The sequence below is a fragment of the Cinclus cinclus genome, chromosome 4 (assembly GCF_963662255.1).
Source record: "Cinclus cinclus chromosome 4, bCinCin1.1, whole genome shotgun sequence".
NCBI classification, from domain to species: Eukaryota; Metazoa; Chordata; class Aves; order Passeriformes; family Cinclidae; genus Cinclus; species Cinclus cinclus.
This window is the reverse complement of record NC_085049.1, coordinates 64,042,114-64,163,572: the sequence shown is the minus strand read 5'-3', so window position 1 is coordinate 64,163,572 and position 121,459 is coordinate 64,042,114. Positions and strand designations below refer to the sequence as shown.

Sequence of the window (121,459 nt, the reverse complement as noted above, 5' to 3'; positions counted from 1 at the left end):
TCCTAAATATACCACTGCAGCAAAACAGCTAGAACAGCCAGGTCTCAATTTTCCATTTCTCAGAAGGGCTGTGAGTGTGTATGCAACTGCTCACACAAAACCCACGCCAGTGCAGATGATACCTCTGATTTTTAAATTTGTTCTTCTAAAGCACAGCCAACCGACATAGTCCTGCCATCATCACTTCATAGAGTCTGCAGCCTAGCTATAGCTCAACAGTCTGATCAGTTAGAGCATTTCCTGGAAAAGTTTGTAATTGACTGTTGGAGCAGGAGCAGGTTGATGGTTTATCTTCAGTTAGGGAGCAACCTAGAAACAAAACTTTCAGGTTTCCAGAGACAAGAAGTCCCAGAGGTCTGGAACTCATCATTAGTGCCTCCATAGTATCTCCACAGGTAATGGTGAGAACAGCCTTCCTGTTCAGCCAGTATAGACTGAGTGACTCTCCCCTTCACTGTCTACAAGGTGCTGAGGCAAGCAAGGGCCTTGGCAGTTATTAATAAGCCCATCTCCAGACATGCTGGAGAAGTGTGTAGTCACGCTCCTGAGCTGTCCTTGAGCAATTCCTGTCTCCCTTTAGAAAGCTGTAATCTGTCAGAACACACTGCTAAGAATATACTTGCAGAACATTATGCGTCAGGGAGGGGGTAGACCTCATCTACTATCTCCTAAAAATCTTTTTATAGAAACCACCTAAAAATAGACTGGAAGCTTAACAGGGTATGTGGATCAGTTTTTAAAATATAAAAATAAAGTTCTGTGGTACCTTCAATTGCAACTTGTCAGAACTAGGATTTAAGTTACAAGATTTGCCATTATGGGGGTGTTCTAAAAGTGCACATTTCCAGAATAAAATCCTTACAGAAAAAAATACATCATTGAAAACGGGCAGTACAGACTGTAGTTTCAAATTACAGCTTTTCTTGATCTTTACAATCTCATTAATGAATTAGCTTCTTAGCCATTAGCAACTCAATGCTACCAGCCTATAAAATCCCACCATTAGGAGACTTGCTGGTCACATTCATCAGGAACATCGGAAACTCTACTTTTTCAAACTTGTGTCTGAGGAGAGCACACATATCTGCAAGTGTGTCTGCAGTCCTCAGGAAGTACATACAGCACTGAAAATTAAAAAAATTGTCCTTACTAAAGCAAATAAACTGATGTAGGAAACAGTAATCTTGGAGCACCACAGAAGTCTTATATTGTAAACATGACTAATATACACAAGCATATAAAGTTTTAATATTTTTTGTTGGAAGACAATTTCTAAGAGGCTAGGGAGGTTTTTTATTTTTTTTTAAGAGTTGCCACTCCTTACAGAGAAGAGTGAAAAAAGGTGCCTTCCACTAGAGAAACAAACTGGTGAAATTTACAGTGGTCTTCGGCTGTGAAGGAAGTTAACTTCAAGTTTTCCACTGCATAGCAAAGAATTTTTGTCTCTTGCATGGGTGAACAATACTCTTTTGAGAAAGCAGCTAAGAATCAGAGTTGTCAACCACAGTCATCATCATCCCTTAGTTTAGGCAATCTTTTAAAGAAGCTATGACAGTTAATTCATAAGCATCTTCCAAAAAAGTCAGAGAAGCCTTAATTTTACTTAGTATTTCCTGGGAAGGAAATCAAGGCCTAGTGTGATTGTCAGAGGTTCACACACAAACACATATAAGTAGCACACATTGCAGTTGCATACAGGTCTGTCACATTGTGGCGTACAACGAGAAAGTCAAGAATCCTGAGCAGTTCCCACATTGTCACAAACTGCTCCTGGCAACACTGACTTTGAAATAACTCTGTTTACCCCCACTATGCCTATGGACAAGATATTCCTGAAGCTCACTCTTTAAATGAAGATTCATTCCTTTATTTTAATTTCCAGAGTGCACTTGTTTCAGACAGTTTATTACCATTTTATTTTTCAGCACTGTCCTTGAGTTTAAAATCCTCAGTGTTTTATTTGTCCATCAGTAGAATGACTGTTTTGCTTGTATTGGATGATTGCTTGATTGTATAGGATGCTGCCCTTATCCTAGTACAAGGATTTCCTTGTGGGAATCATAAGCTCGTACACAGCAGAAAATACACAGAACTGTGTTGCTTCTGTTTGGTGCATAAGCCCAGATCAGATGCCTCTGTATCTGGACACAGAAACTTGCTGGAATGACAAAGTGAGTTATCTCCACAAATCTGGAAGAGCTTTTTAGTAGAGCTGTGATTTCTCACCTTGGTTGCATCTCTCTAAGTAGTATGTAAAATATTTTGGCCCATCTCTGTCCCCTTTTTCTGTGGTGCAGGGAATCTAATATTGCAGGGAGCCCCAAAATGGATGTCTTCCATCTTCCTCTGTGTAGAAAAATACTCAAGAAGAAACCTTTGTCAGCACTACTGGAAGTGATCAGCTCTTGACTTAGATTGATTTCTGGACATACTTCTGCTATACTGCTGGAAGTTATCAGTGTAACTACATCTCTGCAACTGCAGACCAAAGTTAAACATCGCTGAAATTGTGAAGCTTTCACTCATGACAGCATGAAATTGCAGTACCACCATCAATGACAGAAAAGATGCAATCGTTGGAAGATATCTGAAAGAGGTTGCAGCCCTTCAGGAGACACTGTCTAAGAGTGTCCAAAAGGGTAAGGGTCTGCTGAAGTCTACAGGCTTCATCGATGTGTAAATGCCTCAAGTGCTGGAGTCATTTCAGATACTTGAGCAGCAGGTCAGACAATTGATTTTTATATTTTCTTCTTGTCTTTTATCAATGTTATCTAAATATACTCTTGTCTTTGAAACTCTTTGTAACTCAGTCTATGAAAGAAGTACAGCAAGCTGTGTGCCTGGGACATTCAGGTGAGCTTTCTGTATGCCTTGAATATTGGAAACATGCAATTTTATCTACATAAAATCTACAGGCCTTTCCTGTGGAAGAGTATTACAGGTACTGTGAAGATCTGGCTGGCTGAACAGAGGAAGCTGCTGCAGCCACTGTGTAATTTAACCTGGAAAGCAGGCATGCTTGCAAGCTTGTGAAATAACTAATAATGTCATAGATATCCCTTAGAATTATGGGATTAGAGGGGGTTATTTTGCAGCTAATAATAAGACTATGGCATGATGGCATGTTCCCAGGACCGGCAGGTGCACTGCTGCCTGTTGCTAGGGCATTGTTCCCTCTCCTTCAGCTTAACAGCTGCTGCCAATGCCCAGGTTATCTCAGTGCCTCCACTGTGGGTTTGAGCTCCAAAAACCCTCCCAGCGTGTGGACCACCAGAGCAAGCAGTGTTTGACCAAGGGTCCCACAAGGAGCGGCTGAGGGAGCTGGGTGTTTATCCTGGAGGAGGCTCATGGGGGACCTCATCATTCTCTACAGCTGCCTGAAAAGAGGTTGGGGTTGGACAAGTTTTGGCAGCATTGTCCACAGTGACTATTTACTGGCTTGTTGCACATCAGGTAATGAATCTGGGGTTTTGCGTACAACAGCTGAAGAAGTGGTGGCCTCAGGCCAGGGGAGGTTCAGGTTGGACATCATGAGGAATTCCTTTACAGAAACGACTATTAAACATTGGAACAGGCTTCCCAGGGAGCTGGTGGAGTGACCATCACTGGAGGCGTTCAAGAAATGACCAGACGTGGCTCTTACTGCCACGGCCTAGGTGTCATGGGGTAGATGAGTCAAAGATCTCAGAGGTCTTTCCCAACCTAATTGACCCGGTGAATCTGTGTCTGCGTGTCCCCTCGCTCCCCCGGCCCGGCCTTTCCTGCCACCATGTTTCTCAGAGGCGGCTCAGGGCTCGCGGCCGGTGCCGGAGCAGCGCCGAGGGCGGGAGGGGAGGCGGTGGCGGTGGCCCCCGGGCCGCCCGCACTACGAGTCCCGGCGTGCCGCGGGCCGAGCCGGAGCCGGAGCCGGAACAGGAACGGGCGCGGGGCGTCCCTTCCGCCGGCGGGGCCCGTGCGGTGCCCGCGGGGGAGCGCGGGGCAAGGCCGGGGAGAGGCTCTGCGTGCTTTCGGAGGGACTGTACCCTGTGCGGCACGCTCGGGACTTTGTAACGGGTACTCTTTTGCTTACCTTGACGCATTAGCGACCTGGTTTTAATGCTAAACATCTCGTTTAATTCTGAGCCCCAGGTTTTGTGTTCGCGCGCGTTGGAGTTTTCTGTGCGCAGCTCAGGGATAGATAGAACTGTTCCCATTCAAACTGGAGTGGGCCCCGCAGTGAGGCCGGGAACGCGCTGGTGCCTGACCCCTGCCCTTGGACCGAGATCCGCCGCGTTCCTCGCACCCTGTTTCGTTAATGAGCTTCTGAGGGCAAGTTATGAGCAGCTCTGTAGGTGTTGGGGTGCCCCTAACTTCAGCAGCATTGGCACAGATTCAGAGTGCCGAATATGTCGAAATTGGAAAGTGCACATTTCTGGTGATGTTCTGAAGCACGAAATATGAAGTACTTTTAAAGGGTTCTTGTTGGGGTTTTTTTGGGTTTTTTTTTTGTTTTTTTTTTTTTTTTTGTGGGTTGTTTGTTTGGTTTTTTTTTGTTTTGGTTTGGGGTTTTTTTTGTTTGTTTGTTGTTGTTTTTTTAAAAAATGTGTATGTCCTTAAACTGTTTCCAGTTACGTTTTTCTGGGTTTCGTTGTAAGTCTCTATTTAAAGCAGTTGTTTTTTTTCAGTAGACAATGAAAATGTAAGATGTTTTTCTGCTTCTGTGAAATTTTGGGTAACGTTTAATGTATTTTAAATGGTGTTTCTGAGTTTTTAGATGTATAGCTTTTGAGATGGATGAAACAAATTAACTGTATTTAGAGAGTTTATCTACAGCAAGTGTAGTTTATAAGTACTTCTATTTTTGTGCGGGATGATGGTATTTACATCGTGAACAAGAAAAGCATATTTCACGAGTAATTTTATGGAATGTGCAGAAGGAAGGGTGCAAATTGTAGGTGGGTGAGTGCCGGTAGAAAAGCCTGTGAGAAGGCACAGGCCTGGAAGCTTTTTTTAAAAGCTTCAAAGACTCCCTCTTGATAAATAAGGTCTTGTGCTACTTTTAACTGTTAGGGAGACAGGTACCATTGTCTTAAGTGATAAGGACATCTAAACAGTTGACAATTATGAAGAATTAACAAGTGAAGAATTATGTTGCACAAATTTTATTTTTCCTTAAGACAGTCAATAAATTTGTTAGTCTTTTGTATACTGAATAGTTACAAAACTGGTTTCTTTCAGAGAGTGTTCTGCAGAGAAAAAGTTCTTTGAGTTCCATCTTGTCCAGGACTGGTTTCCTCTCTGCTGTCAGCATGGCAGTGTCACTCAGAACTGCATGGTCCAGCCTCTTTTGGATGCGTTCAGTAGCAGCCTGTAAGCAGCTACCACTGCAGAGTAAGTAGTGATGAAATTGTGGAAGTCCTATATTAAGTCCTATATTGAGAGCCTCCTTCCTGTATTGTTTGAAGTAATGGAAGCATGGAAGTGATTTTTCTGTTTTTGAACAGAATCAAGTTTGTTAGTCTGTGCTCTATTCTAATAGTAATCTCAAGGGCATCTTTATTTGTTTTTTTCTTTTTTTCCCTGCTTTTAAAACCTTCATGGTTCAAATCTGATGCTCCCCAAATTTATTGATTAGCTTGTAAATACTACCCTTCTTACCACTGATTAACACTGAAGATTTAAATTTATTTTTTCAGACTTAGAAAAGTGCTGAGAAAAGGCCTCAGTAAAATCTCATTACTTAACATAAACAGAGAACAAGCAGAATGAGGCAGTACTATTTCTTAGACTTCTGTCCATGTTTTAGATGTCAGTAGAAAGATACAGGGAAGATAAGGTGATAGAAAAGACAGTAATGGAGAAAATAGAATGGACACGTTACATTTCAGAGGTAAGTGGGAAGGAAGGGAAAAGAATTTTAGGAAGAAATACAAACTAGTTGCAGTTTACCAGAACTCAACTGCTTAAGTTCTTGAGTCTTAAACTAAGACTAGTTTAATTAGAAGAACTGAAGAGTGCAAGTGCTAACAGTAATTCTGAATTTAAGAATTTGCATCTAAAGTACTTCTGAGAGGAAAGTAGCTACACAAAAGTTTCTTCTTGGTTTTTTTGCAGTCTTGACACAATGAGTGCTCTCTTCCTCTGCTAGGAGAAGTCATGAAGAATCCTATTTGTATTAAAAGATGGTCTAAATAAAATAATGTCAGATAAAGTTGAAACATTTTTATGACTTTACAGAAAGCTCAGAACATGTGAAGACTTGTTTCTTGTGATCATAATTCTGTTCTAAAAGCACAGTTGTTGAAAAAGTTTCAGTGGACACAGAAACTTCCATGCAGATTTGTGTCAGGTTCCAGCAATAAAGGAAGGGGGTTCATGGTGGCCCACCTTAGGTGTGCATACCTGCATCGTTGTGGAAGGCAATGCCTACAGGATGATTCCTGTGTGAGGGGCTGTTGAATACCTTAAATTAGGCTTGTGTTTGGACTCTTTGATCTTAAAAGTCTTTTTCCAACCTATGACTCTATTAAAAAAATGGCAATCAAACCATGGGGAAGGGACTTAGAGTAATCTGTGATCCAAGCTCCTGCTCAAAGCAGGGTCAGCTCTGCAGTCACATCAGGTTGCTCAGAGCTTGCTGTGTCTTTGAAATCTCCAAGGACAGAGAATTCACAAACCTGCCTGGGTCTCAATCCCCCTGGTTGGCTGTCCTCATGAGGAAAACATTTCTCTACATATCTAGTCAGCCCCTCCTTTTGATTTTTTTATAATAAATATTGCTATGAATGAAATTATGATCTTCCCTCTAAGTCATAAGGTAATGGTCTTTACATATATAAAGGATATTTCCTAATGGTGAATTCTATAGGTATTTTGTTGATATAGTGATTTTACTCAGGAAAACAATGAAACTAGGAAGGTACGTATAGGTCATAGCTGCCTGCATACTATGGTTTTTTTTATTGCACTGCTAGAAAGCTGTACTAAAATGAACTTCTATTTAGACAGTATTTAGGTTTTGTTTTTCTAAAACTGAATATGATTATAATCCTTGATTAAGACTTGAAACAGAATGAAAATTGAAAATGTGAACATTCTTAATTGGGCACAGCTCTGCTTGTTTCTGTATCAGAGTTCTTGGGTTTTTATTGCAGATGGAGGTGTGTATCATGCTTGCCATAAATCTACATACTCAGTTCTCCCTGAAGACTACAATTGGTATGTAAACATGCTTTGATGTGAAGCCTTTTCATGTAATGTTTATTCCAGGGCCACTCTCTCTCTCTGCTGTCAAGTCATCATATAATAGTATCAAACACATCTATTGCCAGTATTAGATATATGCAATAATTTTAGCTGAAGTACTGTCTCTGGTAGTAATGATTGTGAAGTAAATATTTCAGTGTGATGAAAAGTAATGCAGGACTTGTTCTAAACATGTTGATGACCCCCAGTACCCCTGCAGTTTTGTTTGTGGAAGAGCAGAATTAGCTTAGAGTAGTCATTTCCATTGATGCTGATTGTTAAGACAAAGTCCAGGTATTTTTATGCTGCTGCATGGGAAACCTATGTAGAAATGGGAAAAAATGATACAAATAAAGTGAGAAACACTGAATTCATGTCATCCAGTTTTAGGAAGCTTAATGTGTCATGGGAAGGGGAAGGAAGGTGAGAAAAGTTGTATTCTCACAATGAAACTCTCAGTACAACTTCTTGTTCAGCATTTTTTACGTAATAGAAAATTTGGAACCCCAAACTTTGCTGTTTCCTGTTATTTCATTACAGATGCCATGCATCTTATAAAGGCATGTTGTCTTAGAGATCATTATCCCCATCTGTTTAGAGTTTTATATGCGACTATTTAAGTATTTAAGATTTTGTTTTCCAACTCATATTTCCAGCTACTTTAATAATTTATTTTAGCCTTTCTTTCCTCTCCATTGAAAAAGGAAGATGACTGAGGAAACAAAAAATTGTTGGTTTGGATCAAATATGTATGACCCTTACTTTATAGAGCATTATTAAGAATTCATAAATGCAGGGTCAAATCCATTTTTTTCTGGGACTTTGGCTGCTCAGTTGTTCAGTACTTCTGAAAGTTACGAGGTTTTTTGTTTGTTTGTTTTTTTATAGCAAAGTAGAACTTGCAGTGACATCTGATTCAAAGACAATTGTCTGCTACCACCCTTCACTTGAGATTCCATATGAGCATACAAAAGTATGTACAAGTGTGTACATTTATATTTCTTACTCTCGTAAAGGCATTTAGTTGTTCATGGGTTGGACACTTTAGAGCATCTTTTCACTTTTTAGTATGTGATCAGCACATCTGTGAAGTAAATGACTGATGAATATAGCTGCTTCCATAAGGAGGAATTTACTCTTAGTTGAATTGAAGGAAGGTTGCAGAGTGAGAAAAACTCAGATATCACAGCATACAGTAGCTCTAGGAGACTTAAATGAGGCACTAAAACACTTGTGCACTACAGAGAAAATAGTGTCTTGTCTATGTGGGTGCTACTCAGAGAGGATGATTGGAATGCAGTTTATGACTCACATGTCCTACTGGGCAAGAGAATACAAAGAAATACTGCTGCTACTATTTTCAACTTGAACTTTAAATTCAATTCAGCACTGAGTTCATAAAAGCCACAAAGAACTTTAAATATTGATTTTTATCTATCAGTAGTACTTTCAGTGTGTTCTTTACATTGACGAAAGTAAATCTAGTGTTGTGGTTTAACACCTAGATAAATTTTTCTAGTGTACATTTTTTGTTTACATTTCCAGTTCTCATGTGCTAGTAAATACTGCAGCTGGCAGCTGTATTGCTGAAGTAGCCAGTGTGAAAATTCTCCATTGAAACCTAAACCATTTTAGCACTTTTTGCCTGCAAATTACCTAGCAGTATTTTTAAATCTGTCAGTTGCACGTACCTCAAGAAAAGCAGGTGTAAAAGGCTAAAACAAGAAAAAAATACTTGTAATAGTGGTAGTAGTTATATTTCCATTTGAAAACAAAAAACTTGGTCTTACCTGTTGCATAAAAAAATAGGAAGTTACATTCTTCTCAAAGGTACATGTCCTTGGAAAGATTTTTAGCAATGTTGATGATTGCTATGACTAAAATTCTGACTGGGAATAGTGTGGATACTTTTGTGTTAGTAAAACACAACTGAAGCTGATGATTCAGCTAGTGAATTTTAAGATTGAGATCTGCAACAATGTCTACAAGAATGCTGGTTTTAGGGGTAGGGTCATCAGCTGTAGCACCTAGGGTAAATAGATGTGTCTAGACATGTGCTCCACAGTGGTCTAGTTTCATTCAGGGTGGGAAGGTGGGGACAGTAAACAGCCAGTGCAATTGCAGGTATTTTTCTGTGTTTTTTTGATTTCAACTGTTAAGATAGCATTACAGATTACTCTTATGTAGCTTGGCTTTTTTGACAAGCCAATTGTCAGTTAAAAAAAAGCCAAGGAAAAAACGGGTCATATATATACATTACTGTTTTGCTAGCCCATACCACGACCAGATCCAGTGAACAATAAAGAAGAAAACCTTGATCAAGTTTTAAAATCCAGATTGAATGAAAAAGAGCTAAAGAACAGTAGAGGTCCTACAATTGAAGAGCTCAGCAAAATGTTTTACACAACAAAACATCGCTGGTATCCTGTGGGACAGTAAGTATTTGCCTTTTGATTTGTTTGTTTCTTTTGGAAGTAAAGGAAGATACAGGAATAATTTAATGACCAGATTCAATCTAGGATGAGTCATGTCACATGAGATACCTCTAGTATTTGGCTACTACATATAATTTTCAATGCAGTGTTGGGTAGATGGAAGACTGTATTTAATGAGGGGCTTTTTTAGCATTGCTCGTTTGATAGACTTTACCACTTTTTTTTGTAAAATATGAGACAGTGTAGAAATTTCTTATGCATCCAGTTAGCTACTGCTTTGAGTCATTTACTGAAGTCCCATAACAGAATCTAGTGTATAAAATGCCCTCAATGGACATAACCAAATACAGCTTGGAAATATGTATGCATTTGCCTATTCCTTAGCATCCTCAATGGGATGATACTCAGACTTAAGAGTAGTAGAGGTTTTTGGAATGGTGAAAAGTTCTCTCTAGTGTGCCTTGTGTTCAGAAGTTGAGGAGGAGATGCACATATACATGACTGAGCTTTAACAGGAACTCTGGACATTCAGGTATACTAATGTAAACAAGCAGCATTCTGGTGTGTTACTCCCTTCTACTCCATGTTATGCCATCTTTTGATAGCTACTAATTTTATAGCTATGGAGACATAATACAGGCAGATTTTGTTGTGGTTGTCCACAGAAAACTTTTTAATGAATGTGTTTTGGGAGTAGATAGAAGGAATGAAACAGCAGGACTTTTATGACCAAAGGGTAGCTGTCACTTTGATGAAGATCAGACAGGATCTGCCTTGTTTAGCATGCATAATTAAGAGGAAAGTATGGATAATTTTTTGTTCTGAAGAATTTTTCAGTTTTTCTGCAAAATATTACAGTATTTAACATACAGTCTGGCACAGCTAGCTCCTTTGAACATCTTTGTTCTATAGCAATCGTTTTAGCCAAAGGCAAGGCTGACCATGTAATAAAATTAACTTCACACCAAGGATTAAGAATAAACAGCAGCCTTTGTGCCTATTCAGCTGTAGAACTGATTGGATTATTGCATGCTTGTAGCAGATGTAGCAATAGAAATGAGTAGCATTATGTAACTCCACAAACAACAGAGATGACATCTAATGAGTGGTGATGGATTGTGCTCGTGTATCTTGTTTTTCACTTCCTTGTGTAACCTCAGCTCACTCACTGGGGGCAGAAATACCATGAAAATAAAGCCTGTCCACAGCTGGACTCACTGCAACCCTTATTTTATTTTTATTATTTTTATTTTTTTTTTTTTTAGGTATCATAGAAGACGCAAGAATCCTAATCCTCCTAAAGACCGATAATGAAGATAACCTTGTTCATCAGGACTTTGCTGTTAATTTTGATTGGAAATAAAAGTTACAGAAAGTGACATGTTTGGCTGTAATGGAACACACTTAGCTTGATTTGACTGTTATTTTACACTAAAAACAATGAAACAGCACTGACAAAACGGAGTCAGTGAATCAGTTGTGCATTCCTGGTCAGCAAATGGACTAATCTTAGAACAGGATGTAAAAGGGATGGAGTGCTCTGAGTAAATTCAGGAGGTCAGAGACTCATCATTGGTCAAGTGAATCCATACAGGTCTTGTGTCAAAATGGGAAGTCTAGAAATGGATGTGTTAGGGTTTGGTGGTTTTGAGTAGGATAGTATTGTTTTTTCTTTTAGGAATCTAGTAACAGCAAGTGAGCTTGAATACTGCAGTAGTATTTATAAAAAAATATGAGGTATTTGTGAAAACAATTAAATAGCTTACCTTCTTCTGTTACATTTGGAAGATACCTGGTTCCATGGATAAATCTTCATCCAGCCAAGTGATTGATTGTATTTAAGCCTATCGTTGTGTATGGAAAACTGGCCAACTTGGTTAATATTTAGCATCCAAGACACAGTAACTTGACCTTCTAAATCGTCCAGCATTCTCAAATATCTGAGAATTACTGTGTGCATTCATGGTTCATGGGTTTTTTTTTGTTTGTTTGTTTAATCCCACCCCAACTGCCACTCAGTGAGAATGCTGTGTTCATACATAAACTGGAATAGCTGTATCACAGTAGAAGTTGTTTACATCAGCAAGGTAATCTCTGCTCTTTGTAGTGTACCAAGGAGGAAGGATTGACCCTTTATTACATAAACTGCTTTGAATTAAAACAACTTCATTGCTTTAGCATTTTGTAATGCTTAAATGTTCTTCCTCTTGTAATAGTCTATGTCATGTAGCATTTTTTTTCTTCAGGAAAAGGAAAAAAAACTTTTGTTCCAGTCTAGTTTTAGGCATCAGCCCTCTGATGGAAATGGCTAGCTTGGAACATTGTGCCAATGCGGAGATCCCAGTGACTTCATAAAGCCTTCTTAGGATATCCTTCTAAATAATCAGAAAATAATGATCTCATATACATCATATATTTTTATTGCATTTCCCTTCCAAAGCAATTTGGATAACCTAGGAAGGGCTTTGTTTTTTCTGTTAGTCTAGTGTCATTTTGCCAGTGTGCGTTTTCTACAGATTTTGCTAGAAGTTGAGCACCGCTCATCTCCTCAGTTGAGAAGTTGAGAGAAACTGCTGGTTTCTAAAGATACTACTGAATAACCTTTTTTCCCTTGAACATCCTTTATTTGTGAAAAAAGCAACATTGAATGTGCGTAAAAAGACTGCCTTTAAATAGTTGTGGAAATTTTTACAGAAAACTAGTGCCAGTGCATATTTCCGTCCAAATGCTGGGTAGGTGATAATGGTTTATCACAGCAGAGCATGAAATCGTTCTGCTCCTTCACTCTATTGTGCTTATAAGATACCAGAATCTGCTCAAGCTACCATCAGCCAAGTGATTTTGGCTCCCTGTTATGGTGTGTCATAGTAAGTCTGCTGTTGTGAAGTAATGTCTGTGGGGTCTCTGGGAACGATGGCTGCTCAACTCTCTTAAGTTCAATTGCATGAACATAATTGTGGCTTTTTCTGCCTGGACTATAACTTTTAAAATAGTCCAGGCAGAAATTACTACAGATTAAAATTGTAGTAATTTGTAGTACAACACATTTTGGTATTTTCATCAATTTGTGGTGCCTGGTAAGGACTCTGGTGTGTAAGTGAGCTTACATCTTGTGCAGTGTTTTGTTATGCTCAGATGCATAAAACTGAGTTCCCTTTATTTTTGGAAGGTTAGGACATACTTTGTTACCATTTGACTTCAGTGTAAGAAGAGATATCCTTGGACTAATTTAAACTTCCAATTATTTTCCCCTGTTCTTTTCCCCATGTTTTTGCTTACTGATGCCTAATGCTGCTAAGAAATTTTGCTTTACAGAGAAACCTTCTTTTATGACACTTGTCTGTTCTTGCCTGTTAAGCCCTGTTTGTGATCAAACATCCACTATTCACTGTAGAAATACTGGATTTCATAATGTTTCCCAAACACTTCTCGATGTTTTTCAGGCATTTTGAGAGCTAAAAATCTATTATGTGCTTGGCTGCTATCTTTGAAGTACTTCCTCTTCTGCCCATTGGCTGGAAACTGTCTAAAATACATGTTCACTACCTGTACCCTTTTGTTATTAATTTGTAACAGTGATCTTTCCCTGCACTGTGCTGCTGCCTTCAATGTTACTGTGTTTTCTTTTACTAAATATTTTTCCTGGGTTACCCGAGGTATGACACAATTAAAATAGTGCTTTCACAATCTGAAGCTCTCTTGGTTTTCTAGGTCTCAAACAACAGTCATTGTTTCTCTTCACTCGAAAACTTAGAATTCAGAATTCATCCACTTGATTATTGTTCTGCTTCTATGCAAACAACAAAAAAAACCCCAAAAAAACACAACAAAACAAAAAAGATTTGAAAGTTAGTTTGGGATTTCTGTTTTCTGTTGCTCTTGTTCTTTGCTTCTTGTCCTTGTTCTCTTTCTGAAAACTTAAGTTGCATAAAATTCACAATATTAAGTCTGTTCTGGCACTTTGTATCCAAGTTTGGGCACTTGGCCATTTGCTTTGTATCTAGGAGCTATTGGGTGTTCCAGAGGGTTTTAGGCTGGTCGCAGTGTATAGTAGACAGTTGGGCACATCTTAGCTGAGGGATTTCTGGTTTTTAAATGTCTCACTACCAGTCTCCTCAGCCTTGCTTGCCCTGCATGCCATTAGAGAACTCTTGTTTCCATCGTGTATTAAAAATCTGACCTTTAATTCCCAGAATCACAGAATTGTTAGGTTTGGAAGGGACTTCTGGAGATCATATTATCCAACACTTCTGTGAAGGCAGGGTCACCTGCAGCAGGTGACCAGGTGCATTTGGAATGTCTGCAGAGGAGAAAACTGCACAACCTCCTTGGGCAGCCTGTTCCAGTGCTCCCCAACAGGAATTCGGACCATTTCAATCACAGCTCAATTAATCTCGGCGCCTTAATGAAAAGAATTCTTTGCCCTCCTCTGACGAGCCCCAGGTTAAAACAAAAGGGATGCTTTTGAGGCGGGTTTTTCCCTTGCTGTGCAGGCTGTGCGTGGCACCACCGGGAGGCAGCACCGCACAGAGCCGGACCGGCACCGGGAGCCGGGCTCTGCGGGCAGCTCTCACCTGAGAGGCGGCCCTGGGCTGCTCCACTGGTGACATCCAGGGATGTACTGCGGGAAAAGGAGCTCCCTAGCACCCCCCAAAGGCCTTGGATTTAAAGGCTCAAAGGTTTTTTTACCTGATTGCTTTAACTTTTGTAGGGTGTCCCAAGAGACTTAAAAAAAAGCTCCACCACCCCAGTCTGGGAAAAAAAATGAGTGGACAGTGGGGCAGTAATGGGACCCAAGTGTCAAGTGTCATGACATAGTTTCACTCCCCCATGATTACACTGGAGGCAGCAGGTACCCACTTGCCCATCTGCCCACCCATCCTTCCCTCCCTCCCCACCCCTCCAGCTATTAAGTTCTATAGGAAACTTCTCTCTTGCTGCTGTTGTAATAGCTCTGAACTTCATCTGTCATGTCCAAATTCTCCTATACCACAATAAATCGTTGTGGTAGGTCATTACAAGTCATGGTACCAACTGCTTGTTAAAGTTAGCACTGCATTTCTCAGTTACTCCAGTCTTCATGAATTTTAGCAGCTTCTCTGCTGTAATTTCTCACATGCTCGTTCTGTCCTCGAAGCCAATGCAAAGTTATGAAATTGAGAGATCAAATAAATGTAGGCTGCATTTCTCATCTGTAATAGATGATGCATATTTTCTTTTAATGCTCCAATATAACAAAATTAACCCAGAGCAAACACACTAGTCACTGGTATAAAGGAAGAAATTGTGTACCTACAATACATAAAAGTTGGGGTTATCTCCAAGATTGAGACAGATCCAAATTAGACATCTAAATCTGAGTTAATCTTCACAGGCTCCCCTTATGGTCAGCACAGAAAAAGTACATGCACAAGGCAATTGATCTTATTTTAACGTCTTAGTGTCTAGAATATGTCAGCCAGCTGTCCTCTGGAGATGCATTTTCCTTTTCTGTGAAGGGAGGGTGAAGATGAGATTCAGATACCTGTACTGATTTTTAAATTTTTTTTAAATTTAGGAGCGCATCTGTGCAAAATACTCTTTAAGATAAAACCATTTTTGGTGTTTCTGCTAGCCTGCAATAGCATGTTGTATGTATATAGGAGTTCTTGGTTTTCTATGCAGAATAATTCACACACATTTAATTTGTAATCAACCCTCTAATGCTGAAAATAACAAGCTGTTTGGAGAAATAAGGGAGTGATTTATATTTTTTTCTGGCACCTCTTATAAAATATGCCTGTGATTTCAACTGTTATCTTTAGGTACTTCTACAAAAACAAACATGATTAATTATGGTTTACTGGGCAATTTGCATGTATTTATCTGAAACTTTAAATACAATTGCTACAGAATGTTTGTCCCACTGTGTATAACTACAGCTGTTGGAACACTGCAGATGAGACAGTGGGAAGTATGTGGAAGCTGTATGAACTAAACAGCATGTTTGGTCAGCAATTTTGCATCTCATGGCTTCTGGAGAAGAAGTTTATGGCCTGGCATGTCACTTTATTAAGCATCATGATATAGGTGAGAAGTGATAATCAAAGTTTTTCATTGTGTAGAGACAACACAAGATGTTGGCACAGCCAACAGAACTAGGAAGCTTTGCCAACTGGTCTTTATGAAACATAAGTACAGAAAAAATGGTGCTTATATTCAGGTTTACTGCTTGTCAAGATGAAAAACAGTGTCAGGTCAGAGGCAGTTTACCTTTTTAAATAAGACCAGTTTTGACTGCTACCAAAGTTTAATTCCTCAGCAAAAGGACCTCCCTACCAGCAAAGTGTGAGAGGATTTAAAAAAATCTACAAAAACTGTTTTTTAGCATCTCTTCTACTAAAACTAATAAAATGTTGACCATGAAAGTTACGGAGAAAATTTAAATGAACAGTGAAAAGTTACTGCACTAAGTCATTACCATGTTGAATAAAAATTAACCTAAGTAAAAGATTAAACTATTGAAGCATGACCCGCCTGTGCAAACATGTATTTCCTACTTATTAATGGTAACAAAACAGAGCTTAATAGCTTCATGCAAAGATGAGCGCTTTTTAAACACTCCTAATCATTAGTACCAAGTTTTTTAAACACTGCTGAAGTTTCTTGTCTTAAATACTGCTAGTTTCTCATTCAAACGGGTTTGATTTGTTTAAACAAATAATACGCTAAGTACTGTTTTTCTGAAGTCAGTGTCTGTAGGAGTTACACTGCATCAGAGCTGTGCTGCAGGAATCACCTTTGCTTTACTTAAGACAAACTGATGATTTCTATTGAATAATAAACAAATGCTAGGAAAAATATTCCCTTTACCCTTAGTTTGTTACCATTTGTTTGGCTGGTATAAGTAACATAAGGCTGCATCTCCTTTTTAAAATTTATTTTGTAATTTTTAATACTGACTGGTTTTAGTATGGGTTCATTTGTTATTTTCCAAGAACAGATGTTTACAGAATTCCCTTTCCCCTGTGCCGTTTTTCCTACAGTTAAAATCCTGGAGTGACAGAGTGGCAGCAAACTCCACAATATTTAGAACCAGATTCAGAAAAAAGGATTTGCTATTCAGAGTAGAAGCACAGAGCAAATAAAATTCACGAAAGAAACATGCTGTGTGTTGGCTGCATGGGGTTACAATTCACTGACTTTATATGGCCGTATTTGTTGGAGAAAGATTTGAAGTGAACCCAGAAGAGGCCACTGGTAAGGCTGAAAGGTGACACAGTGGCCTGTGAGAAGAGCAGCAGTGGTTAGTACCTTCACAGTGCCTTGTCCAGCCCAGGGACAAAAACTTGAATTAACAGAATTGGGCGAGCTTTTAGTTTCAATACGACCATGATTTTAACTCATGACTTTGTGGAAATAACGCAGGAAAAGCCTGGCATTTCTTTAACAGTGCTGCATTTATTCTGCAGTGAAAACACCTGTGTAACTCTGGCAGGTGAAACCAGGACCCTGGGCTTTACCACACCCGAGGTGGCACCAGCAGCAGGGAGATGTTCAGGATCCCTCCAGGCACGATGTTACCGTGGCAGGCTGGGAGCAAGCTCAGGTCCCCACTGCTGCTCCCACACCTCCTCATTGCCTCCCCCTGTTCCACAAATCCTCCTGAGAGCAATGGCTTCCCACTGCTGCAGGAACAGCACCAAGCACCACTCCCAAGGTCACATCTTGCTTGACTTCACCAGATGTGCTCTTCCAAACCACCCAAGCTGGCTGTGCCCTCAGTCCCTACTGCATCCCACAATGTACAACACGTACCCTCGCTCTGATGCTAGGAAAGCACCCTTCTCACTGGCCACAGGACAGTTTCACAGCACTTCACAAACTTCAAACTGAAAGATAACACAGAAAAATCAGAATTGCATGTTGGGTCTGGAGGGGCACTGAAAAGGTCCAAGTAGGACTGTGGGATATGAATATGGGAGTCTGCACTAGAGAGAACTAGCCCAGCTAGTGGGAATATAAGCCATATATATTCCTTTTACATTCCCAGTGTAAGTCCTTCTTGACATCAGAAGAGACTTTTTTTAAAATTTAGAAATACAAGCTTGGCCTCTGAAATCAGGTAGTGTGAACCCACAGCATTTTTAGAGATTACCTGATCTCAGATTACCTCAGATTACTCACACGCCTAATTAGTCTTTTCTAAATAATTTCAGTCACCAGTCCCGAGTCTCCAGTTCAGAGATGCCCCAGTTGAGACTCCTGTAAAAATAAAAGGATTTTTCTTCTGAATAAACAAATATGCAGAGAAGAAAGTGCATTTCTGTAAGACCAAACAAAATCTGGATTTAGGAGCAAGCATCTTACACAGTCAATGCTGGAGTTAATGAACCATACCAAAGGTCACTAAATGTCATTGTTCTGTAATTTTCAGTCCTCAGAGGATCAAAGAAATCCGAAGAAAAGGTTCAAGTTGAGACACTTGGCAAAATAATGAGGTGAAAGGCTTCCAAAGTTTTCTGGAGGATAAAACCCCGCAGTAATTGGACCTAATTCTTTAAGATCTTCATTTAGGCATTAATAAATAAAAATGTGTATCCGCTTTAGGGTTCATGAAATGTCGACAAAATAAAATAGCAGAAATGTCAACAAAAGAAAATAGTAAAAACCAAAAACCATAAAAACCAAGGAGCTGTTTTACAGTAATTCTCAGGGTATAAGGTGTTTGTTTATTCAAACAACACTGTGGCACTGGCAAATAAGCTGTTCCCTTTAAATACCTTGCCAGGTTTTTTTTTGTTTTTTCTTATTCCTGTTCAGCTGTACTTGTGTGATAAATTAATTTTGCTAGAAATACACTACCAGTTCAGCACAGATTTTTTTAACCATTGGTCTCCTTACCTGGCATATTTTGACCCCTTAGAACAGTTAGAGCAGCCCAAGGAACCAATCTTAAAATCCCAAAGGAGATTAAAAGATACACTTCAGCAATTGACTGAAGTGTAGCTCAGAAGCATAACTGATCAGTCATTTGAAGAATTTAGTTGTTGTTGCTGTGTCTTTTTGATCAGCCTGACCACAGGGACCTAACCCTAACCTTCTCGCTAAGAAGAAATTTTGACTAGATTGTGAAAGCCTCTAGAAATAAGCTGTTTTTAAGTGCTAAGCATATAAGTGCAAATTGACTTGAAACAGCTGTTATTTACATTCTGTGGACACATGATTTCACTCCCTGATGGACAGGGGAAGAAAAAAAGCCACTGAAAGATTGAAATCCCCTTAAAGAAATTGGGAAAATTTGGATCTAATAAAAATACATGAAATGAACCACATTGTTGGTTCATAGAATAAATTGGTAAAGCTTTCTAGGTTTACCACCATAACATTATACAGCCCACCTGCCAGGAGGACTTGAAGAACTCCATGTATTTCTTGGAGAAATTTGGGGGAGGGGTTGAAGGTTGAAGGAGAGGTCGAATTGATATGCTGAAACAAAGGCATGTGAACAAATTCATGTTTCAACCTTTTGTGCAATGGCTAACTGATAACCTGGCATTTTCAAAAATAGTTCCCCAGAACAAAGCCCCCATTCACAATAAGATTTTGCTATGGTCTTAGGTTAGCTTGAGATTATGTTCTGGAAAAATTATAAAAACGCCTGAAAAACGTAAGCAGCATATTCTAGACTAGTGTGCCTGAAAGTAGAGGACTGTGCTGGAGGGAAAAGAAAGCACAGTGTGAAAGTTGCACCCTTTGTAAACTCAAGCTTTTTACTGGCCTGGCAGAGGCCCTCCTGCATGTCCTCTGTTTACCTGGAGCAAGTCCCTGCTGTCACAAACTCCACTGCAAAGCTCATGCTCCCTCCTGCTTCTATTTGTAACATCACCAGCAAACACCCAGAGTAGAAAGAAATAACACTCTCCTCAGGAAAGCTAAGGCATGTTCAAAAATGTACACAAAATAAAACCCACTCAGATCAGGATTCTGGGACAGGGAATTAAAGGTGGGATGGTTTTGCTGGCTTTTCCTTATGGAAGGAAAAGGAAGGAGTTGACATAACCAATACAGCTAAAGCTCAAGCACCACAGAGCCACTTGATTCTTAAGAGCTTGGGGAATGACTTCCTCCAAGATTAGTTCTGTTTAGGGCTTAGGATTGCTTTGTGCCTGCCAGCACACAAAAACTGTCATAACACAGGCAAAGGTAGGACAGACATTTAATTCTTGTTCCATTTTAGGTACACTTTTAGCTGCTGTTCTGTCTGACACAAAGGATACATCCGATGGCTAAGTGCATCCTTTCCTTCCTCACCAGAACAAAGGCTGATCTACAGCAGCAGGTTTTGCAGCTTCCTTCTGTCTAGCATCATGTGGCATGAAATGCTGGGGAAAAATTCTGCTGTGCCTCAGGCATTTTTCTAGATCACATGTATTCACAGAGGGATAATTTATCAGAGAAATGTGCTCTAAAGAGACTACCAAAATTAGTGTTAAATTTTGAAATGTAGGGCAATGGCACTGAAAGTCAGAAAATATGTCCAGCCCAAACTCACACTTTATAAAACACTTCACATATTTTGTAATAATTAGGGTATTATTTTCCCCTCCCCTGTTAATTTATAAAGACAGAGAGATAATAAAAAACTTAAGCAAATCTGAATTTGGTTACACAGAGCCATCTGTTAATTCTGGTATATGGCGGTAGAGGGCATCTAAGGACTTCAAGTAACATATGGTAAGGGATTAAAATCAGATGACTGAAGGAGTTATTACTCTCCCCCCAGGCCGTTCACCCCACCTCCAGGACAGAATTGCCACCTCATGACCAAACAGCTCACGAGGCTGCTCCTCATCGATGGCAGTTTTGAGCCACACTGAAACTGGGGTTGTTTTTAAAACACCCTTCTGAAAGCTGAAGTTGTTAAGGAGGAGATGCACTGGTTATTTTCCCTGCTGCAGGCAGAGCTCTGTCAGAGCCACAGGACAGTTTTGGGTACAGTACAGGGGGAGATACTGCTTCAAGCAGCCTGTCCAATTATATCTACTACTGTTTTGAGCTTTAATTTCCACATACCTGGAAAAACTGCTTGCAGGAGGAACAAGCAATTCTGGGAATGGACAGACTGTGCCAAGAAAAGGCAAACTGTGGACCAAAGCTCTTTCCTTAAGCAGAAAGAGTAGCCCTACGTGTGTTTCCTCTCCTGAGCCTAAAACCTGCCAGCCTGTCTGGCCAGTATTTCAGTTTACGTCCTCCCAAAATGCCAGTCCGATACAGGACGATGCATTGAGCCACCCTGACAAAAAGCAAGCACTAATCCTGACAAACAGAGAGAAGGTAGCTGGCAGCTAGCACCGTTTTCTTGTCGTCTGTCCAGGTTTGTATGACATTCCACATCCAGCCTCTCTTTGTACTGAAGCAGGCCTATCTTGAGCCAAAAGAAGCCAACACGTCAGAGGCAGGTTAAGCTCATTACCTGACACTAACGCTCAATGCACTAATCTGAAAAATGTATTTGATTGAGCTCAGCAGCATATTCACATACAAAAGGCAACATATTTTCAATTAACTGTAAGAAGTTTAATGTTTTATAAATACATTAGTAAACGCTGATTATCCTGTTATCCAAACTCCTAAGTACAGCAACACGTCAGGCCTTATGCTGAAGTCTATTATAGCCTTAGCCTGAAATTTAGAAGTGGCTCATGCCCAGAAAAAGGTTCTACAACTCATTTAATGATTCACAGTACTCCTAAAATGATATTCATCTGTCTGCTCTCCATGGCAGCACTTTCAATCATAAACACTTAATTGTAGGAATTCATCCTCAAGGCCAAATAGCTCTGGGTGAATTAAACTATCCTTAATGTAAGAACTAGAACAGTGATTTAAAATTAATCTTTTTCTGATGGGAGGCCGTTTATTCAGAGACACATAACCCAGTTTCTACTTCACTTTTCACTCAAAAATCTCCCCTTTAGAGATAGCCACTGCATCACCTGCTTTAGTTTTCCTTATTAGTTTCAAAATTGACTCTCCGCCAACAAAGAACTTTATTACTTATGGATTGGCAAAGCATAGGAGAGCTGCCTTCATGCTGTCTGTCAGGAAAACTTTTTTCACAGACCTTACTTGCTCTCTTTTACTTTGAGGCGTAGGACTTGCAACTGGCAGAAAAACATCTCAAGCCTCCTCAAGCATAAAAGGCTTGTTTTTTCTGGCAGCTTCTAGGACGAGAATGCAAGATTTCACAGCAACTTCAGCTATGCTATCTCTAGGATTTTTCCAAAAAAAAAAAAAAAAAAAGAAAAAAAAGAAAACAACCAAAAACACAAAACCAAGGGTGTATGTTTCTCCAAAAAATCCAAGACTTCAGGGAGCACGGTTCTGAACATGTGTGTGTATAGGTGTAATGCATATATACACCTATATGCTCTTTCTCAGCCAAAAAAACAAGGTAAATAAATATTACAGTCACAGCATTTTATGCTGTAATCTGAATATTAAAATCCTATCAAATATCCTCCTAGAAGTTGTTGGAAAAGTCTGTATCAAAAATGGTCCTTTCCAGCAGTCCTTTTTTCTACCATGTTAATGAGAAGAATGCATGAATGGGAAGAAAATGCTATCAAAGCATATATATTTACCACTTATTCTCCAGTACCCTTCAGCAATATTTAGATATTTTAGTCAGAGTGAAACTCGATAATTCACAAAATAACATAGTGATAGACCAGAATTCTGCTGTTTATAAAGAAGCCTAACATAACATAAAGTAAAAACTGCTGTGTAAATTATCTTTTTTTTTTTCCTCAGTACCCTGTGTCACCATGTTCTACTTTTCCTTTACATGCCTATCCAAAATATTTTTATGCTATTTTGGTTTTACCTTAAATTGTAAATAATAAATTGGAGAAACTAAGCAAGCACTACTTTTAATTATTTTCACTGAAGATCCCAATTGTGTAGGTAACCTCTTACTCAATGCAGTTCAGGCCTTTACTTTCAGATGGTAGATAGCACAGGATGAGATGAGAGATGGACTTAAATGCCACCTTTTTATGGTCAGTTTTGTGCTTGTCAGTTATTACCTGTCTACTTGTCCACTGAATCAAAGGGAATGATCCTTTTTATCAACTGTCTCTGAAAGAAAATAATCTGAATGTTATTTTAAAGTATTACTCTCTTGCTGCCATCTTTTGATGTTTGCTTTTAAATTATAAGTGCTGGTTTCTTTTTAGAGCACCCCTGATTCATAGAAATTATTCACTGAATTATTTTGTTATTCTCCTTTACCAAATGTATATTATCAAGAAAGGCAAAGCATTCACATGTGAATAGATAAAAATGGCAGGAAATAAGGTGGCAGCTGGTAAAGAGCAAAACTATTTGGTATAAATCTCAGTCTATTTCATCAAAACATTCTGTTCCTCAGGCAGCTGGAAAGGGCAGGGTGATCCCATGCATTAAACTATTTGTTTTCTCTATGTTTTATTTATTATGTTTTTGGAACTCTTTGTGAAATAAGCAAACCTTTCTCCTAACTGCTAAGTGAGAAATCCTCTAAGAGTTCACATTGCAGACCTCGTTCGTGCTGTGGAGTTACAATTAACTCATTCCAATTTGCTGGAGCTGAAGGCTCAGTATTTGTATTTCTCTGCTCAAAAACCAGACTGTAATCCCAGGACAGGGAGAAACCATGGCAGCTGTACATTGTTATTTAGACTAGTTCAGGTAAACAGTTGTCAAAACACAGTCAATAAGTAGATGTATGTAATAAGCAATAGCTGCCCTTTTAACTGAAGGGGATTTTAACTGCCCAAATGGTATGTCATGGATAATGGATATTCTGTACTGCATCTTTGGGAACTTAGGGATGAAGAGAGCAAGGAAAGGCCCCTTGTATTCTTCCAGGTAGCTAGGTAAATCTATCTTAATAAATCAGTAAATCTTTGCAGTGAATCAGAGCAAATTTAGCAAAATCAGCTGAGTCAGAAACACATTACCCTCCCTCTGCTCACATCATATTATATAAATAAATCAGCATACTAGCTCACCAGTGAACTTGGCATACTTTTCAGGAACAGAGTGAAAATAATTTCTAGTAACAGGCGCTTCGCAGGACTGTAAAAACGTTGCTGCCTCCTTCCTTGGTCATGAAAGGGATTTTTGCCTGAAGGAAAAATAAAAAATAAATTTACTGACCCTTCCCTGTCTTGACCATATGTATTTGAAATCATCAGAAACAGTATATTCTGCTTGTGATTGTCAAGAACTCTCAGTGTTCATATTTTCACTACCAATATAAAACTTGATTAAAAATATCTACTACATATGGATGATATACAGTCAGAACCAACATTCACGAATAGTAGAAAGTATCTGGGAAAAAAACAGGGATTGCTTAAGTTTGTGCCTTTCATCTCTAGTCGGATGATATGCCTCTAGAACAGGCTCAGAAGAATTCATATTTGCATATGTCCAGCAATATTTGTTCTAGAATTGCTACCCCAAAACACACAGATTAAAAATAAATAAAGCATTTGGTTTGAATGGTAGATAGAAGTTTTAAATCCCCACTTGTATATACTTTTCATATTAGTGACTGTTTAGAAGAACTACTGTTTGTTACATGGCAGATTAAAAAACCCAATTTTGTTTACATGATGGAAAGCTAAGTTTTCTGAGTCTGCTCCTTCTTTTCTCTTTGTCCATTTCATATCTTTCTCTAACTCCATTCTGATTTTTATAAAGTAAAACTCTTCAGGCAGACCAAACCTGTCTTAAATATCCCAGTGCCAAAGAAGCTAAAAAGTAGCTTTAAGTAGTTTAATGCACTACAAACGGCCCATAGTCCCAAAAGTAATGTAATTTAGTCACCTTTTCTTACCCTTACAACTATTTCTTTTCTCTCCTATGACTGTATGAAAGACTCATGCAGACAGAGGAGAAAAAGAGCAAGTAACATTGTTGAAAGAAACAGTGAAATCCAAACGTACTCCAGTGAGCATATAGCTCTTTCAGATGTCTCAAGCCAGAGAATAAAGGTAACTGTGAACCAGAGCACTCTTACGAGGTGTCAGTATTGTCATTTAAAGATCGATTTGCAGTTTTTAAGTTTGAATTTCATTACTCTTGTAAGTTTATCAGATATTTATTGCTATTTTTAAGAGACATTAAGTTCTCATGAGAAAAAATTAACAGAACTCTGTTTAGGAAAGATCCTGCTGATATACTGCCTATTTAATTTTTATGCTACCTTTTTCATAACAATATCTGAAGTTTTAAGTAACAAACATTTATTACATTCTTCTGTTCTTGTTTCTCATTCACCACATAAATCGTGGTCTTCCTCCCTCTGCCTTTATAGCAACCAGCTGTGGTTTCAGAAACAAATTATTATGACTTCAAGTGATGAATAAACAGCAGAAGCAAAGGAAGTCCTTAGATACTATCCACATAAAAATCCCATTAATAAAATAACACAGAAAAAGAGAACTACAGCAAAGCTGTAAAAAAGCAGCTTTGCATCTAGACAAGACGTATTCCTTTTCTCCAAGATGCATTAGTGAACTTCAAAGAAATAGCCTTAATTTGAACACTGTGATATCAGAACAACATATATTTGAGCAAAAGCTCTGTACCTATATATACAGAATTATTTTAGAAATAAAAAGATATCTGTATAAATTTTGTTTTGTTGTTCTGAACACAGTGAAGTCAGTGCCATTCTGAAAAAGTAATGGAGATTTTTTGCAAGCTCTCACGTCATAGGTAGCTGAACTGTCAACTAAGTTACAAGGGGCACAAACCTATAATCTCCCCTCTTCACATCGAACCAACGAAAAAAACTCAGTGGGGATTCCATAACCATCACTGGAGGCTGGATCTGAGGCTATCTGGACTTCACAGACAAAATCAGGAACAAGAATGACCTTCAAGACCTAAATTGTTTTAAACCATTTCTGAGAATGCTTAAGAAAGCCCGTGTTTGTTCCTCAGACCTCATTTTAAATCTATGCTGCTGCCAGTGATTAAAACCACCTTTTTTTCATAAACTGAATAAGTTAAATTCAAAAGCACCCAGGCATTACAAACAGATGAAATCACACTGACCAATATTTCACTTAACAAAGTAGATTAAATTTTTCTTCCTCAGATTAATTTACCTAATTACTAAATAACAGAACTTATTTTTTAAGATAACTATTAATTCTCTTCTCGCCTGATGCTTAAGAATTATAAGCAATAATTGTTACAAAATCCTTCAGGATTTGTAATCCTTCCTCAGTCCTTATTTTTATTTTTATTTTTTTTTAAGAAACGCTGCATTGCAGACGTTAGTGGGGAGTGCGACCCAAGGCAGAGTCTCAGGGTGGGAGTTCTCTCTGTGCAGGGGAGCTGCTCTGCTCCCTCAGTCCAGCCTCATACATATTCATTTACCCCTCTGATAACAAAGCCTCCCTCCCCTCTCCCGCCCCGATTTTTAAAGATATTATCTTCTATTATTTTATAGGTTTGGGGTTCTTTCCTGATTTTTTTTAAAAAGACACCCCTTAATCCTTTCCCCGTCAATTCTCCCTCCGTGATACTCCCGTGCAATTTACAAGGAGCCCTGACCTGCAGCCAAGGGCTGGGGTGAGACTATTCCGGCTACTTCTGCTTTGTTTCCCCGCTTTTCTTTCCTTTTTTTTTTCTTTTTATTTTTTTTTTCCCCTCGGTGTGTGTGTGTGTGTGTGTGTGTCTTTCTAAAGTCGCCTCGGGGCCGCCGGGGCACCGGCGAAAGGGGGCTGGTTACCGAGCGGCACCCACGGCGCAATCTTTACGTTGAAAAACAGCTTCGTGGTTATTAGAAAAAAAAAAAAAATAATATTTTTTTTAAAAGGGAGGGGGGGGGAGGGGGAGGAAATCGGCGCGCGCAACGGCGGGCAATGGCTGTTTGTAGCAACGAGGTATTCAGCGCCGGAGGGTGAAGGGGGGTGGAGACCAGGGTGGGGTGTCCCGGGAGCTTCGGCCGCCGCAAGTCCCTGGCAGAGAGCTCCTGGCACCGGCCCCCGACGCGCTCCCGGCCCTGCGGGCGGGCCCCGCCGCCGCGCTCAGGTGCCCGCGGCTGCCGGCGCCGGGCAGGCCGGGCTCCCCTCGCCCATCCGGCCCCGGGACCGGCGGCTGCGCTCCCGCGCTCGCCCGGCTCCCGCAGGGGTCCCGCCGTGTCCCGCACGGCCCCGCAGGGCCGGTCTCTCCGCGGCCCCGGGCACTGACCTGCGCGTCGCCCGCGGCTCCGCGGGCGCAGGAGGAGAAGGAGGAGGAGGAGGAGGAGGAGGAGCAGGCGGGGGGGCCGCGGGGCAGCGTTCGGCGACCGCTGCCCCGGCGTGACAGGGGCGGCGGCTCGGTGCGTCGGCCCCGGCTGGCCGCGATCGCGGCGGAGGCGCCGGAGCGGGTCCTGTCACATGATGCGGTTCCTGGAAAGTTCCTGGAAAGCAGCCTTTGTATGTAACCATCCCGGGAGGGGGGAGCGGCGGGGGCAGGATGCCCTCGCCTCGCAATCAAAGGCGAGCAGACCGCCCGCGCCGGGGAAGGGGAGGGGGAGCGGAGGGTGTTGTTTCCCCAGGAGCACCATCTTCCTCCGGCAGCCTCTGTCCGCCACAGCACAGCCTCGACGCTTCTCCCCGGCGGCGGGTGCTGTGTCTCCCCGGCCTCCCGACGCCGCAGGGAGCCAGAACAACCTGACCGCCCCACCTCCAGGCGGCGGCAGCGGCGGCGGCCCCAGCCCCGTCCCACCGAGCCCGGGTGAGTCCCCCTGTCGCCGTCTACCCCCGCCCGCCCCGATGCCCTGCCGCGCTTCGAGAGCCGGCAGCCCCGCTCCCGGTACGGCGCTGCCGACCGCCGGGATGGAGGCTGCCCCGCAGCCGGCGGCAGGCTGCTCCAGCGCTCCTCGCCTCGGCCGGGGGACGCCCGGCTGCAGCCGGCCGCCGCTGCCTCGAAATCCTTCCGTCCCCTCCGAACTCCCGTAGCGGCCGCGCTTCGCGGCTAGGCGCTCCCGGAGTCTCCCTTTCGCAAGGGGTCGCGCCCGGACACCGCTGGCAGGGCTGCTCCCACCTGCGCTCCTCGGCCCCGCGCCCGCAGCCTCTCCGGTGACAGGCGCACCTGCGCCCGGTCACCGAGCCGGCGGCGGGAGCTTCTGCGCGGGGGAAGGAGGGGATGGGCTTTGTCGAGGGGTTCCCGCGTGTGTGCCTCCATATGTTGGGATAGAAACCTGTCAAAACACCCCATCAGTTGCCGCTATAGTTTAATTTGGAGAAGTTTCTGAACTCCGCCGCGGAACTTGCTAGGGGAGGAACCACCTCAGCATAATCCCTCACCTGACGGCTGCTGTGCATCCCCAGGCAGAGACTGCCCGGTTCGCAAGCACCGGCGGTCGTCTCCCGGTTTTCACCGTGAGCCCCGTTCCTCCACTCCGGCCAAGCCGGCTAGGCTCCCCTGGCTCGTATTGCCCGGCTTTGTGTCGCTCCTGATGTGGCGGTGCACCCAGGAGAGATGAGGCTTTTTTTGTCCCTCCCGTTAGCTTCAGCCGAGAGGAAAGATTTTTTTTTTTTTCCTCCCCTAATATCAGTATTTAATGGAGCGGGAAAAGCATATTTCCTGCCCCGCGCTAATTATAGAGCGACCTCCACCGCGCTGCCCCTTCCGTTCCCAAGCGGCCGGAGAGCCCCCGGAGCCGGCGCTCCCGGCTCACCCGCCCCGCAGCTCCCCGAGTACGGCGCTGCCCGACAGGAGATCTCCCACCCCAGGAGCATGGCCCGCGTCGGGTTCCCGTTCCTAGAGGTACGACTTCGCGGATGACCTTACTGGAAGATGTCCGTGCGTACCGTCCGTGCACCGCAGCGGGAAACCCGGGCAGCGCCCAGGCTGGGGCCCCTGCCCCGCTCTGCTGGTTACCCCTCCTCTCTCGTACCTTTACGTGCTCGGCTCTCCCCCACGACCTCCTGCCTCCCCAAAAGTCCCAGAGCTGCCGGCCGGGCTCTCCTGCCCCAGCCGAGAGAGCGGGGCATCAGCGGGCTCGCCTTTGCGGTAAAGCGAGACCACCTTCTCCGGCCGCCGCCGGGAGCCGAGGACAGGCTGGGCGGCCGAGGGGAGGAGATGTCCCTCCCCCGCTCCGCCGGGAGGTGATCTCTCGCCTCGGGTCCCTCCTCTGGATGCTGGGAAGTTCCGAAGCGGGATCGCCAGAAATACGCTTCGCGTCGGGAGCGCCTCTCGCGGGGCTCGCCTCCTAACCACGCTCTCCGCTCGCAGGCGGCGGCCGGGCTGGGGGCCGGGACCATGCGCCCAGAGCGGCGCTGAACCCCGCGGCGGCGAAGCGGAGCCCTCTCCTGCCGGCAGACCCCGACCTGCGTGCGAGCGGGGCCGCGCCCGCCGCCGCCGCCCATGACCCTGCGCTCCGCCGAGTCCCTGGAGAGCGCGGGGAGCTCCGGGGGGCGCTGGGGGCACCCCGGGGCGGCGGCGCCCGTTGCCGAGGAGTGCCGTGAGGCGGAGCAGCTGGCCGCGGCTATGGAGGAGCTGCGGCGGGCAGGTAAGCCCGGGCGGCGGGGAAGGGGAAAGCGCCCGGGGCGGCGGCGCTGTCCGGGGGAAGGCGGAGCGGCGCGGCGGGGATCCCCACCGGGCCGAGAGGGGAACCGGGCGGCCGTGCGATGCCTGGCCATCGCCGCCCGGCGCTGCGGGGTCCCGTTCCCGCGGCGGAGAAGGGCGGCGACGACTCCGACCTTCCGCGGGCTGCGGCGGCCGAAGCGAAAGCGCCGGCGGCGCCGCGCCCCGGCGGCAGCCCGGGATCGAGGGCCGGGCGCTGCCGCCGGCCGGGGCGGCCGCGGCGCCGCATCCCCTCGGCCCCGCGTACCTGCGCTCCCTTCGCCCGGCCCCGCAGGACGCGGGGTTCGGTTGCGGGCGAAGGGAAGGGCTTCTTGTCTTCATCGCGGCCGCGCCGGGACCGCAGCTACCTCGCCGAAGTTGTTTTCTTATCCCTTTGCTTTCGATCGCTAGACAAAGCTTATTCCAACAGCAGCCTGCTCAGAGTCACCCAAAGCGGGCGTTCTACGGGCTGCCGGCGGACGCGGCGCCGGCCCCGGCGGGAGAGCAGCGGGGAGCCGCGGGACGCGTCCCTGCCCGCTTCAGGGGCCCCGCAGGACTCTGTACCAAAGTTTGTGCGTGTGTATGCATAGATATGAAAATAAAAAGTGACCTGGAAGGCTCTGTCAAAACGAGGCGCGTTGTAAAACAAATGAATTTAAATAGCAAATAAAAATTTACTGCGCCTACATGACTTTAGCTTTCAAACAACAAAAGAAATGGGTGACTAGAAGCGTATCAGCCAGAGAGCAGCTTTTAAAACAAACGGGAATAAACAAATCCCTTCTTTCTCTCATCTTTTAACAGGATGGTACTGGGGCAACATGACTGTTGCTGAAGCCAAAGAAAGGTTACAGGATGCCCCTGAAGGGACCTTTCTGGTTAGGGATAGTTCACATTCAGAGTATCTACTGACTATATCGGTAAAAACATCAGCGGGACCGACCAATCTACGTATAGAATATCAAGATGGCAAGTTTAGACTGGACTCTATCACTTGTGTCAGATCTAGACTTAAACAGTTCAACAGCGTTGTGCATTTGATCGAGTACTATGTTCTTATGTGCAAGGATAGAACTGAAACACCTTCAAATGGAACAGTTCACCTTTACTTGAACAAACCCCTCTATACGTCTGCTCCATCTCTGCAACACCGCTGCAGAATAGCTATAAACAAGAGCACAAATCAGATCTGGGAGCTGCCATTGCCAACAAGACTAAAAGAGTACTTGAAAGAGTATCAATACCAGGTATAAATATATTTTCTAAATGCCTCTAACACAGAGTATCTTTTGAATGCAATTCTTAAAATCAGCCAAAGAACTGAGTAACCAGTTGTACAACTCAGCATGGAATTCACTATCAAAACAGTGGCAGTTCTGGGGGAAAGGTTTTTATTTCAGATGCTACAAAGGGAGACTTTATGTAAAATAACCCCAGTTTGCATCCTTGGGGGTTTGACAAGGTGGTATGCTATTATTGCAAGGAGAGAGAAGCCAGGAATCTGTCCAGATTGTGTTGCTTTGTCAATAAAATGCTGCACTATCAAATGCTTACTGAAGCAGTGGGACCGGGAGAGACTTCGTAAGTGCTCAGAGACATATGAGAGTTTACAAGTATCTCAGTTGTGTGATTCCAAGATTAATTTGGTGCTGGTGTTCATATAATCCTAAAATCTTAGTAGATCACACTGTGATAATCTTGCTAAAGTTATGCAACTAATCAAATCCAGTCAGAAAAATGATCAGTTTTTATTGAACTACTCTCCTGCTTTTCTGCAAGCAAAGGAGTACTGTAAGTAATCAGTCTAGAACTTTGTTTATCAAAGTTCTCTGAAAGCTGACCTTAATAAGAATTGCCACATCTTTCACAGGAACCTAGTATATTCCTGATTATACCAGATTGGTATCCCAGAATCCTTAACATGTTAACATCTTCACAGTGGTGATGTATCCATGCTATTATTATTAAGCTTCTTTTGGTTGAGGCTTTAGAACTATATGTTCCAGGCTTGCAGTTCCAATGTCAAAACATGGATATCATCAGTTACATGTGTCTTCTACAGTGTAGAATGTTTCCTTCAGCCTATTTCCCAAAATATGGGGAGATACAATGTGGACTTTTTTTGGGGGGGGAAGGTGGGGGGGGGGGTTGCTTTTCCTTTTTCTTTTTTTTTTATTTTCTTTATTTCTTTTTATTTTATTTTGTTTTTAAACTTCCAATTCACCATTGTAGCTATCAGATGATTACTTAATAAAGTAAATCAAAGTGCACAACAATCTCCCAATCTTTGTATGGATGGATTTGCTACTATTCAGGAAAGAGTGGTTTTATATAGGAACTTATGTAATTTCCCACCTAATACTCAGATAAATGCACATGTATCAGTGAGGATGAATACCCCTACTTTGCCTTTGTGGTGCTGCTCAAAAGTATAGCTGGATTACATTCAGATTAGTGGCTTAGAGGCTGCCTGCTGAATTCCTGTAGTTGGGTATTAGCACAGGACATTGCTTTTTCTGTTACAGTAGTCTTACAAAGAGGAAGAGGGGACTAAGACCCTCAGTACCCATTTGTCAGCCCAAATGTAAAGTATTTAATAGAAGAATCACACAGTACATAAGAGAGCAGTAAAGAGAGAAACAAGGACATAGAGTCATCCTTAGTCAACAAATTAATAATTTTAATTCTTTCCCTAGCTTATTTGTTAATTAAAGCAAAGACCTGTGCTTGAACAAGGAGGGTTGTCAAGACTTGTAATCTAGCTTTTCCCAGACTGAAATAGAAGGAACATAAAATAATCTTATTTTTCTTTTCTTCTCCTTCTCATAAACTCTGGGACACCAACCAGCTTATTTGTTGCATCTAAACTCACAGTGTTACACACTCAGTTTTGCCTGTAACATGCTGACAGAAATGAGTAGCAGAGCCACTGAGGCATAGTGGATGGTTCCTTGGTATGAAATATACTTCATATGTTCTTGTTCTTTCTGTGGAAAAGGTGGGTTTCTCCTCCTCCATGGCTTAAATTTTCTGTCCCCATTTTCAACTCAAGCTTTAGTATAGAAATGGGAGGAGTTCTCTTCTGAAAAACAAACCAAAATATTTTGTTATGTAAAATTTTCCCCATGTCCTGCCAAAATGTATTTAGAAGTTTTTCACATTATATGGTGACCACTCTTTGGTTCCCATGCCCAAAGAGTTCTTGTATTCTAGGTATGTGTGGTAATCACATGGTTCTTGTCATCAGTCTTGCTAAGATCTGCTACCCTCAGCCTGAGGAGCTTTTCCTGTGAGCAGAGCCTGTCAAAGAACTGTGTTCCTGGGAACACTTTTCATTCTGATGAATCTTTTCTTACAGTTCTTGTCTAGCTCTACCCTGTGGTCAGAGAAATGCTATATGGAATAACTTCCATCACAGTCACGAACACTCTAATCTGCTGCTGTGTTAACATTCTACTACTGTGCCTTTTCAGCCAGGGTGATATGCTTGGGGTCTCAGTGGAAAACACATTGTACTAAAGACCTTTAACATAAATCCCTGGGGGTTTAAAAACACGAATACCAGTGCTGGAGCAAGCAGATTAAGAAGGTAAGAGCTCTAGGGTGCAATGAGACTTCTATGTTGCAAATATAAGAAATTATTTATGGCTTGCTGCTGGCATACTATATAACCAGTCACAGGCCAAGTGTACCCCACAGCAGAGCCAAGCTCTGAGGAACAACAAAGGGCAGACGCAGGGCAGCTTGCTGTTTTTTTTAATAACAGTTCTCCAAAGCACAAGGGCAAGCTGAGGACAAGGAGTGCTGGCAAACTGAAAGGTGGTGATACTTGTAACTAATCAAGATTAGTTACTGTGATGTGAAATCAAATCACTAAACATTGAGCATATTGACCTAGGCTTCATGTCATTTGTATTAGTTCCTGTGAGGAAAAGTAGGCTCTGTAACTATAGTGTGCTCGAAGCTGGGAACAATATTTTAAACCGACTGGAGGGGGAACTAGTCCTCTTTGTATGAAAGAGCAGTTCTTGTCCTCATTAGGATGCCAGTCCTAGGGTTGATGAATTGCACTAGTAAAACTAAACCACAGCATAGCTTGCAGAAAGCTCGGCTTCTATCTAATGCAGCACAGAGGACTGACTTCTTCTGGTACAAAAAAATCTGATAATAGAACATTATTAGATTTCAGTGGTAAAAAGATCTTGCAGGTACCCTTTGTGAATTTTTAGACATGAAAATTTCCAGACATGTTCAAATATTAAAAAAAAAAATCAGTGCCTTTTTTTTTTCTTTACCATATGGATGTTGTAGCTTGTTTGCAGCACTAGCTTTTAAACTGTGGGCCCTTCTGATTATAAAAATTGCTTCTAACTGATACATATCATGTTGAATTGCTAGTACAGAGTGTGCAGCAAAGCCAGTTTCAAAAGTCTAATGCCCACGAGTCAGCCAAATATCATGATAAGGACTTTAATCCTTTTTTTTCAACCCATGTGTTCATTTGGTTTTTCTTTTTTGAGTTTTGGGAGTTTCAGATTTTCCAGTTTATGTCTGAAATGTTAGAGAACCTTTTCACTTTACTTAAACTGAGAATCCTACAATCCTAAAAGGCGATGCTTAAAAAAACTCAACCAAAATAAACATAATCGCAAGGTGAATGATGAAAATGGAATTGGTGATAATATTTAGTTTAGCACTAAACCTAGAAGAAGTGTAAACTAGGGCAGCATTTTAGTTGTATGGGTATCTTTTGGCTAGTAGTATTATCACTGGAGACGGAAAATGGTTTGAGTACAAGACGAGTGGGTAAGAGTGGGAATGTAAGCATAATGCAAGCAGCTGTGCCCGGTGCATTAGAAGTAATTTTATTTTAATCTGATCTGGTCAGTATTGTCCTAATTATATTTTATGTAACCACATGCTAGATAAAAAATATAAAATTATTAGCAATAAGGAAAAGTTGTTTGCTAGACTATGGGGGGCAGAGGGGTTTTATTATATATTACAACAATGAGGAATTTACTCCTATAATGAGACTAAGTCTCATCACCTTGAGAAAACTGAATCTACATATGACAGGGAGGACAGAATTCTGTAGTTGTGCAAATTTCTATACTTTAGCAAAGTCTCATGTTTTAGCAAAATGTTCCTGCAGGTAAATTACCTTGTTAAAGGTTGTTTTAAAAACTGTATTTACTTACATGCTCTATTCAATATTTTTTTCTTGTATTCCTGATAATCCTATTGATTTTTCCTTTGGCTATAATCTTAGACTTTAGCGGAAAGTAAATCAAATGACATTAGGGCTTTGCTCTCCTTAAGCCAAAACACATAATGGAAATGGGAATAAATATCTTTAGACATGGGTATCATGTCTAAGAGTTATTTAAAATAGAGTAAAATAAAATTTATGCCAACTTCGCAGTCATTAAAATAAATCTAACTATCATATTTACTGCTAGAGGAAACAATGGCTTGAAGGATTCTAAAAACCTGTATTGCTAATTCTCAATAACAATAAAAAAGGAGAAATTTTATTTTAAAAATATAGAAATTAATGGAACTTCTACTATCTAAACCACAAAAAATTCTAAATAGAATAAGTAGAAATTAATTGAAAGGTCTGAGCTGAGTTCTGTATGCACAAAGGAAGTGGGGATGACAAGCTGCTTTGGTATCTCAGCCTAGCTCCTGAAAACCACTTCTCTATTAGCATTAGATTCAGCAGGTCTCAGTATTAAGCTACTAGCATGACTGAAAATGCCTGGAAACAACATTCCACTGACACGTAACTTCAGTCACCATGGCCTGAGCCTGCTTTACAACAACATGGCAGAATGCCACAGTATTGGGTAGTCTCCACAACAGGCTGAATATCGGTCAAAGGAACCGGGAGGCAGAGCTGGTTCAGGTGCTGACCATCACTGGTCCCTATCCCCTGTCTTAGACAGAGAGCACACTGCAAGCTAGGTGAAACACAACTTCTCGTATCACAAATATGAGAAAATATTCTGCGTTCTAAGGAGGGAATTACTTGTCTGGCTTTCATGTCTGAAAAGGGACTAGAGCGAAAGGACATGGAAAAACCAGGAGCTCCTGTGAGAGGTGGCACTTCTCACAAGGTGTATCAAACAATTAACCACCTGGATGAGTACAATGCTGAAAGGTGTATTAGTAGAGATAAAAGGTCTAGGGGAACAACTAGTATCAGTACAGTTTGAATCCACACATAGACAAAGTCTGGCTAGATGGCTCAATTTCCAGGGAAAAGAAAATTAGCTTATAGGAAACTCAGTCTGTCCTGGTGCCAGGGATACCAAGCAGGAGAGGGATTAACTGTGTTTATTAATCAGGTTATCTCCAGGGCTTTAAAGGAGCCAGTGCCTCTGAGAAAGTCTATAGAAATACAAAAATATATCACCACAATTATGCTGATTAATCTGATCAATTGTGTATTTTATTCTACTTAGATTCTGTTTTTTAAAAGGGATTGCACCTGTGTTTCATTTTGTTTTCTTCCAGAATTGGAGCCATTACTTTTCCAGGAACTGAAATACCAAAATAATACCACTCCTTTCTATGGTGTTAAGGAGGAATATAACACTGGAGAAAAAGTTATTTATATTAGCATAAGGAATGAACTGGCATTTAGTAGAAAAAGCTTCCAAACACATAATATCCAGGAAAAGTTCAGTGGTGAGTGCTGCAAAAAACAAAATACACTAAAAAAACCCAAATAAACAAATTCAATGCTTCTGTCTTGATTTTTCTTTCACTGGAGGGCAGGGTTCATGCTAGTAAATCCATTTGATTCTAGTCAAACGTTCTATAATTGAAGTTTCATAGATGAGGTTTGCAACTTGGTACGCTGTTAGTGAACAAATAGTGAATGCAGAGGTATGTTAGACATGGGGCAAAACCCGGTGCAAATTCTTATTTTGAAGTTATTTGGATCAGGCTTGATAACAGGTTTTTATGAAAAATCCTTGTAAACCTGGCAGCTGAAAGTGCAAAGATCCCCTTTCAAAATGCTTTGTTACAATTTAACTGAATCTCTGTAGGTTGCAGCCCTGAAATAGGATCTGTTGGGCTGAGTCGCTGTACCCATACTCCGCCTCAGGGGGAATCTCCAAATTTGAGAGATTGCTCTGGGCACCTTATTACAAACATTTGCTTTTTTTTCTTACCCTGTTTGACACCTCTGGAGGGCAGAATAAGTTGTGGATCAACTCTTACTGTTCAAGGGATTTTGAACTGGTTCATTTTCTGTAGGAAGAGCACTGTTAAAAGACTAAGCTGCAATTTATCCATCTGCGAAGCGGGTGGGGGACTCAAAATTCTGTAATTTCTCAGCAAGGGGTGAAAAGTAGCTTATACTTCAAATAACATTGACAAGAACTTCAGCTGCAATGAGGGCAATACCTTTGACTGACTGCACTGCTAAGAAGAGAGAAGGAAGTTAGGAAAGTGAGATCCTTGTCTAACTAGATTGCAGTGGATGTGGCACAGCTCCTTCCTGAGCTGGAGTGCTTCAGACATGTTTTCTGTGTGGGAAACTGCTTGTGAGAAGCTTTTTGGAAAATTCATCTGTTTCTTTTAGCTCCTCTGATAGAGGGAGGATGCAATGCCTGCTTTAGGATGCTTCACTAGCCTACAGACAGGCAGGATTCATTTTTAAAGGGAACAAAATAGATCGACTGAAGTTTTAATCGAAGGATATTTTTTTTTTTTTTAAACAGGACGTACGGGAAAGGTATAAGCAGTGGCAAATATCTTGGTAAGATAACTGTAAAAACATTCCTTGAATCATTACTAGCTCCTCAAGTCTAACCTTAAAGTAAGAATCTTTCAAAATATAGATACTGTGTATGAGTTTGTCCAGTTCAAATCCTGGGAAAGCAACAGAAGATTACAAAAAGCAATAGCTATTCTCTCCCTAAATAAAAGCAACCTTCCAGTCTTTTATCTAAAACATTAGACAACCATTTCATATGGCTGTAATTTGCAAGTAAAATAAGTTGGTTTTGTGAAACGGTTTCAGACTTCAATCTTTAATTAATTTTAGTTATTTGCCAATGTTTTATTTTCAGGTTAATTAGTGATTTTTCTTTGATCTAACATTAATACAGTGGTGCTTTACATTTAAAAAAAATTGTAAATCTGGAATAAATAAGAAATAATAAGAGGCTTGCAGTATTTCATGTGTTTCCTCAAAGAATGTTTAAACTTAAAAATAGAGAACTACAATAATTCATGTATTTGAAGGACTACAAATTCTGAGAAATTCTGAGTCATGTTTTGCAAGTATTAATTACACAGCTTTTTTTATTATTCACTGGATTTTTAAAATTAAATGTATATAAAACTTTTGCATTTGATGCCTGCTTCCTTTTTATAACTATTTCTCATTCAACTTTTTGCTAGGGATTATTTGTATCATAATAAACAGCACAAAGAATTCATTGCAGTATTGCTAATAAACATTTATTTTTATTATGGAAACAAGTGTAAATGTATAGACACTACAGAGTTACTTTAAATCCCATGTTTCAAGATGCTTTAAAACTTTCTGTGCTGTATTTTACCTACATGCTGGATATGCCTTTTAATAAAATACTACTTTTAAGGAAATTTATGACACGTCACCTATATTTTATATTAATTCCTCTCTTTGGTCTCCAATAAATTTAAAGTCTTTATTATTTAAATGAATGGAAGTTACAAAGTACCAGAACAATTATGCAGAAGCCCACAAGCTGATTCCATTCAGGGATGTGCTTCAGTCCTGTCCATCATCTCTTTTTATGAAGGATAAGGAATCATTTTTCTAGTAGCAAACACCACCTGAACAGCGACACCCCTTCCCAACTGACCACCTAATGCCCTCAAATCCTGCCAGCATCAAGCACAGCATGCCTAAGTTTTGGTCACAGTTTAGGCAAACTTTCTATACCAAACCCTTCCCTTCCCTGGCATCAGCCAGGTTTTCACAGTGACTGGCACAGGAGATTTGGATGTTGGCATTACAGAGGCACACAGCTGCAAAGGGGAGTGCAGTGGGGACCAGGGCGAGGAGGAAGAGAAGAGGGAGGAAGGGAAGGGGTTATTGCCTGGGACAGCAGTGGGCAGCAAAGGTTTGCAAGAACCTCATCTGGCCTTCAGACCACCTAGTTTGGCTCACCCTGACTTATATTTTAACACCGTTTTTGAGATGCATCACTTAGAGAAATGTCTCCTGTGCTAAAACTGAAAGGCAAGCATACAAGATATGTTTCTCTTTTCCCTTCTTAATTTCTGAGGTTTTGTGAGAGGTTTAACCAATTAGATGTGTTTTTAATAAACAATTTTTTTTCTTTTGTCCCTAGAACAGGAATGGTGTCCTGCAGACAACTGAAAACAGCATAATTCAAATAGTATAATCCCAATACATAATACACACTGCTTGTGCCAGTTTTAAGAACACATTCGGCCTCTTGTTATCAGCAGAAAACAAACTAGCCTGTAGAAAACAAAATACACACATGCTTGGATAGAGTTTGACTCTGATTAGCATAAAAGATCCTCTCAAAAGCATTATTTAAAAAAATCTTGTTATTCTGATACAGTTTCTAAAAAGGTTTGTGACTCTTAAGTGAGCTTTTAAGAAGTATATAGTAAATGTAAAAATCTGGGGTTATGACTTGGTATAACCCATATTGTCAGAAGAGATACTGCTTAGCTTGGTTCCCACAGATTTGGACTCGTGACCCTGAATTCAGCAGTACTTAAAAGTGTGGCCTGATGACCACTTACGGCCCCTCAATCTGCAGAACCAGACACAACAAGATTTTAAGACTAAAAGTCTGAGGATACTGATGTGCAGGATTGACTGTGGTCCACTGATCAGCAAAGTCTAGGAAATACTCCTTTAATCTGCATGGTTAGCTTTGAGATTTGAGCAGTTAGTGGGGCACTGAGTTGACACCAAACTGGCTCAAATATATATAAAATATATGTATGTATTTGTCCTTAAAACTGAAATAGAACCAAATCATCTCTCTGACGTTTTGTTGAATTTGAACCAGAAGGGAACTGGAAGACATTTAGTGAGGGCTGAACCAAAATTGGACCAAAAGAAAGAATTCAAGGACATGTCTCCTTAAAGTATAAACTCTGTGCATCCTTATCCTGTATCTGTACTACATAATCAAAAGGCTGCATTGCTAAAGATGAACTCAAAACACCAGTAGCATATTTACAGTTTCCACTCAATAAATTAGCAGCACTAGTTATTAACTAGTGGAAGGAAAAGGAAACACCAGATTTTCCCTTAATGAGATTTGGACCTCTGGTGCTGTCTTCCTCCTTCCTAGGCTAATCTGTTTACTTTCACTGCTTTCCTTCTTTCTATCTCTGTTCAGACTGCAAGCAAATACATGACTAAATGCTTACTGTGTAACTGCTATAATTTCCTTGGATGGAATCTGGAGCTGCTCTGTGAATATCCATATGTTTTGCTAACCTTCTAAGACATTCTTGGATAGTATAAAATTTAAAAAACCTAATTGCCTTATCTGGCAAAAAGATATACTAAATGCAAGTGATGTAACTGCTTTGCCCTAATTTTCTATTTTAAATGCAGCCACATTATCAGCAATTAAAAGCAGCTGTCAGGATTGCAATGATGAGATTCTCTGAAGTCTCCAACTTTGGTCACTCCAATTCCAGGTATAATACAGCTCCTTAGATCACAACTGAAAGGAAAAAGAGAGGAAAAAAAGCAGCACTGATAATCAGAAGTGCAAGAAGTCAAGAAAGGAAACTTTCAGTAGCTGTGAAAGGCTGTGCTGAGGAACCATGGTACAGTTAAGTTTGTGGTGTCTCTGCTCCCTGGTGCTGCTCTGTGCTGTTTACAAATGCATCTTCTCACAACTAATATTACAAATGTGGCAAGAAAACTGAAAACCACCTCAGATGTACTTTGGCTACAACAGCAGGATATTTCTTGTTTTGGAGTTACAGATGATGACTTACTTGTGTGGCTTCCAGTGTTGTCAAATATGTTAATGCATTGCTCTGAAGCAACACAGGGGAGTATTTAGATTTTTTTTATGTCTGCATTCTCAGAAGACTAATGTGTGCCTGAGACAAAAAATAAATATTTACCTTGATTTATCAGATATATTGTAATAAGATATTACATACTAATTATCCACAAATTATTAAACCCCCTGTATTATTACCTGGAAATGATTATAGATAAAAGCACTGTGTCATCAAACAAAAACATTTTTTAAAATTGCCAAACAAGTAGCATCTCTGCAGAAGCCATACACATGATAAATGTACCTATTTTTAAAAAACATTTCTTAAAACCAGTACACAAACTTTGCCTCTAAGGCTGATTTACATTCTGTGTCCACATAACTTCTCAACTGTTAGCCACAGGAAAATCAAAGGAAAAGGATTTAAGTTTCCTGAGTGTGACTGCCTATCTTTATGCAAAATCCTGCAGATAAATATCATGTTAAGCATAGGCAGTATGTGAACTCTACCAATAATACTTTTGGTTACATTTTTCTACGGCAAGTATTTCCTGGGTACAACATGTAGGAAAGGCATGTAAAGGTTTCCACAACTAGCTTCCAAATACCCTTAAATTTATTTCAAATGCCCTTAAAACCTGTACGATTAGTCTAAACAGAGTGTACAAATGGGATTCACAAGGTGACGACGTTTCTAGCAGCAGCTGCAGCAACCACCTTTCCTGCTTTTCCAGAGGGTAGGTATTAGCACGCTGTGCAGACCACAGCCGGATTGCTGTGGCCGCCTGCAGCTTCAAAGCTTACAGCACTGGAAGACCCTTTTTTTTTTTTTCACCCTTTCATCGCTATTGCGGTCCCGACATGAAAGGAAAAGGGCTGACACCGCTCAATCCCGTGTGACATCTGACACCTATGCAAAGATGGAAAAAAGTTATTCCATGATGTGTGACAGAAAGTGACACCACCTCTTTTTACAGCTCTGTGAATCACAGTCTTCCCTTTTCTGCCGTACTTCGGTTCCAGATATCCGCATAAATAATAATAAAACAGTATTCACTAACCGAGGAATGAAACAAGAATGTGCAGAGCACTGTGGTAGGCACAAACCAGCTCTTACTTTACTAAATGGTTTTCATCTATTACAGTTTCTTCATTTTCAGGCTGTTCAGATGAAAGCGATGAAGCTAAACGTGTACATTACTGGCTATAATACTGCTCTGTGTTTGATATGACGATACCAGCACCAGGATGAAGTTCAGCTTAGCGCATACTCACAAATAGGAACCCGTATGCCTAGAGAGTTATGAGATCAGCTGTTTCTAATGTCACCAAAACGGCAATTTCGTAATTTCTGATTTAATTTTAGATACAACCCCTCCTCTCGCTAACCACCCCCACCTCCCTGACTCCTGAGAGCGCAGCAGGTCCTCCGAACTCCTGGAAAGGCGCCTCCCTGGCGGAGACACCTCCCGCCCCCGCCCCGACTGCGGCACCGAGCAGCGGCGGCAGCAGCAGCAGCGTCCCGAGGCACGGCCCTTCCCGGCCGGGCCCTTTACCCGAGGCACGGCCCTTCCCGGCCGGGCCCCTTTCCCGAGGCACGGCCCGGCTGCTGCCGGCACGGCCGCTCGGGGCCCGGCTGCCCTCAGCTGACATGGCGGACGGGCCCCTCCTGCGCTGGCGGGCGGGCAGCGGCCGCCCCTCCTCGGCCGGCCCGCAGCAGAGCGGCGGCGGCGGCGGCTTCCGGGGGAGCCCTCTTGCCTTCAACAAAGATGGTGCTCTCCGCGCAAGCTCCGCGGGCGCCGGCGCGCCCTGGGTAGCTTCCCGCTCCCCTCGTGTAAGTACGGGGCGGAGGGCGGCGGGCGCTCCCCTCACACCGCTCGCTCGCCCGGCCGCTGCCTACGGCTCCGCTCGTCCCGTCCCACCCCAGGCGCCGGCGAGGGGGAAGCGGCAGAGCGGAGCCGTTCGGCGGCACCCCCGGCACTGCGGGGGCCGGGCGGGGGCCGGACTTCCGCGGGGGGCCGGGCCGGGGCGGCGGGGCCGCCTCCGCTGGCGCGGCCCTGCCCGGAGGGAGCGCGGGGGCTGGTGCTGCCCGCGGGGTGGGGTCGGGCCGGGGTGCGCGCCGCTGGCTCCTGGCTGTTCCGGGAGCAGCAGAGCTGCCCGACCTCGGCAGGGAAGGCGTTAAAAGCAAAAGTTGCTTTTTTTTGGAGGGTGTGTGTGTTTTTGTGTGGTTTTTTTTGTGTTTGTAAGTAACTAAGTCTAAGATTTTTAACCCCTAGGCTTGCTGTGAGTAGCCGGTATTCATTCATGGGTTATGCAGGTGAGTGTAGTTGGTGTTCTGAAAATGGTGAAATGTTCCTAGCAAAAGACCTAAGTGAACGTGCCTTTTAAGCATCAGAAGGGGTTCTTAACAGAAGTTTTATCCCCGTTCATGGACAATTGCTATGTCAGAAACAGAAAAATGCAAACCTGTTTGTGTTGGTGTGGTTATGAGTCAAAGATGAATTTTGAGAAATATCTGGGGAATGTTTGAACCACATAATCTTTTGGGTAAATGGACATCTCATATTTTTAATTTTATGTAAAATTATTAGATTAAATTTAATTCAGATCTTTATTTGAATCCCTAGATACAGACTGTGATTAAAATGAATTTGCTAATTCTGTGTTGTACTGAACTCTGTCCCAACACTGTTACACATCAAAATCCTGGTGTATTTCCATGTCTAGCTGCTTAGTTCCTAACTCAGACATTTGTTTCTCAAAGTAAACACACATAAAGAAATACTTCATCATTAAACAGACCTTAGAAATCAGTATGCCCCATCCTGGAGGTTTAACAGGTTTGCTTTAAACCCTCAGTTGTATGCACTCTGCAGTCAGCAAGGCAAAGGTCTTGTTTAGCAGAAATTCCCCCTTTAGATTACTGGCTTTGATAGGCATTTCTTAGTGCCCAAAGGTACAAACCTTTGGTTTTTAAGAGCTTTATTTTTGAAAAGTGTTGGCTACTTTGGTCATGAAGAAGAGGAACTTGTAAAGTTCTGTACAGTCCTCATCCAGCACTTGAGGAGGCTCCTGAATGGGGACTCTCAGGACCCATTCAGAATGTGAAACAAAAGTTTTGTAAGTTTTTAAACAGTTTTCTGCCTGGGTTGAGATGACTCTCTCAGTGGTGCTGCTGGATGCCTTTTGTGAACTCTGTAAGTGCTGCATGAGCTCAGGGGTATCCTCCTAGAAGGAAGAAGTGGTAGGATTTACTGCCTGAATTTTGCTGTAGTCCAGAGATTGCTTCCTGTAGTGCAAAGGTACTGTGTTGGAAACCAGAATCTTCAGCTTCACCTGTCCAAAATTAGGATCCTAACATCAAGCGGGAAAATCCCGTTCTCTTTCTTGCCTGCTCTTTTTCTCTTTTCCTTGCTTGCACTGCTGTCTCAGTCCACGATGGAGTTTGATGTTTGAACTCTGCTTGGCAAACTAGCATTTCTCAGGGACGTGGGCTGGCATAGCAGTGTTTGGTTCCCACATGATCCCTAGCCAGAAGGTAAGCGTCTTGAAATTCACTAGAGTAGATCAGAAATTCACTGGGTAGCCCAGGAAAGATGGAGTCCTCAAGGAAGATGCTTTCCAGCAGTGCTTTTGGCACTTGATGGAAGCATTTTTGGAAAGTAGCTTTGTCAGAGGATGTCGCAGACAGGGCTTTCCAGTCTCTCTCTCATGGCACTGTACTCTTGCAGTCTGTCCAAGGTGACATTTACATGTCAACATGTTCCATTGGTCACCCTCCTGGATTTTAACAACCAGGCCAACCAAACAATTTGATGGGGCCCTGGGAGTCAGTAGGCACCTCTGATGGTAAAAAGACTTTATCAGGTTTCATGCAAAAGCTTTGAAAAGTCTGTTCTTGTAGCCTCAAGCTGAATGAAGTAGAGTTTATACAAGGTCTAGCGGTTCAAACAGCAGTGTCTAGTTTAATTATGAGAAACCCTTTTGGTAATCATACTCAAAACCTGCTGCCATTTTTTGACTTCATTATTTAGTAATGAGAAAGTACTTGTGTTGTCCAGTAATTTTCTTTTTCAAGTGCCATTAATGGGCCCAGGGACATGTTTGTCATTAAGGACTAGACTAGACACTTTGATTCAGTGTGAAAGTCTGGCGTGGACTGTTGACTTGATCTTGGATGAGCTGCTTGGTCTCGCTGGGCCCTGATTTTTCTTCTGTAGAGTGGCTATAAAACGCATCTTTTTCAGCTTTTGTCTAGTCAGAGTGTTAGTCAAGTGAAATGGAAGCTGGCAGAGGGAATCTGATCACTTCCTGGGAACACATTAGAAGAGAGGGAAAAGAGCTACTTAAGCTAGGGAACAGTTTTGGCAGAACAAATAAATAGAAGTTTTGGCCTATAAATAGAAAGGGATAAATTTGGGATGGAAATTCAGAGAAAGTTTCTTCTCATCAGAACAGTTGAGTTCCAGAGCAGTCTTCCAGGATGATTCAAGGGTGAATATGACGTGTAGGCCAAAGCTACCTGCTGATTCTGTCCCTGCTGCTGCTGCTTCTACCTGGCTGAGGTGCATCTACCAGTCCTGCTGTTGCTTTGGTAATTTTATCAGTGATCAGGTGTGACATCTCTTTAATTTTGTGTGGCTAGTGTCTCTTAAGGAGTGGAAAGTGTTTTAGCTGCCTTTAGTATGGACTGTGACCAGTTAATAGCAGGATTATTTGGCATGGGTTTCACACCAGCAAAGGACTGGTCTTTGCAATGCCAAATGTTCTATTCCTGTCTAGTATTTCCCAGAAATTGCATCGTTTTACCTCGTGAGATGGTGAAATCTGAGTGGAAAGAAGATGATGGGGGTCATTAGTAGTTTTGCCCCATTGGTGATTCTGAGTTTGGAGTTTTCTCTAAAGGTTGAGAGGTGTCAGACATCACTTTTGGATGTTCAGATATCACTTCTGGATGTTAAAGGTTGAAGTATTTTAGTTTTACACGTTTCCTTACTCCTTTTTGCACACTCTAGGTTGCCAGATGGATGCCAGAGACAAGCAGCTTTTACGCTCCCTGCGCCTGGAGCTCTGCACAGAGGTGCTGGTGGATGGACTCGTTATTCAGTATCTCTACCAAGAAGGGATTCTCACAGACAGTCATGTTCAAGAAATAAAAGCCCAAACCACTAGTCAGAGGAAAACCATGATGCTCCTCGATATTCTTCCCACCAGAGGACCCAAAGCTTTTGATGCATTCTTGGACTCCTTACAGGAATTCCCGTGGGTTAAGGACAAGCTGATCCTGAAGCGTAAGGAAATGACAATACAAGATCCTTCAGGTAAGGCCAGGGTTGCTGTTGTTGCTATTTTGAAGTTTGTTCTCAAGGCATAATTTTAAAAGCATTGAATGTGCTGGTAATTTCAATGTGCTGGTAATATGCGTTGTGCAGACTCATGATACCGAGAAAAGGGAACAGCCTGAATTTCCTGGAAGCCGCTCAAACACCAGGAAATATTGCAAAGTTTGAGACAAGAGCAGGGCTGAGTTTCAGGAGACAAGGAGACAGCAGGAGGGGCTACCTTGGGAGAGGCTGGGATATAGGAGGCCCCATAATCCATTGCCTCAAGGGAATGGACTATAAAAAGTAGTTTCGACTGGCTGCAGAACAGTTTCTTCACCATCCATATATAATACTGCTTAATTAATGTATGTTTTACAGTGGTTTGCTCCTGAACCATTTATGTTTACAGAGTTTTTATTCGTTTACTTTTATTATGATTTTAATGTAATTTTGATTTAGTACTATATGCTAATTTAGATTTATTTAGGTTATTATATTTAGTGGAGTGCAAATATCTAGGATCATTACTTGCAAAATTACTAGCCGTTGCTTATTTTTAAAACAAATGTAGGAGCTAACTGGATATTGAGTATGATCTCTGGCTTTTTGGCATCTAAATGTACCTCTAAAACTAGTTTTCTAGACTTGATGTTTGTTCAGATGTGATTTCTTTACTGGTCTATGCATGCAATTGCTGAGCTCTTTTGAAGTCAAGACAACTGCTTTAAATGCATGTTTCTTGTCCCAGATTCTGGCAGCATGCACTGGCTAACCTCATGTTACCAATGAGGTAGTGAAAAAGTCCTCATTTGGGAACATCTTTTCCAAGCAGCCGGATTAATCGTTCTCCAAGCCCTTCCCTCCTGCTGTACCCCCATTTGAGTTTGGTCCTACATATTTTGATGCACATGACGTGTGATTTTTCCAGTGTCAGTGTGCTTTGCGTGAGACTGAAAGCCTGTGAAGAAGGGTGACTATGACCCACTGACCATCATGTGCACCTGCGTCTCAGTTAGCTGCATGTTCAAGAACATTTTGTGAAGATCTGCTGGACAAATCTGAGATTATCTTACCTTAGGATATTTTTAATGGAATATTGTAACAGCTGTTCTTTCTGTTGGTCTCTGTGTACGTTGCTGTGTGCGTGCTTGGAAATGAGTAAATAATTTTCAGAAGTTTGGGAATAAACGTCCTATACTGCCTACAAGTTCTCAGCATAATGCAAACCATGGCATTGAGTGTGTTGGAAAAGGCTTTACTCACTTAAATACTGTCATGCTTGTGCTCTTTATTTGCCTTACAAATCAGCCTCTTTGTTTGATAATTGCTGCTTAAGCTGGTGAATACAGCTTACAGTTACAGACACACAAAGCCATTAAATACAGTCGGGATCATGTAGTTTGTTACTGAAAAAATTGTTACCAATTTTTGTCCTTTTGATTGTTTTGTGGATAGCTTGTTCCTGCTCTTGATTGCTTGTGACTAGTGTGATGGATTTCTGCATATCAGGTTCTCTGGTTTCGAGTGGGCTGACTGTACTCGACAGTCCTATTGCCAGATTTTGTGTGTAAATTAGAAAAGGCTTCCAGGTTAGATCAAAGGTTACTGTTATTTTTATGGTGGCAATACAGAGAGTAAGAACAGGATAGGAGGCAAAAAGCCAAGTTTGTTTTAATATTTAGGCATGTTCTTTAGAAACCAAAGAAAGAGAGCACCATCTGTGCCCTCATAAATGCTGAGTGCGCCCTGGAATGAATTGGAAACTATGGTGGCAGCATCAGTGCTGATTACATGCAAGAAAATGTGGTTTGGGATAAAAAGCTTCGCTTTGCATTCTAACAACAGACTTGGAAGTTTTTGTCTTGGCAGAGTACATGAACATATGCTTAGCCTTAAGCATGGAAAAAGCCATTGGCTCTAATAAAACTATAAGCACATTTAAAATTGTGTGTTCTCTAGTGCCATGTTAGATAACTTCTGTCTTATTGGAAACTATTCTTATAGCTGATTATTTGTCAATGATAGTTTGTTTTAAAGAAGCCATTTGTGGTGAAAAAAGCTTGCCACATATGCACTATCCTGCTTTTAGACCCTAAAGCTTTTAAAATGGAAGTCCATTTTATGTCCCCAGATTTTAATTTTTTTTTCCTTTGGATCATAAATACTATGGAAATGGAATACTGTCTTTTTGCTTGCTTATGCTCAATTAAATTATGTTAAGGAAAGTACCCTCTGTTTTAACAGACCCTTTTCCAGGACTAAGGAGTGGTAGCAAATTGATCCTGGATGGAAGGTTTTATTTTAGTCTTTTCTTTCCCAGTGATTACATGTAGGATTTTTAAAGTCAGTAATTAAATAGACTTAGATTATGTCTATCTGAGCCTGAAAACTGGCATGTACACAGTGATTTTTTTGATGTAAGCCTTTGAATTATTTTGCATTTTGTTCAAAGAGATCAGGCTTTCTATCCTTTCTTCCTCTGAGAAAAATATAGTTGGTTAAAAAACCCCACAACTCTATTTTTTATTTAGGAACTTTTAGTTTATTTTCTTTTCCTGGTAAAAAACAAGCTCAAACCTACAAATCAAACAAACAGCAATTTCAGAAAATCAGAAATAAAAATATTTTGGTTGATGTTGTATAAATATGATCTGGTGGACCAAGCAACTGTAAAATGGAAGCCAAAGTCTGAGATCTAGGCAAGACACTGCCACTGACTCATTGTGAGTCTTTGAGCAAACTGTTTCAAGGCAATGGATTTATTGGTTCCCAAGTTGTGTAACTCGGTGTAATGTTCCTGGAACAGCATAGAGTGGAACTGTAATGTGGCCCAGGATTCAACCCAGACTATGCTGTTTGGCTGCTTGCAAATAAATGAACTTTAAAACCTCTGATATCCTGAGTTTTATTGCTGAATGTCAGTTGACTTAAAAAAATAGTTTTGTGTACTGTTTTCTGATGTAGTTCCATTGCACACAGAAGACCTTAATCCTGCAGAGCATGAGGATTAGTTTTTCCATGAGAATCAGGGGGGTGATGTGCAGGCAGGTAGGGCCACTTGCATCTGTGTAACTGAAGCACAGAGACCCAAGATTTCTTCCCCTTGCTTGTTTACTTTATGCAAGGACAGCCTTTTGCCTAGGGTACCCTTTCTTCTCTCTCCTATGGATCTGTCAGATGGCCACAGCTTTGAGGAAACCTTCTCAACTATGCTAGGGAAAGCAGAGTTATAAAGCCCCAAAATATCAAGAAGGAAGTTTAAAGTAGTTCGCTTTTGGAGGTAAGTGTTTATGACTTTAATTGATTTAAGGGTGATGGGGTATCTTCCTGGCTTGTATAACAACCTGTGATACCAGTTCACCCTGTGCAAAGTGGCATTGCAAGACTTAACCATTATAAACATCAACCACAGCTTGAGTTTCTGGTTTTGAAGATCAAAACTGCTGCCATAGAAAGAGTTAACAAAAGTAATGTCTGTCTGTTTCATTGGGAAAAGACTGTTCTGGTTTTTCTGCCCTAGTTTGGATAACTTTATGCCTTTGTCAGGAACATAAATCTTCAATATAGTCTTAAAATTCCTATGAAAAACTACAGCTGTTGGCAACAGAATTCTCTTCTTTCTAGGAACAGCAAATAGTAACAGTTACCCGATATTTTTTGCGCTAAATAAAAAAAATACAGGTTTTGATGGTGTTTGTTTATCAGATTGTTTTTCTAATCTCTCCCCGCTTGGGAATTTCTCAGCCCAAGTATTATATTTCTCTCCGTAATACATGTGCCGAAAAATAATTTACTTCTAAAAGTGTTAGTACGGCATCTCTTTGTAGTATAGATTTCTTCATTCCACAGGAAATTGCAGCATACTGAGAACAAAAAAGTGAGATACGGCGTTTGCCAAAGGAATCCTGGAGCAGCTGCTGCTATCTGGCAAATGTTAGTGAATTTAGGACATTGGAATTGCCATGGGAAAGCTGTACTCTCAGAACTAGGCAGGGAATATTTTCTAATGCATATTTTTGTTGTGGTACCTAGTCAACATTAGTGTCCTGCTAGACTTGGGTGTTCATTTGAACAAATTTTAGTGTTGAGGTTTTTCCCTGTATGTGTGGGGAGTGTGTGTTGCCGTATAGCTTTATAAAGCTTCATGTTGTGTAACACTTTGGCTGAAACATGCAAATACAAAACAAAGCAAAACATGTACTTATACTGAGAAAGCCAGACATCCTTCCATCCCCTCCCAGCTTTCCCAAAGTCCTTTTTCCACAGCTGGGTTGTAGATTTCTAAGAATTTGGATTCAAATGCAAAAGCATTAATACATGGGGAATTTTAGTATCTCTTCTTACCTTTTGTTGGCTGCTTCCTGCCCTCTTCCTATCCTGCTTCCTCTCCCATCTAATGCAGTGAGGAAACAGCCTGATCCCTTGCCTTTTCCATTTAGGTGTCAGATAGGAAAAGCAGCTGAGGAATCCCTTTTCTCTCTCTAAAATGGTGGACAGAAGACGGTAGTTTTTTTCTCTCTTCTCTTTCCCTCCCCTCTCTTGTATAGTCCAGTTGCAGAAGGAGGAGTTTCCTCCCATGTATGTCTGAAGGAAAGGGATGGGCTTAGCAGCCTTGGCCTCGCTTGTTGACCTGGAGATGAAGAAATGCCCTTGTGCTACATCCTAATGCCTGGAGGCTACAGGAAATGTTCCCTGGTTATCTGGAGCAATTCAAAGGCATCCTTATAGGAGACTTTCCCAAACTCTTTTCCACATTCCCATCTCCCCTGAAAATCGGGTGTTACATTTATGGCTTTGGCTGTGTTCCTGACCGCAGTGAGATTTGTGAAGTCTGGCATTTAAGGTTTGTGCACACACTCAATATTAACTGTATGCATCACGACATGGACAAGTAATTGACTTCTCTGGTACTGTGGAGCATTCTGTGTATGTATTTTTAGCTTACTATGTGTATAGATTTTTTTTCTTCTTTCAGTTTAAGGAGTATCTGCTTTCTTTTTTTTTTTTTTTTTTTTTTTGCCATGTTCATAATTCACTGGCTTTAAGCTGCTTATGTCTTACATTTTCACTTTCAGAAGCCTGAATCTTAGGCATCAGTGTTAGGAAGTAGTGTTTCCAGCCTCGAGCAGTCTTTTTCACCTAAGTTAATGGAACGATATACCTATACTTGGTGTTGTACTCAGTAACACAAATGTGTGAGGCTAATAACAATACTGTAGAGTTAATGAAACATATAGACCTGGAAACAAGAAAGGAGGAGTGAGTTCTGGCAAGAGAAATGTTTAGATCAAATACTCTCCTGGTGTAGGAAGTGGAGACATCTGTGTGCTGACCAGACTTTATGCCTTCCAAAGTTTGCTGCTTCCTCAAGGACTGGATCACAGAGGTTGCCAAGACCTGGCCAATCATTAGACTTTGCTACTCTCTCATATGGTGATAATAATAATTCAGCAGATAAAGGATGACTGCAGGGCTCGGTGATCCCATGTGAAGGGATTGAGTCCAAGCAGTGTTCTCCACAAATCCATGGAGCTGGATGGGATGAGTCTGAGAGCTGAGGAAGCCAGATTATGTCTTTGAGAAGCTGTTTTCTGTCATGTTTGGTAGGCTGTGATAAGCCAAATGCACCAAATGTAGTAAAGTAACAGGGAACAGCCACCTTGGGTATACCACAGGTAAATCAAGCTTAACCAACTTGATTCTTGCCTTGTATAATAAAACAGCTGTCTGTCAATGACAGCAGCAGATTTCATTTAATTGACTTCGGCAAGGCTTTCAGCACAGTCTTGTAGCATTCTTGTGGCTGTCTTTCTCCTCAACTTGCATCACAATATGTTAAAATTGTGCCGATGTTTTATGTTTCCCAAAACATGCATAGATGCAGTCCTCTGTGATGCTTGAGATCTTTTGTTCATTCTTGCCAAGTTCCCATAGTTGGTCTTGTTTGCAACCATTGAAGAAGCTTTGTACAGACAGTGATAATTATTTTCTGGAGCAGACTGGAAACTTTCTTGTAAGGACTTGATTCTGCAGCTTGATAAAGCCACTTGTAAGCATAAAAAAATAATATGAAGTTGTTATTTTTGCATTATGTCATCAATATAGGCATTCTGTCAATGCTAATTAATGGCTTTTGTGGCCCATAGATACATGCTAATATATGTTCTGGAGTAACTGAGAAAACTTTCTAATTAAGATTGTCTAGGCTTATTTTTATGAATTTTTTTCTTCATTAATATTCTCCTTCAGAGCTGACCAGCTCCTCTTTTAGCACCTTAACCATTGCCTTGTAGTATCATCTGAAAATGTTTGTTTAATTTTTATATTTTTATTGCACAGGAAAATCTGTTGTCTTTTATAAATCAAGTCTATGCATGCTATTTAAAAGCCAACCAACCAGACAGCACATTCACCTTAACGTATCTGGGCTGTGGGGGCTGCATAACCTCCCAAAGTCAGTAAAAATGCTAAGTAGTGTCTTTCAGTAAAAGTTTTGCTTCTGGTGAAGTCAGAGGCCTGACTCCTGTTGACCAGAGCAGGACAAAGGCTTTGCCACTAAATGACTAAAATGTTCTCTCTGGTGAAAGAATGGGTGCTATGCTGTCTTCCCTGCACTGCCACAGCAGCATGACTTGACCTTCAAAGAAAAATAACTTCTACATCTGGAAAGCTATTACTAGTTTAGGCTCCACACCCCTTTTGCCTGTCAACTGAGAATATCAGCAGTGGTGTGACTTAGTTCTGACCAGGAAATGTCACTTGTATGTCAAAGGTCAGGAGTTTCTTCTAGGATACAGTTAATTACACATGGTTAGTGTATCTTGAAGCCCTCCCTGCACTGTCATATGCAACTAAATTTTCATTCCAGATTTGTTTACAGTCATATATTTGTTTATGCAAGGAGAACTAGAGCACCCAAGTATCACTTACTACCTCCAAGTGATACAGTTTATCTTGTTAGAAGAGTTATTGTTTTAAGACTTTTAAAGCTAATTTTTATCTACTTGGAAATTGTGTAATCAGAAAACCAGTCTTGTTGCTTCTTTTTCCCATTAGGCCGTTGTTCCAGTACAATGTCAGAGCTTCTTTATCTTTTTCCTGCCCTTGCTTTTTATGTGAATAAACTTGTTGATGCTAATTAATGCCCCTTGTGCCCCTCAGACACACACTCCGGAGTAACTGAGAAAACTTGTAACTGAGTAATTAGTTCTTGCAAATGAGAAAACCTCATATATTGATGTATTGGCAAGGAGTTGTACATGAGTTTTGATGCTCTCCACTGCTGCAAACTGAAGTGAAGCTTTGGTGTTCCTTCCAATTTACTTTTAGAGAAGGAGACAATTTGATTTATGCTATAGGGTTTGCATGTGCAGGAAATAAGCATTAATGCACTGGTTCAAGGTAAATAAATCAGTATTAGTGCACCACTTCTTCTGTCAGCCTTCTTAATCTTACTGTTTCATCACTTTGCCAGAGATTTTCAAAAGTACTCATTGTTAACACAAGCTCATTCAACCCTTCTCTTGTCAAGGTCAAGGGTAAGCTCCGCTTAGATTTAAAGAAGACAATTTTAGTCCTGTGCATATGCTTTGAAAAGTTTTAGCTTTCATTTGTAGTTAGCAATATGCTGACATTTTTAACAAACAGCCTGTTTCAGTTTTTGATTTTTCTAATAAAAACGTGTGCTAGGAATGGTTAAAAGAACTTCGACAGGCAAAGGGCTGACTAAGCCCCTTGCCACCCCCAGCGATCTCTGGCTGGCTCTGGTGGCAGGTAGGCTCCCTCCACAGGCAGGTGGTGCTGGCTTTAAGCAGGGGCATAGGAATCCTTAGCAAAGTAACCACTGAGAAAGAAAAGCTGGAATCAAAAGGAAAGCCAGTGCTTTTTAGTATATTTTTGTGAAGAAAATATTTAACTATTATTTCATTCAGTGTAGGCAATGGCTTTGTTTGCTTGGCTTTTGAAAGTAACATGTTCTTTATTCATACTCCTCTTCCATTTAATTAAAAAGTAATTTATTTCCCTGTGATCCAGTTCTGCTGCATCCCACATAAGATTAGTTTAATATTCATATTCTTGGCCATCAATTGCTGCAGTTAGGGTGGCAAAATGCTCTTACCATCCTTTTGGTTCATGTACTCATGTGGACCTATGAGTACGTCTGCAAAGTGCTTGTTTTAGAAGCAACTTCAGGTTATAGCTAGAAATGCTATCCGGCTGTTTGCAGTAGAAATTAACTCAGGATTCTCAGGACATTCCTCTTGTTGGCACCTGGATTCTAAATGGGGAGCCATAAATCGTTCCCCAGCGAGCTGCTGGTTGTGCTTTCAGCCAGGTGCCCAGGCACTGCAGCTCTTGGTGTCAGTGCATCCTGGACACTTGAAATGCTGCTCTGGGCAGGTGCCAGGCTGCCTGTCAGCCATGCCAAGCAGTGCAGCACCTCACTCATCACTGCTGTTGGGATGCACCGCCAGGCCTTCCTCCGGCGATTTCACCCACAACACTGAATCCTGTGGGTATTTGCAGCACACTCCTGTCAGACAGGGCTGTGCTCCTGTCAGACAGGGCTGTGCCCCTGCCAGCTGCTGGCAGCGAGGTGCAGCTCTTCACATGGAACAGTGTAATGTTGGTATCACCCCATAATGTAACAGGTAGGATACCTCCTTGTGACTTAATGTCTTAGACACTTCCCTAATAAACTCGTCTATGGTTTATATAAGCAGTGGCCCTTCAGCTGTGTTTGTAAATATTTTGTGGAGGCATAGCTCCAAGACAGTGCTCATATATTTGAGTAGAAGTTGGAGTAGAAAAAAGTCCTTTCCAGTAGTTGAAAGAACTTTTTCTAAGTCCTAGAAAGAGATAGGACCTGAGTTCCTCTCTTTGTTTCACCTGGGCCAATTGAGGCAACTTCATAGTTGGTGTGCTGGCCTTTGTGAATCCCCTCCTTAATGCCCCTAAGTTACCTCAGATACCATGCATGGATTTCAGCAGAATAATTTGGAACTGTTCTGGGATAAGGGAATTCAAGACAAACCTGTGTCCCTGCCTTGCACCTGAATGGAGTAGAATAGACCCTGTAGCTGAGAGTCTTGCTAGCATTTATCATTGTTCATGTTTCATTCATCCTAGTTCTCATACATAGCAATGTTAAATGGATCTTTAATTTGTTCAACTAAGTGCAATACTCCTTTTCCTATGCAGAGGGTAAATGCACACACTTCACTTGTCTCTTTAAAGTTGTGACTTACGTTAGGGGTTGTTCAGCTTCCACTATAACAGATGGGTGAAATACAGAAGAAGAAATGAGTAATACCTGTTTAGCACCAATGTCTATTGTTTATTAAAAGGCTGTTACCATGCTTCTGTTGAGATGAGATAAAGTTGTCTACCTCCTGGCATGGCACTACATTGATCTGATACCTTGCACAGGACAAAACCTGAAAGGAGCTCCTCCAGAAGACAATAGTCATTTTACATGTTGTCCTTATTCCGATTAGTGGAAGCATGTGCATTGCTAAAATTTAATTGGAATAGCTAATTTAAGAGATCTGAGTTAATATATTTTTATTGTCAAACTCAACCTGCAAACATTTGTGTGTGTGTGTCTGTGTGCTTGTCAGTATGCTCATTGGCCTCAGTTAGATTATTTGCTCCAAGTTCACTTTAATTATCCACAGGATTGGGCTATAATGTATATATAAACAGAGTCTGTAGGAGTGAAACCAACTGTGTTTCCACTGAAGGAAGTACAGGGAGTCCATGGGAATATTATAGGGTTGTATATGTCTTGTTTGGGTTCTGTTAGAAATTTTCTTTTGTTTTGCAATTTTCCACCTACAGTAGTGTAAATAATAAATATCGAGTCATTTAAAGAAAAAGTGTGGTGCCTTTCTATTCAGACTAATACCATGAAGAATTGGAGTGCAAACTCTGCTTTTCACTTGAATGTCGTTTTCTAGCCTGCTGCATGACAAGGTGTTTTCCTGGCTAATGCTGATCAGAGACATTCCTAGTGTAATTAAATGTCCACTGCAGTGTTCATTTTGCTGTTGGTATGTGCACCCTTTTACAAAATTATTGGCATACCAGGCTCTGGTTTAAAGAATTTCTGCCTTGTTTTTTTTTTATTTTTTGTTTGTTTGTTTGTTTGTTTGTTTGTTTGGGTTATGGGGATTTTTGTTTGTATTTGTTCGGTTTTGTTTTTGTGGTTTTTGTCTGGGGTTTTTTTTGTTTTGTTTTGTTTGTTTTTTGTTTTTTGGGGGATTTTTTCCACAAAGCCAGATATTAAGGGAACTGTAATTTACTGCCTTGAATTTATGATTTAACAGCTTTTACTTTCACTGCTCAGTAGCTCATGCACTTGGTAAAATTCTTCCTGTATCAGAGTATTTTTGTTGTCTGATTAGAAAGGCACTGTGGTTTCCTTCTCTTGTTCTGTATGCACAAATATATTGTTTCTCCCAATTCAAAAGTTCTTTCACAAGTGCTGAAATTACTTAAGGACTCTAAGAAAAATAATCTTGATAACCATAGCAACAGTAATCCCATGACTTTCTCTGTAAGTTTTCTCTGTTTAAATTACCTGTAAATGTTAGGAAAGACAGAACTGTTTGCTTTTGTATATAAACCTTTTACATTGGTCTTAGATTGTGTGTATTTGTTAGTGTCTGGCCCCCAAAACGGTGCCCCTCAAGGCAAAGTACACTACATCTTGGTTTTGCAACTTCAGCATTCTTTTAATATGATCAGATATTGGGTAACTTTTGTCTGTAAAGCTTCTTAGCTCTAAGTTGAAGAAATACATAGAATGTCTCTATCTTGATACTGCTTTTATGCCAACTGATTCCTCCTGGTAGGGTTATGAATTATTTGTACAATCATAATTCCTAGTGCTTCTTCTACTAAATAATACACTGTCTACTTAAAATTGCAAACCCTCCCATTTATGTACATACAGACAAACACTATGTTTTATGTGTTGTCCTTAACTCATAGATTCATTCTTGGACAATTATCATGTCAGCAACATTGTCTGGGATACACATATCCAGACAAGCCTAGAGCTCTTCAGACTTCATCACTGTTTTGCATTACTGCCTGTGGGTTAATTATGAACTCTTTCCACACATGGCTGGAAAACACCAGAAGTTCTGGAACTGGGGCTCTAATAAGTTTAATTAATTAATTAATCAATTAATCCTGGTGCATCAAAGTGGGCACAGAGTCCCAAAGCATGCCTGTTCTTGCTGGGGAGAGAGAGGTAATAAGAGATTCTGTACTTCCAGGCATTAATTACCCTTCTGATTTGGCACCAGCTAACATTTGTACACCTCTCGGATATGCACCAATAAACAAAATCCTTTTCTCCTGTTCTGTGCTGTAAGTGTAGCTTTTTGCTTTTATTATTGCTCAGTTCCTGCTGACTGTACAAGCTGTTGCCACAACCCTTTTACTTCCCACAGAGCTATGACTATTTAGTTACTCAGACTCCTAATTTAATCTTGTGCATCAAAAAAAGCATTTATATTATCATTTAAAAATGAAAAGCTACTCTCTGAATAGGTTAGGTCCTGTCCTTCATTGAGTAAACTAATACAGGAGTAGGGTATAAAATCCTATACCCCTTACATGAATTCTTAAAATAACCTCCTTTATCTGATTCCAGTCATGCCTATGCCACAACTTTAGAGCCTTTTTCCCATTCTAGATAGATTTTTCATTCTCAGTTTACTATTTTCCTGTTCATAACCATTTTATATATCAGTGAGCATTATAACACATAGTTCATTTAATTCTGGCATACAAAGCACATTGGTCATACGTACCAGAGAAAAGTTTAATGTAATTTCTGTGAATGAGTGTCATTGTATTGAATATTTAAAGATCTAAAAGCAAAGTTATTAACTGGATCTTTCTCTAGGATTGCACGTTCTGCCTTTGTAGGGATATTTGGAATGGGTACATTATTCATATGCTTTCTTACCACCTTCTGAGTCCAATGGTATCACAAGGTTAAAAAAAAGTCATAGGCACATAGAATATATAAAGTATGAAAAGCTGTCTGCTTTGCCTCACCATGGGGTACTGCTGTGAGTTATTTGCATGCTTATTAGAAAATGACATTGAAATGGGATATTGTGTTTCAGTTTTTGGATATAATTTCTTCCTTGTGTGAAAAATTGTCAGTACCAAAATAACCCTGAAGTAGCCTTCTACAAAACTGTTCATCATTTTTTTGCAGAGGTGACATGCAAGCTTGCTGAGATGATTTTTTTATCTCTTCCAGGATGTTATATATCAGATACAAATTCTAATTACAGTTACAGTTATTTAAGTATATATATTTATTAACTATACAGTTACAGTTACTGCTTTTTCCTTACATCATTGCAGCTGTATAGCAATAGGCACTGATTCCTGACCACAGCTGATGGGCTTACTCCTCATACTGTGCTTTATAGATTTCCTCATCTTTAAAGAAAGGGCTTTCTCAAGATGGAATCCTATCCTATCCTATCCTATCCTATCCTATCCTATCCTATCCTATCCTATCCTATCCTATCCTATCCTATCCTATCCTGTCCTGTCCTGTCCTGTCCTGTCCTGTCCTGTCCTGTCCTGTCCTGTCCCGTCCTTGTATAAGCTGCATTACAAACTTACTAGTATTTTTTGCCTTACCTTAGAGTTGTAGGGATGTATAAGGCTTTAATTATTTTTTTCCCACCTGTAGGATCTATTATGTTATTTGTAATATTACTTCCCTTATAGCAGACTTGCAGTTGCTCAGAAAACTTTCTACACCTGTCTTAGCTGTAAAAAGAGAGATGCCTGAGGTTTTGTTCAGCATGCCTGTACTATAACCACTTGGAGGAAGACAGTGGAAGGACAGCCATGCTGGTCTGTCTTGCTTAATACACCCATGGTGCCAAGGAACTTGTTGTTAACCTTTGCCAGGCTCTGTCAAGCTGAATGTGCACAGTGCCATGAAAAGGAAGATTGACTGGGGGAATCCTAATAGACAGGACCTCTTTCCACTCCATTCTACTATCCTCTCTCCAGACAGAGAAAAATGGCATTGGAGATGCCTTGTTTGAAATTCCCCTTTGGCCCTCTTTTCTTACATTTTTTTAACACCTTGACCCTCAAGCCTCTCTTTTACCTTAATAGTCATATGCAGTAATTTTCTTGGTTTCCCCACATCTAACCCTCTGGTGTCTGTCCCAGGTAGGAAATCTTGTCAAGAGAGTGGTCTAGGAAAGAGTAAGCTGAGAGAGAGCATTTAATCCCAGTGTTTTCAGTGACTGCCTTTTACTCTGGTCGATTTTTTCATTTGACTGGAGGTAGCTAATAAAAATTCTGCCTTTTAACATCACAGTCATAACTATTTTCATGCAAAGTGATAATACAACACATATGTGAAGAAAATGCATATGCCATGTCTGGAACACCAAAATTAATTACCTCAGATATAGAGGCAGAGGACAATCACTCAAAACAAGGTATGATTTAGGATTAAGATATGGGAAATGTGCTATTACAAAGCTTCCCACAACCATTTCAGATTTATAAAGTAAATATTGGCATCTGCAGACAAATGTAGCTCCAGAGAGCATGTAGCAATTTGACAGAACTACAGCTGATTATACACTTGTTTTTGCCTACAGATTATGATGAAGTGATGAAAGGTGTTCTCAGCTTTGAGTGGGTCACCTTACCATGGTAGCTTGAATTCAGAATGTATATACATACCTAAGTAGTTTATTTCCTGTGGAAAATGAATATATTTTAGTAACTGAAATTAGGCTGTTCAAGAGAATTGATTCTTCTGGCAGACCATGATCCTCTTACCTTGTGGTGTACTGAGGCTGGCTGGTGAACCTTTGACCATAGGAAGAAGAACAGCTGAATATGTTGCTCTTCCTGGTGTTTTCTAATGGGAAAATCTGCATTAAGTGAATGATATTCAGTACTGAAGAAAGATAAATGGCTTGTCTTTAGAACTGTTTTACATCACTTACTTTTTTCCCTCTGTACAAGTTGGGTGTTTTGTTTTAGGCAGCACCTTGGTGAGCATAGTCTTCTCAGAAAAGTGTCTTGCACTTGAACAAGCAGTACATAGCAGCTGGAGCTTTGTCCTGGTACAGAAAGCGTGTGTCTGTTACATTTATACTGTGAAATGCACAAGAATTTAATTTCAGGGTAGTTTTCTTCATTACTAAATCCAGAGGAAAAGCTGAAGTTTCCCTGTTGTCTGCAGCTGTTTTGTACAGTTTTAATTAATCTTCAAAGCTCAATAATTGGCGTAGTTTCACTGCAAAGTCTTGAAACGAAACTTTAAAGGATCTTTCTTTTTTGAAGATAAAGCCAGTCATAAGTCTTCTGCAAGCTGAAGATTTAAGTTTTGGGTTGTTTTTACTGTTGGGCTTTTTCTGAGCACGAATGAACCATTTCAAAGGAAGATTAAGGAAAAGGTGCTCCTGATATACAAAGTCCTGTCCATTCTGTGTTTTTTCATCATGTTTCTTAGTAGTTCTTATTTTCTTTTGGACCATGAGAAATATGAACCACAGGTAGAAGATACCTTTTTATCAAAGATTTTTGGTAAACAAACACATTTCTGTGAATTAGGCAAGGCTGACTTTTTGTTGCTCCTTTGTTTTTACACTGTATGTTTTTCTGCTTTTGTTCTTAGTGTGATGGAAAAGGGAAATTGTGATCTGTAAAGGAAAATAGTGAAGGACCTTTGGATGGTGAAATGAAAAATCTTTCAATTTGCTAATAATTTAATTGTTGTAGAGTAGAAGTCACTGCAGCATCTGCTGGCTTTTATTTTATATATTATAAGATGAAGGTGCTAGTTTTCAGGTCTACTCTGCGGCCTGTCCTAAGTAATGTGTAGGGGAAATCTGAGCTTTAGATCAGTTAGTGTTAGGTAACATCTCAGAGTAGAAATATCTCACATTCCCATCAGGCACTGGGTCTAGAGGAAGAGCTCTTGTTAAGAGGAACATAGCTGTCAGGCATCTTAAAGGCTAGCAATGATATATTTTTTTTATCAAGTACATAAATAAAAAAACTTGAAAGCTTTGATCTTGTGTAAGCACTTTAATGTTAGTCTTTGAAGCTTTTACAGTAGTTAGTGTCTAAAACTCATAAATGAAAGTACAGCTGACTGCTATAATAGGATCCTTAGGACCCAGGGGGCCTGAAGCATGATGTTTCAGAGCATGAGCTTTCCAAAGATTTGAATTTTTCTTGCAAAGCACCTCTTGCTGCTGGAGAGGAGTGAACCCAGGTATTCATAACTTATCACAGAAGCTTTGTTAACTGCAGCACAGGTTTCTAAAGCTTTCAGAAGATTGTGATCAACACCTTGTATTGCATTTGGAAAAGAGGAAACTAGTGTAACATAGGGTGTCATTCAGCTGGGCTCATGGTTTCAGTAGCTGCTTAAATCTCATAAGAGCGATAAACAGGTTCTTTACTCAGCCTGTTTTGTCTGTATGATATCGCACATAATCTAAAGTTTTTGTCTTTCCCCCTTCCTCTGGGACTGAGATAAGATTTGCAGCTGGTAACATATGGTGTGTTTTCATGTTCTGTCTTGAATTGGCTACTAAAAATGACAGTGCATAATTGACTTTTCAGGAATGGTTTCTTTTATTGAAGGGTTTCAGCATCATTGCTGCTTTATGCTATTTTTCCAGAATTTCTGATCCAACTGATTTATAACACTTGAACTTTCCAAACTAATCTGTAGTTTACGTGGTTCTTAATCTTTGTCCAGGACACAATGACTACCCATAAAAATTGTTTGAAAAAGGAATTTCCCCTTTAAGTCAACACCAAAAAATGATGTAAAAAAGTTCATTGTTTGCTCTGTTCCCATGGGTGACTGAGATGGGTTGCAGTCACACATGCCATCTTATTGTTCTCCTCCTAAAAATGTTACCAAAGAAAATGGAGTTTAAATGATTGTTTACATGACAGTTGTGCCTGCAGAAAAGAGATTTAAATGGGGAACTCTCGATCTGGACAATGACTAAATTTTGTCTGGGTGCCAAACCAGGATCCCAGAAATCTCCTCTCTCCTCAGGCCATGCATAAGACCAGTTGCCTTTCTGCCTGGCATGTCCAGGAGGGGTATTTGGAGCATGCCAACTGCAGCTGGAGGTATGGCACAGGGAGCAATGCATGGTTTTAGTTTCTAACTCTTAAGGGTTAACATTTTCAAGTCTTCTCTGCCTTTCCTCTTCATGGAGAATGTAGGGCTTTTTCTTCATAAAAACCAAGGGCAGCGTGTTTGGCAAAATGATGCCAGGAGCTGGGCATTTAGGCAGAACAACCAAAAGTGTTGATCCTGTGGAGAAAGAACTGTTGGTGCTTGGTCAGTAGCAAAGGTGAGGGTGGGATGTGGACATCCAGATTCTGGAGCCTGTTATGTCCCTCTTCAGACTGGAGTCTTGCTGCCCCAATTGGCTTGTTCCATTCATTGCTTCTTTGACATGTAGATCTCCATTTGTTTCTGGTAAATGAGCAGGATTTGTATTCTTTAAAGGACTCTCTGGTAGCTCTGTGCATTCCTACTTCTTGTCTCTCTCACCCAGACTTAACTGTGCCTTTTACATCCTGTCTCGCAGGTCACAAGCCATCCCCTGACATGCTGTTGTTGAGTTGTCTCTGAACCCCTTGTGTGGTCTCATCTACATTTTGGTTTATGTTTTGGCTTGACCCAGTGCATTTACCCAAAGGCCATGTATCTCACACTTCCAAAGACTGATTCTGTCACATTCTAAGGGCAGTAAACTCCCTTCTCCTTTAAGACTGATAAATTTACTCCCTGCCATTATAATAACTGTATATGGTCTCTCCAAAGACTTCTTCCTCAAGCATAAAAAAATCTACCCTAAGAGCCTTTTGCTTACATTTTCAGTAAATGGCATTTTCAAGCCACTCCCAGATGTGCCATCCATCTAAATAGCGAGCTGGTTAGTTTAAAGCTTCTTGAGAAACATGAAAGAATCCCTGGATTATTGAGTTAGGAGTAAAATTTCCCTAATGAAAAATTCCTTCCCTGCTTTCTTAGGGTTAACAGTTGCATTTTACTTGTGGCTCTTAAGAAACCTTGTTTTGGTATTTCAAACAAAATAGAGTAAGAAAAATCACTGTGTGTGTTGGTGCCCCCTTGGTATCAGCTTGAAGCTGTGTTCGTGCAGGACATAACCCAGCAGAGCATTAACTGTGTGGGAGGTTGTTTTCTTTAATCATTTACATTTGCTGCCTTTTCACTCTCACTTTATATTCCCTTTTTAATGGATTTTAAAGTTCATTCTGCATAGCATGCCAAGGTGTTGAAACAACTCCCTCGACCTATTGCACTAATGACTCCTGTGTATTTCTAACCTATATTTATAGCTTTGATTTTCTGTATCCTGCCGATGTCTGACTGGGGCATGCATCTGAGCCTTGCTGTCTCCATTCATTTCTGTCATCCTTTCAAGTACCGTGCAGCTCCTTTTCACTTCTAACCTTACTGAATTATCATGGAGAGCTGTATTCTGTGTCTGTGTGAGGTGTGTACATGTACATGTGTGTGTATACAAACACACGCATATAGAGTATATATACTGTAAGTAATGAAGTGGTTACTGTGGGCCACGGTGTGCCTGTGTTTTTCTTGAACTGGTGTGCTCATAATGCCCAGGGCTTTTAAATTACCCACTTTTCTTTGGGGATTATCAGCAGTCTCATTTTAGGTGAGTGCTCTGATTGGGCCTGAATGCATTTATTTGGCTGTTGCTAGCCTGGTCACAATGTTTCTGTCTTGAAATAATTTTCCCTTTACAGCAAACTGTTAATTTTGTCTGTGTGGGTTTTTTTTTTTTTTTTTTTTGTTTTGTTTTGTTTTGTTTAAGTTTGTTTTTCTTTTTTTTTTTTTTGGTTTGGTTTTCTTTTTTTGTGTGTGGTTTTTTGGTTTTGTTTTGTTTGTTTGTTTTTGTTTGGTTTTTGTGTGTGTGTGTGTGTGTGCTGCAATCCACAGAATGGTGCCTGAACCAGAAAAGCAGAGTGTTTTGGGAATTTTATTCCCAGTTCTAATGCTGATTTAAAGCATCGCCTTGGGCAAGTGACTGCTGGTCTGATTTCTCTTACATACACTGGAGGCAATAATATTCATTTATGCATCTCCTGGAGCTGCTTAGCTGTGGTCTGAATGCACAGGGTGGATGGACCCACAGGACCTGTGGTAGCTAGCTAGAGTGGGTATCGTGGAGCACTTCTTAATCACTTTCCATGTATTTTTATTGTCCCCCTCCAAGACCAGATGTATTTGAAATTTATAGTTCTGAGAAGCTGGATTCCTTTGCTCATACTGTATGGCTTTTTTTTCTTCTTTTTTCCCCCCTTTTTTTTCAGTTCAGTATCTAATTTAATAAAGAATTCACTCAGCTGGTATGTGCTCTTAGGAAAGTGACAGAAGGCAGAGGCTTCCAGGGGTGCCAGGCAGATGAGCCAGCTTTAGGAGAGAGAAAGAATGAGGCAGCTGTAAAATAAAAGACATCTTAGCAGTTAATATACAGCTACCATCATAGACAAAATGAATAGTCTGCTTTCTTTCTTTCTTCATTATGCTAGAATGTGATGGTGTTTTCAACCTTGTTACTTCTTCAACCAAGGATTAATGCTTCATGACAGGTGACAGGCTTGATGACATCTGTTTTCCTCAGATTAAAAAAAAAAAAAAAAAAAAAGAAAATCCACCTGCTTCTCCTTTCATTTTGGGCCTGCAAAGGGTTAAGGACTTTGAATGCAGACATATATGGAGCTGTATTGATATTATGTAGTTTGTAATAGAAAACAGAACTTTCCAGGTCAAATATCAATAACATTCTATGAGCCTTTCTAGGAAAATATAATTAAAACCATTCAAAGCTGTTTCCCATAACTGAATTTACTGTATTTTATTGATTTCAGTCCCACATCTACAATGGGATATTATTATTGACTTTTAGAGCTCTGCCTATTTTAAAAATAAAGAAAACACAAAATCAGGTGGTGGTATTCCTTTTATTAGAAATCTTGTCCTCTTTCCTCCCTGAAGCAGGGATCCTGTTGAGCTGTTTGAACAAGAAAATGGTGCAGCAGGCCTTCAGCTAGTTTAAATTGTCATAGTCCCACTGAAAGCAGCTAAACAAGTGGGCCATCAAATGAGAATCTGTCCATGTTCTGCATTTAAGCCATTTATTCCTTTGCACCCAAGGCTATCACTATCTCTGGCTTTATTGTCAAGCTTTATTGACTTCTTTCATATTCTATACCATGAGTAAGATTTAGAGTAGGAAGCCACCAAATTGCTTAAATATTTCAGACAGAAGGAATTTGCTTTTCTAATGCTGTCATTCCCTGTCCTCAAAGCAAATATTTTGTCATATCATCCACATTTATATCAGGAGTATATTCCTCCAAGCATATTATTTTCAAAATAAATATATTTTGTATATTTGGTAAGTTGTTAAAGCCTGTTTGTTAGCACAGCCTCTTTATAAAAAGAAAAGCATAATGGTCTAAAAATTTGAATGTTTATATAAAATAGCTGATACTGTACCATATTCACTAAATCATGTTTATTTTGAACACTTTTACCAAATATTTAGTATGTCTGTATTTGTACATAAATCTGTCAGTGGAATAGTTTTTTAGCTATAAATATTAAAACTATGGAACTGTTTCTGCAAATATTACAGAAGCCTAAGAAAAATCCTTTCTGAGAATAGTTTTATTGTTGTTGGCAGTGGGCAGCTTGGCACTTAGGTTAATGACACAATATCTGATCAATATTTAAGATTTTTTAAGAAGTCAGATGTATGCAGGTGTCTAAAATAGATGTGTATGCACACTTAGCCCCATATATATCTATATAAAGAAGTGTGTGTAGAACCTTACAAAGAGTTTAAAATATTTTATTTCCATAACGTTCAATATGCTTGTGTAATGTTGGTCTGATTTGCCTGAAATCCAAAGTTCCCAGAAGTTTAAAGGGATTGCATTCTAGAAGAGAGAGAAGCATTCAGACAGTTTCCTTTCTATTTGAATTGCGACTCAAATAGAGTACCTAGATTTAACATTAAATTCCTTTAAAAACATTCAGACATGGATATTTATTAGTTGTGACAATGTGGAATATTTTTAGTCCATTAATGGCTTTCTCTAATGCAGCTGGGACTCAGTTGTTATAATAAAGAGCACCCCTCATGTCCCAAGGCAGACAGTGGCAGCACTTAGAAATATCTGATGGTCAGTGGTAAGTGTATTCTGAAGGAGATGAGGTAAAAGAAAATAAGTATGAAAGTGTTAAGAGCTGAACAGGCATACTGTGTATTGAACAACAAAAAATATTTTTTTTTCTCTTTCAGCAAGTACTTTGTTACTTTATTATAACTTAGTACATACATTTGCAGTTGGGAGACAGGAAGACTTCTGTATGAACCATAATTATTCCTTCTGCTCTCAAAATTACTATAATTTGGTGCCTGAGTTTTAAAATTACATTCAAAAGATAACATGAGCTATTGTCCTTGTTGCTGTTTGATCTGAATATTCAACTAGGAGTTCATTTTGGTGAATAGTATCTTAATTTATTTTTCAGGTAATTTTAAGTCACCTGCAAATTGCAGGCAAGTCTGAGCCATAATTTTTGTATTAAATTTTTTGGAAAATATCTCAGTATTTCAGTTGGAAATGCAGAAACTTTTTCACTTGAATTATGTGTTTAATATTGTAGTAACTGTAAGTTTGGTTGTCTATATTTTATGTTCATGATATTAGAAACTACATTAGTATGTAAGAAGAACTAGGATAAATAATTTAAAAATCTGTAGAGTTCTTGCATCGTTTTCATTAGTTAGTCTATATCATTTATATTTTCTTCCTGTCTAGCTTAAAAATGTTTTGGCAGTTTGATTTTAGATTGATATATGTATTTTTTTAAAAAGGTGGTGGTGGTAAAATATTTGTCAAGAGGAATGTATAGGATTTTGGTGGACTCTCCTGTTGTTCTCTTACCTTTAAACAAAACTGCTTATAAACACTCCAGAACAGACTGGGCAGTGGCTATAGATTTCCAGTCACACAGCTCCCTCTTTTTCAAATCTGATGGTTCTGTGCTGTCCTGTGCCATCTCAAGAATGATTATTGTTTAAAGGCATTATGGTATCATTTAATGTTCTTCATTAAAAGTTCACTCTTTTAGCATACAGGTGGCATCAGGAAGTTAAAACCAAGCACATGCATATTATTAAGAGACAACAGGAAAAACAATCTGATCCTGACCTGTATCACTTGTTTTCACTGGAACTTCCCTTTGTCCCCCATTTTTCACACAGACCATGAATACTTAGAAAAAGCCCTAATTTAATCAAATCTTTATACGCATATATAAATTTGGCAGAGTCAATTACTTGTCTAGGCCTGCCACTTTTATATTTTTAACTCTGATCATATTTGCCATGCGAGAAGCATCACTGCATTATGCATATAAATTATAATTGCAGTAACGTATGCAGTACAATATTTTTTCCAGATTAAATTGATTATTCTCTTTATCTTTAGAATTATTGTGAAATGCTATGATTTTATTATCAGGCCTCTTGAGGTAGTTAGAATATTGTGTAATACTTTTATGAGTTCAGAAAACAGACTTTATTGTATAAGAGTGGTTAACGCATATGGATACACCCCCAAAAGTTTCCAGTAACAATTACATTCCAAGAAAGGTGCTAAATATATTGCTACCAAGAATCTCCTGGTTTTTTCCTCCCTCAGTCTTTGATGTCATTTGGGAGAGCCAAGAATTTTCACTTCACCTACTTAAAACTTTTAAACATTAAATAAAAATTCTCTTTAGATTTTTATCCTAAACAGGATGCCTGATCCTGTAGCTATCACCTGGCAAAAATTCCCACTGTATTAAATGCGAGTCTTCCTTGTCAGGACTGCAGGCACAGGGCTGCAGTTATAGTCAGCCGTTTCTGGTAAAATTATTCCGAGTCCACACGAGGTTGCTGATGTTGTTATTCTAGCTGAAAACTTCACTACAAAGGCACAAACCCTTGAAGATAAAAATTTACAAGATCGCTTGTTCACATTCTATAATTCAGAGATGTAAATTGGTTGGTAGTGTTAGGATTACTGTTTATTTTAATTTAGAGATGTGTTAACCTTTTAAGGTTGGGGATTTATTTGAGAAACAAGTTCTTAATGTCATTTTTTTATATGCCCAAAGCAAAAGCTGTAAATGGATTTAAAATCGTAACATTCTTCTTTAGATCAGCGTTATACTTACTACACAGTTTCTACCCACATTACTTTACAAAGTGAGAGCAGATGATCATTGGGGTAGTTTGCAGGCAATAACAACCTGCATTTTCTCACAGGAGCCTTACTAACAGTGTGACATAAGGAAGGTAAAAGCAAATTGAATTAGAAAAACAGCAAATATTGTGTTTTATAACCCAAAATAAAATTCTTCAGCAGCAACTAGTCCTGTAATGTAATCCAATCTGTTTTAATACTGAGATTTTTCCAAGAAAGCAGGAAACAGTAAAGGGTAAAGCTTTCAAACCTCTGCTGTTTCGTTTACAGATCCCTTGTGTTAATTTAATGCTTCTAGGGAACTGGGGCTCTTTCTTTTTTCTCAGAATCCCTTCTCTAGGAAATACTGAGTGGTGTGGTGCTGAGAAACAGTCATGGTTTACAACAGATAAGCCAAAGGACCTGGCTTCAAATTCCACACTTCTCTGAGAAAACAAAACACTCCAATGCGTGCTTCTCTCTAAAACGGACGATTTCTTGCTAACAGGCTACAGAAAATTTACCTTAGAAGGACCTCAGCAGACAACTTCCTGGGCCTTGACATTTTTCCCCTTCTCCTATCCCTCCAGTGCATGCACCAGCATCTAGCAGTTCTGTGCAGTCAGGCTTTTTAAGCATAAAAGATAAATATTTACAGCTATTACTTTTGGAGCATTACCCTGAAAGTTTTACTGGCACAAAATTCACAGTCCTGCTGGTGTGACTCTGCCAGCTGCAACCCCAGCAGATTCAACATTCCCTTCCCACACCCTGCCAGTGCATTTTCCCCATGCTTAAAACACCACCTCTCTATCCCCAAACCAGAGATACCCACCTGGATTACTGGATTTTGCAGATAAAACTGGTTTTTTTTCTGGAAAAAACAGAATGAGTTGCTTGCAAAAACCTAGCCTGGCTGATGTCAGCCGCGTGCGTTAGCAGCCCAGCTGCTGCAGCTTTTGGAGATGCCTGGGCAATGCGTGTTTTGGACTCTCGCCGTTTCTTTTCCTTATTTTGCTGGTTCAAAAGAAGGGCTTGCAGTGTGATTTCTGAAATTACAACAGCCCTGGCTTCTGGGGTTTTGTTGTCAGTGAGAGTTTGGGCTGTAAGTTAGGGGGTTTGAATGAGGCTGTGGGGTGCCCCATGGAGGGTGTTGGTAAGCAGCCACTACTGCCAGGTCCACATGTGCTTGGGGAAGAGCAGCTGCCATGAGCAAGCAGGAGGAGACATATGGAAAGGGATCATCACTAGGGACACCTCTGTGGGACCATTCCTGGTCCTCAGAAAGGCAGGAAGAACAAGATGTGAGGAGAAGGAAAAAGGGAGGTACAGCAGGAAGGAGTAGCTGCCTGACCCCAGCTGCCTGTGCTGCCTGTCCTCCAGCAGATTGAGTGTGATGAAAAACAAGGGAAATTGAGGCTAGGAAGGGGGAGAAATTAATCTTCTCCTCCCCCCACACCTGACCAATATCTGAATCGGTAAATAAAATTTTGTGTTAATTTGCAGTAAAGTGAATTATGTAAAATTCCTAGAGTTGGGACTGTTTTGCTTGCAAGATGAAGAGACACAATATATGCTTTATAACTAGCAGGCTCTTCTGTCTTTTTGCCTGTAGTTTGCCTGACATGGCATGAGATTCTTAGGAATTTTGTTCTCGTGGTACCCTGATAGACTAATACTTTTCCTATGGTCATTGATTTTTTCATTACTATGTAAAGGCAGGGAGAATATTCAAGGCTGAGCTGTATCCTGTCTCCAGGGTGGGCCAAAAGGATCTCAGATTCACATAGTGGGAGCGGACGTTTGGCCAAAGGGAAGAACGTTGCCCTTTATCATAGGTTCTTGGTCCCAGTGCCACTGCTGGTGCCATATATCTTAGGAAAGAAAGTTTAGCATGCAGTTGTAGGTGTGCCATCAAGAATCCTGCTGAAAGCCAGGGCAAGTGCAGCTCCCTGATATCATGTTCATGGTTTAGGTTTATGGCTGTGAGATTAACTGGTAGCTCATGGGATTAGCACCAGAATGGGATGTTGTGGCACTCCAGAGATTTCCCAAGATCAAGGAAATATTTTGAGAATCTTTTTCAGGTTACTCCCATATAAGCAGAGGTAGAGAAGTCTCAGTAATGCTGATAATGCAGGTAGATAAAACACTGCCCTGATTTTCTTCCTAAACCTTTTCTGAGTTTTGATATAGGAGGGAGAGTTCTGTATCCATTTCATCAGCAGATTCAGTTTACACCTGAAATGTTCATTATGTGAGCTAATATTGAGGAGCACCAGAAGAGAAAAAAAAACCCAAGGAAATTCCAGTCTTAGAGGGTAAAACATGTTGAATACTGTACTGATGCAATTTGTAGCAGGTTTAGAGCTTCAAATTTCGTATGGCAAAAGAACTTGAATCCTGCAAAGAATTCTTGATAATGTAAAAATACCACCCCTACCAATTTTGGAAACAAACTTTGAAAAACAAATTAACTAGTCAAAAATTTATAAAATAAACTTCCTCTTCTGCCTCTGCTATTTCCAGATTTTTATTTTGTTTTGTAATTTTGTTGTGTAAACCCCTCAGGGTTGGCAGTGTTTTTCAAAATATCACTGATTTCTACTATGCCATACGTTGACTCTTTGAAAAAAACATATTTTGTGTCTATTTTTGTTTTTTTTAGTGTGTGAACAGACTTTTGAGAAAATATAAACATAAAAATCATAGAATCACAGAATAACCATTGGGTTGGAAGGGGCCTTAAAGATCATCTCATTCCAACCTGTCTGCCATGGGAGACCTTTCACTAGACCAAGTTGTTCAGAGCCCCATGCAATCTGGCCTTGAACACTTCCAGGGATGGGGCATCCACAACTTCTCTGGGCAACTGGTTACAGTGTCTCACTACCCTCTGAGTAAAGAATTTCTTCCTAACAAATAAATGTTAGGAAGAGTGTTTATATATAAACATCTTCTAAATATAAATCTGCCCTCTTTCAGTGTAAAACCATTTCCCCTTTTTCTGTCACTACATGCCCTAGTCAAAAGTCTCCAGCTCTCTTGTAGACTCCTCTAGGTTCTGGAAGGTGCTACAAGGTCTCCAGCAAGCCTTCTCTTCTGCAGACTGAAAAGTCCAACTGTCTCAGCCTGCCTTCATACAATTCCAGCCCTGTGATGATCTTCATGGCCCTTCTCTGGACTCATTCCAGGAGGTCTAAGGATAGTCATATGAAGGCAGACCAAGGTCCATCTGTCTCAGGAACTTGTTTCCAATTAGGATTGTAGCCCAGTGGATGAGGGAAAGCTGCAAGAAGATCTGACCATAGCAGTAGGTATCTGCCATGCTTTTCCTGGAGGCTGGAGCTTGGAAGCTTCATGAGCTGCAGTTTGTATCTTAGTGTTGTATGGCCTTTCATGATTTTTCATCTCCCTTAATTTGAGAATGTGCTTGTTGCAATCTGGTGCCTGGAGATGTGATAGATTTAACTTTTGACCTGCTTTCCCACTGAGTTGTATTTGATGCGCTTCCGTTCCCCAAATATGGTTGACTTAAAGGAGAGAGATCAGTACACTCTCACCAAGGGTGCGACCTGTGGTGGCCATGAAATAGAAACATGAACCTTCAAAGGCAAATTCCAGTTGAACAAAGAGCTGTATGCAAGGAGACCCTTTCTCCTTAGTTTGCATCGCCTCTTCATTCATCAGGATTCTTTCTAGGTTCAGGGGACCTAAGTGAGCTTTTTTGCTTTTAGGATTGGATCTGTAAAGCCAGGAATACTTCTGATAAAATATAATGCCATGTGACTACTTGAAGGTGTCAGTTTGGTGTTGCTTACATAAAGCTTTGCACAAAGACCTGGAGCATTTCCTTTGGCCTGTGCACAATGTGTGACAAACCAGCTTCACATGCAAAAAGGCAATGTCTATCTGTATATCTCCCTTGTATAAAATAATCCCCAGCAGTGTTACTGTGACTGACTACTTTCTGCCTGGCTCAGCTGTAAGCATTGTTTGTTTCTTTTGTGCATGGGATTAATATGCACTGTTCATGTAGCCATTCAGCAGTAACCCAAAATAATGTGTGCGGTGATGTGAAGGTTGCGTAACATGGGCAGTCTTCCAGATCTATTGAAAGAGCTGCTTCATCTCTTCACTGGATTTTTTGGCTAAAGGAAAATGATAAAACTCTGCTCTCTGCATACCAGATAGGTACAATCTGTCTTGCATAATGTTAAGTATGTTTTATTAATTCATAGCTGCTGGGGGTTTTAAAACGAAGATGAAAGTTTGTAGGTGTTCATTTCATAGGGGTAGAATTCCATGTTGCATTATAGGTTGCAAAAATAATAATAAGCAAGAGAATTATGAGAGGCCTTCCATTCCAAAATGTGGACTAAAACAAGTCAACCTTTATGCAAATGTGGGAACCCTTGTTTTTCACAAAAACTTATTCAGACATGCAGCAAGGTTGTCTGCTTACACTGAAATCCTTGGGGCTTATCCCATTTCCCTTTGTTGCATTGGTGGGAGGTACTGAAGCTGTATAAAACAAGCATTCAAATAGACGTCTTAAAATATAGAGTATATTCTATGAAAAGATATTGAAGTAAATGTACATTTTTTTACTGAAATCTTAAGAGTGTGACTGAGTTGAACCTTTGAACTTGAAGACTGGCAGTTGTTAATATGAGAGTTTTGTGACTGACCATGTGGAGTGGTTATAGTAGCATTGTCTTCCATTTACATATGATTCATTTACAAGCCAGAGCTTTGGTATTTCAGGTTGATATAGAAAGTTTAACTTCTGTCGTGGTTGGATTCCAAGTTGTTGTGTGATTTTACTTGTAAAAGCACTGCTCAGTCTGTTGCTAGAAGCCAGCACAGTGGGAATAAACCAGCAGAGCCAAAGTCATCCTGCATGATTGATTTTTCTGGTCGCAGTAACATGAGAAATGTAATATGAGAACCAGCCCTGGTGTTCTCAACAGTCACCATCTCCAGGTGTGGAGACCTTGATCTATATCAGGCAAGGGAAAAGAAGATGATTATTTTACAGCTAGCAAATTAAGCAGCAGAATGAATGGCTTCCCTAAAGTTTATGTCAGGTTCAGGAACTGAACTGTTAATTCCCAGTCCACTGTCCCAACCACAGATGGTTTTTCCTATCATCAATTTTACCAAAATACTTAACTCCAGAATACAAGAATTTTAGACTGTTGCAATAATGCCTCATTTTTATCACTGTTCCTAATGAATTTGCTGCAACTTATTTTAATGGGCTTTCAGTGTGCTGGCTAGGATTCCAGGATACTTATTGTTTGTATTCATAAAAACACCATGCTGTCTTTCAACAGAAAGGTTTTTCTTTTAACAGTCCTTTTAAGTACATTTCATGAAATAACAAAGACAGCCATTAAAACACAGCATTGAATAGCTTCTGCCAAGTTTCAGTGGACTTTTTTTTTCTTTAAATTAGGAATGGAAAAGATTTCCTGATCCTAGCATTTGTTCTCTTACTATTCCAGGCAACCTCCTCCTGATATGCCATTTGCAAAGTGATCAAAATCCCGTTAAGTTCTTTGTCTTCACTGCTGTCACTAAAATTATGTTTCAAAACCTCTGTGCAGTCAGGCTAGAAGCTTTCTTCTAGCTTTCATTATGGCCTGTTTATATCCACTTGTTCTTAAGTTAACACTATCATTTTGCTTAAATAGCTCTTTTACTGCCTCTGCAAAATATTTGTAGAAACAAACTTTGTAGCTCTCTTAGAAGTCTACCTCTTCCAAGGTTAACCAAGAGTCCTCTTCTTGTCTAGGCAAAGCTTATCTGTTCTTTTGACCACCCTGGTAAACTTGCTCTGCACCAGTTTGAGAGTTTCCTTTAGTATGGGTAATGAAAACCCTTGCTTCGGTGCTCAAGGTGAGCTCTAGACTTGTACAGTAAGAGCACTGCAGTGACCTTTGTCTAGCAGAAGCACATCTGATACACTTCAGCAGTGTCTTTGTCTTTGATAATGATATCAGGGTGATATAATGTTATATAAAATATGTGTGATTGTATCTGTGTAATTTTATGAGTTTCTCTCTGATATTTCCATCTTAGGAGTTCCCAGTTTATAGCATAAATTTGGCTTTCAGTCCTTCCATTCTTGGTCTTGCTTTTTCAGTTTAGTTCTGTAGGAATGCCTGAAGACCTTAGATAGTCCTTCCTCTATTTTACAGGCCAGGTGAATACTTAATAGACTATTTTCTTTCAGTTTATCAAACTTGCCTCTTTGAGTCCTGAACTTTTATTACAAGCATTTTGATTATCTGTCTGTTTAGCGTAAACAAAACCAAATAATGTTTTCACAACTTATTATATTCTTAATCCAATTGTTTTTGAGAAAATTTTGCTACTCCCAAAATCAGTCCTGAGAATACCCAACATCCTCCTTGTTTAACTGTTTTTAGTAAAGAACATTGGCTCTCACATCCAGAAATAACTGGGCCCCTGCTGCTACTAGATCCATTTGTTTTGCTATTTCTAGCTCATAATTTAAAATCTTGTTTTCTACTATGAATTGTGTCTTTTGAGTGTCAGGTAAAAATTTCTTTGGGGGAAAAGAGGAAGAGATCTCCTTTAACTGAGAATCTACTGTACAGTGTCTTTCTCCTGAAAGGATTTTGTATTATTCACTTTATTCCTTCTCATCCCATTGCCATTATTCGTGTTCAGTTCTTGTCCACCATTTTTACTTCTTTTTTCACCTTTCCCAAACATAGTTGTGCTCCAATCCTGATTTCATTTTCTGTTATTCCTGCAGTATATTGCTTCACATTTAGCATCAGCAATTGAAATCCCTTTATTTCTTCTCTGGTCTATGACTGAAGTATTAGTACACAATCATTTCACTTGTTTCTCACTAACCACATCCATTTCCTGTACTGGATTAGGCATAATCCTGTGTTTCCTCTCAATTACTTCACTCTATAGTATTGAATCTGTTTTCTTTCCCTTTTTTTTTTTTTACTCGCTGTCATTCCTTTGCCCGCTGCCATATCTTCTAAGTGCAGTATTGTTCAAAAACCTAACTCCAAATTCCATATCCATTTGATATACCATTCTTATTTGTAGATCCAGTTAGATGACAGGTTTTCAGGTTTTAAGGACAGCCTCCCATCATGTGTACCTCCTTCCTTAGGTACAAATGCGACTCCTTTGTCTTCCATCTTTTTTTACTCTCAGTGGAGCATCCTGCTTGCTCATGCTGTCTTTTTTTTCCCCCTTTACCATTTTCCTCATATTCCCTTTCCCTCCACTACTCATTCTTTGCCTACATGATCACCTTTATTTAAGAGATTTTTCGTACAATCATGGAATCATTTTGGTTAGAAAAGACCTTTAAGTTCACCAAGTTCAACCATTAACCCGGTATCATCCTATTCACCACAAAACCATGTCCCTAAGCACCACATGTGCTACGGGTTTTTTGAGTACTTCCTGGGGTGCTGATTCCACTGTTTCTCTGGGTAGCCTGTTCTGATGTTTGCCTACTCTTTCAATGAAGAAATCTTTCCTAATACCCAATCCAAACCTCTGCTGGTGCAACACGAGGCTGTTTCCTCTCTTTTTTGTTGTTGGAAGAAGAGACTGACCCACACCTGTCTACAACCTCCTTTCAGGCAGTTGTAGAGTGATAAGTTCCCTTCTAAGCCTCTTTTGCTCTGGGCTAAACAACCCCAGTTCCCTTAGCCGCTCCTCATAAGACTTGCAACTTTTCACCTTCATCGCCCTTCTCTGGATGCTCCAGGACCTCGACGTCTGTCCTACAGTGAGGGGCTCAGCACTGGACACAATATTTGATGTGTGGCCTCACAAGTACAATCACTGCCCTGGTCCTGCTGGCCACACTATTGCTGACACAGGCCAGGTTGCCATTGGCTTTCTTGGCCACATGTTGGCTCATGTTCACCTGCTGTTGACCAGTACCCCCCAGTTCTTTCCTTCTGAGCAGCTTCCCAGCAGCTCTTCCCCCAGTCTGTAGCACTGGATGGGGTTGTGACCCAAGTGCAGCCTTGGCCTATTGATCCAGCCTGTCCAGATCCCTCTGCAGAGCCTTCCTACCCTCCAGCAGATCAACACTCTTGTCCAACTCGGTGTTGTTTGCAAACTTACCGAGGATGCACTGTCCAAATTAAGTTCTAGGTAGGCAGTGGCACTTCTGATTTTCTCCCTGCATAACCTCACGGCAAACTTGTAGTCCTCCTTAGTTGCTTATCCCTTCTTCCAAAGGTCATAAACTCTCCTTTTTTTTTTCCTGAGTACCAGCCAAAACTCTATTCAGCCAGGCCAGTCTTCTTCCCTGCCAGCCAGTTGCTGAATTGCTTAATAGAAGGATTTAACACTGGGGAGTTGCACAAAGCATAGTAAAAGTTGATAAATTTAATATTGCTTGCTATTGTATTAAGGGAACGTCTGACTACAATGCATACCAGAAACCCCCAGCATAGCAGCACTGCAGGAAAGCATTTTAATATTTGACTGCATGTATTAACAAGCTGCAATTTCTAAGAATATTTTCCTGAAAAATGAAAATACTTCTGTAAATTGGCTTTTACTGGCTTAAGATTTCAAAAAGTCTAAGTAATAGATGAGGGCAGCATATTTCTTTAATATGACTGAATTTAATACAGTAAATTATCATTAGACCTGAAGGTGAAGGAAATGTTCAGAATTATTTCTTAACATTCATGCAAATATTTTACAGTAAGTGGGAAATTATTAAAGGCTGTTTGTTGAAGGAGTCACAGTCAGAGCTTTAAATTTTTATTCTTTCTCAAGATTGAGGAATTTTTTTTACTATAGAACAGGAAAGTTTAAAGCTTTTGAATAATTAGTGGATGATCCTCCCCCCCCCAGCAAAACCCACATTAAAAACATATTCAAATATAGAATATTGATAAACTATTTCAGTCTGATAGTTGAATAAGTGACCAAAATTTCTGTTACAATTGCAGGTGTTTCCTGCAGCTGAGTATGAAATTAACTAAATTTTTATTAAGTTACAGTTTCTATTTGTTGAGCTTTTGCTATTCCTATTTTTTTTCTTAGTTACTCTTACTGTTTTCCAGGAATTCTGGAACTAAGAAATGTTCTACTTAGAATTTGAAAACATAAAGCCATCAATTCATTGAGTTTGTTTTTATGCATGGAAAGCAGTGAAACAGATTTCTAAATTTTTTTACTCTATGTATTATCTTTTAAACTGTTTAATATGGTTTAATTGCACTTCATTGAGCAAAAACCCCTCAAGCAGTAATTGCAGATATGTTCTTACTACATTAAACAAACACTTCCCTCTGAAAGAGTGATTTTATTAACAAAACAAAAACAAGAGGAAGGTATAAGTAAATAATTAAAATTGATTTTTTAAAGATGCAGAAATTATGGAATAGCTTGTTGCCGTTTGCAACAAGCTTCTGTTAAACATACTGACTTTTTATTCTCATTGGCTTCTATGAAAGTAGGAGGTTTGTTCTTTCCTATCATTTTCCTAATAACTTTCTGCATTAAGCAAGCCAATCTTTCTTTCATGTCATGCTTTTATTTTCCCAGATGTTTCCTTAGAAGTAGTCTTTATCTATCTTTAGTAATTTTCTGCATTTTTCATATTCACCCTCATTCTTTTTTTCTCAGGGCCTAAATCCAGTGGTGCTCAGTATTCAGAGGAAACCATGGCAGTATTTTCCTTAAGCTTGCACTTAAACTTGCTTGTTCTTAGTGAGGAAGAGCAGTCGCCAGAGGCTGCTCAGTAGATATTTATTATTATTGCCTGCTATTTTACAAATTATTTTAAATGGAAAAAAAAAATAGAAGAGGGAAGGAAACACTAGACTAGTAAATGCAAAACACAAGAAAATATCACATCAGCAGAATTCAAGCTTGTTTTTAGGAACTGAATTTCACTTGCTCTGTTATCTCAGAATGTGTCTCTCAGCTGCCAGACCTGTTTTATTGAGTCTTAATACCCAATGTACCTCTCCTTCTCTTTTCAGGACCACAATAATAACTCCTAGGAAAAGCTGAAATAAGTAGCTTAGGAAATTAAATGCAGTTTAAGGCAAATTGTCTGCTTCCCACATGATGTAAAATGATACAGCTCCGCTAATCCTTCTTATAATTCCTTAGATTATAATACTTCCTGCCATCTGAGAGAAGTCAGTAATGTCTTTGGTGGAAGACTCTGAGCTCAGCTTAATTGAGTGGTCAATCAAGAGTGCAAGTGCACTCCCAGCAGTCAGCCAGTGCACAACAAGTACTTCATTTATTGTAGTCCTGGTTTATTTTATGAGTAAGAATTACTGATGTGTGCAAAGAGGGTCTTTTCCAACAGTATGTAATTGGAAAGCAGGATATAAAAACTGTGTGCTTTTAGCCAAACAAAGTTTAAGTAAGCAGTACATACCGCCTGCATTTCTGCAGAATACCTTCAGAACCAGACACAGGATCTACAATCCATTTGCAGATTTAATACTTGTTCTTTTAGACTGATGGGCCAGAAAATTGATCTTTCTACTGTCTTGCTTTTCTGTTTCCTCACTTGGATTTTCCTGGGTTGATGCTGTTTCTTTTCTCCACTGGTATTTCTTCAGTGGATTCTAATGATACAGAAAATATCCTTTTCAATAGCTGGTGTTTACTTCATGTCAACCACAGTAAATGAAATTATAGTCTCAATGCTGAGAAAACTACATTGCTGACAATATGCATGCCTTTGCTTGTCATGGTGGCACTTACAGTTGTGTGTAGAGACTGACTTGGGTCCACCCTGTGGTAGTTACAGGTGACAGGAGAAACATCCATTTCGTCACTTCATTGTAACAGGTAACTTGAGTGAAGCCCTGTATTTGCAAGGCGTTTTTTCTTCCAAACCTGGAATTTTCTCACTATTGAGGAACAACTGAGTTAGACTTTTACTGCAGGCTTACTTATAGTAGAGATATCAGTCGTGATTTTGCTTTTCTCTTCAGGTTCCCTTTGAGAACTAAACTTCTAATATTTGACATTAATGATTTAAACCTTAAGTGTTTTCTCACATACCATGATTCTGTTGGACAGAAGTCTCTGGCTGGCTGAAATGTATAAAAATAGCAAGAAAAAAACACACCAAAACCCAAGATCCCTCTAGAAAAACTGTCTGCTTGTGCTGCTGAAGTTGGGCAGGTGTGGTAAATACCTGTGCTATCTTGGAAAGCAGATTTTCATTTGAATGATTTATTGGTAGCTAATTGACATTATGAAAGAAGAGTATATGCCCTGATGATGAAATGTGTTTTAAATGTCATGCAATCTGCACAACATCTCTCTTGAAAGGAGGCGCATACTGAACCCTTGAAGCTGTACCACTCCAGAAGTGCCTCATGCAGGACTCAGTGCTGGCTGTGGCTGCCACAGCCCTGCTGGACTCACACATGCATCAGGAAAAGGCAGCAAATTGCCACCCTTATGATGTCCCTGCTTTTGTTGGTGCATACTAGACTGTCTTATGCTTGTCATCCTCTTCTGCCCCTGAAGCCTTCTTTTTCTTGGAGCACACCACAGCTTTTTCTCTTATTCAGCTATGCTGACCACAGAGGTGGGTAAGATAAACCATCTAAAATCTCATAACCCAGAGATGCCCAGCAATTTTTCATGCTACCTATCCTCTGAATGGCCACCAGCACCCCAGAATGTGCCAACAAGTTCATCTGCCAGTCACTTCAGCTAGTGAGCCTGTAGGGAAGAGGGACATCTTTCCTGGATGTGAGAGGCTGATTTAAAGATGTATAATGAAGTTCATGTTGCATCCAAAAAAAAAAAAAAAAGCAATGAGAACTGCCTTCCTCCTCCTTAGTCTTTGCCTTTTATGTAGTATCCAAATTCATTGATTTAGCAGAATGGTAAATCTGACTTCAGGACTGTGGTGGTTTCTACTGCATGGTGAGACCTGTGCTCAATCCTGATCAGCAGGGTGTCCTCCATCTTGGTGATGCAGGTACACTGTATCAAACACTACCCCAAACCCATCCAGGTACCCAGCGTGGAGCATAGAGAACATACATACGTGTTACATTGTTGGCCTAGAGAGTGAGACAGTGATGCATATGTCTCAGTGCCTTCCTTAGAGAACTCTCCCCCTTTCCCCCCAGTCATCAAAATCTTTGTGATTTCCCTTATAAAAACCTCAAGCTGCTCATGCTTCCACTCTCTGGTTTGCGAACCCTCAGTCCCTTCTATTAGATCTGGGTGTGGCTAAGGCCCCTGTCGTCACCTATCATCCTTTCTGGCCACTCCCAAAGGCATCCATTTCACTTTCCAGTGTACCTGTATGCTGTCACAGTCTGGAGAATCTTTTTGCATTTCCATTCTATTGCTTTCTGGAATGAGCTAACTGTTCTTCTCATCAGTATTTTGTATATGCTTAGGGCTGTTCCCAGGCTTCAGGAGGAAACTAGCACCTGGATTATCTCAGTGCTTGAAGCAATGTGCAAAAGAAAATTCTGTTTCTTGTCCGCTGAATGAGGAATAGCCACTCTTTTCAAAAGAAGCTTCCCAGAGCTTTCTTGTGCGCAATAAAAAAAATGAACTTTCCTATTTTTTGCTTAGCTGGAAGCCAGGCCTGGATGGTTGAGGAAAAATGTGGTCACAATCCTACATAATCCTTTCCAGCTCTTTTGAAGGAAGATGTTTGTCTACTTTTTTCTCTCTCCTGCTGTTGCTGTGCCTGCCACTCAGTGTGTCACCTGGACTCAACTTGCTTTGCAGTTTTTCCCTCTGCATCTTTCTCCTCTCACATACCAGCTGCCTGCCCTCTCATCCAAGCAACTGTTCACACCATATAATGTTTTGCTGTTCTCCTTTCCCAGTGATGCAGTTCAGTGGCTTGCCAAGCCAGGACACACCTCTGTCTGGTGGGGAATGTGGAATGTACTGGGATAAGGATGAGGAAGGTTGCTCCTTGTGTGCTTCAGAGAGAAGAGTAAAGGGAGCACTTGGGAAGAGGTGGCTAGGGCAGAGCTGGGGGAGCTGGGGAGTCCTCAGCTGTTTGGGGAAGATGAAGGAGGAAGGCAAACACATCAAGGAGCATTGTGGGAATAGTGGCCTGTCAGTACCAGTCTTCAGCTGTGCGGGCTGCCAGCCTACCCTCCTCTAGCTGTGGTCAGATCTGGGTGCCTACTCCTGCTACCCCTGCCCAGTCCCTGCTAGCTGCCTTACCCATGGTTTTCCTTGCAAGAGCAACCTCTTCCTCATGGGAGAGCCTGCAGTTCCCCATCCCTCCCTTCCTTGTTTCTCTTGGAGTCAGCAGTTCTCCATCTGGCAGGAGAAGGCAATAGAGGACATAAGGAATGTATCCCAGGATTGCATAGAGGAAAAGATGTTGAAGAACTGCTGCTGTAGCTCTCATTATTGAGAGTGGTGTGTCGGTGAGCTGCTTGTGACTTGGTGGCATGTGTGTCTGGGACCTCTGCCAGAACATCCATTTGGAGTGAGCTCTGCATGGTGGACTGATACAAATAGCAGAGGAGCTCACAGAAACCAAGCACTGTCAGCTGTATTTGCTGCTTTGCTTTTTTATTTTTATTATACATGTTAGTATTTTAAAGTGGCTTGAAGTATGTTTTTTTTTCTGTAGTGGATTAGAGCTTCCTAAATCCAGTATTAGAAAAAAAGTCCTTGAAACTTAGGTGCAGTTTATGAGGTTTGAGACATTACAGCAAGCAGCTTAGATGTTCAGAACATTCTCATTGCTGAGATTCATTTACTCATTTCTATAGAATCTGTTTATCAAGGCCAAAATATGGAATCTCTCTTTTTATCTGAACTGCAGTTTGTTGTTACGAAAACATAAGGGGAACTGGAGGCCGCTTGGGGCCCTTTGTTGTCTATGGAAGATGAAGAAGGTTGATCAGTCCTTTCTTTAGAAAGTCTGCTGGTATTTGATAAGGAAACTGAGCTGCATTTTTTAATTTTTGTGTTCAACATTAAAATAATCTTGGGGCTGCCTTATTTTTTGTGTGCATGAAGGAGAGAAAACAAGCAAGGGAGGAACTGTTTCCTCCCATATTTCTTTTATTCAGTATAATAATAGAGTTCTCCAAGTGTTCAAGATAATAATAAAAATAACTCTGAGTGTCATTAAGTTATTTGTTCACCAGCCTTGTAGGAAGTGATATTTTTCTGAGCAACATAAAAAAACACAGCTCTCAGGTACTTCTCTCAAGAGTTATGAGAAAAGCAACTTGCACACCCAAAACAACCCAGAAAAACCTAAAACATCCAACTCTTTAAACCACACTGCACCCAGAGTGGGAATCCCTTGCAACACTACTTCTTCTAAAATTTTCTATCCCCAAATTATGATTTTATTTTCCCTCCAAAATATCTAAATTAAAACGAGGACAAGTTGCCAAGCTAATTTATTAGTGAGCAGCAGTGAAACCAGCCTGTCCTTCTTCCTGCAGTCCACTTGACCTTAAAGCACAATGGCGGTTAGAGTATCTTACGTTTGTGGTACCCTAGTGCCCTGTTTCTGCTAAGATGTTCCTGTAATGAAGAAAACAACTTGTACTTCCATTATGGTGTGTTGTGGTGCACATCAGTGGATATCTCAGGATGATGTGCATTGTAAAGCACATAAAGGTGTGTTTGAGAGTGACCTCTGGTTTCCTGGTAGCAGAACTTTTGGACTGTATCTGGCATGTCTATCTGGAAACCTTAGTGTCCTTTTCTAATGTCCATGTTTAGGAGTTTGAAATGAAAATACTTTCCTAAGAGCTTTATGAGTGTAGTACCAAACTGATTGTGAATTGGTATCTGTGGCATAGAAACCTAGTAAGCAAATAAGGTTCAACTTTAAGGGCTAGTGGGTATATCTTTATTAGTAGGGATGACCAGTGAAAAAGCAGCCAGGGATATGGCTGCATTTATGTTAGTCTGGCTTGTTTGGCTGATTTTGTTGCTCTAAACGTTGTCCATCTGCTGAACAGGATTCAAGGGGCTTCCTTGTATGGTACCTGACCCTTGTTCAATGTTCTTAATCACAAGCCTAACTTCAAGCATATGCACAGCTCCATTTATCACAGGTGTTGACAAAGTAATTTCCAAAAGTCCATCTGTTGTCTTTTCTAAATATAGCTAGTTGTATTTTCTCCCAGCATAATAAAGTTCATCCTGTATTATTCTCCTCTTCCTGCTTTTTCACCCTGAAAACAAATTATGCTCTTTCAGACTGGAAGGATTTAATTCCTCTTAACAGAGTGGATGAGTTATGGAAAAAGAAATGTTTACCAAAATGGCCAAGAGAACAATTCTACAGATCATGAAAGTTTCAAAAACCAGTTCGCAGTGAGAGGCAAGTGATTGCTCAGAGTGGCAAAACTACATCTCTAATGAAAGGAATATCTATTTTCACAAACATAGTGCCACCCTCAACCACAGAATGGTTGAGGGCGGCAATGACCCTTGGATATAATCTAATCCAGTGCCTACTGCTGAGATCACAGTCAGACAGAACATGTTGCTGAGTACTGTAAACCATCAGATTCTGAGCATCTCCAAGGGTGAAGACTCCACAACCTCTCTGAGCGGTCTGGTCTGCTGTTCAATCACTCTCTCAGTGGGAAGTTTTCTTGTGTTTAAATTGAGTTTCCTGTATTTGAATTTCTGCCCGTTGCTTGTCATCCTGTCACTGGACACCGCTGAAAAGAGCCTGGCTCCATCTCTTTTGTTTCCCCCCATCAGGAATGGGTAGGATGAATAGGATGCCCTTGAGCTTCTCCAGGCTGAACACTGCCAGCTCTCTTAGCCTCTCTTCATTTGTCAAATGCTCCAAGCCCTTTCAATCTTCCTGGTCCTTTGGCTGACTCAGTCTGCCATGCCTATGTCTTCTACCATGCCTATGTCTCTCATTTTTGGGGACCTCAGCACTGGACCCAGCCTTCCAGCTGTGTCTCCCCAGGACTGAGGAGAGGGGAGGGATCACCTCCCTTGACCTCCTAGTGATGCTCTGCTTCGTGCAATGCTGGACACTGTTGGCCTGCTTTGCTCCAGGGGTGCATCGTTGGCTCACAGCTTGTTCATCAGGATGCTCAGGTCCTTCTTTAGGGAGCTGTTTCCCAGCCAATGGTGTTTGAAATTATTCCTGCCCAGGATGTGGCATTTAATTTTGCTGAGCTGCACAAGGTTTCTGTTGGCCAATTTCTTCAGCCTGTCCAGGTCCTTCTGGATGGCAGCAAAGTGCTCTAATGCATCAGACACTGCTGTCAGTTTTGTATCATCTGTGGGCTTGCTGAGGGTACCCACTGTCCCAGCATCCACATCATTGATGGAGAAGCTAAATTGTCTTGGCCCTGGGATCTTATGCTGGGGTACTCCAGCTGGGTTTTGGCAGACTTGGTGCTGCTAACCACAACCCTTAAAGCTCAACAGGTTGTTTTGTAGTCGGTTTAACTCCATGTCCACTTACCTGGAGCAAACCACATCGCTCCTCTGCTAGGTTATTGTGAGAGACAGTGTCAAAGGCATTACTGAAGCTGAGATAAACAACACCCACTGCTCTCCCCTCGCCACCCAGAAGTCATCTCATTTGAGAAGGCTGTCAGGTTGAGTTACTGGGTTGTTGGGGAATTGCTGAGGAATTGTTGGGGAATTGCACTGTTGGGGAATTGCACTGTTGCATTACTGTGTCAGACAGTGAATTTGCTAACTAGCTGCCCAAATCTCTGAAAGCTGTGAAATTGCTCAGTTGCAAAAGTCTGGCTACTTTCAAGATGAAAAATTGTATTTTAAGTTAATTTAATGAATAATAAGTAAAAATTCTCAAGCTGGTTTTTTTTAAAGTTCTGCTTCCAAAAAAAAATGGTATATGAAATCAGTGCAAAAATTATTCTGGAACTCTGAATGAAGCAGGTTAGCAATAATAACTTATGAAATTTTTAGGCATTAAAGGGAAGAAGGCCTTCCTTCCAGGTAACTTTGGAATATTATAGCTCTTCAAATGTGATTAAATTTTTTTCATACCATAAGTTAAATCAGAGTAAAATCTGTAGTTTATTATTTTGTATAGTTTTTTGTTTCCTTTTGTTACAATTAAATTCTTTAACTTCCATCATAGTTAATAATTTGTAAAATGTTCAATGCTATGCTAGATTTACAGGGAATAACTTTGTCACACTGCCTGCATAAGTAGTGCTCTTTTTCCGCCTTTTTATAAAAGTTTAAATGTGCTGCAAATCTGTGGCCGCTGTTGAGTCATGCTGTGTAACCAGGCCAAGCAGGGATGTCTTGCCTATTTCTGTCTTCCTGAGGATATTTCTAACATTTGGCTCTAATTAAGAGAATGTAGAAATGAGGGACAATGAGATATTTTTTACATGACCTCTAATTACTTAAGATTGCTAAACTTAACATTTGAGTTCTCTTCTTAAGATGAAACTGGAGTGTTGGTCATTTGTAACATTTAAGTGCTTTCATGGGGAGAAAATACATGATGCTAAAATAAGGGGCTACCAAAAGGTCGCTTTTACAGGAACAGAAGGCATAAAATTTCAAATTAGATGTAGGCTTCATGTTTTTAATAAGAGAGGTTACTAACTCTAGATCACATGTGGCACCTTATCCAACCTGCCACCCTCTGTTGCTGTAGCACTCATCCATTGTGAGTTGGGGTGAAAAGCAGCATGACTCTGGGCAGACTGGGGCTGATACTTCAGATGAGAAACAGTTGTCTGTAGAACACTTTATATCTGCTCGTGATGTTTGGCCAGAGAGATCCCTTGGTGCTGGTAACCTGTCCCCAGGTCCCTCTGTCTGAGGACAGTGGAGAGTATGTGGAAGCCCAGCTGTGCCACAGCTAAAACATGCCAACACTGGGTGCTTGAAGTTCAACTAGTGTCACACTTGTCTGTTCGTAGTCTGGGATTTGATATGAGAAAATGTTAAATAGGGCAGACCTGCGTACAGTGGTTTAGAAAGACAAAGGTATCTACCCACAGAGAAAATCTGAAGACTAGAAAATCTGGGAAGAAACTCATAGCAACTGCCCTAGCAAAATTGCTGTCAATGGCATAGTGTAGCCTTACAGGAATGGAGCTGAGGAACCCCATACTTACCCTTAAGAGACAGAAAGTGCCCCAGTGATAAGACTGAGGCAGAAAATGTAGAAGTTAAGCATTTCATCGATGCAATTTTAAGACTGGAGTTGACTGAAGAAATAGAGAGTTCAAAGGTACTGTTTAACCTGTCCTCCCACATTATGGTTCTGTATTCTGCACAGTAATTCTTCTGTGAATTACTCATCACTTCTGTTAAACTTACTCATACTTTTCTGGGAAAACAGATGGAAGAAAAGTATGAGCAAGGAACAAAAGTACTGTAGCTCTACGTGTCAATTTGTAAAATGTAAAAAACATTTGGCTAATTAGTAAAGGCATGGCAGTGTAGATATGCTACTCTCTGATCCCCAAATAGAAGGCACAACAATGACATATTGTTTATTTCTTGTGATTCTGGGTGTGGGTGAAGTTTGAAGGTGAGTCAGCTGTGAAATAAAAATGTGTGGAGCAATTAAGAAACCCATATAATTTAGTGAAGCTATCTTCTCATGACAGCAGAAAATTCGTTTAGGGTCCTATAGCCAGGTCATAGTTCTGTCACTGCTTATGATCCTCCCACTGAAATTACTGGAGCAGTGGCAGTGTTTGACATCATACTGAAATGTGTCCATAAGTCCCATGAATCAGAAATAACAGACTTGTGAACCAAGTCAGAGGCTTCATAAAGCATGTCTGTGCATCAGGATTCAGCTCCCACTGAAGAACAGTAGTCTTCTCTGGAAATTTCAGGCAGATAACCTGCTGTAACCCACCTACAGAAACTCCAACTATGAGAGAAGTTGTTTATTCAGATATCTGTCATAAAAATAAAAATGGCATTAATAATACATTGCAGAAATCAGTCAATTATAATTCCTAGAAACATTTGTTCAGGGCATAGGAACAGCTCTGATTTTTCTGCATAGAGCTGGGAAGATGATAGGAACTAATACATTGATGGGAAAATGATATTTGTTGTGAGATTGTTTTTGACTGTGACAGCTGTAAGTTGTATGATTTTGTTGTTATTTTTATTATATGCATTTTATTATGGGCTCAGGGATTAACCAGGGATCAATATGCAAATGCAAAGCCCCATTTTAATTTTGAAGATGATTCCTCTTCCAGGTCACACTTGACATAAACTGTCATATCAAAGAAGAAATAATTTGATTAACCTAAAAGCAAGTTATTCGTTCATGTGGAAGCAGAAAGTTCCTTTGTTACTGAAATCAAAGAGGAGATTCTTTAAACGCATAACTCCACCAGTGTTTGGAGATCCTTTTTATACTTACTTTTTTTTTTGTCATCTTGTTCTCTTGAGATAAAAAGATAGAGTCAGTCGCTATTTTGGAGGAAGGTCCACATATATGAGCTTCTATAAGCCATGCAAATCAAACTACTGGGTTTGATTTTTATGATATGAACCCTGCTTTTATTACATGTACCCTGCTCTTGGATTTTATCTATCATTAGTGTAACAATAACCCTACAAGTATCTTACCCAAATGTTTTATCTTATAATATCATATCCAAAAGTTTTCATCATCCTATATAACATCACCTTCCCCTCCTTCTCATTACATTTAAAGCTGCATATCTAACATTTCATTGTCTCATACCTAATTAGCAGAAAACAATTATGTTTCCTAAGTTATGAAAAAATTAAAATATTTCTCTTTTAGGCCATCTATCTAACAGAAAATCTGCTGTGCCTCTCAGGAATCCCCACCCTTATTTACTCCACTGCAATTATTTAGCAAACTAACAAACCAACCACCTTGCTCCACAGTGCATTATAAGTGGCATATGTCTGCTTGATCATAATTAGCACCTCTGTCCTCTGAATATTGCTGAAGTTTTGTAGGCTGCATAGCAAAGGAGAATTTTGTAGAAAGAGTTGGAAAATTATTATCTGAATCAAATAACAGATTTTTTTCTCCAGGTTAGCCAGCTCCTTGAGAAATGGATACTAATTCATAGAAGATGCTGACTTAGCCTATTAATAGAGATTCTAGAAGTACAAACATTATTTTAGTTAGTCCAAATATTCAGATCCAGACTTGGATCTCTGAATTGATTTGTTTCTTATGTCACAGTGCATAATATCGCAACATAGGCTGGCAGGGGTATTTAGCATGAGCCTGGAGCACTGTGGGAGCTGAGGCAAAAAGATCTTCTGGTGAGAGCTTAAGATCAGGCTATGAGGCAGTTGATGGGAAGTTTTGTTTGTTTTTGGCAGTTTTTAATGGGAGGCCCTATTTTAAACATTTCCTCTTTGTTAGAGAGACTTGTGGAAGTGCCTTAGAAAAAGACCCTAGTGCAGTGTTGCTTCTCTAAAAAAGGCTGGTAAGAGGTACTGATGGAGACATATGTATGTCCAAAGGCTGCATTTGGATGACTGTTTTGTAGTCACTAGAGACTGTTTATCCTGTGAATATATCTAATCTGCTTTGAACCCAGTTTCACTTAACCTCTAGAATTTTCTGTGCCTGTGAGTTTGGCAATTGGTAGAATGAGGAAAAAAACTAATTGTTTTCTTTACTGTGTTTTCTTTATAAGCAGCCTGTTAAGGTTTGTATGGCAAGCATCTGTGCTCAAGGGTGGTTTGCACCTGATTTTCTGTTCCTTTGTAGTGAGTGTTACTGACATGGTGATATGTCCTAAATATAAAAAAAAAAGAAAATATTACCTAGAGGGAAGTATGAGGACAAGTAATAATTTAAAGAAGATTGTATATTATCTGCACAGATGGTGGCTCTTAATGTTCACAGACTCAGTTTCAAATAAGGTAAGAACATACCTTTTTTAGTGACCTTTGGAAACTTACTGTAGCCCACAAAGCAGTTTGAGATATTGCTGTTGTAAACACACTTGCTTTAGTATAAGCAATGCAATATCCTGTTCCATGGTGCTGTGAAGTTGGATTGGACAGTTTTAGTGGTTAATGGGTCATGTTCAGCCTGGAGGCCTGTGACAAGCACAGGGTCTATGTTGAGACATGCCCTGTTTAACATCAGAGACCTGGGCGAGGAGACCAGGTGCACATTCATCTGGTTTACAGATGGCATCAAGCTGAGGGAACCAGTCAGTAAGCTGATGCACAAGGTATCCATTTGGAGAGACCTGGGTAGGGTGAGCCAACAGGAACACCATTAGGGCCTCTTGTGGTTCAGGAATGGCATTTCCAATTCAGTGCCCCTGGCCAACCAAGACTCTCCCACACCAGATGCTGCTTGCTCTCTCCCCCACCTCCCACTTCCCTTCTCCCTTCCTGATGCCAGGACAGAGTTGTGAAATAGAGGCACAAAAAGGTGAAAATTACAGGTTGAGATAAGAAAAATTTACTGGTAACAGCAATGAGATAAGATAATGAATGGTAGCAGCAACAATATTAAGAAGTATAAGACAAAGAAACTATTTACAGGGCAAAACCATGACAAAATTCCAACTTGTTCCTCCACACCACAGTTTTCCCTGTCCTGAAATGAGAAAGAGTCCCTTAGTCCTGCCCATTGCAAATGACTTGAGATGGTATTGAGTAACAATAGGGTCTGGCCACATGCCCTTTCTGGTTACTGTAAAAAAATTAATTCTGTTCTAACTGAAACTAGGACAGGACCAAAGGTGAAGTCCTGCACCTGGAAAAGAAGCAAAACAGATGACTGACTGTAGGGAGAAACTATGTCGAAAGGGAATGTGAATATGTTATAAATAGCAGGCAAATACGAGCCAACAGTGTTCTGGCAGCAAAGATGGCTGACACCATCAGAGCACCCTGGGCTCTTTTAAGATGAGTGGAGTTAGTAAATCAAGGGAAGGGATTATCTCCCTCAACACTCCTGAGGGCACGTTTAGATACTGTGACCTGTTTTTGTCTCTTGAGCACAGGAAAGACAATAAACTCGATTGGGTTCAGCAAAGAACTATCATGATGGTACACCTGCCATGAAGAGAGGCTGAGGGACCAGGCCTGGCTCATCTCAGAAAAGATCACTTTGGAGGGACCTGACATCTGCTCCTCACTGCTTATGTCAGAGTCATTGAGGAGATGGAACCAGGCTGTTCACAGTGATGCAGAGTTGTAGGGTAAGAGTTAACAGACCTATGTTGAAATGGGGACTTCAGGAGAAATGTTTTCTCCACCAAGATGGTTAAGTGGTGGTTGCCCAGAGAGGCAATGTAGACTTTGTTCTGGGAGGTTTCCAAGATTCACCTGATCTGACCTGACAGCAATTCTACTGTGAGCCGCAGGTTGGACTGCAGATTTTCTGAAGTCCCTTCTAGCCTAAATTATTCCGAGATCATAGGATCCTTCAGTTATGCCTAGATTTCACTCAGGGTGCATTTGTATGTGCCAGGCAATTGCAAGCTTGATGTGTACTATGGGCAGGTTCAGTTCATTGTGTGTTCTCCTTTGGAAGGCCGAAGCCAGATTGTTTTTCCTTTACTTATGTGTTGCTGTTCCATCCTGCAGTAGGTGTGCATCAACCTGAAAAAAATTTGTTTAATGGTATTGTTCGTCCATGTCATTCCTGTTCTGTGTATCTGCTTCCTGTGAGTCCTTCCAATGAGGATATGAAAGAATAAAGTAAATGTGGTCCTATTACAACTCCCCTTTTCTTTCTGTGATAGTGAGATGAACTGAATTATGTATCCAACCATTTATTTTTATTAGACTTCAAATTTGTCCTTTCTAGATTTGTTTGTGAATAAAGACTATCTTCTTTTTGTCTTTCATCTCATTTTTTGGATGTTGCAAAATAAATAAATGAAAGTACTAATCAACTTCTACTACTAATCATAATTTGTGTATGATTCCTCCACATGGTTTGAAATGTAATACGATTAAATTCCTATTATCTTGTAGTGTAGGAGTTGGAAGTTCTGCCCAAGAGAAAGAAAAGAAACTGGAAATAGCCTAGAATATGTTGTCTTCTTAGGGTTTGTGCTCGGTCCTAAAAAGATGTGGTAATATCATCTCTGATGCAATCAATGATGACAAATTGTCCAGGAGCTGTGATAAACATGATGATTAAAAAGTGCTTTTGTTAGGGATCGTTTGTGCTGCATGGCCTAAAATAAAATCCAGTTAAGGATTATCTTAAAATGTGCTTTGATGTGCTGTAAGATACCTTGATATTCATGAATGTGCTGCTGTTTGCTAGATATTATCTTTGTTCCTTAGAGCTCTGACTTCAGTGCACCTGCTCCTTATTTTATAAGCAGATTTACAGAAAAGGGTTCATGTTGGTTCATGTTCTCTCAGTTGACAGATGAGTTAAACTCCCACAGAAAGTTTTCCTTCTTAATTCACTGGCTCCTCAGTCAAGGATTTGATCATTAATGTTTCCAGAATAATTTGGGAAACTTAGTAGAGCATGTAGTTTCTGACATGGCATTTTGAAAATATCACATCATATGAATACTTTGGAACTCTGAACCATAAACATGGTACTGTATTCTTACTTTTATAAAAAATGCACAGTAGAGACCTTGATGGACATTATTTCTGTCATACTTGACATGACAGTCAAGTAGATGCCTATTTGTTGTTTCTCTGGAAATGAAAGAAAAACCACCAAAACCCCCAAATTTATGCTCTCAGTATGGACTATGTCTGTTAGCTCTTCATTCTCAGAAATTAAAAAACTTGTAACCTTGCAGAGTAGAAGGGAAATACATGAGAAACTGATGGAGGAATGATAAACATCAGTGGGTTTCCCTGTGATGCATCCCATTGCTGCCAAAGGTGCCAACAAAAGCAGCATTTTAATTCCAGGAGAATGAGTTCAGGGACATTCATAATTGTCTTGTTGCTTGTGGTCCTCTCTTTTCTCAACCAGTTCCCCCAGTCTCCAACAAGATTTCTTAAAGCTGAAGAGAAAGTCATGGCTGCTTTCAGAGATGCAAATTGGCTGTGACAGAGTTGGCAATATCCTCTATGCATTGAAACTTCAGCAGCTCTGGTGTTTGCTTCACAGCCTAATTATATGTCAACCAGAAAAAGTAGTTCCATATCTTTTTACAGGAAACATTGGTTATCCACATGATCATTATTCCTGGTCCAGCTTAGCCAGAACTGCACAAAGTTATAACCAAATGGATGATCCCAATGTTCCAGCAACACATAGCCCAGTGTTGGACAGAATGCTGCTATGGACAGGGAGGTATCTGCCCTCCATCCAACCTTCTCTTTCAGAGGACATGGAGGAGATTTGTCGTTTGCTATTCAAGCTGTGATCTGGGACTGCAGATCCTGGAGCAGGATTCTTCATCTTTCTCTTCTTTTCCATTGGTGCCCACCTCCATTGCACAGCCTCTCTCTACCTGTGCTCATGATGCCGTGATTGCTCATGGCCTTGCTACAGTTAGGCATCAGCAAGGAACATGCCTTGCCCACAAAATCTTGAAACTCTTCAGAGTTTGTTTCTGTTTTTTTGGTTTTGTTTTTTTTTTTTTATTTGTTTGGGTTTTTTTCAGAATGCTGAAATGCATGCATATCTGTGAACTGTTTTCTCTTCAGTGTCACTCTTTGCTGAGTTGTAACCTACACTGAGCCTGACTTCACTTACACTGCCCTTTTATCTTTGAATGCGTGTCTTGTCCTGCGTAGTTGTAACTACCAGTGTTAATAACTGAGTCAGACTGCAGCTGAGTTTTCAGCTCCTGGGCAGACAATCAAGCCAAGTTAAGAAAAGACACCATCAAAAAAAAAAAAAAAAAAAAATCCCCAATCCTGTACCTTGTAAATAGAACTAACTCTATCTGGAAGTCACTAAGACATAAAAAATGCAAAATTTGAATGCAGTTTCAATAAACCACTTTTCAAAACAAATTTCAGTTTAAAGCCTCAGAATGGTACATGTTTGTTAAAAGGCAGCAAGTACAAATATATCTTTAACTAGGAAAAAACAAACTATTTTTGGTTATTCAGAGAACGTAGCAGAATATATAAATCCTTTCTCTGTACTGAAGGAGACCTCATGAAAAAGTTTGGGTTGCTAAGAAAATTATTAAAAATTAAGAAAATGCTGAAAGCAAATTTGTCTTCACTGTTTGACTCCTCGTAACTGTGTACTCTTGAATTACACAGCAATATGTGTGCATTTTCAGCAATAGCATGGCATCATTACAGTGAAATGATATTGAAACAGGTGAGAGGCCTTCACTTAGGTTTCACTTAAGACTTCCAACAAAGACAGGCAGTTCTTAACTGATATTTAGTTTTCCTGCAGGAAGTATACTTACCTTAGTGGTGTGGGCACAGTACTCTACAATGGCCTTTCAGTGGGTTGGTTTTTTTTCCTTGTTTTATTCTACAGCTATTCTTCACACTGAGCTGAGGAAGGGTAGCATGTAATTTAATATAATGATGGTTATTGAAGAGGTAATTGTTGCATAGCTGATATTAAAGGAACACTTTGCAGCTGATGAGCACTTCACTTCCCATTTCAAAGCTAAAAAACCCTCAACACACACACACAAAGAAAGAGAAACTGCATCATTTAGATTTTTTTTTTTTTTTTCAGAAAGCATTAGAGCATTCTCCAGTATGAGGAATATTTATTAGCTGTCCTTGTATGTGATTTGCCGGCATAAGCAACAAAGAAAAATAGGACAAAGCCACCAAATGCTGTGATTGAAAATCCTATATTACTGGCATAGTAACTGCTTTCTGAAGCTTGGGAATAAATGAGTAGATATTTTTAGACTTTTTTTCATAATGGAGAGACGTACCATAATTAACACTTTCCTTTTTGTCATTACTGTTCACAATCCTACTATTGTGCTGGCTGGCCTGTTACGTCCCTTTGTGGGAGTATGCTCTGCTCTTGGATTAATAATTAGCATTTGGCTGTATCCTGGTCTTTACTTTGGACTAAGGTGTGTTGTGTTCATATGTGCATTGCTTGACTTGTAAGGCAACTATCTTAGAGGGGAGATGTGAACTGGAGAGAACAGCTTCTAGCTTCTTGGCAAAGCCTTCTAGATTTCCAACAAACCTTCAAGGCTGATTTGGTTAACGTGCAAACTACAGAAGGTAATCTCAAGGACATAACCATTCAAAAGCAGAGCAGAAGAGGGCAGAGCTGCAGTGATGTTCATATATGTTTTGGTGGTTTAAAGAAGTGGAATAATCTGTTGCTTGCTTGCAGAGCCAGGTCATGAATTCCCTATCCTGTAAATTTCTACTTAAAGATTGGGAAGCTTAGTAGGGCTAAACTTCAGCCCCTTCAGCTCCTGGGGCTGACACAATATTTTCTGTAAGAAAAGATGTCTAAATTCAAAGCAATGGACAATATAAAATTATTTAGATTTTGGAACTTCAGGGGGAGTTCAGGTTATCAGAACATATAAGATTGCAGTATTTCTCTTTACTTACCACCTATACACTTTCCTGTGTAAGAATTGCCAGTTTTCAGTTGCCAAATTATAATCCAGATTAGAATTACTTTTAGTAACAGATAAAACCGTTCTTAAACACAGTTTGTGAGTACACCCTTTTGAGACACGCCAAGGACTTACGTAAATGTTTTCTGTAAAGGTAACGTATTCAGGTCAAGTATGTAGTATGCTCCTGGTGTTTTAACTTTAGGAATTTTCCTACACTTCAGCACTGCCACTTTCAGTGAGTCAGGTTTGGAAATGCAACTGATAGCCAATTGGCTTTTCTTTTAAGAAGACTCAGACTGCTTGAACGAACAATTTGTGAAAGCTTCCAAAGGGAAATTGCTCAGACTGGAGCTTGTCTGAGGAGAGTTTGTCATTGAGGGGAATTCTCTGACATCTAAGAAATCTTTTACCAGCAGTAGACATCCCTTACATAGAAAACACTGCCAAAATATGGAAATACTTGAACTGCAATTGACTCACTAATTGATTGGCTGTGCCCTTTCTACCACAGCCTATTTTTTTTTCCTTTTTTTTCATCTTCTTTTTGTTTGTTTGTTTGTTTGTTTGTTTGTTTTCTTTTTCTTTTTAAATTGGGCAGTTAAGAAACCAAAGACATTCCTGGCCAGGACAGTTTCCTCAATTTACTCAATTTTCCCATTTCCTCCCTTGCTTCCACTGATCCCACTGGGACAAAAAGTTCTTCTACAGCCTGCTCAAAACTCATCTCCTTTAGCAGCTCACATTGGGAGTTTCACTAGTCATTTGCTGACCCTTGATCAACCACTGGTTGTGAACAGAGGCAGGAGGCTAGAAAGCTCTACATGCCTTTGGCGTCTGAGAGCAGCCAGAGGAACTACTTCACTCAGTGGGACGGAGAGATGAGTGCAGTCTTCTGGGAACTGGGGGCTGTGGTTTCAAACCTCCTTGTAAATGAATTGTCAGTGTAGGAATATTGTGTGAAGGGTGTCAGTGGCAGCACAAGTTCTCATATCTCATTGCAAGGGCTATGACATTGCTTGCTTTTGAAATGAAGTATTTATCCAGCTCTGGAAGAGAATTCTAGGCTGCAAACCATGAGTGGAGACATATCTCCTTGTGGCCCTATGTTAGGCTTTCCTATTACTGAGGGGCTCAGCATTTCTCATTGCTTTGTTTCTTGCTCAGTCTGCCAGCTGCTGTGGACTGTGCTCTCAGAAGTCTCATTCACCCTTTGTACAGCAAAGAGGGAGCTTCAGCCTTCAGGAAAGCATCTGAAGATCCCATGAAATTCAATCTTTGAAGTCTCCTATGTTGTACTTGCCACTTTTCATTTGTTCAGACCTCTATGGAACCTTTGGCTGTTTGAAGCACTCTTCCTTTTTCCTCTTTTTAGCATGCAGCACAATACCTTTCATCAGTATTTTTTTCCCTGGAGTGTTGTTTGCATTTGCCTGTTTCTCTCCAGGGCTTGCTGACTTCTGAAGCCTGAAGTGCTCAGCTTGTGGTATTGGACCAAGTCTCCTGCTCTGGGTCGATTCCAAGACACAGAACTAGTCTTTTTCTTTTTCTTTTTCTTTTTCTTTTTCTTTTTCTTTTTCTTTTTCTTTTTCTTTTTCTTTTTCTTTTTCTTTTTCTTTTTCTTTTTCTTTTTCTTTTTCTTTTTTTTTTCTTTTTCTTTTTCTTTTTCTTTTTCTTCCTTGTCAGGCTACAGCATTTCCTACAAGATGACACATCAGAGTAGATAGGTGACAGCTCCCCTGACTTCTCAGGGGGTTTCCCTTGAGTTTCCTGAGCCTCAGGAGAAATTAGCTTTTCAAAGCTCTTCTCATCATCCTCTGAGGCTGTGTCAGAATTTTCCTTTACAGCTTGTATTTCTTGCTTTAGTGCTTCAAGCTGCTGGTCAATTCTTCCTCTAGTAAGATCATTTCTTTCTCAGACATGCTTGACAAGAAGTTTGGAATTGTCTTCTCTTTGATTAAAATATTTAACTTGCATGAGCCTCAAGTGCTCTGTCAGGCAATTTAATGCTTAATCTTCTGGTTCCTCTTCAATAGGCACACATCTCTGTTTCAAAGAGCAGCTGGAGAGAAGAGAAAAATTTCCTTACAGGCCTATTGTAATCTTGACAATTTGACAGGCATCAAGGGAATTGCAAGGGTTGCCTGTGAGAAACTTCTTGGACAGCATTGACTGCTTTCCATTGCTATAGTGCTCAACACCATCCTTCTCTCTTCCCTCAGCATCTTCAGCCTTGAGATCCAGGGAAATGCTATAAAGGAGAAATGAACTTACATGAACATCACAATGCAGTGCCTGAGCATTCTCAGACATTGAACAGGTTACTTTCCTTTGGAAGGAACATCTTAAGTTAAGTGAGTATTAATATGAGTGAAACAGACCAGCAAGATGAACTTTATTGCTATAAAATATTACCAAGGCACCTGCCCCATACAGTTTTTCTGATGATGCTGGCAGGTGGTCTTGTGTGAGAGCTTTGTTGTGCTTCCCTGTCCATGAGGAGGCATCTTGAAAGGGCTACAATGAAGGGTTGAGGACAGTTTGTAGTATTTTAAACTGTCAGTTCCAAACTGAAGTATTTTAATGTAAGCTTACTTAAAAGCAGCAGTACCAGTCAGGAAGAATTTTAAAAGCTGAACCTATATTTTCCTCTTGGACTTCCCATATGTAGGTTTTTAGTATTTACTGATGTTCAGTGATGGTACTGGAGCCCAAATTTGTTTGTTATCACAGAATTTGCATTTCGTGGTCACAAATGGTAGGAGTTGGAGGGAGACCTTTTACAAGGACATGTTGTGACATGCTCCTCCTTGTGAGCAAGGAGGAGTGGTTTAAAACTGAAAGAGGGTAGGTTTAGATTAAGTAGTAGGGAGAAATTCTTAGTGTGAGTGATGAGGCAATGGAACAAGTTGCCCAGAGGTGTTGTGGATTCATCGTTCCTGAAAGTGTTCAAGGCCAAATTGGATGGGACTTTGAGCAACCTGATGTACTGAAAGGTGTTCTTGTCCATGGCAGGGGGGTTGGAACTATATAGTCTTTAAGGTCCCTTCCAACCCAAACCAGTCCATGATTCTAACATACATATATTTATATATATGTACACAGACACACACATATATACATGTTATATATATATATATATATATATATATACACATACACACACACATATGCATATATATAGCATTTATAGTAGACTGACCACTTTCACTTTCCTTTTTAGGGGTTATTTTTAAAGTGTTTCACTTTCTGGCTCCCCTCCATTTGACCTGTGGTGTAATGTTTGGACTAGAGATGCTTCTGGGGAAACATTAAATCCAAACAAACTCCTTTCCACCCTGTTTTTCATGAAATCTTTCTTGGATGGTCACTAAAGTTCTATTTTTTTTTCCATTACATTCTCTATTAAACACAGACACACACTAGAGATCTCATGGTTAGTAACTTTCCCAAACTAAAGCAATTTTAAATGTTATTATGTTGTATTTTGGAAGGCAGTTAGAAACACTGTGGTGCTTACTTGTTTTGTTTGTTTAATTTTTCTTTGTTTTGGGAATTTGGGGGAGGGTTGCATTTTTTTGGCTTTGCTTTGTTTTTCCTGAGGATGAGATGGAAGAAGTGAGAAATTGGAAACACTGGAAATCCTTGGCAGAGTAAATTTTTCCCCTTGGTAGTATGTCTGGAAACGAGAAGAGACGAGTTGTTAAAGGGTTGGTCTGTTATACTGTAATTTATGGAAACTTTCAGCAGTGACAGTGTCTTCAATCGTACCTAAGGACATGTGAGTTCCTCCTTTCACAGCAGGCTGATGTGTTAGGTGTTCCTGAAGCCATGCAGACCATGCAGATTCTACACAGGCAAGCTCTGGGACCATTTTCAAAAGGTATCTTTACTTTTGTAGGGAGTGCAGCAGAAGCAGAATGAAATATTTCGATCTCACTATCAGGAATTTAATAAATTAGTCCTCAGTTACTGATTCTTCACTAGATACATTCCAGTGAAGAAAGCAATGAAGGTCAGGAATGGAAGAGGAGAGGGGACTAAATGATATGGGTAGAATTGATGTGAAGATTTGCTGTGGCTGTGATCTGCCTGAACCTTTGCTGAAGCCTGGCTTCCCAAGAAGTTGCAGTATTTCTCTATCTTGCTTTATCCATGTTTTGTTAATTTATTTCATGTCTTGTAAAATCATCAACTCGGGATGCTATAAAATCTCTGCTTGCTTTGCTCATGTCTAATGTGTCTATCATCTTCCTGTACACACTCCACACCTGAGATAACATGACAAGGGGCCTCCTTCTCATGTCTTCACAGGCTGCCTTTGTGTCAGGGTCTTTAAATCAAATAGTTTGCTTTGTATTCTATTGTTGGATAAAATATGTATTTCATATGTTGCTTTGGTAGTGCAAGAATCTTATGAGACATTCTTCCTGCTGGACTGTTTTTTCAACAGTATCTGGTTTGAGTTGATGAATCTGAGAACTATAATCTGTATTTTTATTATGAGCTTCTTGGCACTGATGTGTAATAAATTTACTTCGTTACCCCATCCAAGAGAAATACTGCTAAGTTGAAGGTCATGAATGTTTCATATCAATATCCTGTCTTTAATAAATCCTAGTAACTTCTGCAAAAAGTCTGTCTGCTTTCTGTTTTGGGATATTCAGGAAGAAAAATATGGAAAAATGAAATATGTTGGTCTGGGACTTCCTAGCTTCTTAGTGCCTCTGTCTCCATTTCTCTTCCTAGTAGATATCTCCAGGATGTTCTAACTCATCCGGGCTGAATGTGAGCCCAGAGACGGGCTCACTTCTAGCATTTTAAAACTTCTGCCCTCTGAATCCTAAATTCTTTATATATAACAGCTTCATACCCAGTCAACTATTTTCCCTCCATGGCAGTGGCAAGCAAAAGACAGTATGAGACTGGTAGGCTTGTAGAGAAGTGGTGTAACCAGAGAAAGCCTTCGTGATGGGAGCCATGTGCTGTGCCTGGCATGTGGCACAGGACTGGGGCCTGCAGGCACTGCTGGTGGGAGTAGTAAAAAGACTTTCTCAGCATGACATTGCTTGGTCCTTAGACTCTGATAGTATTCCTGTCTTTCCAACAGGCTGACATCTATGCTGGCAGCTTGTTCTGATTTACTTTGTTGAGGATGGACAAACAACCTCAGGGTGAGCTGATGATTTTGCAGTGTGTTCACCTAAAGTGAAAGAAAGTAGATGAAAGAAGAATATATTAAGACTGTATGGTTTTATTCTGGTTTCAGGAGATAATCTGTGGGGTCCCTGCTGGTACAAAAACCTGGTACAGGGGAAGATTATGTCTTGCTGTACATCAATAAGTGTAACACCACCTGTTATCTACACCTAATACTCAAGCTATGTTCTCATAACAAATGAAAGCTATGGCACAGTACTTTCCAAAAAGAGCTGTGATACCAAGATTTCAGTTTACTTTGGAAGATGCTACCAGGACGTAATTTCGTAGGTGGGTTTTCTGGACTGTTATAACTTGTCAAAACAGACTTCAGTCAGTCAGAGTACTGGAATTCCCTGAGGGAAAGCAGCCTTCAGAGGAATTAAAAACATAGTGTAGCAGCACAAGTAGTTTTCTTGCCTCTTGCATAATAGGGTGACTTGTTTGGTTATTCCATGGTTGGTCCTTTCTATGCTGAAAGAAGTAGTTGGAAACAATAGTCTAGACTACATTTAATGGCCTGAGCTTTTTTTTTTTGAAATCACAGTTCCAAGTGAGGGAAGAAACCAAAGTAAGGTGAGCTTAGGGAATTTCCTAATCAACTTGTACCCTGAGAAAAAAGGTTTGCTGTTTATGTGGAAAACAGGAAGCATAATTGTGCAATTACAGCATATGACAAAGACTCCAGAAATCCTGAGATTTTAGTTCCACCCCAGATCTGTCTACCATTCCCTCCTCTCCTTGCCCTCTCCCTTTTAAAAACTGCTGGTCTAAGAGGACCTTGGTGCCTTGTGAGGAAGGAATCACGTTGTCAGATGTTGCAGAATATCAGGACCCATTGCTTCTGCAATACACCTAGATTTCTTCCCATGAACAACAGTAGGGTGGATCTAGAATCAGACCATTGTGTGGGTGGGGGTGCAGGACACTTCATGTGCTGTATAAATAAAGAGATTATGTGTTACTATTGCTTCAGACAGAAAATGTCTACAGTGTACATAAACTACCCTTTGCTTTGGGAAATGAGACTGACATGAGATATTAAAACCTGAAGCTCATGACTTTATCACTCATTGTTTGGTTTGCTTTTCAACTCACAGAGCAATATCTTCCTGCTCTAAATACAGCTTATCACACCAAAAATCAGTGGTGCTATTACAGTTGCTGTGACAGCCCCTACTTTGAATGAGATATTCCATATGGAAAGCAGCAGTTCCACATAGCATAGCTCAAGGTTCACTGAAGCTAAGGAGGACTGCTGGCTTGGCTGATGCATGCTTCATGATGCTTAATTTGGGCTGACACCATAACATCTGACCCAGTGGTGCTTTATTGCTGGTGTAGGGTTGCTGTGTTCCAGCTACAGTTGCTGGATCAACATTTGATGTTGGTCTGCTGAGAAGTACACGCAGTTGGGGTGTTCCTTTTGCTATTTCCAGGAGCAAGCAAACTCATAGGTATGAAGGAAAGAGGATGATAGTTATTTATCCCCAGAATTCATCATGTTTCCAAGAGCTGTATTTGTGCTGGTTTGTCTGGAACTTACTTGTGCCAACAAGGTCACCAGGTTGGATTTTGACTTGTTTCATGTTTTGTAGATAGCTGTTGAGTTTTAGGAGGCCAAAACCCTGCTGCTAGGTCAGGGTGGCATGGAGTTACATCTTGCTGTGCTAGTGAGCCCTGCTGCACTGTCAGAAGGAGGGATACCCTAAGGAAGCTGTGCTGCTCGGGGGTCTCAGCACAAACTTGGAGACTCTGCTCGAAGTGTCCCAGTCAGTTAACAATCTATCCTTATAGGACATTCCTGCAAAAAATAAATGAAGAAACCCCAGCTGACAAAGGAATAAACAAACTAAGTATGTGTTTCTGTCACTGTGTTTTCTGGAACAGTCCTGTCTTATGTACTTGCTATTGCAAATGAGGTTTGAGTTTGTGTCAAAAGCTTTATTTCATGGGACATGTGGTGCAGCTAGAGTGATGGGTCACCTTCTACACCTGGTAGTGCAGGCTCTGTACTGAGTTTCTACCTGGAAATTCAAAGTTTCATGGTAGTCTCAAAAAAGCCCCACCAAAACAACCCTTCAAGATCACCACCACCAGTTAGAGCAAGAAGATGGTTGTAGGTAGATAATTAAAAATTGTGTAACGTTAATTATATAGTCTGGCTAGGTATATACTCATGTAATACCAAAAATAATCCTTTGAAGGAGGGAATTAGGGAGATGGCTATTTTTGCATTGGTAAAGAGAGCAGCAGTCTGAAAACAGCTCGGGGCTGGTTTGGCAGCAAAATATTAACCCAGCAGCCATGAGGCTTTGCCATCTGCTCAGACAAAGCACACGTGAAACAAGGTTGAGTCCTGAGTTAACACTAAGACAGTGTGCAGTACATGCACACACTCTGTTCTTGTCAGTGACTGAAGGGTCCCAAACCTGCTCAAGAGACCTGCCCATCAATGCCATTGGAAAAATAAGTGGCCCCAGCACCTTTTTCTTCTCCTTTGCCAACTGCACCTATCTGTGATGCTCTCTCCATGCATAGGAACACAACTGCAGCTTTTGGCTGCTCTGTTCCTCTCCTTGCTCACCAGTGCTTTCCTCCCTCCTTCTCAAACATGTGGAGGCAGTGGGAATTAACACTGGGAAGTGCAGAGCCAACTGGCAGAAGGAAAGCCTGACAAGCTGTGCATCCACACTGGGATATGGGGTTTGATTTATACAACTGAAACCCTGAAAAGAGGTTTGAAAAGATACAGCTCAAGAGAAAAATTCAAGCTGACCTCTTGCCACAATTACAGCTGGAATCTGTGCTAAGAGAAACAGAGGTACCAGGTCTCTGCTACTTTTCACACAAAATAACATTATTAAATGGATCCTTATTTAGGAAATTTTAAATTTAAAATATGGCTTCTGAACCTCACTGGGGAAAAAAAAATAACCAAACCTAAACAAAAAAAACACCAAAAAAAACAAACCAGAAAAAAATTCACTCTTGGTGGAACATTTTTGTGTTTTTTTTCCAACAGAAGCTGAGGAAATCATTATTCTTCCTGTCACTCTCCTTCCTGCTCAAAAAGTGGGGGAAGGAAAGAAAAAGTTGGAGAAGGAAGAGAAAAAGAAAAAAAAGAACATGTTTTTTTTTTTTTTTTAAAGTAGGAGGGGATTTTTTTCACGGAAAAACTTGTAACATACCTTTGACAGACAAGTCCACCTATCCAGCAGGAGGGCTGGGTTGGGTGAAAGACCAGGTGCCTTTCTGTGCTGGGTGGACATGGTACTAGCACATTGTCCCCACTCCAGAATCCTCCAGCAATTGCAACATGAGGCAGGGGAGAGAAGAGGGATTGAGAAGGTGGCAGAAGGTGGGAATAGACTAAGGTGGTGCTAAGAGTAAGAGACCAAAAGGAATCTACATTGTGAACTGTCCTGGAAAAACTATCACTTTGTGTAAATGCAGACATCAGAATTTGGATTGGGGTAATGTTTTTCCATATTAAACCCAATGCCTTAAAATTCCATGTGAAGCATCTGGCAGAGTAGAGGTGAGGTGAAGATATGTACCTATTTGTTTCCATAACATTTCAGCCCTTCTAGCTCAAACAGCAATTGACCCCTTTGGTTTTCTGCTCTCTTTTGTTATCAGTACCTTAATGGATTTCCGTATTTCAGATGCTCAGTTCCTTACTCAAGATTATTTGGGACAATCTATTATTTATTTTTTCTGGGACCTGGTCAATTAGCTTATTTGATTAAAACTGTAGAGGCAAAGCAGGGCTCCATCAGCATCTGAAGATGGGCACTTTTCAAAGCTGTGGTCATGAGTAGGAAATCCAGGATAGATGAGCTGCTGGGTTGTTGGCTCCTCTGGTGCTCTTCCTTTTTCAGCTGTGTAGGCCCAGCTCTTTGGAGTTATTTGAGCATAATCATGGCAAACTCTGGGTATATAACCTAATACATACAAAGCCTTTTTCACAACCCACACCTGAGACTGCAAACTCCCCTCCTTAAGTGTTTGTATTTAGCAGAACATCTCCTCTCCCAGTCACACAGGAAGTGTCCACACTGTATAGTGTGGGAGCCATAAAATACAGTAGTTCAGATATGAGAAAGGCCAGGAGGCTGATGGTTCAGAGTTCCTGGAAAGCCTGGGATGGTATATGAGACCATATCCAAAACATCCTCAAAGCTGTTTCTAACACAAACGTTGCACAACTAAATTAAGGCTGCAGATGAATAAAAAAATAGATATGGATTTGTTTTTCTGTTCAACAGGACAAAGATAGTGTATTTAATGACTCCCACAGAAAAACGTGGACTTCAAAAGTGAAGCCACAGCTGTGTTGTCAGTTGAAGGAAGTATATTGGATTGGGACATAGAGAGATATAGACCACTGTGTAAAACCTGAGGAGTTCTCACCTTCTTCTTCTAGCAGAGATATATATTTTCCTGGGCTTTCAGATTTGGTCTAATGTGCACATTCATGCAGTAATTATCTTTTTTCTCAGGGTCAGAGACTGATGAGCACTAGTGCTGTGCTGCAGATTGCTTCAGCTGCCTCCTGCTGTCCCTTCATGGGGACAGTTTTAGTTTTTAGTTTTTAGTTTTGCCTTTTGGTTTTGTTTCAGTTGTAGTTAGATTAGACATAGCTGTGCAAAAATCCCAAACCAAGTAAAATAAGTCTTTTATGGTCTGTTGATCTTCCAGCCTTTTCATTCTGGTGTTAAAACATTTTTATTTCTGATTTGTCAGGTACAAAAGCCAAAATAATTGAAATTTCAATTCTGGGTCAAAATCCAGCAGCTAATAGACTACAAAACTATGAGGGAAAGTGTTCTCTCTGCATGAGACATGAAAATTAATTGTTTAAGCAAAATATTTTTTCAGATGTTTAGGTTTTGCATATGAATCATCCCACTAATACTAGCATAAATCCTCTACAAATAGTCTAAGTAATGCAAATGTTTGCTAATACCTTGTTTAATTTTGAACTTAATTCAGTTCCTTTGGCAAAATGCTATTCCTGAGTGAGTAGAAGAGTAATTGGGTCCTCAGCCCTTGAGTGCGTGGTTGCAGCTGTGAGTCATCTCCTTACTTTCCGTGCTGTCTGATCTCTAATGACGGCAGAGGACCAGCGTGTTGTGTCACCCGGCACCAGCCATGTCACAGGGCAGCCACGAGCCCTGCTGCTGAGCACATGGTGCAGGGTGTTATGTCAGTGCTGACTCAAGGTGGGGAAAGAAGTGCTCATCCAATCCCTGCTGGTGTAAAGTGCTCTCTGAGTTAGGACCTCAGTTTCAAAAACGACTTCACTCACTCGCCCATTTTCACCCTTTTCCTACCAGGGTCAGGTGACAGATCCATAACCTGAATTTGTGGAAATGAAATTCTAAAAAGGGAATGAATTTGACTTGCATATATCTAAAACTTTCATAAATTTTAATTAAGATTTTGAAAAATTAGGGGGGTTTGTGTATACATACATACATACATACATACATACATACATACATATGTGTGTCTCTGTGTGTGTGTGTGTGTACAAATACATTCTCACATTTGCTTTACAGATAATTAAGTCTTGCAGCTGTGACCTTCTAAAATTACGACCCTATTGGATAGCTAAAATTGCTATTGGACAGTATGGATCTGTGAAACCAGCCATGAGATTCCAAGTTGGTTTCTTGCGTATCTTCGACTGACTTGGCACTTGAGAGGGCTGGCTGTGATGCCAAGCCTCCCATTCATCTGAAAATGGAGAGAAGCAGGTGATGCCACCTGAAGCCCTCCTTTCTGACACCTATGAAAAGCTCTGTCTTCTGACTCAGACTGTTGAATTGCATTTGGCAAGCCAGGCATAGCAACTGATGGTAGCTGAGCAGTGTATTTTAGTACCACTACCTTTTTTTCCCCTGTGGATTTTGAAATGTCAAAAAGTCTACTAAAGTTCGTAAGCATTTAGAGCACTGATACAAAAAGTGGAAGAAAAAAGAAACCAGGAGGGGTCTACGTCCATGTTGCATATAGCATTTTGTGAAGTCTTTTACACCTATGCAAAATATTTTTAAGGTGACTCTAAACTAACCTGTTGCACTTTGTTTACTTGTTTTGCATCGATGTAAATGATGAAATAGAATGCCAAGCAGTGGAAGATTCAGCAGAGTGATAGTAGTGTTTTAGCTTGCTCTGCGTGGCTTGTTCTATTAATATATGTTTGTGGTCAGGAGGGAACGCAGTCTCACTTCACTATAATATGTGCAGTATTAATTTTGGTTTGACACCTGCCAGGCAAAGATCCTCACCAGCCAAAGGCATTCTTCACAACGAAGCTCCATCTGTTGTGCAGATCTTGATTCTGATATTTCTAATGACTCGAGCCAAAGCGAAAAGAAGAGCCAGCTTGAAGTAAAAAAAATCTCGAGAAGGAATGAATAGTTCTATCAAGGATAAATGAAGTGGCTTATTGTCACATTTGGTTTAAGTCCTGCAAGGGAAACGTGTGATTAGTTTTGTTTCAGAAGAAATAAGTCCATGTTGGCAGTGTCGTTGTTGTTGCATGAAAGGAATATTGATAGCTAAAGTTCAAGCACATGATTTTATTGCTGAATGCTGTAAACTTCAGAAATATTTCTTGATAGGAAAGTTGCTAGTAAAAAAAGTTTACTCATTTTTTGTACTCAGCAGATGAAAAGCAGGAGTCTTTGATTTTTGCATGCAAAGGAGCAGCAGGATTAACACTTGCCTCAGCTCTTTGAAAGACAGTTCAGGCTTTTTGAAATAAACATTCAAGTAATGTCTGTCAAAAGAAGTTAGCTTCCAATCCCCTGACAAAAGCTGCATGATTTTGTCACCTTGCTGACAAAACAATCATTAATTGCTCCAGTTAGCTTTGTTTTTCACTTAGAGTGGGTGAATAAATCTGTCAGAGCTGCCCAACCCACATGGGTAAACATTTGCCTCCTATGATACCATGAGAAGTCTACAAAAAATATGAATGATCACCAAAACTTCATACAATCACCTGCTGATCATTTATTATTATTTGTGATGGCATGGAGAAGAAACCTGACTAAGAGAAATTATGGCTCTGTGGGCTTCAGATCTGTAATAAATGGTTGAAAGTTCTGTGTTATCAAACACCATTCAATTCACTAGGAATTGCAGAGCATTGAAAAATATATAGAAATGCAGTGTCATACTTAATAATCTGATTTTTTCAGCATTATTTGTAGGGTTGACTGTTGGTGTGGCTGCTGTCCTGTGAAACAAAAACTCTCCACTCTTTCAGACTAGACTTTGTGCTGTCTAGTAGTTCCTGAAAGCTTGAATGTTCCACAGAACCTAACAATTGAGTAGATATTTCTTTTTTTCCTTAGATTATTGCTGCATGCTGAACCTGTTCATGCATTTATATCAAAGGTACACTGCAAAAATGCCATCATTAGCTGTGGTTTCAGTGCTCATGCATATTGCTTGCATATGTATAATAATATTGAAATGAATAGGAAATATCAAGCAAATTTTGCTTCTACTTCAGTGTCTAGAGCAACATAAAATGCAAGGTATAAAGCCTTAGTATGACTAAATCAAATCCTGCCTGTAATGTAGGGTCATTCTGCCTGAAAAGAGAGTAGACATTAGAGTATGTTGTGTTTCTGTTTACTTTGCATAGGTGCTCTTTTCCTTGCATGCATCTGCAGCTGCCATTTATTTATGAAATTAATTATTTGATCTCATGGTATGAAGCAACAGAGAAACACTGTGTGGGATTGTAATGAATTTTTTTTTTTGCATGGGAGACAAAATAGCATCCATGCTATTAACTGCTGAAACTTCCTCCCTGCTCTTTCCAGTAAAATGTGAACAAAGATGTGAAAACTCAATCTCTTTCAGTTCCTTCAACACAGGGATTGCTCCCTATGGCTTGAAAAGGATGGAAATTGAAGAGAGAATTAATTAATTTACAGACTTCTCTGACAATCTGTTTAAGATTAGTACTGAAGACTATCAGAATAGCAGAGATCTGTAGAGATACAAAACCTGTAGGAGAGGTGGAAAAATGTTCAAGAAAACTGCATAGCTACTGAAGCTGAGTAGTGGGAATACAACTGAAAAGTTTTGTCACGAAATCTGAATGTTTATGTTTCAGTTTTTAGCAGTCTGCTTCCACATCTGCAGCTTCTAGGCAGTCCTTAGCAAGTTATAAAGAAGATATGAATTAGCTGCTGGTATTGAGCCAAAATAGAAACATTTGTGTTCTTGAATTACCTGTAGATTCACAAAATTTTACGGTGTTTTTCTTATCCTAATACCCAAAATGTACTTATTGTCACAAAATGTGATGTTTTAGAGCTCATAGAGGAGAAGAGCTGCCAACAAATGAAGATATATGTACTTTTTAATTACACCATTAATGCAGAGTCCCAGCAAGCTTTCAGCAGGAAGGAGCTGAATTTGGTTACTCGGGTGGATTGTACTTCACTTCAGGGAAGTGCCATAGATTTGAGTACCAAAGGATCATGGTCACAATTTATTCTGCATATTGACTGTCATAGGTATGGTAGATTCCAATTGTTAGAAATAAGACAGCGATCTTAGTATCTTTTAATGCAAGTCATGAAAACAAGCACGAGGAAGAATGCAGCCAGTCTTAAAAATGTATTTAATATTTACTTTCATTTTGATTAGTGCCTTTCATAATTTAATTAAGATACTTGGAAATGTAAATTACCAGGACAGAAGTATGCACACGAGTAACTGTTTTATGATCACTAATTGACAGAAGTTGGTTTTATTCATGCAAATTAATTTTTGCATTCATCAGATCAGAAGTTACCAAGTTACAGAAACTGCGAAGCATGATGACTCAAACAAACATAAAATTCTCCTTTAGATTTGCTTTACTGTAACATGGTCAGCTGAAAAAAAATACACTGCTTTCTAAAGCTTTATCTTGGGTATTTTTCTTTCAATGTGTTTACTGTACAGATTCCATTCTGTAGGTTACTCTGGGTATTTACCTGCCCAAGATTTGAACGGATTGCATTAGGGAAGATGGTATATATTCTTAAGAAGATATTGGACCTATTGTTTCTACAAAGGTGCAGGTTTTCCATCACCAGGATTTCCCCTTGCTCAGTCAACTCTGGAAGGAAGGAAGGATCTGGATTTCCCAAGCAGAGAACAGAGATCAGCTCTTGCTTGATAGTCATCATCAGAAGGTGTTGTCCTGTAGCCTGAAGTGGGATGAAGGAGGTTGGCATTTCTTTGGTAGTCAGCAGGCACCCTCAGAGGGGGCAACCAGCACAAACAAGGGGAACAGCTATCATAGCCTTCCACCTTGCAGCTACCCACATAACTCACAGCTCACGTTTGGTAGGAGAGATAGAAACAGTTATGCATGTGCTAAAAGCAGGAGAAGGCTATACAAGTTCTCCAAGTTATTTTACTCTTCTTCTGTAAGTGAATTCAAGCTGAATGTATTGACTTTATATATGGAAAGATATCTCTAATGGGGGACAGTACCTGTCTGCAAATAGTACAGTTCAATTTTTCTCACTCCTTGGTAAAACACTCTAAAACCCACTGAAACCAGGAGGCAGACCTTGTGGGTTTGAGTAGACTTTGGATGGACTGAGTGATCCATGCTGTTTTCAGATGCATAGAAGATACTAATATGTTGATACCTAGAAGAGAAATATTTTTTTCCGTGTTGTCTGGGGCATGATTATTTGGAGCTGTTGCAAAATGCTAACGTTCCCTTCTTGGCCTTTGAATCACTCTTATGCTCAATTAGCAATAATGACAACAAGATGACAAAATAAAACCCAAATTATGTAGCAGGGGCTGGTTTCTGGAGAGTCTGGTTTACTCTTTTTCACTAATTAGCAATTTGAATGTTTTTCTTGTGTTTAAGCAGATCCCAAATTGTATCCTAAAGGTCACTGAAATGAAATAACTTATAATGCTTCATGATAATTTTTGACTTGCACAGGAGGGATTAAGTGCTGGGCCCTCCATGAAGACCTGTCGAGTATTGTATATCCAGTGTGATAATTTCCTGTCTGGCACTCCAGACATTCATGGTTGCAGGTTGACTTATAAATTTGAATGTGATGTAGGAAGAGGACAGACATTTGCCTGCAGTTTCACCTGTTTATATAGTGTTGGGAGAGAGCCCTATATAAGCAGCAGAAGAGCTGTACAAATGGAGACTTACTATAATCTCCCATCTTCTTTTCTAACAAATCAAGCCAAGCCATCCCATGCAGTTATCCAACAACTTCTCTTTATTCCATCCTTCTCACCAAGATCTCCACCTTAATCTTGTGGTTTACTTCAATGATCTGTAACACTTACTGGGATCCCTCAAAATGCTTCTTCTCTGCCATCCCTTTCATCCAGCATCTCTGGCAGCTCAGGGGGTTTGCAGCTCCTAGAAATCTCCAGTCTCTCCATTAGTGGAAGCATTAGATGGTGTCCTTCAGTTCAGGTTCTGCAACCCCACCTCTCTGCTCATGAAAGCCTGTCCTAACCTGATCTGCCAGGTGTTGTCCTTCTTCATGACACACTCTCACTATTGTGCTCACGCCAAGGGGATTTTACTCTAAAGCAAATACACCTATTTATGTGCAAATTGTCAGTGTCGTGACAATCAATCAGTAAATGATTTCTGTAATATAGCACAGCTGCCAAAACACACAGCACATGGCCTTGGCAACCATGCCCATTCTGTACCCAGTGCTGGGTCCATGGCTGAGGCTAGTTGAATGAGTGGGTTGGAGGGAAGCAGAATATCACACTAGATTCATTATTATGTATGTTTTCCTTTAGCTGAAGTGCCCCACATGCCACTGATGGCATGTTAGCCATGATGGTTCTGAGGAGCTTCAGAGTCCCTTTTAGCTTAATTTCCTCTCATAACCAGGGCCATGCACTCCTCTGCTATGGGGTGTTGTGCGTATGCATGCAGCCCTAGTAGCTTCTGAACCTCTTGTCCAACATCAAGAAGCCTATTTGCTGTTGAGAAAAGGAGCAGTTTCATGAGTGTCTTTAGGACAGGTAAGCAGCTGGAAGAGACCTGAAGTCAGCTATAGGATTCACATCCTTGGGGGGGAAGGGAAGTTTCTTTGGTTTGCTGCTTGTAGAACCTCTTAATCTAACTTTACCTCTTCTCAGGGAAGAACTGTTCTCCAGATGCCAGAAAAGAAGATTAAAGAGGACTCTGAAATGTTTGCTTTGAACTCTTCAGAAATGATGACTAGGATCTGATAAGAAGGTTAAGTGAACAACAGTTGGTGTCTTGAGCCCAGATCACTGAACGACTCCATACACCTAGCAGGAGGAGATGCTGAGGCCAGATGCATGCCCAGGCAGTTACTCGTCTTTACAGTCCCATTCCAATTATGCAGGGTCTGAAAACCAGACTCACCAATGTGTTTCTGATGTGATTATATAAAAATTAGAGCATTTTCCTAGCATTGCTCCTGCCAAGGGCTCTTGCATGCTTGATTTCAACATACTGCTTGATTCCCAGGAAAGTTTTCTCTCAAGCAGGTGCTGTTCTGGAAGCTAGGAAGTATTCTTGGCCCTTCCCAGGGAAATCTTTATATTTTTTCTGTAATGATTTACCAGGAGAAATGGAGTACGTCTGTGCACCTCAGAATTAGAATGTGGATCTCAGAGATAGCTGGATTTTCATTTCCTCTTCCAGGGCTCCTTCTGTCTTATTCAACAAGTATGAACATGGTCCTTTAAGCAGATAAAATACAGAGGCAGTGCTGGAAGCAGAGACCAGTCTGCAGAAACACCTTTCCCAACAGACAGATTTATTAGTTAATAGGTAAAAGATGGGCCATAATATATCCCTGACTCTTCGGCTGTCTTCTGAACCGCCTGTGGCATTGTTCTTGTAGGATTAGACAGCAACTGATTGGGACTTTTTCAGCACTTTGGATACAGGTGCAATTTCCATCCAAGTCCCTTTTACACAGCAGGAAGCAAAAGCAAAAAAGTTTGGTTTGTGGTAAAATGTATTGACTTCACAGGGCAGAAGTCTCTCTGAGACTTCAACAAATGCTTTTGGTCATGCACAAAGAAGTCACATGTACAAGAAGATGAAACCATAAGGCACTTTGGGCCCCAGCAGTTCTGAGGAGTCACTGGGTACTTTGCAGGTCACCCAGAAATGCCTCAGCCATTTTTTCTACTGTCTCCTGTGTGGACTTTATCATATATCCTCCCATTTGTGCCAAGTGGGATGCAGCTGAGGTGAGTTTGTTTTCCATCCCCCATATTTTTTCCAGTATCTTCTTGGAGTCTTCTGCTTAAAGCTACAGAGGTTCCGAAGAAAAAGAAATACAAAAGTGGTCTGCCTTTTGTATCTTTGTTATCTGGGTGATTCTGTTTTGTCTGGTCTGTATCTGTGATACTATTTATATCCAGCTCTGTTTCCTGTCCACAATCACCAGCACCATTGTAACTCTTGTTTTGTGCAGTGGTCTGGAAGTACAGATGTACACACAGGCCAGAAGTTGTCAACATCTCCTGTTTTTTAACTGGAACAACTAGGATAAAACTTAGTGTGGATGAGCTTCCTTCACCAGTGATGGGGAGAAGCACATTCCCTCGTGCTACAGCTTTGAATAGAAGGAGCCACAGGTCTTTCTGTGGATCAGTGTCAGCTTCATAACCAGAGTGGCGAGTGTCCTTCCCATCTCCAGCCCTATGGAAGGGGATTTTCATATTCCCAAGAACCATGCCAGTCATCTGGCTGGTGGTGCCAGCAGAGAAGCTCTGCACCAGGCTGGCTCTCTCCCCAGCACAGAGCTGTTGGCTCCTCATTCCTCAGGACCTTAGTGGCTCCAGCATGAGCAGTGAGGCTTCAGCCTCTAAATCTCTGCAGCGTGTGGCCCTGGCACCTTGCAGCCTACACCATGCCCACAGCTAGACGCAGTGTTTCCCTTGGTGCTCTCCCTAGAGGTGACAGCAGCACAAATGGTCTTTTCCAGAGAAACCCTCAACATTCTCTGGTGGTGCCCCAAGCCCCACTTCTTCCATTTCTTTGTATTTTTAACAGTGCAGTCCTCGTTTTGCTAAGCAGGAGCGCATGCCTGACAGAAGCATGTACGCCTACTCATCGGACCCACCTAGAGCAAGAAAAACTTGACCTTTTTTTTTTTCTTTTTTCAAAAATGAGGTCTCAGTTTCCTGATAGCACCTTTCAAATGCAACTGCAGGATCTGCATAATTGGAACTTTTTGTCTAATCTCATTACCTCCCTCAGGCAGTTCCTGACAAGTGGAGATTATAAATGAGAGTTTGTAGTAAACATAGCTAATAAAAAGTGTCTTTAGAATTTTTGCAATATATTCAAAGCAGTTTGGGCATGAGCACAGAGAACTCATTCTATTTCACCTCAAATGCCATTATGTTTAATAAATTAGAAGTGGCATTAATCCTAGAACATAGCCAGATCTTTTTGTGATTTTTGTATTTATCATAACTGAAAGAGCTCGCTAAATATTTCTCTATACCTCTAAATAAATGCCTGTCATGTAATATTTATCTCCGATTTTCCTCAGTGTTTTTGTATCAGAGCTAAAAGTGAGCTATCATGGAGAATAAAATTGGGACCGAAATACCAGTCCTTTGTATTAAATTTAACGTTTGGCTTCTGTCCCAGAAATTTCCACATCCATATTAGAATCAGATGGTAGCGTAAGATGAAAAGATCTCCTGGATGGGTTTTATTTTGATCCTTATTAAAGGGCTGATAACAGACTGAAGGCAAGATTCTTGTTGTAGTTAAAATGCCTGCCTAATATCAAAGGCTGGATGGACAAACTGACATATATTATTGTTAGGCTTTTCTGCTTGATCACATTTCAGTACTGTAAAATCATTCTTCTAGTGGAAGTGACATACAAAACTTCAGTGTAAGAGCAAAAAACCCAGGCTGGCAGGTGTTACTGCTGTGGATACACACTTAGTAGCTGACCATAAACCAAGGAAAGGGTTTATTGTATACAACACCACCAAGGTATTTTTGGTGACAGCACAATTATTTTATTCTCAAGTGTTTGCATTCCTGGAAGACTGCCTTGTCCTGACTCACCTGTGAAACTGGTATCACATGTGATGTGACAACACAGGGCAGCCCTACTGGTATTGCCCAGCCTTCTTTAGAAGTGGTGCATCCTCTGCCCAATCCACAAACCAGCACTTGCCCCAGATTCCTTTGGCAGTCTGGAGACAGAAAGATCAAAGAAACCTAAATAGTCTTCAGAAAGCAATTTTCTCTTTATTCAAAGCAGCTTTGTATAGTTCTTGTGTATTATTTGACTGAAATTGTACAAACATTTGCAGGCTCTGGGTGTTCTATGCAAAAACAATTACTTTTGATGAAATGAAGGAATGGTGCTTTCTGGTGGTGTTCTGATGTAGTGGAGGCTCTGAGCGTGATATTGGAGCTATAAATTAGATTTTGCAAAGCAGCGTTTCTGTAGGGAGTCTGCTGCTTCAGACCAACAGGGTATAACCAGCATTTTTCAAAGGGATGCCTGTGTTTTGTCACAGCATCTTCAGCAAGAGAAGTGGAACAGCAATTGCAGACTGTTCATTTCAGCTTTTGATCACAAAGGCTATCGAAGAACAAATATGCTTGGTAGGTATTTGATGCTGCTTTTCTAAATGCACCCTCTTAAAGGCTGGCAAGTGGTTTGAATTTACTGGCAGAGAATCATTTCACTGACACTGGCTGTTTACAGCATCAACATCAACATTTGAGCTTATACCCAGTGTTCCTTTTACAATCAGTGGAGAAAAATGTGACCATTTAAAGGAGTTTATTTCATTAATATGATTATTTTAGACATCTTCTTTCCAGTGAGAGGGTTTGTATTTTAGAAGAGTCTATTTCTCTTCTCAACAATAATTAATCCTATCATATTTAGTTCAGGATGTGTTATCTGCGGTTAGGTGAGCTGGATCCCATACAGCATGTTTCTGAGTAGCACTGTGTTTTCACTTGGCTTCTAACACTGTGTGAATACTTTTGGGGTTTTATTTTAATTATCATATTATCCTGGGCAACGCATAAAGAGATCAGTTGTGTATGTAAGAAATGCTTGGTTCAAGCAAGCTTGCTATGAGATTATTACTGATGATAATTACAGCTATCTTAGTGCTTGCTATGAAAGCCATTTTGGTAGTTGCATTGATCCTGTCCTCCTCAGGTACCAGTTCGATGTAAGATTTTTTTTTTTGGATGAAGAGTGCATTCTCTTGGCTATGTGAACATCAGGCAAAAATTTCTGAGAAAAAAATGGGACCTCCTTGCATTTTCCTGAAGACATCTTCAAGGAGCTCAGATGAATGGAGCTGTGGCTCATACATGCCTGCTTTCAGGAGTGTTACAAGAACTGGGCTGAGGGATAAGGAAGCATAATTTGTATTTGTGAACAGTGTTGATGCCTTATTCATTTGGATTTGCTTGAACCATGCTTATGGATTCACTCAAATAGAGGAAAAGCACTCAAGGCTGTTCTCCTCAAGGTGAGTTTGCCATTTATGACAGGGCACAAAGGGTAAGTAGCATCTTAGGACAGAATTTCCTGTGAACAACTCTCAGGAAAAAAAAAATAGAATAATACCTATTAACTAAGGAATCAAAGTTATTTCTGAAGTGTGTAAATGGAGTTGCAGAATAGGAGTATTAAGGTATTATTGGTCCCATGTTTGTCACTTGTCACTATATCATACTGGTGCAAGCACCTTGAGGATGATGGCTGCTGGAAACAGGTTCCCTGAAAATCCTTCTTGTTCGCTATCCTGAAATCTATACCTACTTTTGGAAGTCTTTGCTTTGGTTTACTGTTCTGATGTCTGGATTACTGACATCCAAAACCACAAGGTTCCCTACTATGGTCCACTGAGCATTAGTTTTCCTCTGATTAATCTTCTGGTTGATTACATAATTAATTTTTTTTAGATAAATATGTATTCTGTTTCTTTAATTAGTTAAGTCTTTCACCTCATCTTTGCTCATGCTTATTCCCTCCTTTGTCAAGGTTTCCCATTAGCTCTTGCAACATTGCCTAGTGACAGACGTTTTTTTCTTTATCTCTTTTTTTTTTCCTCTTTTACAGACTTAACTGAAGTTGCACCATGCATTTTGAAGATGTCACCAACAGATCAGCAGTTGAACAAGCTGGCGAGGAAACTGGGACCTGAATGGGAGCATGTAGTTCTGTGCTTGGGTTTGTCCCATACTGACATCTATCGATGTAAAGTCAATCACCCTCACAACCTGCAGTCACAGATCGTAGCTGCATTTGTCCTGTGGAAACAGCGTTTGGGGAAAAAAGCAACAATCCAAAGTCTTCATGCCAGTCTGAAGGCAGAGGAAGTGGATCCTTCGGTGATACAGTATATGCTTGAATGAAACCATGCTATTTATTCAGAGCTTCCACGTATTTCATTAAATCAAGTAAAGAGGATGGAAATGTATGTTGAAGATCGGATGCCTCAAACTGTAAAAAAAAGTGGGGTTGGGAACTGTGATTTTATTAAGCTTAAACATTCCAGTTTTCTGTGGCATCTTGTGACTTGTAATTCTTTTCATGCCAGATTAATTTTTAGCAGGTATTAAAAAGCGGATCATTCTTTCCCATTCCCTTTTGTGCTATTTCAGTGGGGATGTAGGGTGACAAATTTCTTGAAAGCAGGTGGGCCTGCAGTGAGTTCAGCAAGGTTTTCGATTTCACCAAGGGAGCAAGACTTGGTTTAACTTATTTTCTGGACTATGTAGGAGCCTTTTTACTGCTGTTTCATGCTAGTTCCCTGATATTACAGCAAAAAAATGAGACTAATCACCATTACTAATTTAACAGTTTTACAACAGTTATTTCAGGTGGTTAATTTGACATTTATAAAAGTTTCAGCACATGCAGTTTCTTGCTAGGATAGATGGCTACCACCTCGGACTGCCTTTGAAAAAGGCCCTAAGTGGAAGTAGCAGGAATGTAGTGTGACTGTAAGGGTTTCTGCTGTTATTATTTAATGGGTGTAGGTTTCTGCTGGCAGGCTCTATGTGCATATGCCATGTCACAGGTGGGGAGTTCTCAGGGAAGACACACAGTAGAAAATGACCAGAAGTAGGCAAGAACCAGGTAAACTGAGCAAGAAGCAGCCTGAAAAAGGAGACAACTTCTAACTTGCCCATGTTTGTTTCTTCTAATCAATAGGGAGACTGTCTGGTGCCTGCTGAGTCTTTGAACTCTGCTCTGTATCCAGACAATCTTGTTTCATGGTCAAGCATCCATAGGCACAGTGCTCTGACTACTGCACAGCCAACAGGGTAGTGAATTTTGCAGGTCCTTTCTGGTCAAGATGAACTTCCCACTCTTCTCCCGCCAGTATCCCTCCAGGTATCCACCAGGCTCATTTGCTTTCTACCAGCTTTTCTGTACCTAGTGAGGCCAGCTTTGTACACTGCTGTCCTCGGTTCTTTGCCAGTGCAATCCAATGAAGATAAGATTTTATGCAGAGAAACAGTAAAGCTTGTGCTCTTCTCCTCCTTCCCTTCTGTCATGGAGATTTTATTCCTGCTGGAAAAAAAGTACTGAGATTTTTGCTGACCAGGCAAATGGGGATCACTCTGCAGGATACCCAAATGCAATGGGACTGACCAGCTGCTCTCTGAGGCCTAATGATAAAGAGGTGGAATGCATTTTAATTACCTGTGAGCCATTTGCTGTACAGTAAATAAAGAACAGAATTTTGATGCTGAGTTTCTAGGTCTATTTTTGAACAAGTTACTTTGGACTGTTTCATTTACAGAGTCATTGCCACAGAACTTCCCGTCCTGCAAAATTTGCTCTAATTTCACAGCTTAACAGCCTTGTCTGAAGTCTTTATTGGGGCAAGAATGAACTTAACTTTTTTTTTTTAATTTGTTATTTTTATACCCAAAGAAATCCTATATGCCTTGGTTTTTAAAAGCATGGAAACAGAAAATATATCCTGGCAGGATATGGCTCCTGAAAGTTCAGAAGCAATCTGGTAATATTTTGGTTATAATCTTCTGTATACAGTTCTGACCTTCAGCAAATTGTGATACCGTTATATCTCATTCAGATCTTAACTAATCGTCTTCAGATCACAACTATTCATGTCCTACTTCCAGAGATTAACTATATCAATAAATTCCAGACAACAAAGTAAATCAGTTTAGAGTTTGGGATTTATTTATTTTTTCTGTTTCATGATGCTTTAATGCCAACATGTTCTTTTTCAGGTGGAAAACCATCCCAGAGCAGGTGTACAGACATTTGGCAAATTAATATGAGCACAGCTCAGCACAGGGAGTGGGACGAGGACTTTGATGCAATTCTGACAGTGAGGTTGACAGGAGCATGGTTTGCATATTAGGGAAGAGAGGCAAAGCAGTCTTCCTGGCAGCAGCTTGGAGGAGAAAACGCTACAGGTGATTGACAGGAGAAACTACTGAAAATGTGACTTAGAGGAAGAAGTTGAGTCCCAGTGTCATAGATGTACGTACCTTATCTTGTTCTGAACCAACATGGACCAAGTCTGAACACGGACTTGTCTCCAAGGCAGTTCATCTCCAGTTAACCCAGAATGAGCACAGTGCTCCACAGTCACAACCAGTCTGGGCAGTAAAGCAATGTGATGGGCACACTCACAGGACCCTGGTACCTTCTTCTCTGGGGGAACTTTGCATTTCATGTTCTTCATTTTGTGAAATCGTAGGATGGTTTGAGTTTAAAAGGGCTTCCAAGATCATCAAACTCCAGTACATCTGCCATGAGCACCTTTCAGTACACCAGTTTGGTCAAAGCTTTATCCAACCTGGCTTTGAACACTTTCAGGAATGAGGCATCCAAACATCTCTGGGCAATCTGTTCCAGTGCCTCATCACCCTCACAGTTAAGAATTTCTCCCTAATATTTATTCTAAAACTACCCCCTTCCAGTTTGAAGCCACTCCTCCTTGTCCTATTACTACATGTCCTTGTAAAAAGTCCCTCTCCAGCTTTCTTGTAGGCCCTTTTTAGGTACTGGACAGTACTATAAAGTCTCCTCATAGCCTTCTCCAGGCTGAGCAGTCCCAGCTATCACAGCCTTTCCTCACTGGAGAGGTGCTCCAGCCCTCTGGTCCTCTTGATGACACTTCTCTGGACTCACTCCAGCACTTCTATGTCCTTCCTATGTGTGGACCCAGAGCTGTTAGCAGCACTCTAAGCACTCTAAGCACTCTAAGCTGTTAGCAGCACTCCCACTCTAAGGTGGGATCTTAGGAGAGTTGAGAAGAGGTAGAGAATCACATCCTTTATTAACCTGCTGGCCATGCTTCTGATGCAGCCCAGGATATGGTTGGCCAATGTCAGGTTATCCATAACTAATATACTTATACTTTTTAATGATTAAGAAAACAACCTTCAGCAGATATGAAATTTCATGGCAAATAAGGCTTCCTTTCAAGCCAGATATCTGAGTATCAGCTATGATCCTCTGGAAACTTGATGGGTGAGTATCATATCAGGTAATTTATCCAACTTCTTTAGGTGGGCTAAATGGTGCAACCCTTGCACCTGGTACTACAATTACAGGAGCCACAGGTAGACAAAGATTGTAAAACGGTGCCTCTCATATTGTAGAGCAAAGCATGCAATTAATAATTTATATTCAATGATTTCACATTCCCAGGGTCTAAATGAATGCTCTAATACTTGAGTTGCAAATATTGAAGGGAGAGGTTTACTTGCTTTTATGAGATTTGTTTCCGTTGCTGTTATTTTAAAATTCATGGAAATGTTCCTGTAAGACTCTTCATTTTTATTAAAGCTTGTTTTTGCACTACACAAATGCAGGGATACATTTAACTGACAGCAGTATTCCTTTAACCCAGTGGATTTTTCCATCCATTTAAAAATATTTTTCTTCTGTATGTAATGCTTTATTTTGCACAAGGATGCAATTAAGACAATTTAATTCTTCAGATGTATAAGTAAGGCCTCTTATTCTCTCATAGAACACTCATAAGATCTTAAAATGTTTATTATTTTCTGCTAATTTAAGACCAAATGTTATTTATTTAAATCTCATGGACAAGCCTGTGACTTGAGTGATGTTCAGGACTGAGGCAACTCAGTGAGTTTCCCCATCTCTGCCTTTGCCTCAAACTCCCTTGTGCAGTTTGGGTGATGACAGGAGACTTGCACGGGGGCTCCCATCTTCCCTGCCCACTGTGCTTCCAGGACTGGTGCAGGGGGCAGGCTGAGTTCCAGAGGAACCCCAGTTCCACTGCTTGTGGTGAGGTGTGCAGCCACTTTGGGCTTTGGGGTGGAGTGTGAGTTTGGTAAAGGTGAGCCGGCCAAAACTCTCTGATGTGTTTAGGTTTCTTAACCAATGTAGAAAAGTCCTCACTAATGAAACTGGTATTATTGAGATCTACTTATTTGTGACAGAGTTTAGGAGTTCCAAGACTGGAAAGCATAAATGTGGCCACTGCTGGAGATTCCATTGAAACAGATGGCATAACTTCCAGTCCTTGGAAGAAGTAATCACTGATTTTCTTGTTCTCCAGAGGAGACTCTGACATCCCATTTAACTCTTCTAAGTGGCAAATAAGATCTATAAAACTGTTGTGTACTCTGCAATTACAGGTGGACTCTTAGCATGGTAATAGGCAAGACCTAAGAGCGCTAATCCCCACCTGCATATGAATGATCAAAAAGGAAGCATCTTCTCAGGGTAAAAACATGTCAGACTGCCAGCATTTAAGAGCAGCTGGAGTGTAAACTGAAAATGCAGTCTCTGTGAGCCACTTCTCCCAGATAATAGTGGGGAAAATTACATCTGGAATCATATTTTATGACAATCATTGATCTATGGAATAAAACATTTTCCAAAAGTCTGGAAAAATAAACAATGTCATATTATATTCAAAGAAAATAAAAGGCATGCTCCTCTCATTCTAAATGTGGTCATGCCACCAGTTTTGTTTCTTATTGGAAATTAAAACAGTCTCTGAGAGCTAATCTGTTTATAAGCTTCAGTATTCTCCATAGACTTAGACCAATGTCAAGACATAGTAGAAGTAGAGCTAAAAGGACAGTTGATAAAACCTTTGTCTGTTTACAGTGATTATTCAAAAATCTTTGTCCAAATTTCACTAAATGAAAATAATTTTAATTTTCAAGGTGTCTTACTGTCACCTAAGAGCTAAAGATCTAAAAGTGATTTGGCTTTTTTCCTCCCTGAATGCAGTGGCTTTTTCTAACTGATGACCTGAGAAAAACGAGCACTTGCCAGAAACAAAAAATAATCAGAATAAAAAATTAGTATGTATTTTAGCAGAATTCACTTCTGAACCTAGCATTTTAGTTGTGAAAAAAGATTAATTGCAATTTCCCTTTGAAACTGGTGGGCAGATCTGATGATGGCATGGGAAGATTCCTTTCTGTTCTGCAGGAAGAGACTGCATTAAAACATCTGTATGTGATACAGGTACCATTTCTGTAGCCAATATCTGGTCCAAGCCCCAATAGCAAAGAGACAAAAAGTTTCTTATTAACTTCAGTGAGCTTTGGATTAGGCCTTCTTTAATAGGAACCTGCTGAAGCATGGTACTTTTGCTATCTCCTTTTGAAAAAGCAATCTTTTTTGGATTTGAAGCAATCAAATAGGAAAGGGAGTTTTGTGTATCCAGTAAGCATTTCCCAAGTCTGATAGCAAGGGCTGGTTCTGTGTGGGTCAGATGTGAAAGCTGTAAAAAAAGAAGAAAGAAAACCT

At 40.4% G+C, this 121,459-nt stretch overlaps 3 protein-coding genes and 1 long non-coding RNA gene across 5 annotated transcripts; 3 read left to right on the top strand and 1 right to left on the bottom strand.

The window, feature by feature from the left end:
• The first annotated feature begins 3,948 nt into the window (after window positions 1–3,948).
• On the top strand, window positions 3,949–11,038 carry MRPL42 (mitochondrial ribosomal protein L42). Its single transcript, XM_062491444.1, has 6 exons — window positions 3,949–4,053; window positions 5,218–5,370; window positions 7,134–7,197; window positions 8,113–8,197; window positions 9,496–9,659; window positions 10,925–11,038. Exons 2-6 carry the CDS (start codon window positions 5,289–5,291, stop codon window positions 10,968–10,970), a joined length of 441 nt encoding a protein of 146 aa, XP_062347428.1. The 5' UTR covers window positions 3,949–4,053; window positions 5,218–5,288; the 3' UTR covers window positions 10,971–11,038.
• A 5,671-nt stretch (window positions 11,039–16,709) lies between these two features.
• Window positions 16,710–23,802, bottom strand: LOC134043282 (uncharacterized). The gene is made up of 3 exons (XR_009933128.1): window positions 23,696–23,802; window positions 17,812–17,903; window positions 16,710–17,530 (listed from the first exon to the last, which is right to left on the bottom strand). It is a non-coding gene; the product is annotated as an uncharacterized LOC134043282 (long non-coding RNA).
• A 3,411-nt stretch (window positions 23,803–27,213) lies between these two features.
• SOCS2 (suppressor of cytokine signaling 2) lies at window positions 27,214–31,383 on the top strand. The gene is made up of 3 exons (XM_062491443.1): window positions 27,214–27,425; window positions 28,929–29,205; window positions 30,063–31,383. The coding sequence occupies exons 2-3, from the start codon at window positions 29,061–29,063 to the stop codon at window positions 30,509–30,511; spliced, it is 594 nt and encodes a 197-aa protein (XP_062347427.1). The 5' UTR covers window positions 27,214–27,425; window positions 28,929–29,060; the 3' UTR covers window positions 30,512–31,383.
• Window positions 31,384–41,970: 10,587 nt separating this feature from the next.
• CRADD (CASP2 and RIPK1 domain containing adaptor with death domain) lies at window positions 41,971–116,280 on the top strand. 2 transcript variants are annotated; one of them, XM_062492379.1, is made up of 4 exons: window positions 41,971–42,116; window positions 42,559–42,599; window positions 45,298–45,603; window positions 115,790–116,280. In XM_062492379.1, exons 2-4 carry the CDS (start codon window positions 42,587–42,589, stop codon window positions 116,083–116,085), a joined length of 615 nt encoding a protein of 204 aa, XP_062348363.1. In that variant the 5' UTR covers window positions 41,971–42,116; window positions 42,559–42,586; the 3' UTR covers window positions 116,086–116,280. The 2 variants fall into 2 exon arrangements, with proteins under 2 accessions (XP_062348363.1, XP_062348362.1); XM_062492378.1 differs by lacking the exon at window positions 41,971–42,116 and having other exon boundaries at window positions 42,420–42,599.
• Window positions 116,281–121,459: the final 5,179 nt, after the last annotated feature.

Coding starts and splice junctions, on each gene's coding strand:
- CRADD (XM_062492379.1), top strand. Junction 45,604..115,789: donor GACAATACAAGATCCTTCAG/GTAAGGCCAGGG, acceptor CCTCTTTTACAG/ACTTAACTGAAGTTGCACCA.
- SOCS2 (XM_062491443.1), top strand. CDS start 29,061: ATGACCCTGCGCTCCGCCGAGTCCCTGGAGAGCGCGGGGAGCTCCGGG. Junction 29,206..30,062: donor GGAGGAGCTGCGGCGGGCAG/GTAAGCCCGGGC, acceptor ATCTTTTAACAG/GATGGTACTGGGGCAACATG.
- MRPL42 (XM_062491444.1), top strand. CDS start 5,289: ATGGCAGTGTCACTCAGAACTGCATGGTCCAGCCTCTTTTGGATGCGT. Junction 5,371..7,133: donor TAAGCAGCTACCACTGCAGA/GTAAGTAGTGAT, acceptor TTTTTATTGCAG/ATGGAGGTGTGTATCATGCT. Junction 7,198..8,112: donor CTCCCTGAAGACTACAATTG/GTATGTAAACAT, acceptor GTTTTTTTATAG/CAAAGTAGAACTTGCAGTGA.